At 44.7% G+C, this 144,179-nt stretch overlaps 1 protein-coding gene across 1 annotated transcript; it reads right to left on the reverse strand.

The window, feature by feature from the left end:
* Positions 1-6,177: 6,177 nt before the first annotated feature.
* On the reverse strand, positions 6,178-79,912 carry LOC143998049 (glucosylceramide transporter ABCA12-like). The gene is made up of 7 exons (XM_077493824.1): positions 79,614-79,912; positions 79,504-79,510; positions 61,792-62,004; positions 47,944-48,037; positions 7,310-7,577; positions 6,701-6,784; positions 6,178-6,190 (listed from the first exon to the last, which is right to left on the reverse strand). Exons 1-7 carry the CDS (start codon positions 79,910-79,912, stop codon positions 6,178-6,180), a joined length of 978 nt encoding a protein of 325 aa, XP_077349950.1.
* Between the last annotated feature and the right edge of the window lie 64,267 nt (positions 79,913-144,179).

Consider the following 144,179-nt stretch of genomic DNA (forward strand, 5'->3'; position numbering starts at 1 on the left):
AATCAGTGGATGTTGCTTGTGCTGTATCGATATATGGCGTGGATTTATCCAGGGCAGTGATCGAAGATTTTGTGTAGAGACAAAGTGTTCTAGTGGTACCCAATCTTTTACATTTTGGTGAACATTCCAGTCCACAATCCTGGCTAGATGTGTGGCCCAATAGTATCGACGTAGGTCAGGAAGAGCAATTCCACCTTTGGTTTTTGGAAGGGTAAGGCGTGTAAAACTTATTCTTGGCCTTTTATTTTGCCATATAAAAGCGGAACATACTTGACGGAAAGAATGGAAAAAGGACGAGGGAATATTGATCGGAATCGTTTGTAATAAGTAAAGGAAGCGTGGAAGAATAGTCATTTTAAGGAGTGCGGCTCTACCGAACCAGGACACTTGTAGAGCTCTCCAATTCTTAAGGTCTGATTTGGTGTTTTGCAAAGTTGGGAGAAAGTTTTCCTTAAAGAGGTTGGAGAGGGACGTCGGTATTTTAATTCCCAAATAAGTGATTGAGTGTTCAGCCCAATTAAAGGGGAAATTTGCTTTACATTGCGTTACCATCTCTGCGGGGAGAGTTACATTCAGGGCAATGGATTTGGAGTAATTTATTTTAAGATTGGAGATGGATTGGAACATCTCCAAGTCGGAAAGAAGATTGGGGATGGAGATATGCGGGTTGGTTAAGAAAAGAAGAATGTCATCCGCAAAAGCTGCTAATTTATAAATGCGGGTATTGATGGAAACGCCATTAATATCTGGATTCAATTTTAGTTTATTGAGAAGGGGTTCGAGAGTGAGGACAAAAAGTAAAGGTGAGAGGGGACAACCCTGTCTCGTACCATTGTGAAGCCGGAAGGCGTTTGACAGGTGGCCATTGACCCGCACTCTGGCGGTCGGTTGGGAGTACAGAGCCCGAATATATGAGATAAATAAGCCCGGCAGTCCTATTGCTTTGAGGACCGAGTCCATGTAATCCCAGGCCACCCTGTCAAACGCCTTCTCGGCGTCCAGGGAAAGGAAGAATCCTTGTTTTTTGGTTGAAGTCAGCCAATGGTGGATGTTAAGCGCTTTAATAGTGTTATCTCTACCTTCCCGTCCTGGGATAAATCCTACTTGATCTAAAGAGATCAAAGACGGGAGAAGCGGCAACAAGCGATTCGCTAGAATTTTAGCATAAATCTTGACATCCACATTAATGAGTGAAATGGGGCGGTAATTCGTGACCAGGGAAGGATCTTTGTCCTCTTTCGGTATTACTGTGATGTGTGCTTCAAGCATATGAGGGGGGGCATGGGAAGTGGAGGCGAAGGATTTATATGCTAGGAGAAAGCGGGGTCTAAGTATGTCTGTAAATGTTTTGTAATATGTCAAAGGAAGACCGTCTGGGCCAGGTGCCTTCCCTACTTTCATCTCTTTGATTGCTTTATCGAATTCTTCTTCGGATAAGGGAGTATTCAGCTTTTGGGCATTTTCCTGAGAAATACGCTTAGGGCCAAATTTGGAGAGAAATTCGTTAATCTTATGCTGTCTCACCTCCAAACTACTGGGCTTAGTGGGCCTAGAGGGAATGTTATAAAGCGTTTGGTAATATTCTTCGAATTTTTGGGCTATATCTTCATTTGAGTTGTAAGCTTTACCCTGGTTATCAGTAATATGATGTACAGTTGAGTTGAGTTTCTTACTTTGCACTGCTCTAGCCAGAAGAGAGCCAACTTTATTACCCTTTCATAAAAGAGTTTATTTCTTAAGACATATTGTCTCCTGATCTTCAGGTTAAGTTCTTCTAATAATTGTTTCCTGATTTGTGTCAGGGATTGATAGGTCTGTATTGCAAGTGTTTGTTTGTGCGTGGCTTCCAACACGCGAATTTGGGACATAAGTGTTGCTATTTTGGCCTGGCGTTCTCTTTTAAGAAGAGAGGATAATTTGATAAATTCCCCTCGGATTACAGCTTTATGGGCTTCCCATTGGAATAGTGTGGAGGTGTCAGGGATTTCATTAAGTCTGAAATAGTCTGTAAGACGAGTTTTTATGCTTGCCACGTTGATTGGGTCTTTGAGCAAGGCAGAATTAAGTCTCCACGTTTTAGATTTGGTTACGGTTTCGGGAAATTCCAGAAGAATGGATATTGGATGATGGTCAGAAAATGTCATAGGTTCTATTGTGGCCTTAGTCAAGAGGGGTAGGTCAGGTTGTGAGATAAAAAAATAGTCAATTCGGGAGTATTTTTGATGAGTAGGGGAGAAATATGTATAATCTTTTCCCTGTGGATTCAGCGTTCTCCAGGAATCATGTAGCAGGATGTTTTGGAGTTGCAATTTTATTTGTTTCAAAGCTTTGTATGGCAAGGCTGAGGAACCAGAGGAGGAATCTAAGATAGGGTTCAGGGGGACGTTGAAATCCCCCCCGAGAATGAGGATGCCCGATGAGAAGGAAGACAAAAGATCACAGATAGAACGAAAAAAAGTAACTTGTTTTGTGTTGGGAGAATATATATTAGCAATTGTGATTGGTTTGGAGTGAATGGTCCCTTTAAGAAATAAGTATCTCCCTTCAGTGTCGCTTAGTGAATCTATTAGTTGAAAGGGTGTGCTTTTAGAGATAAGGGTCGACACACCTTTTGTTTTGGAGTGGCTATTCGTCGAATGAAAGACCGTGGGAAAATTTTTATCCGACAGCTTAGGAATTTTGTCTGTCAGAAAATGTGTTTCCTGTGCAAATATTATATTCGCTTTCAATTTATGGCATTCTCGCAGGAACTGGGATCTCTTTTCCGGTAAGTTAAGACCTTTGACATTAATGGAGACCAGTCTCAGCGAGAGCGCCCTGGAATGTGTCTTGTATGAAGGGGAGTCCATTCTATCTTCAGATGTGCGAGAGACGCGATAGAACACCCTAGAAATATAATGACAGGGGTCGACGAAAAGACTAGCCAAAGGAGTTTATACTACGTTGTGAAAGAAAAACACTAGGAGAAAAAGGGGACAAAGGAATCCGGGGGGTAAAAGGGTCAAAAGAAGGGGGGGGAGTACTAGTCTCGAAAGATCTTACAGCCGTAGATTATATAGAAGTGCAGTCGAGACTAGTGAAGTAATCGATTTCTCGGAGGTTTGTAGCGAGAACCAGCTCACTGTGTCCGATGCAGCAAATATAATGCAAAGGACTAAACCTAGACAGGTGTGAGATATTCCAAGAAGTAATGGAAGTAAATGTGGTATGGTTGAACAGAATATCTCTGTGTGAAACGTCGTCTGGGTTATTGAGGAGAGTAAATACAAGATTAAGAAATGCTGACAGCTGAACGGAGGGAAGGGTATGAATGCTGAAAATGGAGGTGTGAAAGATGTAAGCTGCCTAACGACAGTCTAGATTCTTGTCAAAACAGTTAGAGGAAACACCCAAAAAAGAAAAAAAAAAGGAGTGTATATCGGCTAATGGATCTATTCAGTATAAAAGACACTTCGTCTGCAGGCACGAGTAGGAGAGGCAAAACAGGATTGAGGATAAAGGATGCAGACCTGAGGCCTAGTAAAGTTTATCTGGAAACTCTAATTGACGCAATCATGCATAAAACATTGTCAAGGCGAAGAGGTATTGAGAGATAGAAATAAAAACCCATGAAATGGAGCAAAACATGGAAGAAGGGTTACGCAACATCAGAACTAAACCGATAATAAACTTCAATTTCAAACTAAAGTATTTTTGTCAGACTAAACAGGTATCTTGTGGCAATAAAGCAAAACGAGCTCTTTCCCAAATTGAACTAGGATAGTCTCGAGGACGAGTCAAGGACCTACCATTAGCAATACTCCTATGGAGATTGTAATATCAGAGTTGTAGGGGAAATGATAGACCGTGCTCAAAAAAAAAAAAAAAAAAAAAAGGCGTCTGACTTGTGATTGGTGTATCAAGGTATTAATACACGGGACAAGATCCATCAGACTCAGTACGAAACTTAAATTGCATGTTTGTGACCCCCCCATTAAGAATAAGGGGAGAGCGTGAAAATGACCACATCCTAATGGGAAATAGAGGAGGTGACGTAACACAAGACTCTTAAAATGGTAGATGCTAACCATGATGTCAGTAATCTAAGATAGGACACAGATGGATTCATTTATGCTTATTAAGTCACCCCTTACCCCGGGTATCCAGTAAGCATCTGGGTGATCCTCAAAAAATTAAATAGATCTCTTTGTTTCCTGGCAGTAGAGGACCCAATGTAAAGAGGGGCTTCTGAGCACAACATAAATCATGAAAAACAGGAATCATAGTTTCCCTCAGTTTCGGTAACAGTTAAAAACTGGGGGGAGGGGTAATCCACAAGGACCACAGCGCATATTAGTGAAGGGGATAGAATGAAAACAAATGGTCCCCCACTTAATTGAGCAGCTCACTGAGTACCCAAGACAGGTCTGGGGTAACATACAAAGCCTGGTTGGTAAGTTATGTGTATTCTCTAGCTAAGGAAAATGCCCATGAGACGTTGCATTGGGTCCATGTGAATTACACCTATGAAAGGAATAGCATACTTTAAGAAAGAAAAATTTTCATCCCAACATAAAGGTTTGTAATGAGTACGTTGATAAAAATCCCAGATTAGGCTACAGAATAACAATCTCTGAGCAGCTTGAGATTTACAAAAAAAAAAAAAAAAAAAAGGGGGAGCAAGTTTGCTAGTAATAAGTCCCCGAGACCTAATGTGGCCCAAAAAAAAAACCCCCGAGCCAATAAAAAGAAAAAAGAAATACGATGGGAAAGAGGTGTCAGTATATCAACAGAAGAATCCCATTTAGCAACTCCAAGAAAGGGTTAATACCACTGCATTTCTGATCAACGATCCCGACGAGCTCTTCTCGTGGTCGGCGCTTTCATCGGACTGGAGTTGTGGGTAGGATCGTTACGGAAGCCGTGAGGTTGATCAGGTGAAGGCGAACGTTGTCTGCGGTTGCGATGTTCTTGAACTTCCATCGGTTCGTATTCTTGCTGGTGACGTCTCCCGGATTGTGGACGAAATTCCGCGTACCAATCCGGTACATCCGTGAAGGGAATCTCTAGGGTGGCACAGAAGCGTCGTAGGTCCTCCGGGACTCTCAACAAAGCCAAACGGCCTTGCGCAGAAGCAGATAATGCGAACGGATACTTCCATCTGTACTGTATGCCCTTGGCGCGCAAAACCTCCAGAAGTGGGCGGAGTTCCTTGCGACGTTGAAGCGTTATGGAGGATAGGTCTTGAAACAAACGAACTTCTGTATCGTTGTACGTCAGCGGGTGTTTCACCCGCGCTTGTCTGAGAATATCTTCCTTAAGCTGATAGTCTATCACACAACAGACCACATCCCTGGGGGGGTCCGTCTCCTTGCCTCTTGGGCGTAGGGCGCGATGAATGCGCTCCAATCCTATAGGGGTGAGCGGATCCCGATCCAGGATAGCGTTGAACAGGCCCGTTACCTCAGGTCTCAAACGATCGGCTTCGACCGATTCAGGGAGTCCGCGGAGACGAAGGTTATGTCGTCTACCGCGGTTATCAAGGTCCTCCATGTGGCGATTCAGATCTCTAAGTTGCAGGGTATGAGTATCTATAACCTGGCAGGACCGACGAAGTACCGTGGAATGTTGTGCCGTTCTGTGTTCAACATCTTGTACTCTGTTCGCTATCGTTTGAATGTCTATGCGGAGCTCCGAAATAGCCGCCGTTAATGTTTGCTTAATATCATCCGCAACCGATCTAAGATCGGTAAGACTGGGGTGGTGTTGCGGTTCGAGTACAATCTCACCAGTAGCTGAGGGAGACCGTGAGGATTGTGAGGTGATTTGAGGTGATGGCGGGCCTCGTGTGGACGCCATATTGCTGGCCTGAGAGCGGAGCATCTCAGGGACGTTTTGACTCGTTCCGTGTGACAAATCTCGAGGAGACCTGGATCGGGACGAAGAGGATCTACGGGAGGATGTTCCCATGTCGGTTTGTAAACCGTGGGTTCGAGTTTACCTCCGGTATCTGCTGTTTTCCCTCCGTTGCAGCAGGAGCTCACAAGTTAGGCTGCCATTCTCCTCAGCGTCCAGGCCACGCCCCTGTTTTCTATTCTGTATATACTATATTTTGTTGTAACTGTTACAAATGGCATCCTGAAGAGGATAGTGACTATAAAGTTGTAGATTAATTAGCAGCCATGAAGAGGTCTGAGGTCATTTGACGCATCTATTGATAAAGAAAATGCATGTTCAGCATGTTACAGGATGAAGCTGAGCAGCAAATAGTGGACTGCCCATCAGGAATCGGGATTAAAGATGAGTGTGAGGAATACATGGGACTCCTGACGGAAATCCCTAGAGAGTAATGCAAGATGCATGGCTGCGTGAAGAGAAGCTATGTGTTAATATTAAATAAATACTGGGATTTAATCCTGTGTAACAATGTGTTTCAGGTAACTGAGAATATATGTGCTATTTGCTATCATTACAACACTGTATTAGACTTTTGGACAGATGCATCATAGTTTGCAGTAATTATAGTGATGCAATCTTGTATATATTTATTTTAAATAAAGTTTGCTGACTTTAATGCACTACAGTTTTCTGTTTGGAGCCTCTAGTATATACTGTATTTAGGATTAAATACAAATTATAGTTAGCCACTTACCAATAAATTTTAGTTTCATGTGGTCATTTTTGCTATACATTTTTGCTATACGCAATTTTGATCACCTACCTAGTATAAGTGCATGTACTGTTTTGGCTTCCAAAATGTCTTGCTATTACTTCAGGAAAGCTGTTTGAATGACTAGAGTCAGTGCTGTTGAAAAAAAATAACATGCTAAATTACATTCCTTAATTTTGCTGTATATTTTCAGTGATCAAAACAAATTATAGAACACAATGTTTTGGAAACAGTAATATGTAAATAGTACATTGGTTAAAATAAATGAAATAGGTACAGCCAATATAAGATAAGGTTTTTTATGTATACTCTATGTAAATCCATTTTAAATGTATTCAATATTTTTGGGCGGTTTCCAGGAGGAACTGCATGCTTGTTAAAAGCTAGCTTCATGTTTAACAAAAAGGCTTTATTTTGCCTCCTTCTGTCACCCCCATTAAACAAAGTCAGCATTGCTTTAAAAAAGGTTTCACAATATGGTAAGGAGAGCAGAACCAACTTTTATGTTTCCCCGATGATTTAATTTCTTGTGGCAATGTTGATTGCCATAAAGCAAGCATTTGCTTAGTGATGGAAATTAGAAAGGAGCAACGATCTGGTAAGAGCATTTACATAATTAAAACTAAACTGACACTAAACTGACACTAATTATAAGCTTACCTGAAAAATAAAGCTTGTTCATTAGAATATAGGTCAGAAGACAGTTTAAGTGGTGGATGATCAAAAGAAAATGGCTTCAAATTAAACATCCCCATTGCCATTGTAACAAAGAGAATAGGTAACACCAAGTTAGCCAAAGATCCTTTCCAGTCTCGTCTTGTGTGGTGAAAATTATAAATTAAAGAGGCGCTTATTTGTAATAAGTAAAGTTGGATTTTTTGCATAGTTTTCTTACTCTTCACAGTGTAATTGCAATGATTATTTTCATCTAATGGGAAAAGAAAGATACATTTTAAAAATTTTCAACCATAATTCATAACTACATACTTTAACTAGGTTTAAAAAAATATGTCCATAAAATTCAGGCTCCATTTTTAAACTCCAGCGGTTTTGGTGCCCAAAAGACAAAACCAACTAGCCATAGATACTATGGACATTTTTTTTCCCAAGACCACAAAAACTGTTTGTTTAAAACTTTGAAAACATTTTATACCCTCCTTTATAGGCATAACCATGCATGCCATTGACTATAAAAAGTGTTTTTTTTTTCTATTATTGGTTTGGTACTATGGTCTCAGGAAAACATTCCACAACCTAAACATAATAAGTATAGACATTCCTTTTTACCTACATGTCTGTATAAAAAAAGCATATTCTTACATTCTTATCTCTATGTACAGCCCTTAAAATACAATTTTCAGTTACTAATCTTTATATTGTCCTTTGTTATGTATATTTTAATATTAACATTAAGCTTGAGTCAAGTTTTACAAGCAAGCATAATTCGTTTAATGTTAAATTTACATGAAATGTCAAAATCTCTTTCAATCTAGTTACTTGACTTGATTCTTATGATCTGTTTAAAGTAGAACTTAATGTTAATAAATAAAAATGAGGGAACAGGCAGGATTTTTAATGCAGAAGAGACATGCTTTGTCTTTTCTGCATTAAAGCTATTTACCTGCCTTTCTGCCCCTGTATAGTGAGCTGTGCACACGCAGCTTATTTAAAAAAATTTAGCAATGCCAAAGCTGACTGCATTACTGTACATGCGATCAAGACTCTGGATGCCGCATCGCTGGAGCCAAGGTGGGTACAGTATTTCTTTAAAGAGGGGTGCTTAAAGCTACAAGCAAAATTAAGGGTTGGATGTTACAATTTATATATGAATACAGTTGCAAGACTATGCAGTCATCATGTTTATGTATTTATTTATACTATATATCCTACATTTTTGTTTGCTTAAAGAGGAAGTAAACCCTGATGGGTTTACTTCCTCTTTTTTTCCCTGCAAAGGTAAAGCATAATGGACTACTATGCATCGCATAGTAGCTCATTATGTGTCACTTACCTGACACAGGAGCCAGCGAAGTCGCCGCTGATCCCTGTAGTCCGCCGCGTCCATCTTGCTGGTGGCGTCTCGCAGCTCCGACCAATGACAGCGGCGAAGCCGCGATGACGTCACTCCCGCGCATGCGCACGGGAGTCGCGCCTCGCAGCTCCGCCGCTGTCATACGGCGAGGCCGCGATGACGTCACTCCCGCGCATGCGCACGGGAGTCGACAAATTTGGCAAATCCATTCTTGGACTTGCCGCATTTAGTGCGCATGCGCGCCGCTGTCTACGGCGCATGCGCCGTAGACAGCGGTGCCCATTTTCGGGCAAATATCTCCTAAACCATATAGGTTTAGGAGATATTTCTTGGACCTACAGGTAAGCCTTAATCTAGGCTTACCTATAGGTCCAAGTTGTTTGGAAGGGTTTACTTCCCTTTTAAGCAGCTGCTGACTATCATTGGATGTTTCTTCAACATATATGGTTATTTAGTATTCCAAAGTCTTTCTACAACTCCAGTGCTCCTGCAGAAGCCAAATATAACACATTAATATACTGTAATGCCCCGTACACACGACTGGAATTTCCGTCAGATAAATCTTGGACGGAATTCTGTTCAAGCTTGGCTTACATACACACAGTCACACAAAAGTTCTCTGAACTTTTGACCACCAAGAACGTGGTGAATAGGGATGAGCTTCAAGTTCGAGTCAAACACATGTTCAACTTGAACATTGCCTGTAATATATTAAATATTCCTTTAAATTTTGTACCTGGGGGTGTGTATAGTATGCCTGTAAAGGGGCGCATGTTTCCCGTACTTAGAACTGTCTCTGCACAAAGTGTAATTTCTGCAGGAAAAAAAGTCATTTAAAAACACTCGCAGGTATAATGAATTGTCGGCTCCTCGTAATACAGAGAACAATCGTTGAAAGACATTGATAAAAAAAAAAAGCGTGGGGTTCCCCCAAATTCAATTACCAGACCCTTCAAGGTCTGGTATGGATATTAAGGGGAACCCTGCGTCAAATTAAAAAAAAAATGACATGGGGTCCCCCCAAATATCCATACCAGACCCTTCAGGTCCCAAAAATCCATACCAGACCCTTTATCTGAGCACGCAACCTGGCAGGCCGCAGGAAAAGAGGGGGGAAGAGAGAGCGCCCCCCGAACCGTACCAGGCCACATGCCCTTAACATTGGGAGGATGCTTTGGGGTCCCCCAAAGCACCTTGAGGATGCTTTGGGGTCCCCACAACCCTGGCCGGTGGTTGTGGGGGTCTGCAGGCGGGGGGCTTGTCAGAATCTGGAAGCCCCCTTTAACAAGGGGACTTCCAGGTCCCAGCCCCCCCTGTTTGAAATGGTAACGGGGTACAAAATGTTAAAAACACACACACACACACACACCGTTGGGAAAAGTCCTTTATTAAAAATATATATATTTTTTTAAGTGGCATGGAGTTCCCCCCAAAAACACATACCAGACCCTTTATCCGAGCAAGCAACCTGGCAGGCCACAGGAAAAGAAGGGGGAGGAGAGAGCGCCCCCCTCCTGAACCGTACCAGGCCACATGCCCTCAACATTGGGAGGATGCTTTGGGGTCCCCCAAAGCACCTTGTCCCCATGTTGATGAGGACAAGGGCCTAATCCCCACAACCCTGGCCAGTGGTTGTGGGTGTCTGCAGGCGGGGGGCTTATCAGAATCTGGAAGCCCCCTTTAACAAGGGGACTCCCAGATCCCAGCCCCCCTGTTTGAATTGGTAACGGGGTAAAAAATTTTAAAAACACACACACACACACACACACACACACCGTTGGGAAAAGTCCTTTCGAAGAAAAGGGGAACAAGGGGAAACAAGGGGGACATTGGGACTTTACATGAAGTACGTGATAGCAAGAGAGCAGAAGGTGAAAAATCCTTTATTAAAAATAAAAAAAATGTAAAATATTCCAGCAGTGGTAATCCACTCTTGCTATCCAGTGATGGATAATCATCTCTCCAGGGTCCAGCGATGGGTGATCTGATCCAGCGATGGGTGATCTCTCCCTCCAGTGCAGCCCATCTATCCTCTGTCTCTACTGGAGACACGGCGGGAATCCCGGCAGCCTGACACTTCTTAGCTGAGGAGGTAGCAGAGGATGGATGCGCTGTGCTGGAGAGAGAGAGATCACCCATCACTGGACCCCAGAGAGATGATCATCCATCGCTGGATAGCAAGAGTGGATTACCAATGCTGGAATCTTTTTTTTTTTTTTTTTTTTTTTTTTTTTAATAAAGGAAATTTACATGTTTGCAACAAAAGTAGAAAAAAAAATCTGAAATATGCCTTTTTTAAGCCCATCTAGTGGCGGTGGTGAGGGTAATGTAGGAAGGCCTAGATAGTTGGGTATTCTTTAATTGGGAGGACTGAGAGAAGAATTTGTCACCAGAATCACCTCAATCAAGTTGCGTGTGCTGTCTCACTGACAAATTAATGGGGGAAGGGGGGGCTATTCATGATCCTATTGTCTTGATTACTGTTGGGTCCAGGGACAAAATACATGATGGAGGATACTTAAGAATGCATTTAAAGAGCTAGGCTGCAGGTTAAAGAGAATACCCTCCAAAGTTATATTCTTTGCAAGGTGGATATGGAATGGAGGGTGAAATAAAATGAAGATGCGGGTCAGGATATGGCAGGCAATAAGGAGATTCCCATGTTACAAACAACCCTTGGCAATTACAGTACTATTTGTACTACAAAGAATAGGGATGAGCTTCGTGTTCGAGTCGAACGTACGTTCGACTCGAACATTGGCTGTTCGTGCGTTCGGCGAATTCCGAACGTTTTGGCCGTTCGCGTCAAAATTCGAGTGACGCGCGCGCGGACCATAATGCACTGCGTTGGCGCAGTGCATTGCTGCCCGATGATTGGCCAAGCATGCACTGTGACCCCGCATGCTTGGCCAATCGCAGCGCCGGCAGCGAGGAGAGCCATGATTGGCCACAGGCATCCTGCCTGTGGCCAATCATAGCTCAGGCTGTGTAGTGCACACCCCACACTATATAAGGCCGCCTTTGAGGCGGCCTCGTGTAGTGTGTTACTTAGCATCTGAAGCAGTGGGTGTTCTGTGTACCTTCAACACAGTACACACCAATCGTTTTTGGCTGATTTCCTATCTTGCTGCTGTGTAGTGGTTGTTGTCTGTGCCCTGACTGCAGTATACACCACTATATTCACCTCACCTATATAGCTAGTGATCTAGCTTTAACCACTTAACAACTGCCCATTGCCGATTAACGGCTTCAGGGGGGTTGTTTAACTCTGAGAGGCCGTTAATTAACGGCCTCCCAGAATTCTGCTCTCGCGTGCCCCGAGGTGTGCGCACTCGAGAGCATCCGTGACCGCCGGATCGCATCACGGATCACGGTAAACGGCCGCTCATAGCGGCCGTTTACCACGTGATTGCTCCGTTAAATGACGGAGTGATCACTTGGAAACAAACCGGCGTCATGTTATGACGCCTGTTCCTCCCTCCCCTCTCTGTACCGATCGGTACAGCGGAGGGGAAAGAGATCGGTGTCAGCAGCGATGTGGGCTGCATCTGCAGTGCCCACATCGCTGCTCACCGAATTTAACCCCTCAATTCCCTGCCAATACTCTGCAATACCAGTGCATACTCTGCAGTACCCTGCCATTACTCTGCAGTACCCCCCATTACTCTGCAGTAACCCCCATTACTCTGCAGTACCCCCCAATACTCTGCAGTACCCGCCATTACTCTGCAGTACCCGCCATTACTCTGCAGTACCCCCAATACTCTGCAGTACCCTGCCATTACTCTGCAGTGCAGTACCCTGCCATTACTCTGCAGTACCCCCCATTACTCTGCAGTAACCCCCATTACTCTGCAGTACCCCCAATACTCTGCAGTACCCTGCCATTACTCTGCAGTGCAGTACCCTGCCATTACTCTGCAGTACCCCCCATTACTCTGCAGTACCCCCAATACTCTGCAGTACCCTGCCATTACTCTGTAGTACCCCCCAATACTCTGCAGTACCCTGCTATTACTCTGTAGTACCCCGCCAATACTCTGTAATACCCTGCCATAAATTGCCATACCCAGCCATACTCAGAGATACCCAGCCATACTCGGTGATACCCTGAAATACCCAGCCATAGACGCCCCCCCACCCCTCACGGCCCTCCGGTGCTTCTACCAACTCGCCAGTACGATCAAAGCCAGAATCTTTTTTTTATTTTTTATTTCAGGCTTCCCAGCCTAGAGGTGAGATGTGGGGTCATATTGACCCCCCAGATTTCACTGTAAAGAGGACCTGTCACCCCATATTCCTATTACAAGGGATGTTTACATTTCTTGTAATAGGAATAAAAGTGATCAAAAATATATTTTTGGGGGAAAAAATGTCAAACTAAAATAAATAAAGTAAAATGAACAATAAAAAAATAAAATAAAAATTAAAGCGCCTATGCCCCCATGTGCTCGCATGTGCCACACATGTGAGGTATCGCCGAGAATGTTAGAGCGAGAGCAATAATTCTAGTCCTAGACCTCCTCTGCAACTCAAAACATGTAACCAGTAAAAAAAAAAAAATTAAAGTGTCGCCTATGGGGATTTTTTAAGTAGCGACGTTTGGCGCCATTCCACGGGCATGTGCAATTTTGAAGAGTGACATGTTTGATATCTATTTACTCAGCATAACTTCATCTTTCACTTTATGCAAACATTGGGCTAACAAGTGGTTAATAATAGAGCTTGCAGTCAGTAGTGTTAGGAGATAGTGCGTGCTGTCTGCGTGCTCTGTACCCAGTACATACCGCTATAATATAGGGCAGGCCCCTACTTTCAAACATCCAACTTACAAACATCTCCTACTTGCAAACGCAAGGAGACAGCAGCAAGTGAGATGAAAAAAGATGGACGACAAAACAAATTATACAGGGGTGATAACCCTTCCCTATGTTTTCCAAAAAGCTTAAAGATAGTTTTTTTTACTGGAGCTACACTTTAAAAATGTACCGGTTGAAAATGACAAACAGATTCAACTTAACACAACAAACCTACACAGTCCCTGTCTTGTTTGCACCGCCTGTATACTGCTGTTCTGAGTATATAGGGCCTGGGGGCCACACGCATTTCCTTTTTTTAATATGGGTACGGGGTTCCCCTTAATATGCGTACAAGACCCAAATAGGCTGGTAATGGGCAGGGAGGGCTACCCATGCCATGTTTCTCAATGATTTTCAACCATATTGCAGGAACCAGATATAACATTAAAACCGCAAGCAGTTTTAAATGGTGTTATTTCCGTTTAATGTCATTTTGTGCAGGGACTGTTCTAAACACGGGAAACACGTGGCACTTCACAGGCATACTACAGACACCCCCCAGGCACCATATTTAAAGGAATATTTCACTTTTTTTTTCACTTTAATCGTCATTAAAATCAGTGCTCCCGCCAAAACGGACGTTTTTAAAACTTTTTTTTGCAGTGACCCATGTCCCCTGAGACAGGAGGCAGGTCCCCAAACCCTTTTTAGGACACTATCTTGCATATTAGCCGTTAAAATTAGCACTTTCCAATTCGAACGTTCGAGTCCCATAGACTTCAATGGGGTTCTAACGTTCGTACCGAACGTGGGGGTCGTTCGCAAGTTCTGGTGCGAACCGAACCGGGGGGTGTTCGGCTCATCCCTAACAAAGAATATAGAAAATACAAATGCAAAATACAATTGATTATAGTGTTCACCAATTGCAAAGGTCATCTAAGCATGATGAGAACTATGACTCAATTACTATTCTTCAATAAGGGTTAAAAGCGCTCCGCTAGTGGTCTAATAGCTCCACTAAAACAGCAGTAAAGTGCAGTTAAAACTAGCTGTGCTTTACTGATAACTCTGCCCGCAGCTCAGTGTGAAAGAGCTCTAATAGTAAAAAGATCAGGTCTGAGCATGTTGGTTCTTTACATGATATCTCAGTGTAGGTGTCTGTGGACAAATCAAATACATTAGATATCTACTTCAGCTCTGTATATATAGATGAAATGGGGATAGTATTGACTTGGACCCAAAGGAACCACAAAGTACAAAATTGATATATTCCAGAAACGTTTAGACAAAATTATGGAGACTAAAGCTTCTGGACATGATGGCATCAGGGTTACCAACCATCAGTACATTTATTGACAGTTTGTAAAAATCTGTGATTTTTACAGCTGTCAGTAAATGTCCGTTAGAATAAAAATTAGAGTAAAAATCTGTGATTTTTCCAGGTAGGTTAGTGTTGGGTCACCAAGTGTAAGAAAGAACCCCTTGAAAGCTTGATTCAGCACCAATAGCCACTTATCCAGGTAGAGTTTGGAGCCAATTGGGAACATTTTTAAATAGAAGCAGGCTGGAGCTGGCAGTGGAAGGAGCAGGGTGGCCGCATTAGCTAAACCTGCTTCTCTAGCTCTAGCTGCAGAGTAATCTCAACTGTACTCCTCCTGCCACCTCTTTGTATTAGGACCCAATGCTTACCTGGCAGCAACAGCTCCTGAAGCCTATGCTCATAACCCCATGTTCCCTGCAACTACATTAACTCTCCTCCTGAGTAACCTGTCTTGCTATTTTGCAGCTACAGTTCTCTATCAGGTACTGTCAAGGAGGGGGATTTGGCACAGGGATAGAGTACTGTACTGGGAGAGGGCAATTTGGGAGGAAAAGAGGGCCCCCTGTACTATGCACTCTGTATTCAGTGCACCCATATATTGTGTAAGCAGTGCACCCCTGAATCTTACGTAGCGTACCCCTGAACCCTGCACTCTGGACGTGACAGCTTTTTTGGCATCTTCAACCTGCTTCTGATGGTGGAATGCTCTCTGGGAAATGGCATTTATGAAGTCTGCTAATAGCATCAGAGAGAAGGTTTCCTGGGGGGGGGGGGGGGGGTAGATTTGGTGTAGGGGACATAAGCATTATAAATGGCCAAATTAATAAGATAGATGGCAATATACCAGACATGGGACCTCCTTGTTGCCAAATAGGTTAAAGCATTTGATTGTTGAAATCCACTTCCCCATCTAAAGATTATAATCTTGGACACATGCAGGCTTTTGAATGGGACCGTGTCTTTCAGAAATCTTCACTGAGGTGTCATAATGAATGGTGGACAGGACGTACACGTACCTCTTATCCTTCCACTTCACAGCCAACACTTTGTTGTTTCTCAAGCTTGCCGATTCCCCACTCTGTAGCCTTGTGTTAACTAAAGATTGTGGGCAGCCCTTCCTGTTTTTTCTGTACTGCAAGCCAAGGTTTTTGCATGGTGTAGGTGGCGGAAAAGGGGCAGGCTGGTGTAAATGTTATCCAGGTAGATGTGATAACCTTTTTGGAGAAGTGGGTATCCCAGGTCCCATACAATTGTTTCCACTTGTGCCAATGTAGGTTGGGCACTTAGGGGGCTGGAGCTCGGAATTTCTTCCTTCATATATGCAGAACATGTACAGATATCCCGTGGCTCTTTCACAAAGCTTGTAGAATTTTACTCTATATCTGGCCCCTTTGTTTGAAATGTATTGTTTGATTCCTAGCTGGCCAGTGAAGTGTACAAGGCACTCATTCTCACATATATTTTGATCAGGCACATAAAGTTCGGCAAATCTTTGGGAAAAAAAATTAATAAGTGGGCGACTTTTGTATAATTTGTAAAAGTTGGTATGATCTTGGGGAGAGTAATGGGTATTGTCGCTTAAGTGAAGGAAGCGCATGATCATCTCATAGCGAGACCTGTGCATTACAGAAGAATAAATGGGCATGTTGTGGATGGAGTGGGTGAACCAGTAGGCATGTCCTTCATTTTTTTTGTAAACACCATGTTAAGGGTGAGTCTCATAAACAATATGAAATCCTCCAATGTCAGATGTTTCCACTCATATGGACGGGCATAGGAAGTATTGAGGTTGCTATCAATATATTGTTGGGAAAATAGATTTGTCTGGTCCACAATAAATTGGAGTAAAGGCAAAAATAAATGTAAAAAATTAATTTCAGAACATTTTTCAGCATTAGCCTGCACACCTGGCTGTGCGCTGAAAGGGGGGGGGGGGGATTCTTGCTGATCCTGAGTTGGAAGGCAGCCATATTGGATTGGCTAGAACAGCTGGGAGGTATGTATGGGCCCTGATTCTTGGGAGATGTGACACTCCAGTGCTGGTACTGGGCCTTTCATCCTGGGGTCTATTGCCATTGGCATTTGCTGATTGGCCATTTGGGTGTGTGACGCTGCTGGTGGCTGCCCGATTTTCAGTGCGCCGTATCCTTTTAGGAGGAACCCTTTCTCCCTCTGATTTGGTTGTCGATCCACTTCTTTTGATGGATTCATATACCAAATCGGAATCTCACTGTGAACTCCCCGCTGCTCTCATCAGTAATGCAAATGATCTCCATACTGATGTAAACTTTTTTGGACATGGCTTGGACTGGTAGACGGCTGATGGTGGCTGTGTGACAAGTTCTCTGCTGATGGTGGCTGTGTGATGGGTACTCTGGTGAAGGGCAGCTGTAGGAAGGGTACTCTGGTGATGGGCAGTTGTGTGATGGGTATTCTGGTGATGGGTGGCGGTATTGATTGCCGATGTGCGACAGGTGCATTGCTGATGGTCATGGGCAACAGGTACACTGCTGAAGAGTGACAGATGCACTTTATGGGCACTGATGAGGACAGGTGCACTTTATGGGCACTTATAGGCGACAGGTACACTGGGGGGCGGGTGACGACAGTAACACTGCTGACGGGCACTGATGGTCTTTGTGTGGTGCTTGAGGCAGTACGCTGACAAGACACAGATCGATAACTCAGGCTGTTTCCTGGCTCTCCTGTGTGTGAGGAGAGGAGAGCCGGTAACAGCCAGTAGGGATGAGCTTCGTGTTCGAGTCGAACGTACGTTCGACTCGAACATTGGCTGTTCGTCCATTCGGCGAAATCCGAACTCTTGGTCCGTTCGCGTCAAAATTCGTGTGGCGCGCACGGCCCACAATGCACTGCGATGGCGCAGTGCATTGCTGGCTCATGATTGGCCAAGCATGCACTGTGACCCCGCATGCTTGGCCAATCGCAGCGCCAGCAGCGAGGAGAGCCATGATTGGCCACAGGCAGGATGCCTGTGGCCAATCATAGCTCAGGCTGTGTAGTGCACGCCCCACACTATATAAGGCCGCCTTTGAGGCGGCCTCGTGTAGTGTGTTGGCATCTGAAGCAGTGGGTGTTCTGTGTACCTTCAACACAGTTACACACCGATCGTTTTTGGCTGATTTCCTATCTTGCTCTTGTGTAGTGGTTATTGTCTGTGCCCTGACCGCAGTATACACCACTATATTCACCTCACCTATATAGCTAGTGATCTATCTTTAATAATAGAGCTTGCAGTCAGTAGTGTTAGGAGATAGTGCGTGCTGTCTGCGTGCTCTGTACCCAGTACATACCGCTATAATCCACCTACATAGCTGTTCTCTATTTGAGCCCAATTGCCATCTGCAGGAGTTATTGGAAGTTGTGTGTGCCTCCAGCACAGCACAGTATACATCTGTATATACCCCTTTATCTCTGCTGTTTTCTGGTTATTGTCTGCGTGCCCTGACCGCAGTATACACCGCGATATTCACCTCAGCCTAAGGCCCAATTTTTCTGCCCCTGTTTAACAGGGGCGTTTAAGTACAATTTTTGATGCAATGCTTTGCAGCAGGGCTAATTCCAGCAAAAAAACTAGAGTATATGGAAGAGGTTGCAGTGTGGTGGCACCAGCAGCAGTGCCTAAGGCCAAATTTTTCTGCCCCTGTTTAACAGGGACATGTAATTACAATTCTTGATATAATATTTCACAGGAGGGCCCCTTCCTGTGCCCACCCAGAGTAACGGTAAGGACTTATAGTGTTGTGGCACCAGTACCACAACCACCAAAGGTCAATTTTTCTACCACTGTTCAACAATGGCATGTAATTACAATTCTTGATATAATCGTTCACAGCAGGGCGCTCCAGCGGCCACCAAGAGTCACTTTGAGGGCTTACAATGTTGTGGCAAAACCAACACCTTGTTCCGCCATTTCTGCAGAGCATATAGGGCAGGCCCCTACTTTCAAACATCCAACTTACAAACATCAGACAGCAGCAAGTGAGATGAAAAAAGATGGACGGCAAAACAAATTATACAGGGGTGATAACCCTTCCCTATGTTTTCCAAAAAGCTTAAAAATAGTTTTTTTGACTGGAGCTACACTTTAAAAATGTACCAGTTGAAAATTACAAACAGATTCAACTTAACACAACAAACCTACACAGTCCCTGTCTTGTTTGCACCGCCTGTATACTGCTGTTCTGAGTATATAGGGCCTGGGGGCCACACGCATTTCCTTTTTTTAATATGGGTACAGGGTTCCCCTTAATATGCGTACAAGACCCAAATAGGCTGGTAATGGGCAGGGAGGGCTACCCATGCCATTTTTCTCAATGATTTTCAACCATATTGCAGGAACCAGATATAACATTAAAACCGCAAGCAGTTTTAAATGGTGTTATTTCCGTTTAATGTCATTTTGTGCAGGGACTGTTCTAAACACGGGAAACACGTGGCACTTCACAGGCATACTACAGACACCCCCCAGGCACTATATTTAAAGGAATATTTCACTTTTTTTTTTCACTTTAATCGTCATTAAAATCAGTGCTCCCGCCAAAACGGCCGTTTTTAAAACTTTTTTTTGCATTGACCCATGTCCCCTGAGGCAGGAGGCAGGTCCCCAAACCCTTTTTAGGACAGTATCTTGCATATTAGCCGTTAAAATTAGCACTTTCCATTTCGAACGTTCGAGTCCCATAGACTTCAATGGGGTTCTAACGTTCGTAACGAACGTGGGGTCCGTTCGAAAGTTCTGGTGCGAACCGAACCGGGGGGTGTTCGGCTCATCCCTAACAGCCAGTTACTGCTCTATATTATTATATGTTATTAGTGGTGAATTGCAAGGTTCACTGTGGCGGTCCCTTACTTTTTAACCTATTTATGAAGTATATAGCTTTTGGAATTAAAAGTATAAGCTCTGTGTTTGCAGATAACACAAAGCTGTGTAGTGGAATGACATCCTTATAAGGTGTCTCCATCTTATAAGCAGACATAGAAACATGCAAATGTCCTGGATCATGTACAACTGCCCAAGTGGATGAGAACTACCAGAGCTTAGACCACTGCTATCCCAAACTCATAAACCAATGAGACATAAAGTGAACCAAAAGTGGGATAGTGCCATAGAAAATTAATACAAATCCAGCCTTGGGTAAATAAAAGCAAAAGCATTTATTACATGGGAGATACAAATTGAAAGTTAAGGCATACAGCAGTCATAGAGCGGGTAACCGGTGGACATTGTGGACCACAACAATGTGATGCAAGTACCTGGAAGCTGGAGCCACATGGATGACAGGGGATCTCCTGGATATGAAGGAAGCCAACTGTACTGATGGGCAGGGTGTGAAGGAATGGCCGCAATCAGGAGGTCCCAAGGAGGGACAGTATTGTAGATTAAGACGTAAGTTCCTGTATCTATGATAGAAGCAGGCTGGAGACACCAGGGCAGATAGATGACAGCCAAAACACCAGGAAGTGACAGTCGCTTGCAGGGAGAGACAGCGGTGCCCACGGCCTGAGGATGATTTCATGGACTGGCAGAACACAGCCATGGAGATCCACCAACTATGGGCAGCACCAAGCATAGGGGCCGGTCCAAGGATTCTGAAGCCAGAAGTACATGGAAAAAAGCTGACAGCAGTGACTGCATGTTTTGGGGCATAACCCCTTCTTCAGGTCATAAGAAGAAGCTAATGGGTAAAAACTACATAATGAATTTATAAGGAAGAAAAGGGGGGGGGGGGAGGAGGGGCTGGAAGCCTGTGTCTTAATGCTCCATCCTCAAAATTTTAACAATTTGTGATCCTATAAGTCCCCGTGCATGATGAGGTGGTGATATCACAAGGGGTGGAGTATCTGGGTGATGTCACTGGATGGCCACACCCCATAGCTATATAAGAACTGGCATAAAACTCAGCTGACACAATGGGAGCCAACGTTGAAGGAGGACCACATCAGCAGCGGCAGAAGACATCACTAGAGGGAGAAGACCAGAGGAAGAAGACCGGAGGGTGAAGACATCAGAGGAGGAAGAAGGCATCACCGGAGGGAGGCTATCAAAGGAAGAAGACATCAGTGGAGGGAGAAGACAGTAGAAGGATAAGACTGGAGGAAGAAAACATATTGGAACTACGACAGGGGACATTCTTCAATCAATAAAGGACTTGTCCAAAACCACCTCTTTGTTTTTTGTAACACTACACTTCTTTTTTTGGGTGAATGGGTAGGGGTACAATGTACCCTATACTCATTCACATAGGGGGGCCTGGATCTGGGGGTCCCCTTGGTAAAGGGGGCTTCCATATTCCGATAAGCCCTCTTGCCCACAGACCCCCAAAACCACCACCCAAGGTTGTCGGGAAGAGGCCCTTGTCCCCATCAACATGAGGCACAGAGGCCCCCATCCCAAAACACCCACCCCCCCATGTTGAGTTTATTTGGCCCGGTATAGTCCCCCCTTCCTGACTTGCCAGGCTGCATGCTCAGATAAGGGTCTGGTATGCATTTTGGGGGGCAAACCACTTTTTTTCATTATTTTGGCGTGGGGTTCCCTTTCAAGATCATTAGAGCACAAGTCGCACCAGTTAAGATGATGATCTGACTTCGATGCAACTTACATTCAAATTATTTGTCTGAAATCTTGCCCAAGTCAGACTAAAGTAGTGCAGGAACCTTTTTTAAAGTCAGACCGACACAAGTCAGACCAGTTAAGACGCCTCTCATAGGGAACCTTTGATTTTGATATGACATGCAATTTGTGCTCCCAAAGTCGGAGCGTATGTCAGAGCAGTGTGAACCGGCCCTTAATTGGAAAAGCTGAAGCTACAGTAGAAGCTGATAGCCTACAATGCACAGCTGCACCAGAGTTTGCACTCTCCGTATTTAGTAAATCAACCCCTGTGATTGCTTATTAGAGTAATTATCACTCTAAGCCCTTGTACACACGGTCGGAAATTCAGATGGAAAATGTCCGATCGGACTGTGTTGTAGGATAATCCGACCATCTGACTTTTTCCGTTGGAATATCCGACCAACAAAGTTTGAGAGCTCGATATAAAATTTTCCGACAACATGATCCGATGCGCATCAATTCCGATCGTGTGTAGCCTAGTCCAGACAAAGTGCCACGCATGCTCAGAATAAATTCTGAGATGGAAGCGCTCGGTCAGGTAAAACTACCGTTCATAATTGATATAGCACATTTTGTCACGCATTTGTCACGCTGCACTGTTAAAAATTGTTTAATGTGTTTAATGCTGTGCATTCTCTTTTTCTTTATAATGCTACAAGAATGAAGTTGTTTTGCTGCTCATATTCACACACACTTCTCCAAAACGTATTTCTTTATTCTTTTTCCTGATTTCATGAATACAAAATTTTAATTCGTCAGATCTCCCCAATCATTTTTTTTTTGTAAATTTTGTGGTTGGTTTTTTAATCGAGATCTCCTTTTATGACATTTTGCTCATCTTCATAATTTTTTTGGTTTGTTTTGTGTGTCAACTTAACACAATTATTATATTTTTATTTTATTTTATTTTTTATTTTATTGTTTTCTTTTTTAATCTCTAGGAGGTTGTTTGGTGTTGGTGCCCCTTGTTTTAATTTAACTTTGTATTTTTGAAATGTACCTGCCTACTCACAAATAAACTGTCCCTTTTTAAGTAAAACACATAGGCAAGTATTTCTTGAACCAAAAAAAAAACCCTTTATTTAGGTCTCATAAACAAATAAAGAGGGAGGCAGTGCTGGAGAAACTGGGGAAATTAGCAAAGCCTTTGGCCCCCAGGGCACACATCAACTATTTAAATACAAAAATTGGTGGTCTGAGGAGTACATATCTGAGGGAGAACAGTCTGGTCCAGAAGTCCAAGAAGCCCACAACAGCAGCAGATCACATCTATGTCCCCAGGCTGTGGTCATAAAAGAGCCTGCATCTTCTGTCAGAATAGACTGAACCCAGGTCATCACTGAACCCAGGTCTTCCTTCCACGCTTCCTTCCAGGCTGTGGCTGTGGTGCTGGAGGTGTGGCAGGAGGAGGAGCATGGTCAAAAGTCACACAAGTGTGTTGTTTGTGTGATTTGGCCCTTCAACCCCTTAGTCAGAGCTTGTATAATTAGCTCCTCACACATGAGGTGTTGACCCTCCTCCATTTGCTGCAGTTTGCACGGAGCCAAGACAGCAAAGGCCTCTTGATATGTGGGGGTGGCTTTGAGGGCCACAGAAGCCTCCCCAATTAGATTGAGCGCCGACTCCTCCACATTCCCCCCCTTTCTGGCCCTTTTGGGTGGAAGGCGGAGGGGAGGGACTTGTGATTGAGTCAGGCTCCTAGGCCTGCCCACCTCTTGGCTGCCACTTACCCCTGCCTCCTCCTGGCTGCCACATTCCACAGCCACCTCCTGGCTGCCACATTCCACACCCTCCTCCTGGCCGAGGTCTTCCTGTGTATGAAAAAGGGATATAGTTTAGGTTTTTGGTTCATCAAACACACACAATTTTCAGCTCTTGATTGTTGCAAATTGTGAACAAATAGAAAAGACTATCATTCTGAGCCCAGCATTTTTCATTCTTGGCCCAAGTATTTTGGCCACTACTGTGTATTGATATGTGAAACACTTTCTAAAATCAGCAATTATTGAGCAAAAATCAAGTTAAACTCATTAATTTTTACTCCAAAAATATATGTAGAACAATACTATACCTGGCTTAAGCTAGGCTCCTCCACACCTTCCTGACTGGAAGGCCCAGGTTGGGCGTTGGAAGCCTCAGCAGGGGTGAAATCAAGCATAGAAGGAAGTGTGGAAGGAAGAGTAGGGAGGGATTCCCTGACCTCAGCCTGGTCTGACAGAAAATGCATCCTCTCATAGCACCACAGCCTGGGGACATAAACTTCATCTGTTGCTGCTCCAGTTTTCATGGACTCCAGCACCTTCGTGTGCTCCCTCAGATATGTACTCTTCAGGCCACCAATGTTCATTTTTAAATAGTTGATGTCTGCCCTGGAGACCACCAGCTTCACAAACTCCAGCAGTTTCTCCATCGCTGCCTGCCTCTTTAATTTGTTGCTGTAGTGGGGATGTTTAGCTTGCCAAAGACAGGGCAGCTCCCTGTACTTGTCAATGAACAGGGGGAGAAAGCTGTGGTTGTTAAACCCATCCATATTATTATCTGCAAGACACAACACAAGACAAACACCAATGTCAGGCTAAACTTTCCTAATCTTGTCCCAATATACGCCTCAATCTAGAAGCAGTATAGGCTAGTGATGTACCAAGTTAAAATTGTACCTTTGTTTGAACGATCGGCGTGTCAGCTCCTCCCTCTGCTCACATATCATACGTACGACACACGCGTGTTGCGTTTTATATACAGTGCGCATGCATGAAACTCTGCCCGCCCCTGACGCTCTTTCTAGTCTATTCCCCGCCCCTTCTCTTTTGGCAGAGTGGGGAGAGCACATGGCGGAGACACAGCAGGGGCATGCTAATTCCACTAATGAGGCGGAGGACGAGGAAAGCCCGGAGCCTGAAACGCCCTGATCCTGGAGGAGAAGATTTAAGGCCTCAAATATGTCTTTTTTTGAGATGTTGGAGACGGTGGAAATAACGACTAAGGAAGTATGGACCTTACCCAAACCCAAATGACATAAAGGCCAAGATCATGACTAAAGTTGTGAAGAGTCTTCAGAAGAATTTTGGGGTACGAAGATCCAAGGATCAACTGAGGAAGCGCTGGTCAGACCTGAAACTGAGGGAGCACGATCAGAACAGAAGGATCAAGCAAGTTCTTCAAAAAAAGTAAGTAGTTGCCATGTGTTCATATTATTATTATTATTGCTTGCATACTGCTCCATGTGCTTTGATTTAATATTGTACAGTTTAAAATGGCCACTTTCATGTTCATGGGTTCAATCGTTCGTAATAAACATCGTTCGTTATCCCACTCCAAAGACTATGTTTTGGCAAGTTGCACTTGACTACATTTGTTCATACAACAGGTAAGTATTCCAGCCTTAGAAAGTGTCAAAATAATGTTTTCACCTTTGAATCCTGCCAAAAAACACAATTGTATGACACTTCCAAGCAATGTTTCATATTCCTATTTCTGCCCTCAAATATCTGTGTGCCAAGTATTACTTTTTTACATTCTCATAGGGGAGAGAAAACTCGGGACGTCTGAGGACACCAGGGACCCCACACCTCCCAAAGAAGGGGAAATACCAACATCAGAAGCAGAAGAGGAGGAGGAAGGAGAGGTTGTAGAGATTGGTGAAATTGACACCACAACAGGTGAGTGTCTGAGACCACAGCTTCAGGTAAGCTAATCAATGTATGCATGCATATTTATAATACACTGTTTTTTTGGTTTATTTTTAGGTGATGTGGATGTTGTGGAAGAAGAATCACATTTTACCAGTGAAAGTGCCCAGATCCTCATTGGGGAGATAATGGGGTGCAATCGCAATTAAGATAATATCAAGAAAAACATCAATGATGTTCAGCAAAAAATTAAGAACATCTCCCATCATGGGGGTCACTGTACGCGCTTTGTGGTTGCAACCCCTTCCTTGCTACTAAAGTGGCTGAGATGAAGGGGTTACACCCCCAAAACACGTGCATTGATACCCCATGATGGGGCACATGTTGACATTAGGCATGGGATCAGGAGGAAAATGGCCACTTTTTGATTCACAATTTGTGTGCATGCTCCAAATTTGGCTTTTACAGGGGTGACACCCCATGTGATGAAGGCAATATCAACACAGTTTGTACATACGCATGTCTGATATTGTCTTCATTTTTCAAAGTTGAACTTTGTAAGTTTCTGTATTCTGTATGTTATGCTTTGATACATGCCTGTTTACACAAAAACGGCCCGTTAGATAAATGTTACCAAAAATAATGTTTACTTTCAAAAGATTTTATTTTTTACGATAAAGGCACTTACATACATATACCAGAATATAAACAATCTGCAGCAGGGAGGGCCCGCTGACACAATGTAAGTAATGAAAACAGGAGACATTAGTGAAAGACAGACAATATCAAAAGGGTACAGTCGGCATGCCCCTCCTCAGCGAGGGGTTAAACAAAAGAGAGGTAAACAAAGGGTGACCCCCCGGGGAGAGCCCACCCAATAGAACCGTTAGGGGTAGCACCCAGGAGCCCCCATCCCGACACCCCTAATAGGGAACTTGCTGTGCCAGGATGGGGGAGTATCCTCCCAGGCCCCCCCCTCTCAGAGGGATAAAGAAGTTGATGGACCGTCCGCAGTGGGCCCCGTAACATTGACTTGGACTGTACGGTGAACCTGTCAATTGCAGCTCTGTTGAGCAAACCAAAAACTTAGAACGTCTAGAAGGACAGAGGAAAGAAGAGAGGAGGAGAAGAGGGGGACAGAGGGGTAAGGGGATGTAAGCTATGTCCTAAAAGGGTGGAAGGTTATAGCGGGAGAATGTTTAGCATTCAATGTAAGAGGGGGCGCTTTAGGGGTGAGGTCTGGTCACTAGAGGAGAGCCTGGGGGCACCCCAGGCAGCAGAGAGATTCCCATGTAACGGGCCCAAGGGTCCCACACCTTTCGGAATTTAGGTGTGGTATCTGACAGAATACCTGACAGTTTTTCTTGGGACATTATCCACGATATCTTCCTCTTAACTGCGAGGAAGGAGGGTCTGGGTTGCTTCCATGCGGAGGCAATCGCAATTTTGGCTCCTAATAGGATAAAATAAGTTAGTTTCTGAGTGATACCAGACAGCAAAGGAACAGGGGCATTGAGTAACGCAACCTCTGGAGTTCTCGGAACCCGGCAGCCTGTGACTAAATAAATCAAGTTAAAGATTTTAGTCCAGAACGATCGAAGCCTAGGGCATTCCCACCAGATGTGGATCATGGAGCCACGAAGTTGGCACCCCCTAAAACATAAGGGGTTAGCCGTGGGGTATATTTTGGCTAGCCTGACTGGAGTGAGGTACCACCTGGTTATCAATTTAATGCTAGCCTCCATTAGAGAGGTGTTTTGGATCCCACGAAAGGATCTGGCTAGGGCCAGCTGCCAGGTTTCGAGACTGCCAGAGGTCTGGAGATCAGATTCCCATGCCGTCATATAGGGGGATTTGCCCGTTGGGGAAGTGAGAGCCGCATAGATCACTGAAATACCACCCCTCTGCTCCCCGATCCTACCACACCAGGCTTCATATTCAGTAAAGGGAGAAGGAAGGGGTTTGTTTTTCCAAAGTGAGTTCAAGAAGTGAGATATTTGTTGGAAGTGGAACCTCTCTGAGTCTGGTAGCTCTAAGTGTTCAATACAATAAGCCAGGGAAATCGGACCCCTTGAATTGAAAAAGTGACCTATCCGGTATAGTCCCTTGTCCAACCACCATCTGAAGGCCTCAATGTCCAGACCAGGGGGGAAGTCGTGATTACGGAACATGTGAGCAAGGGGTCTTAAAGTGGAGACTAGGGAAGGCTCTTTGCGAAGACCGTCCCATAGGGCGCAGGAGTGAGATAGGGATGGGGACATGATGGGCGGCCTGGCTTTGGGCGGGCACCACAATAGAAAATCTAGTGTAAAAGAGGGTACGGAACAGCGTTCTATGGACTGCCAATCCGGTTTCTCGTATTTGGAGTAGATCGAGGAGAGTTGGGCTAGGCGAGCTGCAAGGTAGTATTTGTGAAGGTTAGGTAAGCCCAGCCCCCCCCTGCGTCTGTGCAGGAAGAGCGTGTTTTGCGGTAGACGGTACCCCTTATTACCCCAAATATATTTCAGTATTTTGCTTTGCAGAGAGCAAAGGTGGTCCTTCCGAACTGGTATTGGAAGGGCTCGAAAATAGTAGAGGATTTTGGGGAGAAGGGTCATTTTTATGGAGTTAATCCGGCCAAGCCAGGATAGTTCATGTTTAGACCATGAGGAGAGATCAGTTTCCAGCTGTCTGTATAATTTGGGGTAATTGTGGGCATACAACATCTCTATTTTAGGTGTAAGGGAGATACCCAAGTATTGGATGGCAGTGTCACTCCATTGGAACGGAAAGGATTGTTTGAGTGAGAGGACTTGGTGGGTGGGGAGAGAAACATTCAAAGCCACAGACTTGGAGTAATTAACCCGCAAGCCTGAGACCTTGGCAAAGTCGTCTAGTACCCGGGATAAGTTGGGCAGGGTTGTGAGGGGGGAAGTGAGGAATAACAGTATGTCGTCCGCGAAGAGTCCGCATTTGTGCGTTTGACTACCGCACTGGACACCTCCAATGTCTATGTTGTGGCGGATTGCGATCGCCAGTGTTTCAATGGCTATTGCAAATATGAGGGGGGATAGGGGGCACCCCTGTCTGGTCCCCCTGGTGATGGGAATTGGAGCGGAGAGGTATCCCTGCATTTGAATTTGGGCCCTCGGCTGGGAGTATAAGGCCCGTAATAAGCCCAGGAAACGAGACCCAAATCCCCACCTGTCAAAGAGCTGGAAGATGTACTGCCATGAGACCGAGTCGAAAGCCTTCTGAATATCTAAGGAAAGGAGGAAGCCAGATTGTTTGGGTCCCCCTTCCCAATTAGACTGTAAGATGGAGATAATATCGATCGCCCTCCGAATTTGATCAGGTCCCTGTCTGCCGGGGATAAAACCAACTTGGTCCTTGTGGACGTAGCGTCCGATGAAGGAGGCTAGCCTATTGGCCATAACTTTCGTGAGAATTTTGAGATCATTATTAATAAGGGAAATCGGTCTGTAGTTGCTGACATCTTCCAAGTTCTTGCCAGGTTTGGGGATGACCGTGATATATGCCGTGTTAAGGTGGGGATCCAGGGGGCCTCCATTAGCTTTATGATTACCGAGATTGGCCAGGTGAGGGGCTAGCGTGTTGGCAAAGGCTTTATAGTAAGGGATCGAAAGACCGTCGGGTCCAGGGGCGGAGCTTTTTTTAAGATCCTTTATGACTCCCAGTATCTCCTCTACCTGGAAGGGGGCTTCCATGACTTGTTTGTGCACGTCCGATAAGGCAGGGATGGGGAGTCCCTCCAAAAACTTTGGAAGGAGGTTATCTTTGGGAGATGGGGGGCTACTGTAGAGAGAGGTGTAAAAGTTCTGAAAGGCATTCAGAACTGTGACCGGATTAGACGTGGGCGGGTGTCCTGCGCTTCTGATCCGAGGGAGGGTGCTTAGCTTGGTTCTAGGGGAGAGTCTATTAGCCAGGAGTGTGCCTATTTTGTCCGCCTGTGAGTAAAACTTGTGGCCAGACCACCTAACCGATTTTTCTGCTTTCGTGGTGAGGGCAAGATTGAGTTCTAAGCGAGTCTTGTCTAGTATGGAGGTGGGGGTGCGGAGGGGGTCCTTTTTGTGAAGAGCTCTGAGTTTAGAGTATTCCTCTTCTAGCTTCAGGATGGTTGATTGCCTTTCCCGTTTTATTTGAGAACCTAATTGCATGAGTTTTCCCCTAATAAACGCTTTGTGCGCCGCCCACAGGGTTTCGGGGGAGACATCAGAAGTCGCATTAATAGAGAAATATTCCTGCAGTGCTTTGTCGAGATCCATAACTCGTGATGGCTCCGAAAGGAGAAATTCATTTAACCTCCAATGCCTGGGGTGTCTCCCACTCGAACCCCCCAGGGCCGTCACAATTACCAGCGAGTGATCCGAGATCACTGTGTCAGTGATGGAGGCTTTGAGCATCCTGGGAAGGAGCGAGGAGGGGACAAGTATGTGGTCTATCCGTGCATATGATTGGTGTGGCGCTGAGAAGTGAGTGTAGTCTCTCTTTGTGGGGTTTAATTCCCGCCAGACATCGGATAACCCATGAGCGTGAAGCAATTTGGCGATCCGTAGGCTTGCCTTCGTGGGCCTGGTTAAGCGGGAATGTGAGGGGGAGGATTTATCAAGTCCTTGATCAAAGGCGACGTTAGAGTCCCCTCCAACAATAACCGTTCCCTCTAAAAGAGGTGCTAAGGTGCGCAGCAGGGATTCGAAGAATTTGGCCTGACCCGTGTTCGGGGCGTAGTAGGAGACCAAGGAGTAAAGTTGGTCCCCCACAGTGCCCTTTACAAGTAAATACCTGCCCTCCGGATCCGCTTTTTCAAAACTTTTATTGAATTTGCATGTTTTGGCAATCAAAATGGCCACCCCCCTGGTCTTGGATTCCGCGTTGGCTAAGTAGAACTGAGGGAAGTGGGCATGTAGGAACTTGGGACTATACCGGATAGGAAGGTGCGTTTCCTGAAGTAGAATTATATCTAGTTTCAGGGATTTGTAGTAATCAAGGGCTTTTCTCCGTTTGATGGGGGAATTAAGACCCTGAATGTTATGGGTGGCTATCTTAAGCCTAACAGTCTGTGGATCAGCCATGGAGCAGAGGGGGAGCCCAGCTTCTGAAAGCGACCTCACTTACCCAATCCATAGCGGGGTTCTCGGTAAGAGCATTGGGATCGGTGGCCCGTGGTTGTCTCCCAGGATACCATGCCGACTGGGTTAGCTCAGCCCGACCTGAGGAGAAAAGAAGTAGTGTCATGTAAACATTCAACGGGGGTAGCTTACCATCAAGGGGGGAGAGAGGAGGAGAAAGGGCAAGGAAGGAAAGCGTTCCTGAGAAGAGAAAGAGGAGATCAGGGCAGGAGACACCCCCCGAAATCCCAAGAAAGAACAATGTAGACAACCGACCCATAAGGTCAGAAGTCCCGACCCTCAGACGCCTGGGAAAGGCCGAGGGAGGGAGAGTTACACATGTGGTCCCTCGCGGAACTGGGGACCCCTAGTCGGGTAACTACCCGAACTGTGAAATCAACATTAAATAACAATAGAAGATAAGCAGCATTAAGAAAAAAAAACTTTAAGGCACGGCTAAACATAATGATTAGAAGACACTGGGGCTAAACAATGAATGCTGTTCTTTAGGCAAAAGGTAGGATGGTATATCCAGGGAGGGTGCTGGGGAATGCAGCCCCCTGAAGAGTCCTCAAAGCAGCCTTAGGGCCCATTTCGAGGGGACGCAAAAAATATGAGGGGTTACGGGCAGTCCAGTAGATGGACGAAGTACTGCATAGCGTCCCGGGATATTGAAGGCAATGGGGAAAAGGGTAGCACAAGTCCTAGGCAAGGGGAGGGCAAAAAGGGTGGAGGGCCAAACTTTCAATGTTTGGGGAGCAGTCCTCCGGCCCTCTCCAGGACCTCGGATGGTCAGTCACAGAATGGAGAGTCTGAAAAGGGGTCTGAATGTTGCTCAGGTGGGTGCATTATCCTTGACCTTCTTGGCTCTTCCGGAGGTCCACAACGGGGATTGCGGGCTGTTAGGAGTGGGCCGTTTGTTGGAGCCTTGGCTAGGGTTAGAAGTGTCCATATCAGCTTCTTGAGAAATGATTTTCAGCCTGGTGAGGAGCTTTTCCCCCTCTGGGAAAGTGGAGAAAGCAAAAGACTTCCCTTTGTCCGTGAACCTGACCGCAAATGGGAATGCCCATTTGTATTTTATGTCTTTTTGCGACATTGCAAGCAAGAGGGGTTTCAGAGCTCTCCGTCTCTGTATAGTGGAGGGGGAGAGGTCCGCAAAGATCTGAACCTGGTGGCCCTGGTATGTGACGTGTTGCAGGGATCTGGCTCTCTTCATAACTTCTTCTTTCACCGAAAAGTGATGTGGCTTGGCCAGAACATCGCGCGGGGTGCCATCCTTCCTAGGGGGGCCGAGGGTTCTATGGACCCGGTCAAGTTCAAGCTTAGTAGCTGGGATGTCAGGGATTAGCTGTTGAATGAGGTCTTGCACCGCCCTGGACACATCAGTTATTGATTCTGGAAGCCCGCGAATTCTGATGTTATATCTGCGTGACCTATTTTCAAGGTCATCGATATGGGCCATGGCTATGTCTAATTGCTCCTGTACTGAATAAATGTGCCTGGAGTTTTGGATGGATCTGGCTATGGTATCCTCCATTTTATGTTCGATCGTTTCGATCCGGGAGCCTAGGTTAATAAAGTCAGCTTTCAATTCCCCCGTGATTTGCAAGGCAGTTTGGGAGAGGCCCCTTTCTAATAGTTCAGAGAATTTGCCAAACAGGGCATCCATGTGGGAGACTGGGTCTGCATGAGCAGCCTCATGGGGGGCCATGGCGGCCTGGGTAACCCTGTAAGTCCCCGCTGGGGAGGGGGAGAACTCCTGGATGGTGCGTTCCAGCAGAGAGACCGTGGAGGCCGGGGACGGTGTGGCTTCCTTGGGGAGACCCCTGGGGTTGCCTGGGGTGGCGTGGAGAGGAGGAAAGTCTGTATCTGACCTGAAATCCACTGTGCCTGCGGATCTGTGATCCTGAGATAGGAGCTGTGCTGCGGTGGCCATCTTGGATTTCTCCCTCACGTCCAATGAAGCGAACAGCGGGCCCAGATTGCGTTTAGCCAGTCCACCGGTCATTCGGTAATGTGCCCCAACACTTCGGGAGTCCGTCCCTATAGCTCGGGAAGCGGAAGGGTAGCCGTGTCGTGCGGTAGGGGTTCCGTTGTTCCGCGAGGCAGCGGAGCTTTAGATGATTGCGGCCATCTTGGAAGCCTCGCGCATGCGCACTCCAAAATAATGTTTTATACACACCAAATATGTTGGTTTGTTGTAAAACCCTTTTCTAAACGCACATGTGAATGTGCTTTGAGTAAAAAGTTAAATTATCAACAATGCATGGCTTTCTTTTTCAATGAGCAAAAGCAGTATTTGTAGTAAAGTTGTTGTTTTCTATGACAATGGGTGTTATTTACTAAAGGCAACTCCACTTTGCACTCCAAGTGCAGTTTCAGGTGCCCTTGTAGTGCATAGTGGATTTGCCTTTAGTAAATAACATCCACAATTCTTTTTAAATTTCCCCAATCATGCCATTTTCATGACCCCCCATATTTCTGCCATGGTGCTGAAAATGAGCAATATTTTTGTCAGTAATGCACTACATACATTAACAACAAAAACAAGGTGTGTGTGTAGCAGACCCACAACATAATAAGATTTTCTGAAGAAGAGACTGTCACCTCATCTCGCACAGAAATTGGGTTTGCACTGTTGTAGAAAAATGCCCAAAAAAAACACAAAAAAAACCTAGGAGACACCTAAAACAAAGCCAAGCAGTAAATGAAAACAAAGATTATTGGAGTTTGAAAGAAAAATGTATTTAAAAAATGACTCTCAGACATTGTTTGGCATATCAATGGCCCCCCTACCCACAAAGTACTCCACTTCTCTTGTTCTGACCTTGCGGGCGCTTTGGGGGGGGGCAAGCCAGGATGGCCAGCTTCAAGGCCTGTCAGGTTGGCATTTTCAGGTAAGTCTGCATCAGGCCCAACTGAGGCCACATAGTTTGCTGAGTGTTTCTTAAAAAATTGTGCAGAATGCAGCACGAAAGCACAATATGATTGAGTTTATATTCCGCCATGTGGATTGGACCAAAAAGGTGGAACCGGCTGGCCATTATCCCAAAAGTGTTCTCCACTACTCTTCTGGCTCTGGTCAGCTGGAAATTAAAGATCCTCTGGTCCATGGTGAGGGTCCTCATTGGGAAAGGCCGCATCAGATGGTTTGCCAGAGCAAACACCTCATCTGCGACGAAAACAAAGGGGAGTCTTTCCACATTCTCCTCTGGAGGTGGCAAGCCCAGACTGCCACTCTGGAGATGCCAGTAGAACTCCATCTGCGCGAACACTCCAACATCCGACATCCGGGCATTTTTCCCCACGTCCACATACAGGAAGTCATATGTCGCTGACACCACCGCCAACATCACAATACTATTATACCCCTTGTAATTATAATAGTAGGACCCCGGGTTGGGGGGTGGGACACTGCAGACTTGCTTCTCATCAATTGCACCTCCACAATTGGCAAAGTCCCAACGGGTGGCAAAGTGGGAGGCCACAGTCTGCCATTCCTGTGGTGTTGAAGGAAACTGTGGCGTCAAACAAGAAAAAAAAATGTAATTTTGCACATCAACATTGCAAGCAGATTAGACACAAACATTTTTGGCCAAGATCAGTATAACATTTTTGGAAATGAGTATTTAAAGCCAAAAGTATAAGGTCCCCTTATCTGATTCCTCACCCCCCCCCCCCCATTCGATGGCCCATTGCAAAAAATTAGGGGGGGGTGTTTTGGACAGGTGACCTTCTCCATTTCATTGAGAGATAAATGTATAAATAATGTGTGATACTTTGGCCAGCCTCTCCTTACTTACACTATTGGCAGCCCACTGGACAGGTAAGAAGTGTCATAATACAAAAAAAAAATGAACAAATGGAAGCACATTTTTACATTCTGCTATTACCTATTAAGATAATAATAGGAGAAAAGAAACTTTAAACAGTAGCATTTGAAAGTATTGAGGCAGGCCCTTGCACTACATGTTTTGGTGAATTCATCCATAAATCTGACCACAAAAGAGGTAGGTATAGTGTGTATTGGGTTTGGCAAAGTCAGCAGATAGAGAATTGCTATCAGCTGACCTAGCAGTTGGGGGAGGGGGGTTCCTAATGAGTTTGGACCAAAAAAAAAAATCTCTGGCACTCTGCATGAATTTAAGCACAAACATTATATTTGTACACATTTTAGGGGGTGTTTAGGTGAAAACATTACTATGGAGCTGACAAAATACATTGCTAAGTGACTAGGCCAGTGATGGCGAACCTTGGCACTCCAGATGTTCTATAACTACATTTCCCATGATGCTCATGCACTCTGCAGTGTAATCGAGCATCATGGGAAATGTAGTTCCAAAACATCTGGGGTGCCAAGGTTCGCCATCACTGGACTAGGCTATAGGTCTGTGGGCCCAGAAGAGCATGCTGGGGAAGTTAGTGAAGGCAAATATGCATGAAGGACATAAAAGGAACTTTAAAAGCTTCCAGCATGCATAAGGACAAAGGGGCACAGCATATCAATTACAGCATATTGCAATCATGGTAATTAGGGAATGAGTAAAGAAATATAATACATTAGCAAACATTAAATACATAGAATGTGATGTTAAAGGAGAAAACTTACCTTAATATAGTCCTTCTGCAGGACCTGTATGATGGCAGAACAGGTCTCTGGAATAATGATTCCCAGAACCTGGAGGGAGATGCCTGTCGAGAACTTCAGGTCCTGCAGACTTTTCCCTGTCGCCAAGTACCGCAACTTGGCGATGAGCCTCTTCAATTTGGCCTCAACTGCATCCCTAGGCTCTTCCAACAATATGCAAAATATGGATAAAATAATGGAAAAAGTGGACAAAGACATTTCCAAGGAGATGGAAGTCTCACTCAAAGAACCCAATGAAACAAAACAGGACATAATACTTTACCCATACAATAGAGTTTTAAGGCAGGTAAGTGAGGAGTGTTTTCTCATTAAAGTCAAATAAAAAGTGTGTATCCAGTATTGAACTATATATGTACTGTACAAGCAACCCTTTGGATCACAATTTCAAAGGATTTAGAAGTCTCATTCAAGGAACCCAAACAATAGAAAATGGGAAATATTAAGTAACATATACACACAGTTTTAAAGATCAATAAAGAAAGTTTTCTTATTGAAGCCATTAACCACCTCAATACAGTGCACTTCCTGTCCAGACTAATTTTCAGCTTTCAGCGCTCTCACAAATTGAATGACAATTACTCAGTCATGCAACACTGTACCCATATGAAACTTGCGTCCTTTTTTTCACACAAATACAGATTTATTTTAGTGGTATTTAATCACTATTTTTTTTTTTTTTATGCGATAAATAAAAAAAATTAAAAAATGTGAAAAAAATGCCTTTTTCTTTGCTACTGTCATAAAATTTTGCTAATTAGTAATTTTTCTTCATAAATTTTGGCCAAAATTTATACTGCTACATATCTTTGGTAAAAATAACCCAAATTAATGTATATTATTTGGTCTTTCTGAAAGTTATAGAGTCTACAAACTATGGTGCCTGTGACGGATCCGATCCCACACTCCGATTGAGTGCTTCCGTCAGTATATCCCGCTTCCTCCAATCTGACTATGAGAGAGATATATTCTAATACCTGCAATGAATGCAAGTCTAGCCGAAAATAGCTTGTAGAATCTTGAATTCTTTATTGGACAGAATACAGACTTTTATACACATTTTACACAAGGGGGTAGATAAAGAGGTAGGGCTGCTCATGGATATTCCCCCCTCCCCTATAGCAACAACTTACAATACAATTACACAATTAACATGTTAATAACCCAGCACTTAAGGCAGCATAAGTGGCCAGACAGTCCGTCTCTGGAGGTCAATGTAATCAGCTCTTTCAAGGATTGTATATTCAGAATTAACAACCTAAGAATAGTCTTAGCATATATTTTCTCACTCACCCTGTACCAGGATGGCACAGGGTGACTTAGACATAAGAGTTGTATGGGGAGCTGAAACATGGGTTTCCCAAACTTTCCAAGCGATTCTGGGTTCCATGTTCCCTCTCGTCACAGTGCCAATCACTGAAAATTGATCACATCTGATCAGGCCTTCAGTACATGAGGTGTCTCATTTCTTGAGACACTAATAAGCCAGGAAAGTACAAATACCCCCCAAATGACCCATTTTTAGAAAGTAGACATTCCAAGGTATTAAGTAAGTAGCATGGGGAGTTTTCATTTTTTACCACGATTCTTTGCAATATTAAGATTTTTTTCTTTTTTTTTCCACACAGCCTGGCCACATGCAGAGGACCAAAATTGAAGTAGCACCTTCAGGCGTTCTACGAGCAAAAATTACATCTAATTTCACAACCACCTATTACAATTTTGAAGGCCCTGGAGCACCAGGACAATGGAATTGCCCACACAATTACCTCATTGACTGTGACAGGTACTCGGGTACTCTGATTGACTGTGACAGGTAGTCAGGTACTCTGATGGACTGTGACAGGTACTCTGATGGACTGTGATAGGTACTTTGATGGACTGTGACAGGCACTTTGATGGACTGGGACAGGTACTTTGATGGACTGTGAGTGACAGGTACAGTACTATGATGGGTGGTGACATGTCCTCTTTATTGGGGGGGGGGGGGGGGGGGCAATCAGTGTGATTGGTGTGTACTGTAAGCGGTAACGAGATGTTATTGCAATCTCCTCCTCACATACGATCGGTGTGTGAGGAGGAGAACCTGGTAACATCTCGTTACAGCGGTTTGTTTACATTTAGTGATCAGCTGGGAAAGGATCACAGCCGATCACGTGGGTAAACAGCCAGCCAATGGCTGTTTACCAGTGTTAGTGACGAGCAGCATTCCCGGGAACACGCTGCCACCGACGTGCACACGCAGCGCAATCACACGTATGCGCCGTGCACAGTGGGGGTGGAACCATCTGTGATCGGCTGTGAATTCATCGCGGCTGATCACGTGGTAAACAGCCATACCCAATGGCCGTTCACCTCCCTCGGTGGCGCACATTCCCTGTTTAAATGGGAGGACATCATATGATGCCCTCCCGCCACAAGAGCCACGCCCCCTGGCCGTCCGGTTGGCAACCAGTTAAATTAAAAGTGTGTATCCAGTATTGTGCTAAAAATATTATAGAGAAAAAGCCAGAGATCTTGTACAGTTAATGCACAGTATGTAATCAGCTTTATTAGGCCTCAGTTTCAGAGGGAGAGTCAAATATTTCACAGAAAAGCCAGAAATATTGTAATAACCCCATGCACAGTGTCTAAGCACATTGTGTAGGCTGCTAAATAACAGAACCCACTATGCTACATGCAGATATATTGAGTTGAGACTAGGAAACATGGAATTCCCCAGGGCATGGAGTTTAAGTGCCAGTCAATATTCACCATGGCTACCTGATGTCAAAAAAAAATTTGGTTGCATGACCCCCTAGGTTTATCCTGCTCATGGCCAAGGATTCAGAGAAGGCAGAAGCAACCAGTAGGACTGTAGCAGGAAGGTACACTGCAAATAGAGACTCAGACAGCCAGAAATAAAAGAAAGGGTCATATAGAAGGTAGAAGACTCAGATAGAAAGGCACGCTGCCAAGGGTCAGGGCAAGTAGCAGACTCAGATGGCTAGAAAACAAACCTAGAGGTCAGTACATAGGAAACAATGGAGGGGAGCAAGAAGGCTCACAAACAGGTATAGGGCTTAACAGCTAGCTTGCAAAAGCATTGCTTTGGAAGTGAGCCGAGAGCTTTACTGAGTTTACATAGACAAGGTAGGGGGCGTCTTGCTGATTGGTTTCAACCCAACAGTGATGGAAGGGTGCCATTCTGATTGGCTGCAGCATGACTGAGAGACAGAAAGCCAGGCTTGTCAGGACAAGCCATGTAACTGGTTACATTAATCAGCAGATGAGGCCAGCCAACAAATATTGCACTCATTCCGGTGCAGCAACAATGTAAGAATAGCGCACAGGTTTCTGGAACCACAGTTGTGGGGAGGTAAAGACAAACCATGAGATGTAGAACAGCTGGTACCAGTGGAACCACAAGTGACAGATCAGCTCTGCTGCTGATCTGTGACAGATTCAAGTTAGATTTATAATGAAGGATATTCTATTATTGGTCTGTTTAATGTGCATAAATTTATTGCACATGTGAGTGTGTTACCTTTTTATTAGAAGCGTTTTTTGGGAAGTTTTCATCTACTATACTATGGTGGCTTATTTATTTACATTTTTATGCGGTATTATCTCATATGTTCTGGTTGGTACGATCTGTGAAGGAATGGTGATTACCAGAGGTGGAAAATATAGCGATTCCATTTAAAAGGCATGGTTTACTATATATGATCATATTCATTATGATGCTATTGTTGGATCCTTGAGGATATTCTGGTTCATGTCTGGGATGCGGGACATGACAATTTCTACATTAAACATCTAAAAGGCATTTTCAGACCACTCTATATTTTGAGGGTCAATGCCATCTGGTAAGCAGTTTGGATGTATCACTGTGGTGTCGTGTGCAACCTTTCACATTGAAGCTGGTGTCTGGGATCCTCTTTTGCAGAGCTATTATTATTAAAGGACTTATAATGCTGCTATTCTTGCTATATAGCTGGTGGCGATTGTATTTCTGAGTGCTGCAATTTTTTTATATACTGTATATTTAATTTGTGATCAAAAATTTTTGCTAGCTGCTTAGTCCAATGTAGTATCTGAGCTCAGATAACACACCTATTTATTCTAGATTTATAGTCCTAAATTTCAAAATTAGAGTGTACTTTAAAAAAAAGAAAAAACTATTATACTGACTCCATGCAGTTCACGTAAACCATTTTACAAGAAGACTATATTTTCACAGTGAAAGTCCAGCCGGGGTAATAATAAAGAAATCAAAATGAAAGTCTATTATTTCATAGATAAAGGCATAAATACAGTACTTACTGCACACAATGCAAGCCTCTTTAACTAGGGCACAGTTTCAAAGGATGACTAAGTCTGGTTGGAGTACAACTCCTGAAGCGAGAATATGGGAGCCTGGGGTATTGAGCCTAAGGAGTCCTGGCAAGATACATGGCTGTGTGCTGTAGCACACACTTAGGGGGTGTACTCACTTTTGTTGCCAGCAGTTTAGACATTAATGGCTGTGTGTTTAATTATTTTGAGGGGACAGCAAATTTACACTGTTATACAAGCTGTACACTCACTACTTTACATTATATCTATATAAGGGTACCGGCGCAAAATATTAGGAAAAAAGTTCAATTTAAAATTAAACCAACCAAACAGATGTGTGTGCATATATATACCCACATATATGCCTGGTGCCAAATTGAATGCTGTCTGCTGCAGTCAAAACAAGTCTGCTCTGCTAGTGATACTAGCACAGCAGAGCAGAGCTTCTTTACATTGTACCAAAGTGTCATCAAAGTGTTGTCACAGAAAAAGATATAATATAAAATGCTTCCGCACCGTTCTCTACACCTACCTCGTGCCAGTAAATCTGAATCAATTGCAGGAGACTGTGGTGTTTCAAAAGCAGTCAGAGATGGTGACAGGGGCTATAGGCTTGGTTTGATTTATTCATTCAGAGAGGTCAGCATAGGAACCTGTTTACATAGAATGATCCCATAGCTACAATGGGAGTACAAACAGTTAAGTCCAGAGTGGACATGGAGGTCAATGTTAACATGGGAGAGCTGAGGAAGACGCCAATGAAGGCAATGAAGGCAACTCTATAACAATGTGGGCCCCAAGTTCCAGGTGTCAGGTTCTTCAATGGATACAGGGTAAACACCCCTGGAACCAATAAGGGAGTATGTGCTGAAGTCACTTACAGCCGCATGAACTGTCCTCCCTGTGCCTTGGCAAAGACATGTTGATTCTGCATATTCTGCAAGTGTAGCAATAAAACATTTTAATATTAGAAACGTTAGAGTAACACTCACGAGAGAGCGATTAAAACCAGCATGTGTGTAGTGGGATCATCCGGTCTATCCCTGGTGGGGTGCTTGATGTCTCTGGATGTATCAGATCCGGCCTCGCTGGTGGCTCCCAGTGCTTCCAGAAGACTCGGCACTGCTGGCCACCAGCTAGGAGCCACCAGCAAGGTGTCCCTTCTAGCCCCTTCTAGCTCTTTTTCAAACCGGCAGCCACTAAAGGATAGCTTTATGTTTCTCCCCACCTGGACTCACTATTTCATTGGACTAAATAAGGCTTATTGTGTGACAAAGTTACAATCATTTTTTACCATCTTTACAAGCCCCATCTGGCATGCTCCATGTAATTCTGTTTGTTTTTTGATTCTGTATAGTGCATGCTGGTCTAAAGAGCGTCACAATGAAAAACGTACTGCCTGAAGTTCATATTTAAGAATATTCCTGCACATCTATTTCAGGGGGATCTGAGTATGGCCTTCAAAGCTAGGCTGAGAAAATGCCAATCTGGGTAGCTGCTATATAGAGACCAGCTCAAGTACCAGTGTCAGCAACAAATCTTGCAGTGGCGAAATTACCAGGGTCGCAACAGTCGCAGTTACAACGGGGCCCTGGCATTCTGTTGCTGTGGGGGAAGGGGGGCCCAGTGGGATTGCTATTCACAGGGCCCTGAGTGGAGAGTGTGTCTCTCATTTAACAGCAGCACAGAGACACCAGGCATTGACAGTTTTATTTCCCCCTCGTCCATCCTCTCTCGCACGGGATGACACAGGACACACAGCTGATCTGCTCCTCCTTCAGCCCCCTGCCCTCTCCTCTGTGCTCTGCAAGAAATGTGAGCTCATTAGCTTCACACACAGCTCACATTTCCCGCAGAGCACAGAGGAGAGGGGAGGGGGCCAAAGGGGGAGCAGATTAGCTGTGTCCTGTGTCATCCCGAGGACACTGATAGAAGGCACTGATAGGGGGCACTGATAGGGGGCACTGATAGGGGACACTGATAGGAGACACTGATAGGGGATGCTGATAGGGGACACTGATAGAAGGCACTGATAGGGGACACTGATAGAAGGCACTGATAGAGGATGCTAATAGGGGACACGGATAGGGGGCATTGATAGGGGGCGCTGATAGGGGACACTTATAGGGGGTACTGATAGGAGGCACCGATGGAAGGCACCAATAGGATTTACTGATGAACACTGATGGGAGGCACTGGTGGGCACTGATAGGAGGCACTGATAGGATTTATTGATGAGCACTGATAGGGGCACTGATAGGAGGCATTGATGGGCACATATAGGTGGTACTGATAAGCATTGATGAGCACTGATAGGCAGAACTCATAGGCTGCACTGATGGGCACTGAGGAACACTGATAGGCAGAACTCAGGCAGTATTGATGGGCACTGATGGGCAGAATTGAAGAGTACTGATAGGTGGCACGGATGGATGCTGTTAGGCTGCGTTAATGAGCTCTGATAGGTGGTGCTGATAGGAAGATTTGATGGGTGCTAATAGGCGGCATTAATGAGCACTGATAGGTAGCACTTGTAGATGGCATTGATGAGCACTGATAGGTAACACTTGTTGGCGGCATTGATGGGCACTGATAGGTAACACTTGTAGGCGGCATTGATGGGCACTGATAGGTGGCATTGTTGAGCGCTGATAGGCAGCATTGATGGGCACTGATAGATGGTACTGATGATTGGGGCACTGATTATCAGTGTAAACAATTTACTGATATTCTTGACAGTTAATGGCAGTTCTTTCCTAACACAGACACATCGTGGGAGGAAAGGGCTGTGGATAACCAGCAAGTCTGTTTACATGCGATCAGCTGACATCACATGGTAAAGGGCCACTGTAATTTCGCTGGATGCACATCCCAGGGGGCATGCGGGAAGCATGGTTTTGGGAGGATGCCCATGGACACCCTCCCAAAATTGGAAGCTCGGGGCTCAGATGGAAGGGGGCCCGTTATGGTTTCTTGCACCGGGGCCATGAAGGTTCTAGTTATGCCTCCGGAATATCGATCAAAGTCACTGAAGGAGAACTTCCACAAAACAAAAGTTATTGAAGAAAGGAGTCCAACCTCCTAGAACACTAACAAAAACATGATACTTGCTGGATAGATTGTTTATACTGGGCTAGCTTATAATTTTTCTGTTTGTCAGTACCCTAAACTCCATATAAACCGCAGTATATGAATTTCCATGTCCATCAATAAATGAAAGTAAGCATGATTTTTCTCCCACATTGGAGTGCATTGACACCTGCCTGAACTGATTTTCATGCCCCTGATCTCAAAACACTCCATAGCAGTAAAAAAGTATGTTTTTTGGCAGCATTTTATCACTTTGATTTACATGACATTACTTTACATTTTCAAGCCTAAGTACAGAATCACTTACACCTATTTATTTCAGATTTTTGACAAAAGTATGATTTTGAATCCTTATTTAAGAAAATGTACAGAAGGAAAGTGATGTACCGAAGGATAATGTACAAAAGTAAATATGTTGGAAACAAATGTCTTAAATATTTTCCCTAGCTTAAAAAAATCATGATCTAAAGCTGAAGCTAAAATAGAGTTGAATTTACAACACATGTATATATGGTAGCTAGTATAAAATGCAGTGATATTCATTAGTGGTTCTGTAATGTAATATCATACTAATATTATATTAGGTTTGATTTAAATCTGTTTTTCCATTTACTGATTGGAATCATTTTAATGCAAAATGAAATACTGCAAGAAAAAGAACAGAAGGGTAAGAAATAGTGTTATGTCCTACAACTAGAAACAGAGATCATATATTTTTCAAACACAACCTGTTCAAAAGTTGTTTTTTTACACTCAACAGTGACATCTTATGGTCATAACAGCCACAAAATATTTTTTTTCATAATGGCTCCAAAGGTGACAGAAATGTCCACACAGGTATTAGTGGTTGGGAGGTTAGTATGAAGCATCCATCATTGCACATCTTAAAAATATGGACCAATAAAGGTTTACAGCACTACCGGTAACTAGATGGTAAATACATTGAAAGAGCTCGTTTGTTAAAGAATAACTAGACACTTGCAAAAGGAAAAAATTTGTTTAGTTTCATTTCGTTTTAATTCGTTAATTCATTAATTTCGTTTAGTTATATTCGTTAACTTCCTTAAATTCGTTTTCGGATTTCGTTTAGTTTTCTACCGAATTCGAAAAATCGGCCACATTCGAAAATATTTCAACGAAATTCGAAAATATTTCTACCGGATTCGAAATGATTTCAACATGATTCAACATTATTTCAACCACATTCGAAAATGTTTTGTGACCCAACTTTAGGGCCATGTATCTCGGGGTCACTTGGTGAAATTTGGATATGTTGTAGTGCTAGTACCATTGTGTTTGCATACCAAATTTGGGGTTTCTAGCTATAAGTGACCCCGAGATATGTGGCCCCAAAATCGGGTCGCAAAATGTTATTAGTTAATAGAGCAGAGAATGACATTTTGCGACCCAATTTTGGGGCCACTTATCTCGGGGTCACTTATAGCTAGAAACCCCAAATTTGGTATGCAAACACAATAATACTAGCTTTACAACATATCCAAATTTTAAGTGTCTAGCACCAAGTGACCCCGAGATACATGGCCCTAAAGTCGGGTCACAAAATATTTTCGAATGCGGTTGAAAGAATGTCGAATCATGTTGAAATAATTTCGAATGCAGTTGAAATAATGTCGAATCATGTTGAAATAATTTCGAATGCGGTTGAAATAATTTCGAATCATGTCGAATTCATTCGTTATATTTCTTTCGTATTCGTTGTAATTTGTTATTTTTTTATTCGGATGCATCCGAATGTCCGAAAGATGCAAAATTCGGCCGAATTTCGATTCGTTACGAAACGAATTGCACAAGCCTAAGAATAACAGAATATTAGCAATAGACAGCATAGATATTGTCAAATATTTCTATATCTTATATCCAGCATCCATTTACTAATTTGATCATCCCTTACACAAACATAAAACTGTTGCCCAGGGGTGCCAAATGTAGTAGTGGGGGTCACACAATTTATCTCAATGATGCACCTTTATAGGAATTAATAAAGAGATTTGTTATTGTGAGAAATTCCCCTATCAATAAATGGCATGTGTCCTGAGGAAAGTTTAGCTAAATTATTAAAAAATGTTTGTAAATTAAGTATTGATTTAGAGGCCTCTTTATAAAAATTGGTAAAATAATTGCATAACAATTGCAAAATAATTGCAAAATAATCTTATCAATGCAGTTCAACCTATTAATTCACAGAACTGTTCATCAGATAAAGCCATACTGTAAGTTGCAGTATTCCCCTGACTATTCTATGTCCAAAATAATTAAGACTGTTTATACGCTTGACAATAGGTATATTTTTGTAAACATTGTAAAACACTATTCTGTGGGTTTCAGTATTCTCACCAAGTGTTTTCTACTTGTAAGCAGCAAATGTATGTGCTAGTGCACATTGTTATTTTAAACACACGCACTGATACTACCACGGAGTTCCAACTAAAAATCTGTATTGTAACTGATATAGCGCACTATGCTATAATTAGGCCTTAGATGTTACTGCTTTCTTCTTTGAGAAATAATCTAAATTTGATTACGTTTTTTACTAATGCACTAAGATGAAACTAAAATAAAATTCAAAGTTGAAAATGCAGAATATTTTAATGGTATTTTCTTGCAGTTCCTGAAGTTTATTTCTGTAAAATACTTATTATTTTGGAAGAGCAGTGTTCTTGTGGAAAAAGTCCATATACTATAGTTTATAAAGAGAAAACATTTTATTTTTATTTTTTTACGGTTGTTTCTCCTATTAGAAACTCTAGATTTATAGCTCTTGTGTTGAACGACATTGGGCATCATTCAAACTGGAAGACAAGTCTGTGCTGGAATGGTGAGTAGGAGGGTCTGTGCCATACAGCAACAGAGATAGGGATATGGAATTCAATGCTGCTGAGGAGTGATCGAGGTTCTTTTTTTTTTGGGGGGGGGGGGGTTGTTTTTACCCAAGCTAAACTTTGGCTTTAAAACTTAAAAAAAATTCTAATGTCAATAGTAAGTTTAATTTATTGTTGTAATGTTAACATTAAGGATACAACTTTCACAGATATACTGTAGATGTTAGCTGTATTTTCATTACTGTATTAATAATACGAATTTATAGATTCTTTCTTTAGTGACTATTTAAATAGTTACATAGTTACTAAGGTTGAATAAAGACCCCAGTCCATCCAGTTCAACCTGAGTGAGTGTCTACAATTGTCCCTATCCCTGTACATTGCACTCTCACATCAGTCCCTACCCAAAATGTTGCCACAATCACTGCATATTAGACAACTGCTTAGATGCAATGTCAAGTACTTAGAGAACACATGCCTTTCTGACAGACAGGGCTGTCTAAAAGACTTCCTTTGAGAAGGGATAAGAAAAACAAAAAAAAAATGTTTAGGACCACCAAAAAGGAAGCAGATCCTGTTGATGTAATGAAGTGGTCCAGGAAGAATTACAAAGCAAATGCTTAAACACATTGATACCACAACGTATAACCACAAGTTTGAAAATGCATCCAAGCCTAAACGTAAAGCACCGGGTGTTTCTTCTACGCTGGTGTCTAAGGACAATGGAGATGTGGTGGTGATGTCGGACTAATACATTGACAGTCACAAGTTCACAACATCAACATGATATGTTTGTACTGTAATAGCATTTGAAATACTTGTAAATACAATTACATACACACACATACAATTACAGTTTGAGTTATGAAAATAGCCACTCTAGGCCTAAGTGTTTTCTATGTATCTTTTGCAGCAGTTCTCAGTTGAACAGTTGGTGAGGGAAAACTTTCACATGGGGACACCTGTTCCACTGAACACTGCTGCAAGGTCCAATTGTTATTTTAACAATGCATTACTGTCTCTTTGGCAGCTAGTTACTGCAAGGTCACTTATTTTTTGATGTCTCTGTGCTCCAGCTGGGGAGATTCACCCTCTTTCTTTGGCCTGTTTACCATTATCAGCAAAAGTGTGATCCAATCCCTAACAGAAAAAGAGGAAACCTCTATTCTATTGATCCTGGTGGCTACCTGGAACTGAAATTGAATGGAAATTTCTCCAGTTGGATGCAGGTGACAAAACTGCTAGGTTATATTAATACTGACTTTCATGTAAATGGAGAAATATGTATTTTCCTTTGGTTATACATTAAGCACTCTGTTAAAAACACTAGCTGCATGTTTGTAGCTTAAATATTGGTATTTTCATTGTTTTGCACTAAAGGAGGTCATTTTTATACACATTTTCTTAACCACTTGCAGACCACCCACCATCATACGATTGCGTCTGTTCCCCTGGTGGCCTGGATGCCGAGTGAGGGGAAGATGGCCCCCACTCGGCATCATAGCATTGACTGGCAGAAGCAATTTCAAACGTCACTTCCACCCAATGCTCTTAAAGGAAAAAATGTTATTTCTTTTTTAAAATTACATTTTTTTTTTCTATTGCATTTTAGTGTAAATATGAGATCTGGGGTTTTTTTGATCCCATATCTCATATTTAAGAGGTCTTGTCATGATTTTTTTTCTATTACAAGGGATGTTTACATTCCTTGTAATAGGAATAAAAGTGACTCAAACAGTTTTTTTAAAAGGACAATGTTAAAAAAAAAAGTAAAAAAAAAAGAAAAAATAAATAAAATTAAATTTAAAGCGATCCATCCTGCCGAGCTCACGCGTAGAAGCAAACGCATGCACGAGTAGCACCCATATATGAAAACTGTGTTCAAGCCACACATGTGAGGTCTCACTGCAATAGTTAGAGTCAGAACAATAATTCTAACCCTAGACCTCCTCTGTAACTTAAAATTGGTAACCTGTAGATATTTTTAAACGTCGCCTATGTAGATTTTTAAGAGTAGAAGTTTGTCGCCATTCCACAAGTGGGTGTAATTTTGAAGCATGACATGTTGGGTATCAATTTACACAGCGTAACATTATCTTTCACAATATAAAAAACTATTCAGATAACTTTACTGTTGCCTTATTGTTTAATTCAAAAAAGTGTATTTTTTCCCAAAAAAGTGTGCTTGTAAGACCGCTGCACAAATACGGTGTGACAGAAAGTATTGCAATGACCGTCATTTTATTCTCTAGGGTGTTAAAATATATATATATATAATTCTTGGGGGTTCTAGTAAAAAAAAAAAATGATTTTAACTTGTAAACACAGAGTCTGACAAATGGGCCTGGTCCTTAAGTGGTTAAAGTGTCATGAAAAAAATAGGCATGGTCAGGTAAAATATTGGTGCTGCTAGTACATTTTTGGTGTTCTGTGGGTAAAAATTTCACTTTGGGAGGTTGGCAACACTGACAGTGATTCCTGTATTGACTCTTCCTTCTGAAACTGCTTTTTTTCAGCAACTCTGTAGTTCAGAATACAGATTCTGAATTCAGTGACACAGCAGCCTCTACTCACAAGGCATGATGAATATTGTATGTGTCACAGCATTCAAGGAAATACATGTGTGAGGATCTTCACTAAGTAAGTTGCCATGCCAAACCTGGAGATCCCTGTCCCAGAACAGTATCTCCATTGCCTGTAAATGCATGTTATTAAAAGAAATAAATGTGAATAAGGTTTGCGCTATCATCAAATTAGGACTTTGCAGCTGTATTTCCTTTTTCCAGAAAAGGGATTTATGTGTACAGTAAATAATTATCATAATAATTGCCCTAATACCATTTTCAATATAAATAAAAAAGGAAATCAAAACCTACTTGAATTGTTACTTTTGTAGTCTGCCATGTCCACATCCAAAACAGTATGCTGAGTTAAAGTGCGCTCACCATCTTGCAACAATTGTAAGAATACCTTTTAGGGGATAAAAACAAATATTTGGTTAATTCACTTATTTTTTAAGTCCAATGTCACAAAATGTGAAGATAGATGTAGTTATATCTTGCACGCCTTGATACTGTTGCTTTATTTGACTGCCATTTTGAAGACATTATCAGTGTTTAAAAACTATGGTCTGATATAAGGTCAGATTTGTTAAAACAGGTAACACAATCAACCTGTGTCCCAGGGTTTGCATGAAATAAAAACCTAGGCATTTACTGGTATTTTCCCTGGTATGCCAAAATTGCACTAAAAATGGTTTTAACCAGTTTCTCCATCTTGTATAATGGTAGAATTACCGTCTCTGGAATGAATCCCCTTTTTAATCACTTACAGACCGGAAGATTTGGCTGTTTAATGACCAGGCCATTTTTTGAGATATGGAGCTGCCGTTTAACTGACAATTGCGGGGCCGTGTGATGCTGTACTCAAACTAAATTGACATCCTCAATTTTCCCCACAAATAGAGCTTTCTTTTGATGGTATTTGATCACCTCTGCGGTTTTACATTTTTGCTCTATAAACAAAAAAAGAGCGTACATTTTGAAAAAAAATATATATTTTTTACTTTTTGCTATAATAAATATCCCCAAAATGTTTTTAAAAAACAAATTTCTTGCTCCGTTTAAGCCAATATATATTCTTCTACATACTTTTTGTAAAAAAAATCACAATACGCGTATATTGATTGGTTTTCGCAAAAGTTATAATGTCTACAAACTATGAGAAAGATTTCTGCCATTTTTATGGAATTTTTATTTACTAGTAATGGCAGTGATCTGCGATTTTTAAAAAGAGCGGACACTTTTGACACATTTTTCGGACCATTGACATTTATACAGTGATAAATGTGTTCTGTAGTTAGTGTTTCTAACTTTATGGGGATAGGACTGACTGGGAGAGGAGACACATCATAGTCCCTACTTAATAGGAGAAATGATATGTCTCCTTTCCCCTGACAGAACAGAGATATGTGTGTTTACACACACAAATCCCTGTTCCAGCTCTAGGCCATACGCATCTGGTACCCTGCCATGCAGTGCGCGTGCCTGCTATTATTAATTTTTAAAAGGTACACACACCAAAACCACTTTGCCGATGTATATCAGATGAGCCAGTCGGCAGGTGGTTAATGCATGCCAATATTCTGTTGGTTTTGCTTGCAGCAGCTTGGCATTTCATTCCATTGCTGAGTCTGTCATCTACTAGGACTCCTAGGTCCTTTTCAGTCCTAGATTCCCCCAGAGGCTCTCCCTATAGCAAGTAGATTGCATTCATATTATTGGCACCCAAATGCATTATTTTAAAATTTTCAATATTAAACCTAATTTGCCATGTAGTTGCCAACCCCCATTAATTTGTTTAGATCTTCTTGCAAGGTTTCCACATCCTACGTAGCAGTTATTGCCCTGCTTAGCTTACTATCATCCACAAACACTGAGATTGAGCTGTTTATCCCATCCTCCAGATTGTTTATGAATAAATTAAATAGGATTGGTCCCAGGACAGAACTGCTTACCACACCACCAGACCTTTCCGAGTACTCCCCATTTATCACCACCCTCTGGACTCACCCCCATAGCCAGTTTTCAATCCATGTACTCACTTTATGTCCATGCCGACAGACCTTAATTTTTACAGTAAACATTTATGGGGAACTCTATTGATTGGTTGACTGATTCTTGGAAATGAAACATTGTATTCCACTTAAGAAGTTGCCCACTTCTAAGGAACAGGCTTCCATTTTTGCTCGGGAGATCTCTAGCTTACATGGGCTACCCAAGGTGATCGTCTCGGATGGGGATAGTCAATTTGTGTCCCGGTTCTGGCGAGCCTTTTGTGTACAGTTGGGAATTCAGCTTTCTTTCAGAACCATGAGCAGTATGAACTACAATCCATCATCATCGCATACACTACCTGGTTCAATGGAAAGGGTACGGTCAGAGGGGCGCTCTTGGATTCTTATCTTCAGATGTACATGCCCCTGTCCTCCTCTGTGCTTTCCATAGACATTTTCTTAATATACCTGGTCGCCCTCCGAGGGAGAGGGGTCATTGAGGAGGGGGTACTGTCAGGGGTGGGCTCAGCCTTCCCTTCTCAGAGCTCAGTACTCATCATTCCACGGTGACTCACCTGGTGATCATATCCTGCTGGTTAACAACCCCTGCCTGGATTAGATCTCCTGTGCCTTCACCTTGGTCAACATATCTAGAGACTGCCTGCTGTGTTCGTGTTGAAGGCTTGCCTGGCTGATGTCCCTTCTGGTTCCTGATCCTGTCTGCTGCTCTGCCTATGCTGATCTCTTGTTCCCTGATTTCCTGGCTTGTTCTGACTACCCTATTTGGTTACTGAACACTGTCTATGTTTTGCTAACATTTACTATTTGTACCATTTTTACCACTATATTAAATGGTGTGATTTTTACTGCATTTTCTGTCTCCGTCTGATTCATGGTTGCTGACATATATGCATTTTTACGTTGGAGTTAAGCCACCCAGGACTTTTGTTCTTTAGCTTTTTTAAATGTATTTCCCATTGGGATGCGCTGGCCAATACCTTTATTAAATATGCTCCAAAAGCATACACATTTTTCCTTTTTGTTCATTTTCCCCAGGATTTTATCCCATTTAATATCTTCTAGCAAGGAGCATAGTTTAGGTAGTTGGCTCTTTTGAAATTCAGTGTCTTTTTATTGCCCTTTTGTTTCCTATTTTTGTGATTTATGCTGAAACTAATTGACCTGTGGTCGCTGTTTCCTAAATTTCTCCGTATTTCTACATCCGTGATCAGGTCTGTATTGTTAGTAATCAGTAGGTCTAGTAATGCATTGTTTCTTGTTGGTGCATTTACCATCTGACCCATTTATTGTCCTGAAAGACATTTGGGAAATATCGAGCCTTTAAATGCACGGTTCCTTCCGCCCAGTCTATGTATAGATAATTAAAATCCCCCATTATAATGACACTTCCATTCCTTGCCTCCATTCCAAACTGTAATAGGAGATCTGCCTCCCCATCCTCCCTCTAGTTAGAGGGCCTATAGCATACTCCCAGTATTAATTTCCTCTTGGTTTCCTCCCTTTGAAGCTCTACCCATAAGGATTCCACCTCCTCCCTTGCTCCATTAGTGATGACGTCCCTCACATTCACTTGTTGTCAGGAACCATGAAACAGACAGAGACAGAAGTACAATCTAATCACACTTGTTTATTAATAAAAATAAAAGATAAATAGGAAAAAGCGAGCCAGAGTCCAGTAGCCAGATCGGGTTGTCAGCCAGTACAGACGTCAGGGATCCACGGAGAGCAACTGCAAGCAGAATGGAAGCCAGGAGGGATGTTAGCAAGCCAGTCTTGAAACAACAGCAGGAGATGGTTCCTAGTGATGTGACCAAACGTGAAGGCAAAGGAGAAATGAGCTGGAAGACTTTATATAGGCAGGCCAGACGAGCATCATCGGAAACAGCTGGTAACTGAAGAGAGAGAAGAGAGCTGGCAATTAGCCGACAGCTGACCGGCCAGCACAGAGAAGGAAGGGCTAAGCCAGCCCTGACAGTTGTACATCATTCTTGATATACAGGCATACCCCTCCCCTTTTTTACTCTCCTTATCTCTGTGATATAGGGAATATCCTTGAATGGTTGCCAGCTAATCATGAGAGCTGTTGAACCAAGTCTCAGAAATTCCCACAAAATCTTGTCAGCCAGACTCCTGGCATTAGTGAGCAAGCCATATAGTTTTGCCCGGTCAGATACTATCTCCTTTTTTGGTTGTTCTGAGGTTGCAATTTGGACTTGTTAATTTACTTACATCGAGTTTAAGTGCTTTAGTCAACTTACCATGAAAACTACCCTCTGATATTTGTTCCACGCTGATTATCTCTACATCTGGACTCTCCCCCCATTGCCTAGTTTAAAAGCCCCTCTAATTTTTTAGCCATCTTCTCTCCCAGCCGAGCTGTACCCTCCCCATTTAGGTGCAGGCCTTCCCTGCTAAAGAGCCGGTAACTGACTGTGAAGTCGGCCCAGTTCTCCAGTAACCCCAACCTCTCCTTTCTATGCCAGCTCTTCAGTGTCAGGAACCATGAAACAGACAGAGACAGAAGTACAATCAAATCACACTTGTTTGTTAATAAAAATAAAAAGGTAAATAGAAAAAAGCATAGTCAAGCATAGCCAAAGTCCAGTAGCCAGATCGGGTAGTCAGCCAGTCCAAAGTTCATAAACCAAATCGGGTAATCAGCCAGTCCAGATGTTAGGGATCCAAGGAGAGCAACTGCAAGCAGGATAGAAGCCAGGAGGGATGTCAGCAAGCCAGTCTTGAAACAGCAGGAGAAGGTTCCTAGTGATGTGACCAACGCAAAGGCAAATGAAAGAGTGAGCTGGAAGGCTTTAAATAGGCAGGTCAGACGAGCATCATCGGGAACAGCTGGTAACTGTGGAAAGAGAAGAGAGCCGGCAATTAGCCGACAGCTGAGCGGCCAGCCCAGAGGAGGAAGGGCTAAGCCAGCCCTGACACTCAGCCACTTGTTTACTTCCCTAATCTCCTACTGCCTTTCTGGTGTGGCTTGAGGTATTGGTAGTATTTCTGAGAATACTACCTTGGAGGTCCTAGTCCTCAATTTAGCTCCTAGGTTTTTCTAGGACACTCCATCTTCCTCTGATTTTGTCATTGGTGCCAATGTACACCATGATAGCTGGATCTTCCCCAGCCCCTCCCAGTAATCTATCCACCAGATCCGTCATGTGCCAAACCTGAACACTTGACAAACAACATACAGTTTGGCACTTCTGGTCTTTGTGACAGAGTGTCCTCTCTGTCCTTATGTCCCCTAGCACCAGAATCTGTCTTTCCTTTCCCTTGGCTTTACCCCCGCCCTTACTGGAGGAGTTTTTCCCCTGGCAGCTAGGGGCATGACTCTGCACATGAATATGCTTTGTTCTTAAACATTCCATTGTAGCTCTGGCTGTATGTTTAGGTTTGTTTTCCTACTGGAAGATAAACCTCAGCCCTAGTCTCAAGTCTTTTGTAGACTCTTAAAAGGTTTTCTTCTAAGATTGTCCTGTATTTGGCTCCATCCATGTTCCCATCAACTCTGACCAGCTTTCCTGTCACTGCTGAACAAAAGAATCCCCACAACATGATGCTGCCACCACCATGTTTCACAGTGGGGATGGTGTGTTCAGGTTGATGTGCAGTGTTAGTTTACTCCCACACATAGCATTTAGCTTTTAGGCCAAAAAGTTCCATCTTGGTCTCATGTGACCAGAGCACCTTCTTCCACGTGTTTGCTGTGTCCCCACATGTCTTATCGCAAACTGCAAACAGGACTTCTTATGGCTTTCTTTCAGCCACTCTTCCACAAAGGACAGTTTTGTGGAGTGCACAACTAATAATTGTCATGTGGACAGATTGTTCCACCTGTGCTGTGGATCTCTGCAGCTCATACAGAGTTACCATGGGCCTCTTGTCTGCTTCTCCGATTAATGCTCTCCTTGCCCAGCCTGTCAGTTTAGAGGGATGGCCATGTCTTGGAAGGTTTGCAGCTGTGCCATACTCTTTCCATTCTGGATGATGGATTGAACAGTGCTTCGTGAAGTGTTCAAAGCTTGGGATATTTTTTACAACCTAACCCTGCTTTAGACTTCTCTATCCCTGATCTGTCTGTTTTTTTCCTTGGCCATCATGATGCTATCTGTTCACCAAGGTTCTCTAAATTCTGAGGGCTTCACAAAACAGCTATATTTATACTGAGATTAAATTACACACAGGCGGACTGTATTTACTAATTAGGTCACTTTTGAAGGCAATTGGTTCCACTAGATTTAGGGGTGTCAGAGTAAAGTGGGCTGAATACAAATCCATGCCACACCTATATATATGTATATATATTCACATACATACATATATACCCACACAAACTGCTCAAAAAAATTAAGAGAGTACTTTTTAATCAGAGTATAGCATCAAGTCAATTAAATTCCTGGGATACTGATTTGGTCAGTTAAGTAGCAGAGGGGGTTACTAATAAGTTTCAGCTGTTCTGAGGTTAATGAAATTAACAGCAGGTAAATTAAATGGGCAACAGTGAGACAACACCCAAAACAGGAATGGTTTTACAGGTGTTTTTCTTTCCACTACTCATCTTTTCTGACTGTTTTTCATTAGTTTTGCATTTGTCTAGGGTCAGTATCACTACGGGTAGCATGAGGCAATACCTTGACCCTATAGAGGTTGCACAGGCAGTCCAACTCCTCCAGGATGGCACATCAATATGTGCCATTGCCTGGTTTCCTGAGTCTCCCAGCACAGTCTCAAGAGCATGGAGGAAATTCCAGGAGACAGGTAGTTACTCTAGGAGATCAAGCCATAGTCCTTAACCCATCAGCAGGACCGGTATCTGCTACTTTGTGCAAGGAGGAACAGGACGACCACTGCCAGAGCCCTACAAAATGACCTCAAGCAGGCCACTGGTGTGAATGTTTCAGACCAAAGAATCATTAACAGACTTAAAGTGGGTGGCCGAGGGCCCAACCTCCTCTAGTGGGGCCTATGTTCCCTGCAGAGCACTGTGGAGCTCAATGGACATTCGCCATTGAACTTTAGAATTGGCAGGTCTGCACTGGCACCCCATGTTTTTCACAGATTGGAGCAAGTTCACTCTGAGCACATGTGACAGACGTGAAAGGATCTGGAGAAGCCATAGAGAATGTTATGCTGCCTGTAACATCATTCAGCATGACCAGTTTGGTGGGGGGTCAATGATGGTCTGGGGAGGCATATCAATGGAAGGACGCACAGACCTCTACGGGCTGGACAATGGCACCCTGACTGCTATCAGCTATAGATATGAAATCCTTGGACCCATTTTCAGACCTTATGCTGGTGCAGTGGATCCTGGGTTCCTCCTGGTGCACCACAATGTCTGGCCTCATTGTATGCAGCCAGTTCCTGGAGGATGAAGGAATTGATAGAACATCTACAAATAGGTCCACCTGAAGCCATCAGGTTGCACCTTAATCTATTCAGGAGTTCAGTGATTCCCTGGTCCAGATCTGGGAGGAAATATCCTAGGACACCATCCGTTTTCTCATTAGTAGTATGCCCTGACATTGTCAGGCATGCATACAAGCATGCGGGGGGCATACAAAGTACCATTTTTAGTTGCTGCAATGAAATTTCAGCAAAATGGACTAGTTTTCTGCATAATTTTTTCACTTAGATTTTTTGGGGTGTCTTTAAATTCAGCCCTCTGTAGGTTGATAATTTTAATTTCCATCAAACAATGTGGCATCCCTTTGTTCCTAACACATTACCCAGTCCATTTCAGTATAAATATCCAGCATAGTATTTATTAATTTATTATTTATTTAAATAATGTGGGCACCTTTAGGGTAGGGACCGATGTGAGTGTGCAATGTACAGGGACAATTGTAGGAACTCACTCAGCTTGAACTGGATGGACTGGTGTCTTTATTCAACCTTACTAACCATGAAACTATGAAATAATTTTTGTAAAGCATACAAAGTAATACAAAGAATACAAACTCTGTGGATAGTAAAGATACACGCTGTCATTTATAACAAATAAGAAAAAGAAACCCTAATGCCGCATACACACGATCGGACTTTCCGGCAGACCTGAATCCATCGGACCATTCGATCGTGGGCTCCAGCAGACTTTTCTTCTCCAAAAGTCCAACGGACCTAGAAATAAAACATGTTTCAAATCTATCCGACGAACTCAAGTGCGATGGACTAAAAATCGGGAAAACAGTTTGTCTGTGTGTAGTTCGATGGACCAAAGTCAGCAGCTACAGTATGTGTAGCTGCTGACTTTTCTTTTTTTGCTGGGGGGGGGGGGGTGAAACTGTGAGGTAACAGATGCAGATTATAATGCTTTTTTTTTTTTTTTTAATGCTCTTTGTATGTTAGTATTTAGCTGTTATTCAAATCTACCGATATGCTACATATCTGTGACTTATTTGATTTGATTTGATATATGACTGTTTATTTAAAATTTGGGATTTTGTGTGCTGCAGTGCTGCTATTCTGCACATCTGTTGGAAGCCCCTCATTCCAGCCAAAAGCTTCTACCTCCCCCAACCCTGACTCTTTGAAAGTGATTGGGAAGGGGGCTGAGCAGCAATAGGTTAGAACACAAGGCCATCAACTCTCCAGGAAATATACAGAATTGCACTGCTGTTTTTAGAGCACCAGCAGTCCAAAATAATAAAATAAAATAGAGGCATGGCTATTCCGTTGTAAGTAGTTTTACATGATAGCTTAGTATTAACTTGCATGGGTGGTAATAGCAAAGAGAAAGCAGAATGGAGATAGAAGAGATGACAGTGGGACAGAAAGCTTCATTTGGTTTTTGTTATGTTATGCTGCCAACATTTCAATTCAGAAGCTCAGGGGTGCCAGAGGTCTATTACAACTGTAGCAATGCTCCCTGCTCTGATCTGTATTTTTTCACAGTGACTGCTGAACCAAAATGTGCATGAAGAGATAGCTTTGCAAAGTTTATGAAGCATAAATTAAGCTTGTAAAAAAATATATCCCTTCAAAATATTTTAGTTCAATGAACGGGTCAGTTTTTACTTTTCTTTTTAAAAAATGATTGAATAATACACCTAGCTTTTGATACTGGGAGACAAGCTCTTGAAACTGAGCTCTTGAGAGATTTGTGATAAAACATTGACTAGGAGTGTAGAATGAGCAGGGAAAATCAAAGAGAAAGAATTTTTCATGGCTTTTGATGAAAGTCAATTTTCCTTATTATTTTTTCAATTCAGTAAAAATATCTTCTCATGTATAAATGAGGAGTGGGTAATTACAATATGATTCTATTTCTATTCATACCATTCAGGACTCAGAATATGTTAATTTAAAATTTTCAGTGTATAGAGATCTTTTATACTGTCTGTAGTGGACATTATTTACAAACGCAATGACTACTCAGATATGTTATATGTAATACTGATATATAAGAAAATTATATTTTTCAAAGTATGTTTAATAAGTCTTAATGAGCTTGCAATGTAAAAATTTGCTAAGTATTGCTTACAGTGTCCTATGAAGCGATTAAGGGTATCTATCAAAGTATTCACCTAGTCCAAACATAGGATCTAACATACTTTGTACTTGGGCAAAGTGCCTTAAACTGTGAGCAAATTTTTAAAATAATTTTAGTATTGGCAGCCTGAAGCACTTTATAATTCTGCTTTATTTGAACGTAATGCATTGGATACCCATTTTCTAATCCCATTGTCTGCTTGCACTAAGGGTCATTATCTTTGCAGAGATAATGTGTGCCAGAAAGCTCTTCGATCAGCAGTTAGATTATGGGTATTGACTGGTGAGGAATGGAGGAGCTGAGTTCTCTGGCTTCATGCATGCTCAGTTGTCTAGCAACCAACTTAGACAACTCCAATATAAATAAATACAATATATTTTTTTCTTAAAGTGTTATTAAACCCCAAATATAACGCTGTGGCTAATTATGTACAATAATGTCTTCTGAAAGTTTGTAGAACCTTTCCTTAGTTTCCACATCTAGTAGTGTTTCTGCAATATCAGCTGATCCTCTGGCTGCTGCATTTAAGTGGTTGTAAAGGCTAAAGGCTTCTTTTACCTTTATGCATTATATGCATGAAAGTAAAAAACCTTCTTTGTGCTGCTCCACCCACAGCCCCCCCCCCAATACTCACCTGAGCATCCTCTCAATCCAGCGATGTGCAAGGGAGTCTCGGCTGTCTCCTCACTGGCTGACACAGCAGCAGGCTTCCACTCCTGTCAATCACAGTCAGTAAGCCAATGAGGAGCGAGTGGGGGGCTTATCTTATGGATACCAGCGGCCCGCTATTGGGGGCACTGGTCAAGGGGCAGGATCCAGGAGCACTGGCAGGGACTCAAGAAGAAGAGGATTGGGGAGCTCTGTGAAAAACCATTCCACAGAGCAGTTAAGTATGAGATGCGTGTTAATTGAAAAAGCAAAAAAGCAAAGAAAACCCATTTAATATCACTTTAACACTTGCAATGTGCATGCTCCGCCATAAGCCCTTTTTTTTCCTTTTAAGCCCTTGACTTCCTCATTCTTCCTTTTGTATCCACCTCACTTGACTTTTACTATCTACTTGAGGGGCAGCTACAATTGTTTAACTGACACATGTACACCCTGCCTGGAAAGCCTGCCCACATGTTACCACGTTCTTGCAGGGCAGAACCACATGACCGCAGCAGCGACAATGCATGTCTGGTGGCCAAGGGGAAACACAAAAAACTTCCAGCTGTTATGTGTGGAGAATGACCCAGAGGCTTACTGACTACTCCACCCACTGATTGCATGTGTGGGTGCAGAGTAAGGGAATAAATGTCACATGATCAGCACATATAAAGACTCAAATATTGTATTTGGAAGTAGTTTATTACTATATTCAGCATACAGTAGCTTTTGTTCATATAATAACTAAGATTTAATGTCACTTTAAAGCGGAGTTCCACCCAAAAGTGGAACTTCCGCTAGTTGTACTCCTCCCCGCTCCGGTACCACATTTGGCACCTTTCGGTGGGGAGGGGGGGACAGGATGCCTGTCTGTCACAGATATCTTGTTCCCACTTCCCGGAACCTCTGCTGTGGGTATTGACGTAACCGACAGGCTCCTCCTCCTCCTTCCCCAGCCACCGGGCCAGGAGGAGAGAGGAGCATAGCCTCGCGCATGTGTGGTAGTGTTCCTAAAGTGAAGCTGTATGGCTTCACTGCCGGTTTCCCTTACTCGCGATGGAGGCGATATGCACCCGACAGCTGATGGAAACAGATCACTGATCTCAAGGGCGGGTAAGTGTCCAATTATTAAAAGTCAGCAGCTGCAGTATGTGCAGCTGTTGGCTTTTAATTTTTGCAGTGGTGGGCGGACCTCCGCTTTTTTTTATTTATTTTTTTCATTTGGTACAAATTGGTGGTACAGGTATATACAGTACATCAAGAAAAATGAATTGGAAAAGGGTGAAAAAGGTACAAGATTGAATTATTGAATAAAATAATTGCTGAGCAGGTTAGTAGACACTTCATCGTAAAAAAATACAAAGATATTATGGTTTAAGTGAAAAAAATAAAAAATATTACAACAACTTCATCTTCATATGCTTTTTGGGGAGCTGGTGTGTCTTACCTATCAGGTACCTTCCTCCTTACACTTTCCCACAGTTCCCAAACTCAAAAGTCTCATCCCACAATTATGGGGTGCATTAGGTCCTTTAGAAGACCAACCTCATATCTCACAGTTTTACATAGGGTACTACTCAGCAATGACACCAGAGAGTTCTTGTCCCCAACTATGTTGTTCTATTACCATACTTCTTAAATCTTATCTGTGAGCAGTTCCCCTGCTGATTGGAGTTGAGCTCCTCTGTCCGCTCTATGGGCACCGGGTGTAAATGGACTCTGCTGTCCGTTTACTACAGGTTACCTCTAATCTGTTCTGCAAAAACAGGAAAGGATGCAGTCTTTCTCCGTTTTTTTTTTTCTGAACCTTAACAGACCCGGAGTAGGTGGGTGTAAGCAGACACGAGATTTCATCTTCAAATACGGTAAGGTTTCTTCACAGTAAGAGCTGTGAAAATGTGGAATAGACTCCCGCCAGAGGTGGTTCTGGCCAGCTCAGTAGATTGCTTTAAGAAAGGCCTGGATACTTTCCTGAATATACATAATATAACTGGGTACTAACATTTATAGGTAAAGTTGATCCAGGGAAAATCGGATTGCCTTTTGGGGGATCAGGAAGGAATTTTTTCCTCCTGCTGTAGCGAATTGAAGCATGCTCTGCTGGTTTTTTTTTTTGTTTTCCTCTGGATCAATTGTGGGCATAAAATTGGGTATATTGGATTGTACAATTATTTTTTATTTTATTTATTTGTTTTTAAAGGTTGAACTGGATGGACTTGTGTCTTTTTTCAACCTGGCTAACTATGTAACTATGTGTAACTATGTAACGAGTCTGTTTACATCTACCTCTCCATAGGGCTACATAGAACTTTTAGTAAGGTCCACCTGAAAAGCTGATAGGCGGACCTTATCTTAATGCCCTTGTGAGAGAGTTCTATAAGACAGGTCTTTTCAAAATATTGATAAAGAATTGTGTAAAACTGCCAAAGCAATAAATATTGATTTGATTTTAATTGCATATAGATTTATTATTGAATTCCAATGAACAAATGTACCCAGCAGGACAAAATTATATGTTTGATATTTTTTAGTAAACAGTCACATTATTTGTTGGGTCATCGATTTAGTAAACAATTAAACATTACAAGTGTGCCATAAACTCTGCAAAGACTCCTGGAATAGAGTCAGAAAGTCCTATGAGTTTATATAGAGATGCCAAATTCATAAACTTTTGTATCTATTCAATTTGCAATCTATCTCAGGAATTCAAAATGAAAATTAACCTTTTTCTAAATGTTATTTTTAATAAATTGTGAGGGGGAGGGGTCACTTAAGTATGATAGCAAAAAGGGTTTTCTGGTTCTAGAGATTTAATCTTTACAGATTTCTTTACAGTGGAGCTGTGAAAATGTGGAATGGACATCCTCAAGAGTTAGTCCTGTCCAGCTAAGTACAGGTACAGTTTTTGCCTTCATCTGGATCAACTGTGGGTATAGGATTGTGTATATATAGGATTGTGAAGGGTTTTTTTTTCCTTTTATTGGTTGAACTGGACTTTTTTCAACCTATCTATTCAACTATATTACTTCAGGGGCAAGGTGGCTTGTTCCCGCAAATCGCCATAGCTGTATGTCGGTGCGGGAACTCGCTTTTGTGGGCGTGCACGCTTCCATTGGCCTGCTGGGGAGTCAATCAGCGGGCCCGGCAGACTCTATGTCAGCCAGCCTCCTACGATCATTGCCCGCAGTGACAGAATGGGGATCTGCCTGTGTAAACAAGGCAGATCTCCATTCTGACAGGGGAGATCCCACAGATCCTGTCTTTCTGCTATGCAGGAAGATGGATCTGTGTGTTTCCCCAGTGACACATCCCCCCATACAGTTAGAACACACAGTGAACACATTTAACCCCTTGATCGCCCCTGATGTCAATCCCTTCCCTGTCAGTTATTAGTACAATAACAGTGCATATTTTTAGCACTGATTACTGAAATAATGTCACTGGTTCCCAAAAAGTGTCAAAAATGACAGTTAGGTGTCCGATCTGTCCACCACAATGTCGCAGTCCTGCTAAAAAATCACTGATCGCTGCCATTATGAGTAAAAATAAAAAAATTATAAAAATGCCACAAATCTATCCCCTTTTTTCTAAATGCGATAACTTTTGCATATTTTTTTTTTTTTTTACCAAAAATATGTAGCAGAGTACATTTTGGCCTAAACTGATAAATACGTTCGTTTTTTCTTACTTTTTTTGTGGAAATGTTTTATAGCAGAAAGTAAAACATTTATTTTTTTTGGTTTATAGCACAAAAAATAGAAAAACACAGAGGTCATCAAATACCACCAAAAGAAGGCTCTATTTGTGGGAAAAAAGGAAACCAATTTTGTTTGGGTACAGCATCGCATGACCGTACAATTGTGTATAGCAAAAAATGGCCTGGTCCGGAAGTGAATAAATTCTTCCAGGACTGAAGGGGTTAATCTATGTACAATACAGGACTAATATAGAAACTTAATATAAAGAATATAGCACATTTGTATTAATAAAGTTATATTTTACCTGCTCCATGGTTGTGTTAGTGATTCCATACCCAGAAATGTGTAGGGCATGTAGATTCTTGTCTAATTTGAGAAAAAGATTTTGGTACATCATTGCATCCACTTTTCCAGGAATTTCATATACCAGTCCAGTGTTACTATTTTCTCTAAGAAAAACTGTTGGAATGCAGTCCTGCACTAGTGATGTAACTTGAGTTGTATTAGTAAAATTTGTCTGTTAAAACATGAAAAAGCAAAGAGAATAACATGTAGCTTTAGAATGACAAAAAACATCACATCATTTTTTTTTTTTTAAATCTCCTATGTAGCACGTGATGGACTAAATAAAATCATAAAGCTGTTATGGAGCTGACGGATTCGAGAACATGGATCATTCCATCAACCTTTTTTGCTTGATGTATTCTTTATTATGCTGGTAAGCAAGGGACAGTCAAAACTATAATACTGAACACTTACCTGGACAAGCATAAAATTGGGGGGTGGGGGGGTGCATGCACAGAGGCTAACATGGCAAACACTTGGGAGCCCTCGGCTCAGCTGCTACTTGCCACGATGAGGCTGGAGGAACCTGGACTAAACTCAACAGTCACCCTGCCATCCTCATGGGAAAAATCAGCAGGCGATAGCCTGCCACATTGCCATCACAATAAAAGCAGAATGTGACTATAGTGTGCTTTCTCCTGGGGCCATCATCTCCTCCTTCCCTCACACAGAAACCTGCGGCAGATCCCCCAAAGCCAACATCTGATATACAGTAGGTGAGGATGCTAACATATTATCGCCTTCTGATTTGAAGCTGCCAGCACCTTATCTCACTACCTCTATACTAAATGACAGACTTACATTCTGATGCAGAATACCACGTGTACCATTTCCATAGAGCCAAGGGGGGAGATTGCTCTCATAGGAAAACATACTGACCATCTTAAAACAAAGTTTGATGACTTAGTCCAATAAGTACATGTTCTTCATGAATCCATGCTGATTACTGCTAATACTAATCTAATCTAATCTAAGCTAATACTGTTCTCATTACTAAAATCTTGTATATAGTCCCTTATCATCCCCTCCAAGAGTTTACATACTATTGATGTTAGGCTAACTTGTCTATAATTCCCAGGGATGTATTTTTGGCCCTGTTTAAATATTGGTGCTACATTGACTTTTCTCCAATTGGCTGGTACCATTCCAGTCAGTAGACTGTCAGTAAAAATTAGGAACAATGGTCTGGCAATTACTTGACCGAGTTCCCCAAATACCCTCGGGTGCAAGCCATCTGGTCCCGGTGATTTATTAATGTTAAGTTTCCCAAGTCTAATTTTAATTCTGTCCTCTGTTAACCATGGAGGTGCTTCCTGTTATGTGTCATGAGGATAAACACTGCAGTTTTGGTTACTGAAGCCCCCCGATTCTCTCGTGAGGACTGAAGAGAAGAATAAATTCAATACCTTCGCCATCTCCCCATCATTTGTAACCAGATGTCCTTCCTCATTCTTTATGGGGCCAATATGGTCTGTCTTCCCTTGTTTACTGTTTACATACTATTTTTTTTTGTTCTCCTCTGCTATGTTTCTTCCTCACTCTTGTATTTTTTGAAGGCCTTCTCCTTTGCTTTTATATGCATTTTTACATTGGAGTTTAGCTATCCAGGACTTTTGTTCGCTGTTTTAAATTTATTACCCAATAGGATGCATTGGCTAATGCCCTTATTTAATATGCTCTTAAAGCAAACCCATCTCTCCTCCACATTCTTTGTTCCTAAGATTTTATCCCAATTTATGCCTTCTAGTAAGGTTCGTAGTTGGCTCTTTTGAAATTCAGTGTCTTCGCATTCCCCTTAAGTTTCCTATTTGTGTGATTTATACGGAAGCCAATTGACCTTTGGTCGCTGTTCCCTAAATTGCCCTGTATTTCCACATTCATGATCAGGTATGTATTGTTGGTAATCAGTAGATCCAGTAACGCTTTATTTCTAGTTGGTGCATCTACCATCTGACCCATAAAATTGTCCTACAAGACATTTAGGAACTGGCGAGCCTTTGTGTGGTTCCGTCTGTCCAATCTATGTCTGGATAACTAAAATCCCCCATTATGATAACACTTCCCATCCTTGCTGCTAATCCAAATTGTGATAAAAGGTTGTTCTCCCCTTCCTCCCTTAGGTTAAGGGGTTAAGGGGTCTATAGCATACTCCCAGTATTATTTTCCCCTTAGCTTCATTCTTTTGGGCTCTACCCATAAGATTCCACCTCCTCCCTTGCTCCCTTAGTGATGCCATCTCTCACATTCACTTGTACATTATTCTTGATATATGGGCATACCTCCCCCCCCCCCTTTTTACCCTCTCTATCTTTGCGATAAAGGGTATATCCTTGAATGTTTGCCAGACAATTATGAGAGCTGTTGAACCAGGTCTCTGAAATTCCCACAAAATACAAATCCTCCTCGTACAATAGTATCTCTAGTTCACCCATCTTGTCTGCCAGGCTCCTGGCATTGGTGAACATGCCATGTAGTTTAGACCGGTCACATATTATCCTCTTATTGGGTATTCCGAGATTGCAACTAGGACTTGCTACTATATTTACCTTGGGTTTATATGCTTTGGTCAACCTACCACTAATGCCCCCAATACTAACCTCTGGAATATGTTCCATGCTGACTATCTCTATCTCTGTACCCTCCCTCCGTCGCCTAGTTTAAAAACCTAACATTTTGGCCATCTTCATTCCCATCTGATCTGCATCCTCTTCATTTAGGTGCAGTCCGTCCCTTCTATAGTACCGGTTATTGACGAAGAAGTCATCCCAGTCCTCTAGGAACCTAAACCCCTCCTTACTACATCAGCTCTTCAGCCACTTGTTTACTTCCCTAATCTCCCTCTGTCTTTCTGTTGTGGCTCAATGTAATGGTAGTATACCTGAGAATACTACCTTGGAGGTCCTTTTCCTCAATTTAGCTCCCAAGTCCTTAAAATCGTTCTTTAGGACACTCCATCTGCCTCTGACTATGTCCTTGATGCCAACGTGCACCATGACAGCTGGGTCTTTCCCAGCCCCTCCCAGTAATCTGTCCACCAGATCTGTGATGTGCCAAACACGAGTGCCCGGTAGACAAAATACTGTTCGGCACTTCAGGTCTTTGTTACAGATTGGCCTCTCTGTCCTTCTAAGAATTGAGTCCCCTACCACCACCTGCTTTCCTTTCCCTTCGCTTGCCCCCACTCTCACTGGAGGAGTTCTTCCCACGGCAGCTAGGAGAATCACTCAACTCCAGCAGTGTTGGTCCCTGACTGGTTTCACCAATGTCACTCAATGGAGCGTACTTATTGGGATGCTCCAGCCCTGGATAGGCCTCCCTGGTACTTCCCCCTCTACCCTTCCTGACTGTCACCCATCTACTCTTTGCTAGTGCCTGCACCTCTTTATCTTCACCCGCCCCTGTGCTGGCCCCTTCTGGCACCTGCCGGCACCTGCCGTGTATGTTTCTGGCTCTCCTTTAGTGTCGAGGGTCCTCTCAATGCTGACAGTTGCTTCTCCAGATTCAGAACCTGGGCTTCCAGGGAAACAATGCACTTACATTTTGCACAGCAGTATTCACCCTTGATCGGATGGTCAAGGAACGCATACATGCCGCAAGATGTACAACAAGTCTAAAGGCAGCTTAGGATTACCTAACATTTGGCAGTACATTTTAGCGGCCATATTCTCACAGCTTGCTCAGTGGTCCGCACAAATTGATGCTATAACATGGTTATCCTTTGAATACTCTTCGATTTTCCCATTTTTTCTCCCCGGCCTCCTCTGGGCTGACATAAATTCACACTGTAAACTAATTAAGCGTAATGTTATAGTTGCACACTCCCTTCAACTTTGGTTTAAACAAAGATACTTTCAAATTAGCCTCAGAAACCCCACTGCTGGCCTCATTCTTAGGCGACTCCAAACTCTCACAGGCTTACAATGTTTACAACTGTTATCTATGGTGGATTAATAACAACTTAACTTCCCTTAGATCCCTCACCAAAAATTTGAAATTTCTTTCGTTCAATTACTTTCAAAATCAATATGGACTCCCACCTTTCCGAACTCTCTAGATACAATCAAATTAGAAGTTTATTTGAAGATCATTATTCCCTCTCACTACAATCCCCATACACTGTTTTTGAACAAATCTGTATTAACTCCCCATGTAATAAAGGTGTAATCTCTTTGTTGTATGGTCATATAAACTGTGCCTCCATCCCAGAGAAATCAGGACCTATGCTTCAATGGGAATCCGACCTTGACTGCACCTTCACAACCCAATGTTTGGACATCATGTCAGATAACCTCCGCAAGAGTAACCACGCTGTCAATTAGAGAAACTACTATAAAACTTTTGACCAGGTGGTATCTCATCCCCAAAAAAATAAATAATTTCTAACCTACAGCCTCCCCCAATTGTTTTAGAGGCTGTTCCGAACCTGGAACTTTGTTACACATTTTTTGGCACTGCAAATTCATTAAACCAGTTTGGCAAGCTGCTAATAACATTATTAATGAAATTTCAGGCAAAGCAATCGACATTACACCTACAATATGTCTAATCTTTACATCCATTCCAAATACACCAAAACCTTGTATTAGATTAATACACTCTTTATTCAGTGCCAGACACTGGATGATTGCATTAAATTGGAAATCAAAAGACCTCATTTGGTCTTAGGTTATTTCCAGAATGGAAACCATCAAACTCACTGAAAGAATCTATCACCTGCTCCATGATAACATGCACATCTTCAACAAAAAATCGTCATATTGGAACCCTACCTAACTTCTCCTGTCCCTCCTATTTTGTTCTCCTTACCTTACTTTTGATTAAGATTGTAACTTTGAGTGCAACCTTTTGACTTCGCTATTTATAATCTGTAATGCTATGTGCAAGTTCATTCCATTATACCTTTTGTAAACAAAAAGATGTACAACAAGTCACCTCTCCACATCCATCGGACATTGTACCTATTAGATTTAATGAGGATTGGAGATTATACCCTGTCCAAATTACCCAACAACTAGCTTCCTGACACTAATACTCAAGACAATACACAGGTACTCAACAAGACAATATACAGGTACTCGCAGACCTACGTGCACTCGCAGACCTACGTGCATTCGCAGACCTACGTGCATTCGCAGACCTACTTGCATTCGCAGACCAACTTGCATTCGCAGACCATTCGCAGACCTACGTGCACTGGCAAACCACTCGCAGACCTACATGCACTCACAGACCACTTGCAGACCTACATGCACTCGCAGATCTACGTGCACTTGCAGACCTAAGTGCACTCGCAGACCACTCGCAGACCTACATGCACTCGCAGACCTATGTGCACTCACAGACCACTCTCAGACCTACGTGCATTCGCAGACCACTCAAAGACCTACATGCTTTCGCAGACCTACGTGCACTCGCAGACCACTGTGTCAGGCTAAATGAGTCACTACTAAAACATTAAGAAATCTTTGATAGGCTTTTTAACTCTTTCGTGGAATTCTTTCAATTAAATTAAGGGTCAGTGTTTAAGGCTTCCACTTTGTGGGAAGCAAATAAAGCCTTCGTTAGAGGCCAGTATTGCAGCCGGCACTCACCTCGCGCTGAGACCAACAATGTCTCAGTTACCATACACTATTCATAGTCCACAAAGATTACACTTTCTTTCTTCAATTATGCCCAAAGGAATTTAGCCATGTGGCTTTTCCTTGAAATAGACCATACAACATATAGGCCTTTGTAATGTAGAGCCCTCATCTAGTTAGGCCGCTAGGCTAAATTTAGTTTTTGCCATTACTTTACTTAGTGGAGCAGTAATTGATTGTTTTTGTCTGGTCAGGGTTTTCTAGCTGGGTTTTTTTTATTTTTCTGCTTCTGGATGAAGTTTCCAGACCATAGAGCAGGGAGACTGATGGTTTAAAATGATCAAAGCACAGATATGTTAACTTGGTACCATCATCTCTTTGAAAAAGAGCAGGGAAAAAAGCCATATTGGGAGTATAGAACTTTGTGGATGCTTGTTACAATAAAATTAATATATCACAGCGAAGTATAAACAAAATACATGATCTTATTACAAAAACATGAAAAACAGACAGACAATAATCACATAGAAAAAGCACTCTGTTCCCCCTAGCTAGTACAGAAGCCGCCATGCACAGTCTCATACACACCATCAATATTGGTTCTGTTTAGGTGATGTCTTTTTACTATTTATTGCTGAAGAAATAGAACAGGAGAGGGGTTTAGGGTCACAGGATACTCCAAAACAATAATAGAAATCAATGGGAGGATAAGCTTTGTAGTAGAAAATCCTTACAGGAGCAGGCACGCGCTACAGTCCCAAATCAGGTCTTACTCCTGATGTCCCAGGAACTGCCTGCCACCCAGCATCCACGGTTAGATTTTCAGTAAGGGAGGTAAAAGATCCTTCTCCAAACCAGAACTTCAGGGCAGTGCCCTCCAAGCTCCTCCGGGCCCTCAGCCCAGTTCCCAACTGAGGTCCAGACTGTAACTTATTGTCTCAGTAATTATCTTCCAGTAGCAGAAAACCCAGGAGAACTGGAACCCTCTTTGGAGAGAAAAGAACACTCTGGAAAGGTCTCCCAAACACTTATCACCTCCGCACCAACCATTTAGGTTGCCTTCTTCCAGGGATTGGCTCGAGCATGATAAATATTCATACTGGTAATTTGACTCTCTCTGCCCATAGAGCAGGGAAAAAAACATATTGGGAGTATGGGACTTTGTGGGTGCTGGTTACAATACAGTTAATATATCACAATGAAGTATGAGAAAAATACATGATTTTATTACAAAAATATGTAAAACAGACAAAGACAATAATCACATAGAAAAAAACAGGGGTCGTTTTCTCTATGTATATTCAATTTTCCACACATGAATTCCACATGTTTCACCTAAAAGGCTTCTTCAGGAACTTGCATGGACATTTTTTCTCTAATAAGTAGATTTTATATACCGTATATATATATATATATATATATATATATATATATATATATATATATATATATGTATATTAAGTATACAAATCTCAGACTTGAAGAAATACATAAAATACATTGAACCAAGTACATATATACATACATGGGTGCATCCAAGAGGGGTGGCAGAAAATTCTCAACCAGTAGGCTCTGGCTCCAATGCTTAGGAGATTCAGAAACCAGTCTGTGATAAATAATATCAGAGCAAATAATTGGGAACCAGGGCCCTCACAAAAAGAGACTGAAGCTGAATCACCCACAGAGAGGAGTACCATTGATTGGTTTAGGGGCTGTAGTGAAATCTATTGTTACCTATAAACGATTCAAACATATTAATATGAAATGTCAATGGCAATGCATATCATTCGAAAAACTTAATTAGATCAAATTATTTGGACATCTCATAAATAGATAAAAAGTAAAAAGTATGCTTATATAGAGAGTTTCTATTAAATGAGTGACTGGGGGCCTAAAGTGTCCAACACAATGCAGCTCAAATGTATGGCTATATTCAAAGCTGAAGTTCCAAGCCTACAGTCCTGCAGGGGTATAGAATATAATCCAAATATAACTTCCAAAAAAGGGAGACCAATTTAAACTGTCCTACCATAAACGTTATAGGAAAAAATGCTTGCCTGTATACACTGTTGGATCCATATAATAAAGACTCCTGAGCAGTGGCAGCTGTGCAAACAAACTGAAAAATACTGAAACCCCCCCATCAATTGCAGCCTCACTGTGCCCATCAAATGCAGCCACTGTGCCCATCAAACACAGCCACTGAGCCCATCATATGCAGCCATTGTGCCCATCATATGCAGCCACGTGTGCCCATCATATGCAGCCACTGCACCCATCACATGCAGCCACTTGTGCCCATCATATGCAGCCACGTGTGAGCAAATTCAGCCATTTGGGCCCATTGTATGCAGCCACTTGTGCCCATAAAATGCAGCCACTTGTACCCATCAAATGCAGCCACTTGTGCCCATCAAATGCAGCCACTTGTGCCCATCATATGCAGCCACTTGTGCCCATCATATGTAGCCATTTGTAACCATCATATGCAGCCACCCGTGCCCATTAGATGCAGCCACTGTGCCCACCGACCCCCCACTCTTGGCTCTGGCAGCACCCAACCCCCGCATGTCTCTGGCGGCAGCACTCCTCCGCGCAGCTATAGCAGCCCCTCCCACACAAGCATGGCTCTGGCAGCACCGAACCCACCTCCACACACACGGCTCTGGCAGCACACCCCCTGCACACTCATCTGCATGAACCCACTCCCCTTAATGCAGCAGCTCCTCCAGTGTGTCTTCTCCGCTCCTCTTCCTAAGTGCCAGGCATTCAATAGGGTGGCCTGGAACTTTGGCCAATCAGGAAACGGGTCTGCCACCTGATTGGTGGGGAGGAAGGTTAGTGTGAAAATAGTGAAAATGTATTTGATATCATCACACAATTGGGTGGGATCAGGGCCCATTCTCTGCGACCCAAGCCCACCCTATTTCAGGGGTGGATCCAGAGCCTAGTCTCGGGTGGGGCACTGCCAGAAAATTTTGCAGCGATTTGTTGGGGCAATAGCTGGTGTTAGCGCTTCAATCATCACAGCACCATGATTAATATAGTGTCAGGATGATTGAAGCGCATTATTTCTATTATTACATTGTAATATAAAATTAAATAGTTCAGCTCACCATAATGTAGAATCAGTGGGAGCCCTGAGCATGTCACTTTTCACGTCGCCTGCCACCAGATGCAGCGTGTCACTTGCTACGTTGCCTGCCACCAAAAGCAGCGTGTCACTTGCCACGTCGCCTGGCACCAGATGCAGCTTGTTACTTGCCACGTCGCCTGCCACCAGATGCAGCGTGTTACTTGCTACGTTGCCTGCCACCAGATGCAGCATGCCACTTGCTACGTTGCCTGCCACCAGATGCAGCGTGTCACTTGCTACGCTGCCTGCCACCAGATGCAGTGTGTCACTTGCTACGTTGCTTGCCACCAGATGCAGCATGTCACTTGCCATGTCTCCTGCCACCAGATGAAGTGTGTCACTTTCTACCATCGCCTGCCACTAGATGCAGCATGTCACTTGCCATCATTGGCTGCCACCAAATGCAGATTGTCACTTGCCATGTCACTTGCCACATCCCCTGCCATCAGATGTGAATTGTCACTTGCTAACGTCACCTGCCACAATATGCAGATTGTCACAAAGTGATGTTGCATTGAAGCCATCTTGGTACACCCCCACTTGTCTGCAGTAAGCCTAGAGTTAGAAGTCAGCAAGCGGACATCTTTATACACCCACAGGAGTCTTGCTTTTCACAGTTATTTTTAACAGTAAACTCAGTTTATTTAGTGAAATATAAGTTGAATTTACTTTTAAAAATACCTGGGAAAAGCAATACTCTGGTGGGTGTATAAAGATGTCCGTTTTCCGACTTATAACACTAGGCTTACTGTCGACGAGTGCGGGAGTACCAAGATGGCCGTGACGCAACGTCCCTTCAGTCACATATATTCAGATGAGCAGCAGCTTCCTGACAACACCTGCCTGCCCGCCGGCATGATTGCCCATACGCTCGCTCACCCACTGGCCTGTTCAGTCACCCGACGGCCGCGCCGGCTCACCCGCTCATTATTTTCTTGGGGGGTGCAATTGCCCCGCTGCCCCCCTGGATCTGCCCCTGCCCTATTTTGAAGCCTATTAGAGGTTCTTGCTCCCCCGTCCCATTGCAAGCCCACACTGTGCACAGGATACCAGGGAGGCAGAAACCCTGCTCATGATCCACCCACATGGGTGTGTCGAGTGCTGTGACACCGCCATACCTGACACCAAGGCGCCCATGCAAAGCACGTGGCAAGACAGGGAGGGGCATACCCCCAAGACAGCTCCACCGAATGCCTGGACCCACAGAGAATGCCCCTGTCTCCACGAGAGCTCAACATGGCCCCCATTGAGGGATGGGGACCATGCTGCTGTGAGCCCCTGGGCATCCGTGTGGAGATATATAGGCAGAAAGATGGATGAAAGTCCCGGTTGTCCAAATGAGTGCTCTGTGGACGAATAATGGTATTAAAATAAATAGAAAATAATGAAGTATATTTACTGTGTGATCATGAATTGCTTATCATTCTCATAGAATGATGCAAGAATCCTGCCCTCCAAATGGATGCACCCTTATACAATATAATGAGGTAAACATTGCAATTACAGTACAATATATACATATATTATTTATTGTGACCAAATTAAATTTTTTAGTTAGTGACACATATTTCTCAATCCTGAGAAAAGATTCCAAGAAAAGGTGTTCATTAGAGAAAGAGAGCCCCAATAGTGGCTAAAGATTGGCCCCGACACAACAGCACAGCATCAAGGAAATAAGTGGTGTGGCGGCAGGGGCATTAGGAACAGAATCCAAACCCACAGCACTGGGGTCTGGATAAGTGGAGTCCCCGTGAATGGACCAAATGGGACTATATAAAAAGGTTTGTAACTGACGCCCTCATTCAGGCCTGGCATTCTGGTTGCCTGTACAAGATACATCCATTTCACTTCAAGCTCTAATAGTTGCTTATCAATTTCCCCACCCCTGTCAGGTGAGGGGATATGTTCCAAAACAAAAAAAAACAATCATTGTTAAGCTGTGATTATGATATAGTCCCATGTGTCTACTAATGGGAGTTTCAACACCCCAAAGCATGTTGATGAGGACTAGGGCCTCTTCCCGACAACCCTGGCCGTTGGTTGTCAGGGTCTGCGGGCAGGGGGCTTATCGGAATCCGGGAGCCCCCTTTAATAAGGGGGCCCCAGATACCGGCCCCCCACCCTATGTGAATGAGTATGGGGTACAATGTACCCATACCCATTCACCTGGGGAAAAAAATGTAAATAAAACACAGCACAAGGTTTTAAAATAATTTATTGCACAGCTCCGGGGTCTTCTTCTGTCTTGGGAGGTCTTCTTGCCAGACTCCTCTGCTATCTTCTGCTAGTTCTTTTACTACCAGAGGAGCCTGGCATTCTTCTTCGTCACCGCCCGGGGGTCTTCTTACGACTTCAGGGGTCTTGTCCCCCTCTTCGGTTCTTTTTGCCGGGGCTCCGCTTTCTTCTACCAGCTCTTTTACTAGCGGTGGCCTGGTCTTCTGGTGCCGCCGCCTCTTCTTCCGACTTCGGGGGTCTTGTCCCCCTCTTCGGTTCTTCTTGCCGGGCCTATGCTTCCTTCTTCCAGCTCTTTTACTAGCGGTGGCCCGGTCTTCTGTCATCACCGCTGCCGCCTTCTCTTCTTCTCGACGCAGGGCCCCCCTTCCCCAAAGCACCCCCCCATGTTGAGGGCACGCGGCCTGGTACGGCTCAGGAGGGGGAGCGCTCGCTCATCCCCTCCCCCTTTCCTGACTAGCCGGGCTGCGTGCTCGGATAAGGGTCTGATATGGACCTTGGGGGGGACCCCCACGCTGTTTTTTCCACGTAGGGCTTCCCCTTTAAATCCATACCAGGTGACGGGGCTGGCGAGGTGTCAATCTCGCCGATGAAGGCGGCGAGATTGACCTCCTTCGCTTGTCCCATCTACCTGGAGCCGCATTCAAAATGAACAGACTTTCCTCAGTGTGTGGGCAAGTCCGTTCATTTCAAAGTCCGCCCATAGTCCGGCGGTTTGTCCGCCACACCTAGTCTGCCAAAAAAGTCTGGTCGTTTGTGGGCAGGTCCGCTCATTTTGAAGTCTGGCGGACCTCCACTTCAAAGTCCGGAGGTTTGTCTGCCGGACTAAGTCCACTGGATAGTCCAATCGTGTGTATGCGGCATAAGAGTACCTGAACTTCCTTTCCAACCCTCTGATCCTATTTTAAGAGACTGTTTGTTGTCTATGTTCTACAAATAAAATCCATTCAAGTGGATCTGTTGTCAGTCTTTCGAGTTACTGGGCCATCTACCATGGGACACCCCTAGACGTGAAACGAGGAAAACAGAAGGTAACGGTAAGCCCAAATCTAACCAGCAGCTTTTTCAAGGATAGTGCTACAAGAAGATACCAGAATTTCCTGTAGATCTTCCGGACCTTGTCATGCTGTTTATTGTATCTAGTCACTATCCTAGTTGACGCTGCTTTTGTTTCTTTCTTAGTTTGTAAATCAGTGCATTTTTGTCTTGCAATTTTACTTTCTTATAGGCTTTCTTTAGGCATGTCTTACTTTAGCCTCTCGTAATTAAGCGTTCAAATAGCAGATCCGCCTCTCTTTTAAAATATACCTCTAGAGTACAATTACGTTTCAATCTGAGGTATTGGCTATATGGAATACTCCTGATTAACTTCCTCAGATGTGAACTAGTAGCATGTAAAAATGTATTGCCAATGTTGGCTTTCTATATCGAGTCGAGCATAGGTTTCTTTCCTCATTAGTGAAGATTTCTGTGTCCAGGAAGGGGATATTTTCCTGGCTGTAATGTGAGGGATAGAATTATATAGTGCCTCAATGTCAATGGCAACAAGCCAGGCTCCTTCCGGTACCTGTACTCCGATAATTATTTTAAGCAATTCAATTGTATCTTTAACATGCAAAGACAAACTCCTAACATGTGGATACAAATACTTGTCTATAATTCTGCTGGTGTTCTCAGTCAGAGAATCACAGCTAGAAATTATTGGATGTCCCGGTGGGGCCAAAACTCCTTTATGCACCTTGGGTAGTGTGTAAAATGTTGGAGTGTGGGGATTAGTGACATCTAGAAATTTCAATGTGTTTGTGTCAATGCTGCCTACATTATGAACTTGATTAAGGATGTTTTTATAATGTTTAATACTCTGTGTCACGAATGATGTTGGTACAGTACCATTCTCTATTGCAGTTGATATCATAACACATTTTCTTATAGCCTTCTATGTTCATAATGACAATATTCTCTCCCTTGTCTGAGGGTTTCACAACAACCTTGTCATTGTTTCTTAGGGAATTGGGTGCCCGTTTTGAGTTTGGTGGAAGATTTGGCTGAGGACCTGATTTCCAGTTTGTAGACTATTTATTTTGCTACTTGTAAAACTAATGCCCAGCTATTGGGATTTCCCAGTAATACAGGGAATGATCGTGATTTGGGTTCGGAAATTTTGGGTGGAGCAAAAATGGGTATAAAAGATTTAGGGTGGATGGACACAACAGGGATGGGCCCTGATGCTTTAAAAGTCCATCCCTCCTCTTCAGGGTTACCTTTGTCCCACAATTCCATTAGGTCCTGAAGGGCTCTAAGTTCTTCAAAGTTTTCATCTTTTAATACTGAATTGTCATAAGTGGGAGTTTCACTGTCCTTCTGTTCTTTATTATAAAGGATTTTGAACATTAGACATCTGGCGAAAAGGTGCAAATGTTTGACTAGTTTGAATCCATCCACCTCCTGATCGGGACAGAAGGTCAGGCCCCGCCGCAGCACTGTGAACTCATCCCCTGATAGCAAGCAGGATAGATTCAGTATGTCATACTTTTCCTGACCCCCGTGGGCATGAGGGTTGGGACCTTCTACTTTGGCAACTGATTGAGAGATTCCAGTGTTGAACATAGGTGCCGTACGGATATCAGATTTAATACCTTGTCCTTGGATACCAAGGTCAGCTGTCTGTTGTGTCAATGGGCCAGCTGGCATCAATATAGAACTAACACTGTCTGTGGGTGAAGAAAGTGACATTATAGTATTATTCAATACATTACCCGTATTGGGTGTGACCATTGTGCGATTCTGTGATCGTTGCGATTGTTTTTTGCGGGAAGTGTGTTTTCGATTGTTCCTGTATGCTACTATCACCCTAATTTTTTCTCTTCTTTGAAGTATCTCCTACTCCACCTGAATGCGGGCCTAGGGGGGCATATGATGCTGAGGAGAAGGAGGAAGAGTCAGATTCAACTCTAACAGGGTTATGAAAGCCTCTCCTATGTTGTGTCCCTTTGTGTGACCATTTGTATGCTTGATCATTATCATACACTCTTTTATCCCTAAAAAAATAGCTTTCTTTGGTTTTAATCAGGTCCATGGCATATTTAGTAGATGTTCTTTTAATTTTTTGTCACTGTCTTGACATCCTTCAAAAGAGGTCACATTACAGTTATTTTCTTGCCAAGCTTGTGTCTCTTTGTATATTTCGTCAATATCTGATTCATATTGACTGCATAGAATTAGCATCAGCTTGATGAAACAGATCTAGATTAGACTCCCATGCTTCCTTCACACACAGTTCTACCTTTCTAATATTGGGGAATATTTGTATCCGAAGCCCCCATGGCATTACTTTGTCATTAATGTATTTCCCAAAATATTACTTAGGACTTTTTTTTTTCAACTAGTGTCTGAAGTCCAAGAAAAAACTTGCTGGCATCTTCCTCTGAAGCCCCATCTTGGGATCTTGCTTGCTGTACCGCTGCTACAAATCCCTCCCACTCCTTACCACAATAGTTGAACATTGCACCCCAGAGAAACTTATTAGAGAAAAATGTCCACACAAGGAGGCCGCGAGGCGAAACATGTAGAATACATGCTTGGAAAATTTAACATATATGTGGATATATTGCATAGAGAAAACGACCCCTGTTTTTTTATATGTGATTATTGTCTTTGTTAGTTTTTCATGTTTTTGTAATAAAATCATTTTTTTTTCTTATACTTTGTTGTGATATATTAATTTTATTGTAACAAGCACCCACAAAGTCCCATACTCTCAATATGTTTTTTTCCCTCCCCATAGGACAGGCAGAATCAAATTACCAGTATGAAAATGTATTATGCCCCAGCCAATCCCTGAAAGAAGGCAACCTAAAAGGTTGGTGGGGAAGTTATAAGTGTTTGGGAGGCCTTTCCAGAGTGTTCTTTCCTCTCCAGAGAGGGTTCCATTTTCTCCTGGGTTTTCTGCTACTGGAAGAAAATTACTGAGACAAGAAGTTGCAGTCTGGGCCTCTGCTGGAGCTGGGCTGATGAATTATTGCTGGAGGGCACTGCCCTGAAGTTCTGGTTTGGAGAAGGAACTTTTACCTCCCTTACTGAAAATCTAACTGTGGATGCTGGGTGGCAGACAGCTCCTGGGACATCATGAGTAAGACCTGATTTGGGACTGTAGCGTGTGCCTGCTCCTGTAAGGATTTTCTACTATGAAGCTTGTCTTCCCATTGATTGCTATTATTGTTTTGGAGTATCCTGTGATCCTAAACCTCTCTACTGTTCAATTTCTTCAGCAATAAATAGTAAAAAGACATCACCTAAACAGAGCCAATATTGATGGTGTGCATGGGACTGTGCATGTGCATGGCAGCTTCTGTACTAGCTAAAGGAAACAGAGTGCTACAGTAGTAACATATGTTTTACCACCCTACAGGTATAGTTGAGACTACTGAGTGCATAGCAGATTCTCTTCCTCAGGTAATGGAACCCATCCAGGTTGTCCATTGACCCTTTCTTCACCTAAGCCCTTTCTCTGAAACATTTGAGTGAATCAAAACATTAGACCTCTCCATGAATTCATGCTACAGATCTACTAATTTCATAACATAACCAGAAACAACGCTTCCTGAAAAACTGTCTGAACATGGGAAAAACTGTATATTTATTTTTTCAACTTAAAAAATAGGATTTTTTAATACAGCTTACTTGTAAAATCCTTTTCTTGGGAAATACATCACGGGACACAGAGACTTCTTTACTTAGTGGTTTAGATAGTAACCTGTGGTGATTGGACACTGGTTGATCCTAATTAAGGAGAGTTCCTCCTCTGTATAACCCCTCCCTTATGGGGAGCACCTCAGTTTTGTAGCAAAGCAATAAGTCTCCGCATAAAACCCGTAGAGGGGTGGAAGCTCTGTGTCCCATGATACATTTTCCAAGAAAATAATTTTACAGGTAAGTTGTATTAAAAAATCCTATTTTCTTGTTCATACATCATGGGACACAGAGCCTTCATTACTTAGTGGGATGTCCCAAAGCAATGCCCAAATGAGAGGAGGGAGACACTGATGAATGAATGAATGAATGAAATACTTATATAGCGCACAATGCGAACTGAATCGCCTCTAGGCGCTGTGGCGAGCTTTGATCATCTGCTAAAAGAGGAAGGTCTTGAGTTTTTTCCTAAAAGCCAGGTGATTTTCTTCCAGGCGGATGTTGATTGGTAGAGCATTCCATAGCCGAGGCCCTTGGACAGCGAATCTCCGATCACCCTTGATTTATACCGGGCTTTGGGCACGAGGAGGAGGTTTTTGTTGGCTGATCGAAGACTGCGGTTTGGTGTGTAATGATTTATTTTCTCCATTAGGTATTGCGGAGCTTCTCTATGCACGCATTTGTGGGTGAGGCAAAGGGTCTTGAACGTGATCCGATTTTTTACGGTTAGCCAATGTAAGCTCCTCAGTGAAGGAGAAATGGATTCCCAGGGTTTTTTTCCTGTTATCAGCCTTGCCGCCATGTTTTGGATCAGTTGTAATCGCGCAAGTTGATATTGTGGTAATCCTATGTAAAGCGAGTTTGCGTAGTCTAGTCGTGAATTAATGATTGTTCCAACTACCACTGCTTTGTCATTCTTTGGGATAAAAGGGATGAGTCTGCGAAGCATGCGTAGCAGATGGTGAGATCGACTGACTACAGATCCTATTTGCGCATCCATTGAAATTTATGCATCTAAAATAACCCCGAGACTCTTCGCTTTGGTCTTTGGGGAGATAGTCTGCCCAAAGACGGTTGGTGGAGACCAGGAGGTTTTGGTTGCGGGATTATGATTTGGGTGTAAGATAAGAAGCTCTGTCTTTGATTGGTTCAGCTGGAGGGAGTTGGTGGTCATCCAGTCCTCTATTGATTTGAGGCAGTTTTCAAGTTGTTGTTGGTGATCTTTTTTTCCATTGATCCGGAAATAAAGTTGCGTGTCGTCAGCGTAAGAGTGGAAGCAGAGATCTGAGCATCTGATGATTTGAAGGAGTGGGCGAATGTAAATGTTGAAGAGAATCGGTGACAACGGAGAGCCTTGAGGGACTCCGCAGGTGACTGCCCGAGTTTCGGAGAGGAATTTTCCTAGTTTCACTGTCTGTGACCGATTTCCTAGGAAGGACACGAACCATTGGAGATCTATGTCTTGGACTCCGGCTACTTCTGTGAGGCGGACGAGTAGAGTATTGTGATCTACTGTATCAAACGCTGCACTTAGGTCTAGCAGTACGAGGAGACACGGCTCTCCGTCATCTGCTGCTTCGAGGGCGTCATCCCAAATCTGATCAAAACATAGACCGCAGATGGACTAGAGGAACTAAACTGCAGCCTGCAGTACACTGCGCCCGAAACTGGCATCCTCTTGCCCTCTTACATCCACCTGATAAAATCTAGTGAATGTGTAGGCGGAAGACCTTGGCATTGCAGATCTGGGCCAAGGAGGCCTGGTGATGCACCACCCAAGAGGCTCTAACAGCCCTAGTAGAGTGTGTTTTAAGTTGAAAAGGAGGGGTCGGTCTTCCCCTTTAAACCATAAACCTGAAAAATTACTTGTCGAATCCATCTAGAAATAGTGGACTTTGACGCTGCCTAGCCCTTCTTGTGGCCTTCCGGCAGAATAAATAAACAATCAGTTTTTCGTATCTGAGCGGTCGTCTGCAGATAGATACTGACTGCTTTTACAACATCCAGAGTGTGTAATGATTCTTTTTCTGCTGACTGTGGATCTGTTAAAAAGGATGTAGAATTGTAAAACACAGAAACTTAGGCAAGTCTCCGTAATTATCCCCTTCCTCACTGGAAAGGAGGCTAAGCATCTGCTTAACTTACTCCTTGAGGAACTGGCACATGCCAACTGCTGCGACTGTAGGGTGGACGACAGCGCCAGTCATTGAAAAGGTAGATTTCAGTAAAATCTCCAGCTTCTTATTAGTTGGATCTTTGAGTCCCTGAGCATTGTCCAGAGGGCAGTTCAGGCACTTATTCACACAAGAAATGGCCGCATCAATGGCTGGAACCCCCCATTTCTTAGTGAACCCTTCTTCCAGGGGATAAAGCAGAGATAACCTTTTAGGAAGGGAGATAAGTTTATCGGGATGCCCCCAGTCCTCATGCAACAATTCATCCATCAAAGGATGAATTGGAAAGGTATATGCAGCCTGAGGGGATTTTCAGGCCCCTAGGGAGGAAACAGAGGTTGAGGCAGCCTCAGCAGAGAGCAATCTGAACGTGGCATGCACCAATTCAGTATAGTACTGAACCTTCTTCCTGAGAGCCTGAGAGGTAGAAGGGGACTTCTCCTCTTCCTTTGCTTCATTCGAATGCTCTTGGTCCCTATACCCAGATAGGGATCTTTCCTCATTATCAGAAGAATCATCTGAGAGAGAAGCTAGCACAGAAGGAGGTCTACCCCTTTTACTGGTATCTTTTAAGGAAGCTGTGACAAGGCTAGTTATTCTCCCTTCCAAACCCTTCAAAGCAATCTTTAATGAGTCTTCTGTGAAATATACAGGGACTGCTATATTAGGAGAGGCTGCAAAACCTGACAGGGGCACTGACTCATCCTGTGAGTCTGGCTCCAGTATTGCAGGGGGGGGTGGTAACCTACAGGCATTTTTAGAACCCCTAGACATAAGCGGTGATGCCTTGGTGCCTTTATTAACCCCCTTTGAAGTTCTCTTACGAGGAGACATAGTCCTAAGCTGAAATCAGAGATACTAGTACATATGCAATCACTGTTGTGCTATAGTCTCACAATAAAAATATATGCTAATACCACACAACCTGATGCCGAGTAGGCATCTTATGTTTGCCTGGATTCAATCACTTTAGATGCTTACAACCCACAGCTCTGTGTCCTCTGCTTACAGGGGCTCTGACGCTCTGGGCTTTTCAAACTTGCTGCCTGACACCTGTGCATGGCACCACAACTACGCCCCCCTTCCTTACCACGAGCTAGCCACAAAGCGCACCCCCTGCTGTACGTGTGCATGCAGGACTTTCATGGCAGCGGCCGGGAATCAGGGAGGGAGAAGAGGACCCCTCACAGGCGCTGTCTGGCTTTTCTGGGACCGTGTAACTACGTGGGACCCCTTTAGTATGCAGATGTGGTAGAGCCTGCAGTGGAGGAGGTGAGCAGCTTGATAAACCAACTTCACTAAGAGTGTATCCTATACACCAGATTTGCCTCTTACTCCCTCTAGTGGTGGAAACCAGGTAAGACATGCAACTACTCTTAGAAGAAATCCATAATATGTAATATATATAGAATTATCTTCACTTACCTGTCCTCGCTGCAGGAACTGCTGAAAACAGACAGATTCCAGCCCTCACTCATCATGGCGGGCAGTGTTGTGCAAACCTTCAGAGATTATGGGTTCCTCTTACAGGATCCTCTTACCTGGACCTGTAAAAGACTCTGCCAGAAACTTTCGTGCCACTGTTGTATAGTACAAAAAAGTCTGGTTCTCCCAGTCCTCCAAAGAGAGACATTACAGGCAAAACCTAATTTCTTCTGACCACGAGGCCCGGGTACCATACCTTCTTGGGTGTCAAATATCTGCCCAAGATATGGATCAGTTTTGTATAGCTCCTAGACCCCTGCAGGGATCATCAAGCAGAGCTCTCTTCTTTGCACATGTTTTACGTGACCAACCACCTTAGACACTGTCAAAAAAACTGAGGTAACCCCCATAAGGGAGGGGTTATATAGAGGAGGAACTCTCCTTAATTAGGGTCAACCAGTGTCCAATCACCACAGGTGACTAGCTAACCCACTAAGTAATGAAGGCTCCGTGTCCCGTGATGTATGAACAAGAAATACATTTACACAGATTTGAAACCCATAATAATTCAACAGGTATAGTTAAAAAAAGAAGGAACAAGCACACAGAAATTTGTAAACGGTGTCCTTGGGGGATATTAGGATAGTTGGAGTCTGTAGCAATACTATGCAGGATTGAAGAATTTCACAGGGAGAAATTACACTTGAACCAATCACATGGAAGTTTGAAAAAGAGGAACTTCCTCAAAATGCATTTCTGTCATGGATCCCCACCCTAATACAGCCTGCACCCTTTCTCCTCAGAGTTACAGCCAAGTGACTTGGCTGCCACCCTCATGGAGTTCTTTGGACAGGGTCCTTAGGGTCTATAAAAATAACCAGGCACAGATGGTACTTGATTAGCTTCTCCCTCAAACACAGTGGTCAGAGAATTACAACTTTCAAACCAGACATGACTAATACTTGTCACTCCATTCACTAAAGGGATATAATGCTCTACCTGTTGACACCCAACTTGAGCATGCAGAGGGGCAGCAGAGCATGGGATACATGGTGAGGGGAAGTGCATTCCGTTGTGTATGGAAGTCATCAGATGGTTTTATAGCTGCTCAAATCACTTACAGCAGAATTCTAACAGGTGGCTGAAGAAGAGTAAACAGTGAATAAAGAGAATCACTGTTGACTTCCATCATTCAGTCATGTGAAAACAAATTTTATTTTTTATTTTCACCACATTCACTGAGGTTTGGGCAAAAGTCCCTTAGGCTGGATTCACACCTATGCATTTTTAGTGCTTTTTGCATTTTGAAGATTTGCACTACAGAACGTGTTCCATAGGAAACTATATTACATGGACTGTAGTGCAAATCTTCCAAATGCAAAAAGCACTAAAACTGCATAGGTGTGAATCCAGCCTTACAGGGTGTAACTGTGTATTTTCCTTTAGTAATTTAACCCCACTGACTTTCTGACAAGACCCTCCTTTTAGAGAGCTGGAAAGAAATGGAAAAAACACTTCAAAAGTGACTGGAGATAGGAAGTCTAACAATTTAGCTAAAACATACTCCTGGGGGAGAGTTAGTGAGCTGATATTACATGCTGTCAGATAGGATTTACTGACAGCATTCACCGTGAGCTTAAAGCAGCGTTCCACCCACATCTTTAACTTTTTTTTTTTAATAACTAGTACTCTTGCATAATGCATATCAATCAAATCGAATTCTTGTCATTAGCGCTGCCTTTAGAAGATAATTATCATAAAAAATACCTTCGATTTTTCATTCTTGGGGATTCCCATCTTACTTGTGGGCAGCATGTTCTTTCGGGATAGGGAGCTTCAGTATTCCCAGCATTCACCGCCGGGTTCTCGCACATGCGCAGTAATAGCACATAGCGGCGCTGGAAACTATACAGGTTGCCATCACAACATGAGGTGTCAGCAAAAGTGCCTGCACCATTGTGATGGCAACAAAGCCCTTGGCACTGCCCACTGACTCCTGGTAAATGATGACACACATCTCTCAGGAGCAGTAGCGAGCAGAGGAGCTGAGGGAAGTGATGTCAGGAGCCGCAGTGAGGAAGGGGACGATTTGCAGGGACCACATAGCAACAGGGATTAAAAGGTAAGTAAAAAGAAAAAAAATTCTCCAAATGTCATTTGGTATGTTATTTGATGCACAGTTATGTAAAATTATTTTTATGGTTGGAACTTCTCTTTAAGCTGCCTTGATTTTAATTCATTGCTGCATGATTTTAAATAAATTGTACCAACTATATTAAACCATTGGAGCTCTCTTATTTGTTGCTTGAATAGGAGAATATCTACAACACTTGCTGACTGGAAGCGGTGGAAGGAGCACAGGTGCCCTTACATATCTTTTATATGGATACACACATATTTTGACCTCTGTATGCAGTGAGGTCCTTTTAGCTGATGAGTTTTCACTCTGAGTTTTTGCTGTTGATTAATGTTCTTTCTACACCAGTTCTTTGTAATCCAGGAAACTGTTTATAAAATCCAATCAACAGTTCTTTACATAAGCTAAATCCTCATGCCTCCATGACCCACTCGTGATGAAATCAATCAGAAGGCACAATTATATGCATTTTCTGGAATATTCCTGTTTTTCATAACTTTTTACCAGGCAAGAGAGCGAGGTAAGGAGGTTAAGCTAGTTGAACATGTCTACTACTAAACAATACAGCTAAAAAAAAAAAATTCTCTTGGCTTTACTAGAGCTTTCAAAATTGAGAAGACTATCTGCAATGTATTTTTGTAGAGAAGTTCTTAATATTAAATGTAAATTAAATTAAATTAAATCTTAATATTAAATAAATCTTAATATTAAATGTATTAAATATAGCAAGCAACATAGGCATTTTTTAACACTGCACCCACAGCATGATAGCAAACATAATTAACTCTTCAATAGCAGGGCAGACAGGAAAGGTGAGTCATATTATAAAGAATTATATCATCTTATAAAGAATTAGCCTGTAAGCCTATAAGCCAGTAGCTGTGGGTAGCTAGCTTGCATCATATTACCAGTTAAGTTTGTTCTACAGTGGGTTCTATGTGCAGTCCTTGTGCCCCCCCCCCCCCCCCCATGATATATTATAAATACAGAGATGCTGTCTTTATGGTTTGTGTTAGTGTTATTGTTGTTTTATTAAACTGCCGTTGCTTTTTGTCTTTGTATGGCTTTTCTGACATTTTAGTAACAACTCTTCTCTTGGGACTCCATTTCTCCGATTAAAACATTAAAGAACCTCTGGAACTTGGGAGTTCTCCTCAATAATTTGAATCTCTTATTTTCAAGAAGTGGTTGCTGCACAAGCAAATAGCCATTACCCAATGTTAACTTGCATAACTATGTAACTATGATGCCTTGTCTGTATCCTGGCTTGTTAGAAAATTAATATGCACTTTTCAAATTTGGGCCTCAACAGCAAATCAAATTTAAAAAAGTAAATGAAGCCCAGAAGTACAAAAATGAAAACTCATAGTTGCTGCTATAAACATCATTGTTGCTGTGTTTTGTTGTTTTTTTTTTTTTGTATTTGCTTGAGCTTGGTGTGGCATAGAATAATTCTTACAGACATGCTGACTGTAGTTATCAGATTGCAAATATCCGTTGGCAACAGCATTGTTTGTCTATTGTTATCATTTATTATCAGTGAGTCAATATCAAACTGATAGTTTGCATGTCTTTTGAGGATGTATGATGACTGTTTACCAGAGGATATTACAGACAGATGATTACCTAAAATGAAAACACATAATCACTTACCTGTTTTGTAAGAATCAGCTCATAACCTTGTGTATACTTTTCTTTAATAGATGATGGAGAACCGTAACATTTTAACCTGCCTTTTTGAATGATGACAATTCTGTCACTTAGATAATCTGCCTCGTCCATATCGTGAGTTGTAAAAATTATGGTGCTGTCTGTAATTTGTTCAAAAGAAAGGATCATTAATATAATATAAAATAAAGAAAACACTTGTGGGTCTTAAGTCAGTATAAATTACTTTTCTAAAGGAATGTTTTTAAAAATTGCCTTTTTAATTCAATCTGAAACTACTGTTGTTTTCTAAAAATGTAAAAATAACTAAATGGTTGCTGCCCTGCAATGTGTCAAATTTGAGGTGTTTTCTACATTGTATGTTTTAAGAATTCCCAGCAGAAATATGCTTTTCTTCTTCTTTAATTGTCTCGCTGATTTTCTCAGAAGTATGAAACTAGCTGTAAGTCATATTACAGGCACTCCTTTAACAGGGATTTCATTTTGGTAAGCTACTCTAAGGGCCTATTTACACCTTTATGTTGTGTTGTGTTGTGTTGCATTATGTAGCGCTTTAATTTATGCTACTTCCCAAGAGCTGTTATTGCCCTAGAAAGCACAAAAAATGGCCAAGCATCATTACCATGCATTGCCCTGCAGCACATATATGTTTTATGCATGTGTTGGGGTGCCATTCAAAATCAGTGGCACCTCATTGCACTAATACATGTAATGTGCATGCCGATGTAAGTGTTACAACAACACAACAGTGTAAATGGGCCTTGAAGCTTCTCTTCATCCAAAGGGGTGCAGACACATTTGTTTTTCTAATAACAGAACTGAAACTGATAAGCAATAAAGGCAAAATTTCCTTTCAGAAATCAGTTGTGCAAAGATAATGGTAATTCGAGTTTTAATTTTTTCCAGAACATGCAAAATAAGGAACCTGCAAAAATGAATATCTTTGTTATACTGGAGGGGATTTTCTTCTCAACAAAATTGTAGTGGCAGTCGTTTTTATTGTGGGTTTTTTGTGCATTCGTAGATATGTACAAACTAACTAATGAGCACAGAAAATGCATTAAAAATCAGACTTGAATAAACTTCAGAAGAAAATTTGCTTAGCTAACCTTTTGCTCTTTCTGTTTTTTAAGTGTGCATCTGAGCCCTTCATCCACTTATAGCCCTAGTTTTTCATGAATGTATTATACTTACATGAATTAAGTTAATAACTCAAAAACCTTGACAATGTATATCTCTCTGTGTGAAACAGCTAAAGCTTTACAAGGATACAGCAGACTGTATGCATTTTCATTTGCTGGGTTATGAAAAGAGGTAACCATATATTTCTTGTATTAGTTGAATATGAGTCACACATACTATTCTAGTGCCAAAGAGAATTGCTACATCTTTAAAAGACTTGGCCATTAGTAAGAAGTCTCATGAGAAGGATATAAAGAAGAGGCTTTTATTGAACATTAATGTACCATAAACTCAAAGAATGTTCTTGCAAAATACATCACGCAGAAATAATGAAGCATAATGAGACTCAAACACAGGTATAAATACTAATGTTTTTGACCCATAACCCCATGGATTGTTGGAACATATTTGCAACATATTGCAAAGGATGTGTCTTATGTTAAGTTTATTACAAATGGAAAAACAATGATTTCAGTTGTTAACTCATATACATACATAGTAATTGTTAAAACTATGCTGTACAAGAATGTCTCTCCTACTGTCTGTCTAAAGCCCCATACACACTATCAGTTTTTCTGCTGAGTTTTTCCTTCAGATTTACCAAAACCATATAATATGAGGTCAAACCTTAGGAGTTTCAATTTGTATGCAATCAGGCAGGCCCCTTGCACTACACGGTTTTGGTAAACATTCTTGTACAGCATAGTTTTAACAATTACTATGTATGTATATGAGTTAACAACTGAAATCATTGTTTGTCTATTTGTAATAAACTCATATACACACATAGTAATTGTTAAAACTATGCTGTACAAGAATGTCTCTCCTACTGTCTGTCTAAAGCCCCATACACACTATCAGTTTTTCTGCTGAGTTTTTCATTCAGGTTTACCAAAACCGTGTAGTGCATGGGTCTGCCTGATTGCATACAAATTGAAACTCCTAAGGTTTGACCTCATATTATATGGTTTTGGTAAATCTGAAGGAAAAACTCAGCAGAAAAACTGATAGTGTGTATGGTGCTTGAGTCCCATAATATTCAAGGCAGACAGACACAATAGAACATTGGAATACAGCCACACCCCAAACGATCACAGCAAAGAGTCCACAACAAAATAAGACAATATACAATATATACATATATACAAGATTGAGTCCGATTAGTACAGATCAGACTGTATTTCTCATTCACCTCATAAAGAGTATTGTTCCCTTAAAATCCAGGGCCCATAATCAGAAATGTAAGAGGCCAGCATGCAATCCTCTCCAAAAGCCTCTCTCCTGGCTAGGTCTGTCACAAAGGCCTTCTCCTTTGCTTTTATATGCATTTTTACATTGGAGTTAAGCCATCTGGGACTTTTGCTCGCTCTTTTAAATGTATTTCCCAATGGGATGATTTGGCTAATGCCCTTATTTAATATGCTCTTAAAGCAAACCCTTCTCTCCTCCGTGTTCTTTGTTTCTAAGATTTTATCCAAATTTATATCTTCTAGCAAGGTTCATAGTTTAGGGAAGTTTGCTCTTTTGAAATTCAATGTCTTTGTATTCCCCTCATGTTTTCTATTTGTGTGATTGATACTGAAGCTAATTGACCTGTGATCGCTGTTTCCTAAATTGCTCATTATTTTCACATCCTTTGGGATTAAACAGTTTTTTTTTTTTTTTATAAATCCTATAGAGCATCTAAAAATAGGGAAGAACAATTGTTATAGACAAGTACCTACAGTATATAGACACATTATATTCAATTTGATTATTATATTAACCATATTTTTTTAGCATTCTTTTTTAATATATTTTGCAATTAATTATACTGATCACTAAACTAAAGAAAATGACTGTTTGTGCAGCTGTTACTAAAATTAAAAAAGACTAATTGACATATAATATAAAAAGGTGCTGCAGGAAACCCTCAAATCAGTCCACTTTCTTTTTAACAACAACACTGGTCTTATAGAAAAACACGTCTTACAAAGAAACAAATATTACTTTAGGGCCAACATGGGAGAAAACTGATAAAAGAGAACGTATTTAATTAAAACGAAGAGTAAGTAAACATAAGTAAACACGATAGTGATTTCACTAAAGCAGACTTGAAACTAGACACGGAATGATCATTGCACACAGACTGCAGGCAAAATGTTTCATTTAGTATCCTCACTTTTACCATTGTGTCCCACTGATCTCTCATCAGTAAAATCAGTCTTGCTAAAAAATAGTCCCTAAGTATAACCCTGTTATGCCTCTGTGTCACACAAATAATACTCGGAGTCACAAGACTAGGGATGAGCTTCGTGTTCGAGTCGAACGTACGTTCGACTCGAACATTGGCTGTTCGTCCGTTCGGCGAAATCCGAACACTTGGTCCGTTCGCGTCAAAATTCGCATGGCGCTCACGGCCCACAATGCACTGCGATGGCGCAGTGCATTGCTGGCTCATGATTGGCCAAGCATGCACTGTGACCCCGCATGCTTAGCCAATCACAGCGCCAGCAGCGAGGAGAGCCATGATTGGCCACAGGCAGTATGCCTGTGGCCAATCATAGCTCAGGCTGTGTAGTGCACGCCCCACACTATATAAGGCCGCCATTGAGGCGGCCTCGTGTAGTATGTTAGCATCTGAAGCAGTGGGTGTTCTGTGTACCTTTAACACAGTACACACCGATCGTTTTTGGCTGATTTCCTATCTTGCTGTTGTGTAGTGGTTATTGTCTGTGCCCTGACCGCAGTATACACCACTATATTCACCTCACCTATATAGCTAGTGATCTATCTTTAATAATAGAGCTTGCAGTCAGTAGTGTTAGGAGATAGTGCTTGCTGTCTGCGTGCTCTGTACCCAGTACATACCGCTATAATCCACCTGCATAGCTGTTCTCTATTTGAGCCCAATTGCCATCTGCAGGAGTTATTGGAAGTTGTGTGTGCCTCCAGCACAGCACAGTATACATCTGTATATACCCCTTTATCTCTGCTGTTTTCTGGTTATTGTCTGCGTGCCCTGACCGCAGTATACACCGCGATATTCACCTCACCTATATAGCTAGTGATCTATCGTTAATAATAGAGCTTGCAGTCAGTAGTGTTAGGAGATAGTGCATGCTGTCTGCGTGCTCTGTACCCAGTACATACTGCTATAATCCACCTACATAGCTGTTCTCTATTTGAGCCCAATTGCCATCTGCAGGAGTTATTGGAAGTTGTGTGTGCCTCCAGCACAGCACAATATACATCTGTATATACCCCTTTATCTCTGGTGTTCTATAAAAAAGGCATCTGCAGGAGTTAGTGGGTGTTGTGTGCCTCCAGCACAATATAAACTACCCAACTGCTGTTTTACCCAACTCCCTTCAGGCCATTACCATGTCTGGAAGGCCAGCAAGGAGCGGCAGACAGGCGCGAGCCGATAAAAGAGGGCAAGCAGGCTGTGTCTAGAGACAACAGTGCTGGTCGTGGACGCGGTGCATTGTCATCAGCACGTGGCCATGGGACATGCTTGTCCTTCTTTTCGGCAGCTGGACATGTTGAACCGCAACATGCCAACGACTTGGTAGAGTGGATGACGAAGCCCTCTTCATCCTCCTCATCCTCTCTCACCAGTCTCAGGGTAGTAGCAAAGCAGCTGCCAATGCATCGTCTTCCCTCCTCTCAATGTCATCATCAGTGACTCCTTCCCTAGACCCACCACGTCCTCCTGAGGAGTCTCCTGAACTCTTTGAGCACAGTGTTGGGTACATGCTCCAGGAGGATGCCCAGTGTTTGGTGGGCTCTGATGATGACACTCAGCTAGAGGAAGGCAGTAGCGTGAGCGCAGAGAGAGGGGATGCTCAAGAAGGACAGCAATCTGGCAGTCATGTTCCACAAGCTGCAGCATATTGCCAGGTTTGCTCCAGCGATGAAGAGGGAGGGGATGATGAGGGCACTGACTCCACGTGGGTGCCTGGAAGGAGGGAGGAGGAGGAGGAGGAGGAGGAGGAGGAGGCACATGTCCAACGAGGCAGGATGCCCTCCGGGGGCCAGCTTAGGGGCAGCACACCGACTGAATCACACCGCAGAGCTCCGCCTGTGCAGAGCGCTGCCTCTGCGCGTTATTCTAAAAGTTCTTTGGTGTGGGCCTTTTTTGAGACGAGTGCATCAGATCGCACCGCTGCTATTTGCAACATATGTCTCAAGCGTATCTCACGTGGCCAAAACATCAGCCGCTTGGGCACCACATGCTTGACCAGACATATGTTGACCTGCCATGCAGCTCGTTGGCAAGCGTACCTCAAAGACCCACACCAAAGAACAAAGCAGACCTCTCCTTGCTCCTCATCAGCTGGCATCTCCAACCCCACTAGACCTTCAGTCCTCTCTGAAACCTGCTCTGAGAGGAATGAAGGTGTAGAATTAGGTGTGTCACAGTCAAGTGCTTCCGGGAACTCTGCTAGCGGTACACCCACATCCGATTATAGCAGGCAAATGTCCCTGCCCCAGCTGCTGGACCGGCGGAAGAAGTTCACTCCCAGCCATCCACATGCCCAGCGGTTGAATGCTAGCTTGGCTAAATTGCTAGCACTTCAACTGCTGCCTTTTCAGTTGGTAGACTCGGCCCCCTTCCGTGAGTTTGTAGAATGTGCGGTTCCTCAGTGGCAGGTCCCCAAACGCCACTTTTTCTCACGGAAGGCGATTCCGGCTCTCTACCGGCATGTGGAAGGCAATGTCCTTGCCTCGCTGGACAGGGCGGTCAGCGGTAAGGTGCATATTACCGCTGACTCATGGTCCAGCAGGCATGGACAGGGACGTTACCTGTCTTTCACGGCCCATTGGGTCACTCTTCTGGCAGCTGGGAAGGATGCAGGACAAGGTGCAGTAGTGTTGGAGGTTGTTCCGCCACCACGCCTCCAAAATGCTACTATTGGTTGTGACACACCTCTCTCCTCCACCCCCTCCTCTTCTTCTTCCTCCATGGCCTCTTCCAGTGCTCTTTCCTCAGAACCAGCTGTGCTCCGTAGGCGTTCCAGGGGCTACGCAAGTACGCAGGCAAAACGATGCCATGCCGTGCTTGCGCTGGTTTGTTTGGGGGACAGGAGCCACACTGGGGCGGATGTTTTGTCAGCTCTGCAGGGGCAGGCCGAGAGGTGGTTGACGCCACGCCAGCTTAAGCCAGGAATGGTGGTTTGCGACAATGGCACCAACCTACTCTCCGCCCTCCGACAGGGACAACTGACCCATGTGCCCTGTGTAGCTCACGTCCTTAACCTGGTGGTGCAGCGGTTCTTGGGCAGGTACCCCGGCTTACAGGATGTCCTGAAGCAGGCCAGGAAAGTCTGTGTGCATTTCCCCCGATCATTTAATGCCTGTGCTCGGCTGGCTGAGCTCCTAAAGGAGGTGAACCTGCCCAGGAACCGCCTTATATGTGACATACCCACCAGATGGAACTCAACATTGGCCATGCTGCAGCGGCTGCACACGCAGCAGAGGGCCATCAATGAGTACCTGTGCGACTACGGCACCAGGACAGGGTCAGGGGAGCTTGGTTTTTTCTCACCACGCCAGTGGGGCATGATCAGGGATGCATGCACTGTCCTGTCACCATTTGAGGAGGCCACAAGGATGGTGAGCAGTGACAGTGCATGCATCAGTGACACTGTACCTCTTGTCCACCTCTTGGAGCATATGCTGCATGGAATAATGGACAGGGCACTTGAGGCAGAACAGAGGCAGGAAGAGGAGGACTTCCTTGCCTCTCAAGGCCCCCTTTATCCAGACAGTGTTCCTGCTGTGCCACCCATCACACAGGAAGAGGATGAGGAGGAGGAAGAGGAGGAGGAGGATGATTGTGTCAGCATGGAGGTGGAGGCTGGCACTCAGCATCAGCATCAGCATCAGCAGCAGCAGTCTTATAGGGATGATTTACAGTCCCAAGAAACCCGTGGACTTGTACGTGGCTGGGAGGAGGTAGCTGCGGATCATGTTGTCCTTAGTGACCCAGAGGACTCCGGACCGAATGCTTCAGCTAACCTACGCTGCATGGCCTCCCTGATCCTGCAAAGCCTGCGGAAGGATCCTCGTATTCTTCGGATCAAGGAGAGGGACCATTACTGGCTGGCCACTCTCCTTGATCCACGGTACAAGGGTAAGGTTGCCGACCTTATCTTGCCATCGCAGAGGGAGCAGAGGATGAGACATCTCCGGGAGGCCTTGCAGAAAGGTCTGTGCAACGCGTTCCCAGAGACTGGGAGGTTACAAACTCCTGGTCCTGGACAACGTGTTGCTGAGGCATCGGTTAGAAGGAGCGGTGGAGAAGGTGGCCGTCTGACTGATGCTTTCAGACAATTTTTTAGTCCGCAGCCCCAAGGTATGATTGGTTCCAGCACCCATCGCCAGCGTCTGATTTACATGGTGCAGGAATACCTAGGGGCAAGGTCAGACTTGGACACCTTTCCCACCGAAAATCCTCTGGCTTACTGGGTCTTGAGGATGGATCACTTGCCAGAGCTTGCACAGTATGCAATTGAGCTACTGGCCTGTCCTGCATCCAGCGTTCTTTCGGAACGCACCTTCAGTGCTGCTGGTGGCTTTGTTACCGATCACAGGGTGCGCCTGTCCACCGAATCAGTTGATCGACTGACCTTCATCAAGATGAATCAGTCTTGGATCACCCACAGCTACCAAGCACCTGAAGCTGATGTAACCGAATAATTTTTTTTGAAATACCACATCCCTTCAAGACTGCCTATGCTGATGCTGAGTGACTGTCCTGTTATGTTGATTGTCTATCCTCTTCCTCCTCCGCTGATATGTTGGAAGAACATTTTTGGTTCTGGGTGATGCCAGCAGCTCAATTTTTCTGCCCCTGTTTAACAGGGGCGTTTAATTACAATTTTTGATGCAATGCTTTGCAGCAGGGCTAATTCCTGCAATAAAACTAGAGTATATGGCAGAGGTTGCAGTGTGGTGGCACCAGCACCAGTGCCTAAGGCCCAATTTTTCTGCCCCTGTTTAACAGGGGCGTTTAAGTACAATTTTTGATGCAATGCTTTGCAGCAGGGCTCATTCCAGCAAAAAAACTAGAGTATATGGAAGAGGTTGCAGTGTGGTGGCACCAGCAGCAGTGCCTAAGGCCAAATTTTTCTGCCCCTGTTTAACAGGGACATGTAATTACAATTCTTGATATAATATTTCACAGGAGGGCCCCTTCCTGTGCCCACCCGGAGTAACGGTGAGGACTTATAGTGTTGTGGCACCAGCACCACAACCACCAAAGGTCAATTTTTCTACCACTGTTCAACAATGGCATGTAATTACAATTCTTGATATAATCGTTCACAGCAGGGTGCTCCAGCGCCCACCAAGAGTCACTTTGAGGGCTTACAATGTTGTGGCAAAACCAACACCTTGTTCCGCCATTTCTGCAGAGCATATAGGGCAGGCCCCTACTTTCAAACATCCAACTTACAAACATCTCCTACTTGCAAACGCAAGGAGACAGCAGCAAGTGAGATGAAAAAAGATGGACGAGAAAACAAATTATACAGGGGTGATAACCCTTCCCTATGTTTTCCAAAAAGCTTAAAAATTGTTTTTTTGACTGGAGCTACACTTTAAAAATGTACCAGTTGAAAATTACAAACAGATTCAACTTAACACAACAAACCTACACAGTCCCTGTCTTGTTTGCACCGCCTGTATACTGCTGTTCTGAGTATATAGGGCCTGGGGGCCACACGCATTTCCTTTTTTTAATATGGGTACAGGGTTCCCCTTAATATGCGTACAAGACCCAAATAGGCTGGTAATGGGCAGGGAGGGCTACCCATGCCATTTTTCTGAATGATTTTCAACCATATTGCAGGAACCAGATATAACATTAAAACCGCAAGCAGTTTTAAATGGTGTTATTTCCGTTAAATGTCATTTTGTGCAGGGACTGTTCTAAACACAGGAAACACGTGGCACTTCACAGGCATACTACAGACACCCCCCAGGCACCATATTTACAGGAATATTTCACTTTTTTTTTTCACTTTAATCGTCAGTAAAATCAGTGCTCCCGCCAAAACGGCTATTTTTTAAAACATTTTAGGCATTGACCCATGTCCCCTGGAGCAGGAGCCAGGTCCCCAAACCCTTTTTAGGACAGTATCTTGCATATTAGCCGTTAAAATTAACACTTTTCATTTCGAACGTTCGAGTCCCATAGACTTCAATGGGGTTCTAACGTTCGTAACGAACGTGGGGTCCGTTCGAAAGTTCTGGTACGAACCGAACCGGGGGGTGTTCGGCTCATCTCTACACAAGACACTCAGTTAGAAGAGGTGATAATAGTTAAAGCTAAACCTGAAAATTGAGTAGGGGTAATAAAACACAGTAGCACTGTTGAGGTGTTGGTATCAGAGGACTATGATAATAAAAAGAAAGCCTTGTTATTGGTACTTTAGGCTCAGTACGTAACTCCTGAAATTAATTAATTAAGCTGGTCATAAATGGATTAAAATTTGGCTGGTTAGGCAGGGCACAGCCAAATTTGTGATACCTCAATGAGCATGCTGGTTGTACAGAAGTCAGTCTCTCAATCTACTTCTAAATAACCAGCCTGTCAGTTTGTTTTTTGTTCACTTAATCAGTGCCTTGTTTTCTAATGGCAGGGAAGGCTCTCCACTGTGAGAACACAATAGCACAGCAGAGGAAAATTAGGATTTTTTTCCTTTTCAACCTACAGGTTTAACAAAAAAAAAAAAAAAAGAATAATATATGGAATGCCTAAGGGCCGGTTCACACTGCGAGCCGCGGCGAGGCGTCTCCGACTTCCTCGCCGCGACTTGCAGGGGGGGTCAGCGGCGACTTGCAGAGGACTTCTGCATAGAAGTCAATGCAAGTCGCCCCCGAAGTCGCCCCGAAGTAGTACAGGAACCTTTTTTCTGAGTCGGAGCGACTCGAGTCGCTCCTCTCAGAACGGTTCCATTGTACTCAATGGGGACAACTTGCGGGAGCGAGGCGAGGCGAGCCGTGTCGCCTCGCCTCGCGCCGCAGTGTGAACCGGCCCTTAGTATTCCGATGATAAAAACAAACAAACAAAAAAAGTTAAAGCTGAATTTTAGGTATAGCAGTTCTTCAGTTTCTCCAGTTTTGATCAATGTAAGTATGTACTGTTTGTGCCATATCTGTGGGTTAGCTGCGGATGCTGGAAATCACTTTATTAGGCACTGCTACTATAGTAATTCAGGGTGCCGTGCCTAGAAGCTGCTCTGCAACATACGTTTAGTAAGCGAACACTTTGCATTAATTGAGGAATGCAAATTAGACATGTGCAGAGTAAAATATTTCGTTTCGGAATTTCGTTTTCGTCCGAAAAATTTATTTATTTAGTTACTCCCGAAATTCGTTTTTATTTATTTAGTTTTTCGTTCAAAAATTGCATTCGTCCGAAAATCCACATGAATTACGGTTGAATCTGTCTTTGAAGGCTTATGGTGTCTGTCGAATGTATAAAGAAGATTCGACAGAGCTAGTATATAGCATACTTCATGTGAACTTTAGAACCCTATTAAAGTCTATGGGACTCCAACGTTCAAAATCTAAATTTTAAAGGCTAATTTGCAAGTTACTGTCCTAAAAAGTGTTTGGGGACCCGGGTCCTGCCCCAGGGGACATGTATCAATGCAAAAAAAAGTTTTAAAAACGGCCGTTTTTTCGGGAGCAGTGATTTTAATAATGAATAAAGTGAAACAATAAAAGTGACCTCCTCACCTGACCCCGCCCCCCTCTGACGCAAGGGGAAACCCGGGCTTCCCTGTGACGTATGGGTGACCCCGCACCCCTCTGATGTAACACAGGCAGGTTTCCGTTACATCAGAGGGGTTGCGGGGTCATCCATATGTCACGGGGAAGCCCGGGTTTCCCCTTGCGTCAACGGGGGGGGGGCAGGGTCAGGTGACGGGTGGCCCCGCCCTCCGTATATAAGAAACGTCAGGCTGCCGAAATCCCTGCAGTGTCTCCTCAGTGGAGACAGAAGGTGGATGGATTCGCTGCGCTGGATGAGATCAGCGTCGCTGGAACCCGGAGAGATGATCGTCCATCGCTGGATAGCAAGAGTGGATTACCACCGCGGGAATCTTTTTTTAAATTTTTTTTATTTTTAATAAAGGAATTTTTCAAAAGTGTGTTTGTCTTATTTAACTGTTTTTTACACTTTCTTTGTGAAATGGTAGGGGTACTTTTGTACCCCCTTACCATTTCAAACAGGGGGGGCCGGGATCTGGGGGTCCCCTTGTTAAAGGGGGCGTCCAGATTCTGATAAGCCCCCCGCCCGCAGACCCTCACAACCACCGGCCAGGGTTGTGGGGATGAGGCCCTTGTCCTCATCAACATGGGGACAAGGTGCTTTGAGGGGTCACAGACCCCCAAAGCATCCTCCCAATGTTGAGGGCATGTGGCCTGGTACGGTTCAGGAGGGAGGGGGGCCGCTCTCTCGTCCCCCCCTCTTTTCCTGCGGCCTGCCAGGTTGCGCGCTCGGATAAAGGGTCTGGTATGGATTTTTAGGGGGACCCCCATGTCTATTTTTTTAAAAAAGTTGACGCAGGGTTCCCCTTAATATCCATACCAGACCTGAAGGGCCTGGTAATTGAATTTGGGGGACCCCCACGCTTTTTTTTAAAATTAATTAATTTTTTTTTTTTATCAATGACTTTCAATGAGTGTTCTCTGTATTACGGAGCCGACAATTCATAATAGCTGCGAGTGATTTTAAAGGACTTTTTTTCCTACATAAATGACACTTTGTGCAAGGACAGTTCTAAGCACGGGAAACATGCACCCCTTCACAGGCATACTATAGACACCCCCCCTACGAAAATTTAAAGGAATATTACACTTTTATTGTTTCACTTTAATCATTATTAAAATCACTGCTCCCGAAAAAACGACCGTTTTTAAAACTTTTTTTTGCATTGATACATGTCCCCTGGGGCAGGAATCGGGTCCCCAAACACTTTTTAGGACAGTAATTTGCAGAATCTTTTCTCTCTGTCAAATCTTTTTTCTCTGTCGAATATTTTCTCTATATAGTCTTGGACTAACAGAGGTAAGGTGATTTTAAAGGACTTTTTTTCCTACATAAATGACACTTTGTGCAGGGACAGTTCTAAGCACGGGAAACACGCACCCCTTCACAGGCATACTATAGACACCCCCCCCCCCCCCCTACGAAATTTAAAGGAATATTACACTTTTATTGTTTCACTTTAATCATTATTAAAATCACTGCTCCCGAAAAAACAACCGTTTTTAAAACTTTTTTTTGCATTGATACATGTCCCCTGGGGCAGGACCCGGGTCCCCAAACACTTTTTAGGACAGTAACTTGCAGAATCTTTTCTCTCTGTCAAATCTTTTTTCTCTGTCGAATATTTTCTCTATATAATCTTGGTGTCACGTACCTGGTGGAAGGAGCCCGGAGTGCAGGGAGCGGCCTCTCGTAAGCCTCTGGCTCGAGATTCCCTGGAAGTGGGGACAGGGATTCTAGAGTTCAGAGGGCACGAGTGCCAAGCAGGTGAAGAGTAGGACTGGCCCTGGAGCTGGCGGCAGACAACGGCAGACTCTGGTAGGTGGTTCTGGAAAAACTGGTAAGCAGTCAGCGGCTGGCAGCGGGTACAGATGATCACACTGGAACAGCTGATAGGTAGGCAGCAGACAGCAGCGGGCACGGATGGCAGACTGGAACAGCTGGCAGGCAGGCAGCAGACAGCAGCAGCACGGGTGGCAGACTGGAACAGCTGGCAGGCAGGCAGCAGACAGCAGTAGCACGGATGGCAGACTGGAACAGCTGGCAGATCAAGCGGGGTCAAACACAAGCCGGGTCGTCAACAGGCGGGCAGCAGCGGTACACAGGAGAAGGCAGAAGCGAGGTCAAACAGTCCGAGGGTCAAAGGCTGGCAGCAGGCAGGGATAGTCAGGAGCAGGCCGGGTAGAACAGAACAGGAACAATCAGGTAAGCAGGAGGCAAAGTAACCGGAACGCTGTAGACTGGACAGCACCAAGGCACTGGAACGGATTCCTTAAGAAGCCCTCTGGGCGCCAAGAACGGTCGCACGGCGTGCCTGCGCGCACCCACGTGAAACCGTGCAGCCGTTCGTGACCCCGCGCACCCGCGTGCGCTCGTTCGCAACATCGCGCACCCGCGTGCGCCCGTTCGCACCCACTCGCACCCGCGTGCGTCCGTTGGAACCTATTAACGTTCAACGAGGGGATTCCGTGGATGGGACTTCCATGAGCCACTGGATTCCGGGGACGACCATGACATTACCCCCCCCCAAGGGGCAGCCTCCGGATGCCCAACTGTGCCATCTTACCCGGATGGGCCCTCTCAAAGGCAAGTATCAGTCTTCTGGCGTGAATGTTGGATTCAGGTTCCCAAGAATTTTCTTCAGGCCCGTACCCCTTCCATTTCACCAAAAATTGGACTTGATTGCGTCTACGCCTACAGTCCAGGATAGATTCCACCTCATACTCGACTTCACCGTCGATGATCACAGGTTCAGGTGGAGCAACCTTCCGGCTGTCAAAGGGGTCTGGAACGGCTGGCTTGAGCAAAGCTACATGGAAGACAGGGTGAATCCGGAACGATTCTGGCAATTTCAGCTCGTACGCCACGTCATTCACCTTTTTCACGACTGGGAAAGGACCCACGAATCTTGGACCCAACTTTTTAGTTGGACAAGCCATCTTCAGGTTCAACGTGGAGAGCCAAACTTGATCCCCGACTTTGAGTTTAAGCTCTCCCCTTCTCTTCTTGTCAAACACCTCTTTATTATACCTCTGGGTTCTTGTCATGGTCTCCTGCAGAAGTCTGTTGTTGGAGCTGAAGAAGTCAATACTTTCCTGAACCGCTGGTACCGGGCTTTCTGGAAGGTCGTTGGACAGAAATGAGGGATGGAAGCCGTAGTTAGCGAAGAACGGGGACTGTTTTGTGGCAGAATGGATGGAGTTATTGTATGCAAATTCCGCTAGTGGAAGCAAAGGAGCCCAGTCATCCTGAGAAAATGACGAGAAACAGCGCAGGTACTGTTCCAACGTCTGGTTCGTCCGTTCAGTTTGCCCATTGGTCTGAGGGTGATAGGCAGAAGAGAAGCAGAGATTGATTTTCAGGGCCCCACAAAGTGCCCTCCAGAATTTGGACGTGAATTGTACTCCCCGATCCGATGTAATATTCGCAGGAATGCCATGTAGTCTCACTATTTCGCGGCGGAGGGGGTACCCTTCATTAGTAAAAAGTGGGCCATCTTAGATAGCCTGTCCACTACCACAAAGATCGTGGAGCAGCCTTCTGAAGGTGGTAGCTCGACAATGAAGTCCATTGAGATCATCCGCCAGGGCCTCTCTGGGACAGGTAGTGGTTTCAACAGACCCCAGGCCCTGGACTTGTTACCTTTGTTCCGGATGCAGGTGACACATGCCTCCACATACCTTTTACAGTCAGACTTTAATTGCGGCCACCAGAAGGTTCGCTGAACCAGTTCGGAAGTCTTAAGGGCTCCAAAATGACCAGCCAGCAGATGATCATGACACGAACTGAGGACTGGAACTCGAATTTCCTGAGGAACAAAAATTTTGTTTTTATACCAGAGGAGTTCGTCCTTGGCCAGAAGAGTGACGTCAGGTGGGGGAGCAGCACTAGCGGAAGCCTGCTTGATCTGAGACAGCAGATCTTCTTGGAGAAGGAGGAAATTCCCTGAGGTCAGAATGGTATCTGGATGAGGGGAGGTTTTGGGTTCGTTAAACATTCGGGACAGAGCGCCCGGCTTGATATTCTTTGACCCAGGGCGATAAGTTATGTGGAATGAGAATCGGGAGAAGAAAAGAGCCCACCTGGCCTGACGTGGTCTCAGTCTCTTGGCGGACTTCAAGTATTCCAGATTTTTATGGTCCGTGTAAATGAGGATTGGATGCGCAGCTCCTTCCAGTAAATAGCGCCATTCTTCGAGAGCCACTTTGATGGCTAATAGCTCCCGGTCTCCGACGTCATAATTGGCCTCTGCCTCGGATAGCTTGCGGGAGAAGAACGCGACTGGATGCAGAAGAGATCTAGGTCCGTGTCTTTGTGATAGAACCGCCCCTACCGCTATCTCGGAGGCATCGACCTCCAGAATATAAGGCCGAGTCGGGTCAGGGTGCTTAAGAATAGAGGCCGACACAAACAAATCCTTCAGAATGGTGAAGGCCTCTGGAGCCTCTGGGGACCATTGGAACTTCAGGCCCTGCTTAGTTAATCTCGTGATGGGAGCAATAATGGTAGAAAATCCTCTAATAAACTTTCTATAAAAATTTGCGAATCCGATGAACCGCTGGACCCCTTTTCTGTCCATGGGAGCGGGCCAATCACGAATGGCAGAGATCTTCTGAGGGTCCATCTCGATGCCATCTACGGAAATTATCAGCCCCAGAAACTGAATACTTCGTTGTTCGAAGGTACATTTTTCCGGTTTGGCGTATAGCCCGTGAAGTCGGAGTCGGGATAACATGTTCCTGACGTGTTCCCGATGTTCAGCCAGGGAGGAGGAGAAGATCAGGATGTCGTCCAGATAGGTGATGACGAACAGATCTAGATAGTCTCTGAAAATGTCGTTGATGAAGTGCTGAAATGTGGCAGGGGCATTACATAAACCAAAGGGCATAACCAGGTACTCAAAATGCCCAAAGCGAGTACGGAAGGCAGTCCTCCATTCGTCACCATTTCGGATGCGAACAAGATTATAGGCACCCCGAAGATCCAGTTTCGAAAACACTGCTGCGGACCCCAGTCTTTGGAAAAGTTCCGGCACAAGTGGCAAAGGATAACGGTTCTTAATAGTTATTTTGTTGAGTGCCCGATAGTCAACGCAGGGGCGCAAGGTTTGGTCCTTCTTCTCCACGAAGAAGATTCCCGCGCCCACCGGTGAAGTGGAGGGACGTATGAATCCCTTTCTTAAGTTGTCATCCAGGTAAGTTTTCAAGGCCACCAACTCCATTTCTGATAGTGGGAAGATTCTCCCAAAGGGAATTTCTGCACCTGGAAGCAGTTCTATAGGGCAATCGTATGGCCTGTGAGGGGGTAAGATCTCTGCACCCTTCTTGCTAAAAACATCCAGGAAATCGTGGTAGACAGGAGGTACAGCCTGACGGGTTTCTGCGTCAACTTCCAGGCAGAGCAAGGAGGAGGAGGCCTGGTCGGTTCCCGACAAGCAGTGCTGGAGACAGTAAGGTGAAAGGAATTTCAATTCTCCAGTGGACCAGTCAATCTGGGGATTGTGTGCCCTCAGCCAGGGCATGCCGAGTAGGGAAAAGAGGGGATGTGATGACATCCAAACACAGCAACTCTTGGTGGATCCCGGCAATGGAAGTCAGTAAGGGCTGGGTCTCCTGGATTACAGGACCGGACTTGAGAGTGGAGCCATCGGCCAGATGTATAGAAAGTCCCTTTGCCCTGGGCCGAAGGGGAACGTTATGTCTTGAAGCGAAGGATAAGTCTATAAAGCCACTGCAAGCTCCCGAATCAATAATGGCGTTGGTCCGGACGTTCCCTCCTGGTAGCTGCAAGGAAATGGATACAGTCAGATGGGAAGTATTACTTGGTAAGTCAGAAGTAAGGGCAGGAGACACGGAGAGGCACTTACGGAGCTTGGCAGGGCAAGTGCGCACGAAATGTCCTGGTTCTCCACAGTATAAACAGAGGTTTCCCACCCGACGGCGCTGGCGTTCTTCAGGCGTCAAGGAAGGTCTAAGTAGGCCCAGCTGCATGGGTTCGGGAGGATCCTGATTCACCGTAGTGGCAGCAGAAGGGGTTGGATGAGGGGAGTTAGAAACCCGGGGAAGCATCCACACTGGACGAGGGGTTGTCGTGGACCGCTCCAAACGACGTTCTCTTAGGCGTCTGTCTATTTGGATAGCGAGATCCACTAAAGCTTCTAAAGTCTCTGGAATGCCCACTCGGGCTAACTCGTCTTTCAAGGGTTCCGAAAGACCCATACGGAACTGGTAACGTAGTGCCGCATTGTTCCAATCTGTGTCAGAACTCCAGCGTCGGAACTCCGACACATAGTCTTCTACGGGTCGATGGCCTTGCTGTAGTGAGTGCAGGGCCGCTTCAGCGGTGGCGGTTAATTGTGGATCTTCATATAACCGTGACATGGCCTGAAAGAAGATGTCCAGGGTTTCAAGAGAAGGATCCTTCTTTTCTAGTAAGCAGTGAGCCCAGGACTGAGGTTCGCCAGTCAATAGAGAGATGACATATCCCACTTTGGTGGCTTCAAGGGAGAAGGTCCTAGGTGAGCAAAGCAAAGAAAAGCTCACAGGAGTTGCGAAAAGTCCATAATTTTCCACGGTCTCCAGAGAATCTCTCGGGTGTGGGTACCCTAGGTTCAGGGGGCAACATCACCACGGAAGGTGTAACAGAAGTCCCGGAAACAGCTGGAGTGGAAGTAGACAGGGCCAGGACCCGTTCCTCCAGCTGGCTATAGCCCTCCTGTAGATTCTTCACCGCCTGAGTGAGTCCTGCAAGGTGGCGGCAGAGCTCGTCCATAGGAGAGGCTCCCTGCGTGGGCTCGGACATGGCTGTCCAGTACTGTCACGTACCTGGTGGAAGGAGCCCGGAGTGCAGGGAGCGGCCTCTTGTAAGCCTCTGGCTCGAGATTCCCTGGAAGTGGGGACAGGGTTTCTAGAGTTCAGAGGGCACAAGTGCCAAGCAGGTGAAGAGTAGGACTGGCCCTGGAGCTGGCGGCAGACAACGGCAGACTCTGGTAGGTGGTTCTGGAACAACTGGTAAGCAGTCAGCGGCTGGCAGCGGGTACAGATGATCACACTGGAACAGCTGATAGGTAGGCAGCAGACAGCAGCGGGCACGGATGGCAGACTGGAACAGCTGGCAGGCAGGCAGCAGACAGCAGCAGCACGGGTGGCAGACTGGAACAGCTGGCAGGCAGGCAGCAGACAGCAGTAGCACGGATGGCAGACTGGAACAGCTGGCAGAACAAGCGGGGTCAAACACAAGCCGGGTCGTCAACAGGCGGGCAGCAGCGGTACACAGGAGAAGGCAGAAGCGAGGTCAAACAGTCCGAGGGTCAAAGGCTGGCAGCAGGCAGGGATAGTCAGGAGCAGGCCGGGTAGAACAGAACAGGAACAATCAGGTAAGCAGGAGGCAAAGTAACCGGAACGCTGTAGACTGGACAGCACCGAGGCACTGGAACGGATTCCTTAAGAAGCCCTCTGGGCACCAAGAACGGTCGCACGGCGTGCCTGCACGCGCCCACGTGAAACCGCGCAGCCGTCCGTGACCCTGTGAACCCGCGTGCGCTCGTTAGCAACATCGCGCACCCGCGTGCGCTCGTTCGCAACATCGCGCACCCGCGTGCGCCCGTTCGTACCCACTCGCACCCGCGTGCGTCCGTTCGCGCCAACGCGCGCCCATGGAAACCTATTAACGCTCAACGAGGGGATTCTGTGGATGGGTCTTCCATGAGCCACTGGATTCCGGGAACGACCATGACACTTGGACTAATAGAGGTAAGGTTAGGCACATTCGACCACAGGTTCTATAGACACAGATTATTGTCAGAGTCACGTCGAATCTCCTATTCTATATCGAACTGTTGTAACAATGAAAACGAAAATAAAGCATTTATTTATGTCGGATCTTTTGTTTTTTTCGGATTCTGTGCTTTCGTTATCGTTTGTCAAAACGAAAATGAAAATAGCTGAAATTCGGACGAAAATGCATTCGGACGAAAACAAATGCACATGTCTAATGCAAATTGTTCTCTGAATGGTACTCATGATTATTGAGCAACTTCCTGTGTTCAACAGGAGGTCGCTCAATAATCATGAGTACCATTCAGAAATCTTTTGCATTCCTCAATAAATGCAAAGTGTTCGCTGGTTGGATGAGATGGACATTGTGACAGGGAAATTGTGACATTGCCTCCCAAGGTTTCCAACTTGCCCTATCAGAAAATGCTTTGCATTCATTGAGGAAATGTAAAGTGTTCCCTAAAAGACACCAGAATGAGGGACACTTTCCAGAATGTTAATAGAAGAGATTTACTAAAACTGGAGCACAGGGAATCTGGTGAAGCGGTGCATAAAAGCCAATTAGCTACTAAGTGTTAATGACAAAGCTTCATTGATCAAGCTGAATTTAACAGCTGAATGGTTTTAGTAAATCTCCTCCAATGACCATTCTCTAGCAAGTCAAAACAGACATGCCCCAAAATATAGCAATGAGTTTGCAAAATATCACAGCAAAAATTACTTTAAACTGTAACTAACCAACTTTTTCCCCTTTTGACTAGAGTAAGGGAGGGTTAGAACCCCATCTGTTTTTTTTATTTACCATCTGTCCAATTGGGGAGATTTCTCTTCTGCTAGAGTACCCAAAATGTGGGATTTCCTTTCCCTTTTTCAATGATAAGAAGAAACAGTAGATTTAGAGAGTGAATCCCTCTAAAAAGGTAAATAGACAGTAATAAAAACTGACAGTTGTTCTAAACCCTCTCCGCTATATCCATCCCAGTGGATATGATGTCATACGATAAAATACCGACTGAATATTTCCCTGATGAAGTCATGTGAACTGGTGCCGAAACACATAGGGGCGGTGCTACTCTGGATCAGGTCATTGCTCTCAGAAAAGCCAATATAGTGATATTTTCATATAGTTTAATGCTGTGAGCTTTTGGAGCAAATATACTGATGCATGTGAAGACTATTTGTTGTACCTTCTATCTGTAGATGTAGTGTAAGTGGCATTTTAAAGTGGTGGGGGAGACATGGGCGTCCGCAGCAGGGGGCAAGGGGGGTCAAATGCTCCCCCCCTGGAATCCCCAAGGTGTCTGCCGTAGCCGATGCCATGCTGCATTTTTTTAACTTGTTTTTTTCATTTTTTTGTCTGCTGGCCGCCTTCTCCGACTCCTATGGATCAGAGCGCTGGATGGCTCTGTAACACAGTCCCACCCCCTCAGACCAGCTCGTGTGATAGTAAAGAGAATCAACGTTCCCCCTATCGCATGAGCTGGTCTGGGGGGGGGGGGGCCATGTTACAGAGTGGCCACAGTACACAGAGCCATCCAGCACTATGATCAAGAGAAGGAGATGCTGCAGGTACAGCCCGCCCTATGTGCCACAGTGCCTGGATAGGAGGATGGTGGGGTGCTGCCAATTCTCGTATCCAACTTATTTTACTGTCCCCAGTTCACCTTGTGCTCCCTGCCCCCCCAGTGCTCTCCTCCACCACACTCTCCTGCCCCCCCCAGTGCTCTCCTCCACCACCACACTCTCCTGCCCCCCCCCAGTGCTCTCCTACACCACGACACTCTCCTGCCCCCCCGTGCTCTCCTCCACCACCACACTCTCCTGCCCCCCCAGTGCTCTCCTCCACCACCACACTCTCCTGTCCCCCCAGTGCTCTCCTCCACCACCACACTCTCCTGCCCCCCCCGTGCTCTCCTCCACCACGACACTCTCCTGCCCCCCCGTACTCTCCTCCTCCACCACACTCTCCTGCCCCCCCAGTGCTCTCCTCCACCACCACACTCTCCTGCCCCCCCCCCAGTGCTCTCCTCCACCACCACACTCTCCTGCCCCCCCCCAGTGCTCTCCTCCACCACCACACTCTCCTGCCCCCCCAGTGCTCTCCTCCACCAGCACACTCTCCTGCCCCCCAGTGCTCTCCTCCACCACCACACTCTCCTGCCCCCCCCCCAGTGCTCTCATCCACCACGACACTCTCCTGCCCCCCCCCCAGTGCTCTCCTCCATCACCACACTCTCCTGCCCCCCCAGTGCTCTCCTCCACCACCACACTCTCCTGCCCCCCCAGTGCTCTCCTCCACCACCACACTCTCCTGCCCCCCCCCAGTGCTCTCCTCCACCACCACACTCGTCTGCCCCCCCAGTGCTCTCCTCCACCACCACACTCTCCTGCCCCCATCCAGTGCTCTTATCCACCACGACACTCTCCTGCCTCCCCCAGTGCTCTCCTCCACCACCACACTCTCATGCCCCCCCAGTGCTCTCCTCCACCACCACACTCTCCTGCCCCCCCAGTGCTCTCCTCCACCACCACACTCTCCTGCCCCCCCAGTGCTCTCCTCCACCACCACACTCTCCTGCCCCCCCAGTGCTCTCCTCCACCACCACACTCTCCTGCCCCCCAGTGCTCTCCTCCACCACCACACTCTCCTGCCCCCTCACAGTTTTCTCCTCCCCTGTTCTTGCTGCCCCCCCAACTCTCCAGCTCTCCCCATCCTTCTCTAGCCACCATCCCAGTGCTCCCCCCTGTCCCCCCAGTGCTCTCCCACCCTGTTCCCCCCACCCAGTGCTCAGTGCTCCCCCCGTTCTCCCCCCCCCCACAGAGCTCTCCGCTCTCCCCAGTGCTCTCCCCCCTGTTCCCCCCCCCCTCTTCTTTCCACTCCCCCAGTGCTTCCCCCCAGTGCTCTTCAGCTCTCCCCATCACTCTCCAGCCCCCACCCCAGTGCTCTCTAGCCCCCCATTCTCCCCACCCCTGTTCTTTCTGCCCCCTGGTGCTCTCCAGCCCCCCCCCAGTGCTCTCCACCCCTGTTCTTTTTGGCTCCCCCCAGCACTCTCCACTTCCCACCCCTGTATCTCCACTCCCCCTGCATTCTGCCCCCACCCATGTGCTCTCCAACCCTACCAGTGCTCTCCACCCCCATAGTGCTCTCCAGTCCCCAGTGCTTTCCACCCCTGTTCTTTTTGGCCCCCACTGGTGCTCTCCACTCCCCCCTGCTCTTTGTACCCCCCCCCAGTACTCTCCAGCCCCATGCTCGCCACCCCTGTTTTTCTGCTCCTCCAGTGCACTTCACCGCACTACACTCTCCTGCCCGACCCCGTGCTCTCCTCCACCACCACACTCTCCTGCCCCCCTGCTCTCCAGCTCTCCCCATCCTTCTCTAGCCACCATCCCAGTGCTCTCCCCCGTTCCCCCCAGTGCTCTCCCCCCTGTCCCCCCCAGTGCTCTCCCCCCTGTTCCCCCCACAGTGCTCTCCACTCCCCCCAGTCCTCTCCCCTCCGTGCTCTCCCACCGTTCTCCTCCCCAGTGCTCTCCCCCCAGTGCTCTCCCCCCTGTTAACCCTCCAGTGCTCTCTCCCCTGTTCTTTCCCCCCAGTGCTCTCCACTCCCTCCAGTTCTCTCCCCCCCCAGTGCTCTCCCCCCTGCCCCCCCCCAGTGCTCTCCCCCGTTCTTCTCCCCCCTGTTCTTTCTTCCCCCCCCTGTGCTCTCCACTCCCCCCAGTGCTCTCCCCCCCTGTTCTCCCCCCAGTGCCCTCCACTCCCCTCAGTGCTCCCCCCGTGCTCTCCCCCCTGTTCTTTCCCCCCCAGTGCTCTTCAGCTCTCCCCATCACTCTCCAGCCCCCACCCCAGTGCTCTCCAGCCCCCCATTCTCCCCACCCCTGTCATTTCTGCCCCCTAGTGCTCTCCAGCCCCCCCCAGCGCTCTCTACCCTCCGTGCTCTCCACCCCTGCATTTTGCCCCCACCCATTTGCTCTCCAACCCTACCAGTGCTCTCCACCCCCCATAGTGTTCTCCAGTCCCCCGTGCTTCCCACCCCTGTTCCTTCTGGCCCCCACTGGTGCTCTCCACTCCTTCCTGCTCTTTGTACCCCCCCAGTACTCTCCAGCCCCTGTGCTCTCCACCCCTGTTTTTCTTCGCCCCCCCAGTGCTCTTCACCGCCCCACACTCTTAGCCCCCCCAGTGCTCTCAGCCTACCGTGATCTCTACCCCTGTTCTTATTGCCCCCCCCCCAGTGCTCTCAAGGACCCCCCAGCGCTCTCTGCTCCCCACCCCTGTGGTCTCCACTCCCCCTCGCTCTTTGCCCCCACCCATGTGTTCTCCAACCCCGCCAGTACTCTCTACTCTCTAGTACGCACCCCCTTCTCTCCAACTGCTACCCAGTGCTCTCCACTTCCCCAGGACAAGAGGACAGGCTGACTGGGGCCGTAAAATGAGGATGGCTGAAGGTGCAGGTGGCCAGGGACCACTCCATCTCACAGCAGACAGATCCTCTGGAAGGAGCACCGTCCCCATCCAAAACGAGAACCGACCCTGCCTGCTGCTGCCCATCATGGATATCCTGCTGGCATGCAAGGTACCGTACCAAGCATCAACAACACACCTTCCCACAGGCAGGGACTGCAGACTGGGACACGGGGCACAGGAGGAGCTGCAATGATGGGCACAGTAAAGCTGCATTTGGTGGGCACAGTGAGGCTGCATTGGTGGGCACAGTGAGGCTGCATTTGATGGGCACTGGTGAGGCTGCATTGAGCTCTTGCATCAAGTCTGCAGTCTCTTTCCATCTCCTGTAGCATGTCTGCAGTCTCTGAGGGAGTCTGGAAAGGAGTCAAGAGTGGGAGCACCGCTGGGATGGGGGTCATGGGAAAAGTCAGACTTGTGTGGACTGTGGACAGGAGACTATAGGATAAAACCAGAGCCACCAAGCTGGAGCCGACTGACTGAGCCCTGCACATTGCACCTGAGAGGAGGTCAGTGAAAGCACCGCCTTATATTAGTAACCCACCCCCCTTACCTTCGAGTATTCTTTCTGTAGAAGGTGCCCCCCCCCCCACATTCTGAGTTCCTGGGGTCCCCCTTGATTGATTACTTACCACTATTAACTGGTAAAATGTATGGTTTTCCCTTTCATGAACAAGAAAATAATGACGTTATGCTATTGGGCTGGTATAATAATGCTGTGAGGCTGGTATGAAATTTTTTCCAGGGCTGGTTTTTGAAAGCATGGGCGTCCGCAAGGTTACTCAGGTGGCTGCGTACCATGCCCATTTAGCCTAGAGAATGTACTTCTTTTTACATTGCAATACATCTGTTTTTGCCATATTTTTATCTTGATGAAAACAGCCTATACAGTGACAGTATGAGATCAAAATATGGCCACAACAGATGTATTGCAATGTAAAAAGATGTACATTCTCTAGGCTATATGGGCATGGAACACAGCCGCCATAGTAACTTCCAATACAAAGTGAAGATTAATTATCTGTTATATAACACATATGTATTACCAGTGGAAAGATTTTCATGAGGTTGTCGAAAAGGGATGGAGCATGAGTGGCCTTAAAATGGTGCCCCCCCTTGGAAAAAGTTCTGCGGACACCCATGGGAGGAGAGACTGGAGATTGTAGCCAAGGGCAAGAACCCTGGGTTTTTAGCAAACAGAGTGCATCAATATACAGATTGGAATTAGAAGATGGAGGAATCCAGGAGAAGGCAGTTGGTTTGCAAATGCAGGGTCACTTAAAGGAGACATACATTTATTATGATCCTACAATGAGAACTTGATCATTTGATCTAGGTGAGAGCACATCTAAAAAAGGGCGCAGCAACACTGATGGTGGATAATTCATGGTGGTGAAAAGCACAGAGGGAATTATATTCTATGCTTAGCTTTACTTGAAATGCTTTTCCTATATCCATAATAAATGTGAGTAGTAGTATGTTGATTGTCTGTGAAGAATCATCTGTTTAAAATGGTAAAACACAATTTTATATTTCTTTCCTATATGATCAAGTGGAGGAGGGGAGTTGAAGGTTGCATTAAGGGGAAGTACCATAAACTATTCCACTGGAGATCTGAATTGCCATAGGTGTTTGGATATCTAGTATCTGTCCTGTTTGGGACACAAGCATTTGTGTCTATACATAGCACGTACAGTCCTACACTTCAGGTGGGGACACATTTGATGGTGGTGGTTATACTTACAAAAAGATTCCTACTATAAGTACAACTAGAAGTGGTGAATTTATTTTGCAAAAAAAAACACACACTGTACATATACGGTAGCTTCTTGGAAATAAAGACACGTATTTAAATTCACACAAAGTTTGATTTCCAGAGACTTTATTGCTTGAGCATTTTGGGTATGCATAGTTACATGCGTTTAAATCATAATAAAGTTTAAGCGCTTGATTTAAAAATTCCGTATATAAAAATGCAATGTTAATCTGGTTCTTTTCACATTCTCTTTGCCATTGTTGTCCATCCTTTGTCAACAACAATTTTAAAATGTAAAATATTCAGCTTTTTTTAATGTACTTTTTTATGTACTATATACACATATTATATATGTGTGTGTGTGTGTGCGTGTGTGTGTGTGTGTGTGTGTGTGTGTGTGTGTGAAAATACATCTGAACTATGTAAATGAATAATACTAATACCAGAAAAAGTGAGATATTCAACGTTCAGCTTATATACTGTACATGTAATGTAATTAGAAATATTGAAGGTAAAACAGAATCTTAAGTAGTTACAGAAAGGTTAATATTAGCAACATCTGCATTCTGAGTGCACTGTAAGTGTGCTTCTCATGTCCTGAGGGGTAATAGTCTTAGCATCAGTGCATATGTAATTAATTAATTTGTATGCCACTGGTTTAATCTTTAGCAGGAGCTGAGCAAATTTACATAACTAACAGGGACTATGTAAACAAGACATGTTCAATCCTTGAAGTGGAACATGTATTTTTTTAATCTTATAATTTGAACAGTTCCTAATAGTTTTATTTTATACTTCGGCACAGTCATTTCATCTGACTTCTCATTAAAGAAAACCAGTGATCAGTTGTAAATGAATGCAAAAGGTCTCAAATGTGCCTTGTAAATCAAGTTTGACTGCTAGCTTCGCCAAATATAAATGTAAATAGGTAAGTGCGCAAGAATGTGTTAAAATGAAATTGATGAAATATGACATTTTCCTCTTTTTTACCTTAATTATATTAGGATGCACAAATAAATAATTCCCGATTAAGTATTTACTCTAAATATATGTCCAATCACTTTTTTAATCTTCTAAGCTGTTTTCTCCAGAGAGTGTTGCTTTCCTGAACTTTTGGTTGGGCATTTCACATTAAGCACTTGACGCAAAGGCCTCATGAAAAGACAGCACAGTCTTGTGATCCGCTGTTAACCTATTCCCTTAGAGTAGCCTTTCTCTACTGGGGTGCTGTCTAAGGATGTCAGGGGTTCCGCAGCATCCTGGTAGAGAAAGGCATTGAGACCAAGATCCTGCTCCTCAGCCAAACTGTGCATTGGCACTACTGAAGCTCAGTCAGACTGTGAATGCACTTAGGAAAGTGAAAGCAAACTAAGGTGTCTTTCCGAGTGTGTGCTTGTGCTCTCTGCATGTCCCTGCTTTCTATATATGTGTGTGTGTGTATGTATTTATAGAAGTATGTGTGTATAAATGATACTTTTAATCCATTCCCCAAGTCCTGTATGATCAGAACTGCATTTTTAGGACTGTTCCTGAAGAGGGGATATGTTGCCTCCTAATCACCTGTTTTAACCCTCTAAATGCAGCATCACCACGCCACATTCGGACACAATGTACGCAGCTGCAGACAGTTGCAGCACAGCCTGATTCACCTGGTGGTATATTCCATCCGTGGCCACAGCATATGTACACCCATGGATGGTGTCTCTGCAGCAAAAGGGGGAGCAGCTAAGGAATAGTAAAAATGGACCAACTGTGTGGTTTTACCTGCCCCAAGCATCATGTGAATGAGCCCTTGGTTTACATTTTTGTGGCTTTGTGCTGCATGTAGGGTAGCCCATTCCTTTCCATTAGTTTCCCTACCCACAGAAACATAGGTAAAGGAGTCCACCACCCTTCTGTTAAAACTGCTCCACACTAAAAATGTGTGCGGGGTAACATTAAAAAATAATGGCACCACTGTGTATCTGCTAAAGAGCAGCGCATTCGTCTGCACATAGGGAAAATGTGTGATTTTGGGAGCATTCCATGACAGGTAGTAAAGTAAACCAATCTTTAGACTGGGGTGCCTAAAGAATAAAAATACTTTTCAAGGGCGCCTTGACTGGGAAAAGATTGAGAAACACTACCTTAAAGGAGAGGGTACCTGAAAAGCTCTGTTGGAGTATGTAGAGTAGAGATGTTTGGCAGTAGTCCCAGCATGCTGTATGAAAGTGTACAAGTTTCATGCAAGTTGCATGAAAGTGTGGCTACAGTGGAGCTCTTTGAGATGCTGCAAGGCAGTGTAGCCAGCTAAAAACTGAGAGATAATTTTGAAATGCAAAGTAATGGCAGGCTTGGAGGGAAAAGGGCAAAGCAAACATGGTACCATATATACTTGAGTATAAGCTGAGTTTTTCAGACCATTTTTTAAGCTGAAACCCCTCCCCTCAGCTTATACTCGAGTGAGCCATATAGCAGCTGTACCTTTGATTACTAAAACCTCCTCCTCGTCCGTGATAGAGGAACACTGATATAATGCTGGGAAACTGTATCAGTGTTCCCTCTATCACGGATGAGGAGAAGGAAGGGCTTTATTACAATGGACGGCCGTAAATGGGCACAATGAGGCTGAAAATTGGCACAGTGAGCCTGCAAATGGGCAGAGTGAGGCTGAAAATGGGCACAGTGATGCTGCAGATGGGCACAGCGAGGCTGCAGATGGGCATTGTTTACCCAGTAGCTGATGCATTTTCCCACCCTAGGCTTATACTCGAGTTTATACGTTTTCCCAGTTTTTTGTGGTAAAATTAGGTGCCTCGGCTTATATTAAGGTCAGCCTATACTCAAGTATATACGGTAAGTATTGCAGCACTATATGTTTTTTACACAAAAGGTTTGGTCTCATTCACCCGAGCACTGGCACATGTAAGGGCAGCCTATGGAAGTGAATGCAGACACAGCAGTTACATAAATACAGTCACGTTTCAAAGTCTGACAGGTATGCAGAAGAAGGTGCACAGCACCTATATATATTGAGTATATGTGCACAATTCTATCAGGACTCTTCTTGGTTTCTTTGCTAATAATACCTATTTGTACATTGAATGTATGTACTATTGTTAATATTTTCTTCTATATAACTCATATTTTTTCCATACTGGTCGGCATCTACAGTATATACCTGGTTAATGTTATATGCTGATTGCAGTAGTTCCTATGCTCCCAATGACTTGATTCATTTACCAGGAAAGGAACCCTGTCCTGGATGGGGGCGATACCAACTTTATTATCAAACCTACTTTTCTGGTTCTGATTATCTTTTTTTACCTTCAGGTATAGTGCAATATTCTGTTTGAGGAGGGCCATTTGTCATGATCCCCAAAAAGTGTACACATGGCTTATCACAGTTAGAGTTGAATAATCCTCAGAACAAATTCCTAATGCCCTGTACACACCACTGGACTTTCCAGCAGACTAGGTCCGCCGGTCTTCCCGATGGAGTTCCGGCAGACTTCTAAATGAATGGACTGGCCCACGCACGGACTAAAGTCCATTCATTTTGAACGTGATGAGTTACGACGGGACTAGAAAAGGAAGTCAATCTTGACGCTAATCGGCGATATTGATACCCTGCGAGCCCCATCGCCTGGTATGGATTTTAAAGGGAACCTCCTATGCTGAAAAAATGGCATGGGGGTCCCCCCAAGGTCCATACCAGACCCCCTTATCCAAGCACGCAGCCCGGCCGGTCAGGAAAGGGGGTGGGGATGAGTGAGCGCCCCCCCCCCCCTGAGCCGTACCAAGCCGCATGCCCTCAACATGGGGGATGGAGGCTTTGAGGAAGGGGGGTGCCCTGCAGGCCCTCCAACCCAAAGCACCTTGTCCCCATGTTGATGAGGACAAGGGCCTCTTCCCAACAACCCTGGCCATTGGTTGTCGGGGTCTGCGGGTGGGGGGCTTATCGTAATCTGGGAGCCCCCTTTAATAAGAGGGCCTCCAGATCCCAGCCTCCCATCCTATGTGGATAAGTATGGGGTACATAGTACCCCTACCCATTCACCTGGGGGAAAGAAAGTCAATAAAAAAAACACACTACACAGGTTTTTCACTTTTTTAATCCATGTCCTTAGTCTGCTTGTCTTCATAAAACTGTTTTGGCTTTCTTGTGCATCATCTTTAGCAGAGGCTTCCATCTGAGATGACAGGCATGCAGACCAATTTAATGCAGTGTGCGGCATATGGTCTGGGCACTGACAGACTGACCCATTACAAAAATGTGAGGGGTGTACGCACTTATGTGAGATACTGTATATATATATATATATATATATATATATATATAGATATATGTCTATAGATATATATCTATGGATATAGATATATCTATAGATTTATATATATATATATATATATATATATATATATATATATATATATATATATATATATATATATATGTATATGTATTGCTCCTGTTCAGTGCATCCTTATCTGCCGTGTGAGTCGGTGGATGATGTCACCAGGCCCAGTTCACCAACTGTGCATGCATAGAGTACCCTGCACATGCACAGTTCCACAGCACAAGGCCGCAAGCAAGAAGGTCAGAATCTGAATTCGCCTGACCATACTAGCACCAGAGTGGAGGAGCAGGAAAGTCAAGAACCACACATCCACCCCCCAACACAGTACTGCTGGGATATAAAAGGGAACCCTAAATACCTTCTGCATATCTAGCCACAATGAAAGCCCACAGCCCTGCCCTATGTCAAGCCAACACATTGTTCTGAAAGAAATATAACAACAAATAATAACAAACATATTGCATAGAAAATAAAACTGGCTGAGAGGCTAATCAAACATAAGCAGAAACCTAAAGTAGCTGGTACATTACACATCTCATGGATAGATTTACATTAGGCAGGCTAATTGGACATGTCGAGAAAGCTATTTCTTAACAAAAATCGGTTCTTTGCAAAAAGCAGATGATGAGAACATTTCCCCTCACCTGTTTAAAGTCCCAAAAATGTAGGGGTAAATATTAGATGACATAGGGGCAAGAATCACAGGAATGGTTTATAGAAAAACAGTTTTCTAAGGCCTGATGGACTGGTTACACTTAAAATTTCAATCTACAAGTCTTGCATTGTAGAATCCTTAGTTATTACTTCCAGTACAAAAAAATGGGATTTTTATATACAGCTTACCTGTAAAATCCTTTTCTTGAGAGTACATCACGGGACACAGGAGCTTCATTACATAATGGGTTATATAGGCACCTCTGGTGATTGGACACTGGTTAACCCCAATTAAGGAGAATTCCTCCCCTATATAACCCCTCCCATATGGGAGGCACCTCAGTTTTGTAGCAAAGCAATAAGAAACCACGTAAAACCCAAGAGGGGCGGGAGCCCTGTGTCCCGTGAGGTACTCTCAAGAAAAGGATTTTACAGGTAAGCTGTATATAAAAATCCCATTTTCTTGATCATACATCACGGGGCACAGGAGCTTCATTACATAGTAGGATGTCCCAAAGCAATTCTCAGATTGAGGGGAGGGAGACACAGATCATAATTATAGACCGCCAGGGACCGGAGGACCTAAACTGCAGCCTGCAGTACACTGCGCCCGAAGGCGATATCCTCTTGCCCTCTGACATCCACCTGATAGAATCTTGTGAATGTGTGGACTGATGACCAAGTTGCAGCCTTACAGATCTGAGCCAGGGAGGCCTGGTGATGCACTGCCCAAGAAGCACTTACAGCCCTCATTGAGTGTGCTTTCACTTGAAAAGGAGGAATCTTCCCCTTTACACTATAGGCCTGAGAAATAACCTGTCTAATCCACCTTGAGAGAGTGGATTTTGACGCCGCCTGGCCCTTCCGGCAAAATAAACAAGCAATCAGTTTTCCTTATCTGAGCAGTTGCTTGAAGATATACACTGATTGCTCTAACCACATCCAAAGTGTGCAAAGATTCTTCTTCTGCGGACTGTGGATCCGGAAAAAAGGATGGTAGGATTACGTCTTGATCCAAATGGAATCCCGAAACCACCTTAGGTAAAAAGGACCTGTTGGGACGCATGACCACCCGGTCCTTATGAATAATTAGATACGGCTCCTTGCTGGAGAGAGCTGCTAGTTCTGATACTCTTCTAGCCGTAGATAGGGCTACCAAGAAGACCAATATTTTACTCAGGAGAACTAATTAAGCCAGATGCAAAGGTTCAAATGGTTGCCCCTGCAAAGCCGAAAGAACCAAATTCAGATCCCATGGGCATACCGGAGGTTTGACAGGCGGTCTTATCCGCATGGCCCCCTGGATGAAAGCCCGCACCAGGGAATGCGATGCAAGTGGCTTCTGAAAAAACACTGACAGGGCCGAAATCTGCATCTTGATAGTGCTTACGGCCAAATTCATTTCTAGGCCTGACTGGAGAAAGGTCAAGATCCTGCTAATGACATACTTTCTAGGATGCCATTTCCTGAGTTCAGACCTTGAAACATATGCCCTCCAGATTTTGTAATAAATAAGCCTGGAGGCCGGCTTTCTGACATTGACCAGGGTAGAAAGGACTGGCCCCGAAAGGCCACGGTCTCTCAGAATGTGGGTCTCAGCAGCCAAACCGTCAAATTCAGACTGTGTAAAGCAGGATGGTAAATTGGACCCTGTGAGAGCAGATCTGGCCGGAGAGGGAGGATCCATGGCCTGCCTACTGCCAATTTCATTATCTCTGCTTACCACGGTCGCCTGGGCCAAGCCGGGGCCACCAAAAGGACCGATTTTGTCTCCCTCTTGACTCTTCCCAGGAACCGCGACAGAAGCGGGCTCGGGCATAGATCAGATTGTACTGATCCCAGGGAACTGTCAGAGCACATCTGACCCCTGAGCAAGTGTATCTCTTGTCTTGACACAAAATTGTCCAGTTTCCTGTTGAACCTGGATGCAAACAGATCTACGTCTGGAGTACCCCACCTGTGACATATGTTCCAAAAGACGGCGGGGTGCAGAGCCCATTCTCCTGGGCACAACTGCTGGCGGCTCAGAAAATCCGCCTGCCAATTTTCCACTCCTGGAATGAAGACTGCAGAATGACACGGAACATGCTTTTCTGCCCAAACAAGTATGCGATTCACCTCTTTTTGGGCCACCAGACTCCTGGTACCGCCCTGGTGATTGATATAAGCCACTGCTGTGGCATTGTCGGACTGAACCCGAACAGGGAGACCTCGTAGTCTGTAAGACCACTTTATGAGAGCCATATAAACTGCCCGGATCTCCAAGACATTTATGGGCAATAGCTTCTCGATCGCAAACCATTTCCCCTGCGAGCACGTCTCCTCCAACACTGCTCCCCAGCCTGTCAGGCTGGCATCTGTCATGATAATCTTCCATGGAAGAGGAAGAAAAGTTTTGCCCTTCAGCAAATTCTTGGTTTGTAACCACCAGATGAGACTCCTGCGTGTCCCTGGGGATAGACGCATAGGAAGATCCAAGGATTGGGGCTTCCTGTTCCAAGCCGCAAGGATGCATCTTTGTAGAGGCCTTGAGTGGAACTGGGCGAATGGGACAGCCTCGAAGGAGGTGACCATTTTCCCTAACAGTCTCATGCACAATCGAATGGGGGAAGATCTCCTGCCCAGAATTAGGCACACCAGATCCCCAATGGCCAAGGCCTTTGGCCTTGGAAGAAACACCTTGCCCTGAGCGGTGTCGATGATCATACCCAGGTATTCCAACCTGGTGGCAGGCTGTAGGGACGACTTTTCTAGGTTTATAATCCAACCTAGGCGTTCCAGGTGTTCTAGCGTTCTGGTGACGCTGTGGTTCAGGAACGCTACTGTTTTCTCCATGAGAAGCAAATCGTCTAGATAAGCCATGACGGCTATACCCTGAGCTCTTAGGTTTGCCAAGAGAGGGTCCAGAATCTTTGTGAAGACTCGAGGGGCTGTAGCAAGCCCGGACGGCAAGGCCACAAATTGAAAATGGCGCCACTCTACCGCGAACCTTAGAAATTTTTGGTGTGCGGGAAAAATTGGCACATGGAGATATGCATCCTTGATGTCTATTGATGCCATAAACTCTCCCCTTTGCAGGGAGGAGAGCACAGTGCGGATTGACTGCATTTGGAAGGACCGGATACGTAAAAAACGGTTAAGATCCTTCAGATCTAGGATAGGTCTGACACTTCCATTTGGCTTCGGAACGGTGAAGAGATTTGAGTAAAACCCTGAACCCTGTTGGGTCCACTTCTACTATCAGTCCCTGGGATAGTAAGTGATCTAAGGCCAGAAATAGCGGTTCTTGCTTTACTGGATCCCTGGGGATCCTTGACCTTAGAAAGCGAGAAGGTGGAATCTCCTGAAACTCTAGCCTGTAGCCCAGAGATACCGAAGAGATCACCCATTTGTCCTGGATCTCTTCCCGCCAGGCTCCTGCAAACTGCAGGAGCCTTCCCCCCACTCGGCCGAGCGGGGGCGCCCCTTCACAAGGAAGTTTTTGGGCTCTGCTTGGCAGGATTTCGCCCCCAAGTCTTTTTCTGCCCCTGGGCTCGGCCCTGAGCCTTTCCTGTAGAGGAGGGTTGAGAAGGCCTTCGCCACTGCTTAGAGCTTTATGCTCCGGGAGAGAGAGCACGCCTGAATGAAGGACACTTGCTCCTTTTGACTGGAAGGAGAGTAGATTTACCCCCTGAAATTTTTTGGACGAATTTGTCTAATTCTTCTCCAAAGAAACATTCCCCTTTAAACGGGAACCCAATCAAATGCTTCTTGCATGACAGCTCAGCTGCCCAATTCTTTAGCCATAGGGCCCTTCGCATGTGTACCAACATGAGGGACAAACGTGATGCTTGTTGGACAGAATCCAAAATCACATCAATCATGAAACACAGAATATGAGGCATCTCTGCATACTTCTCTACTTCCTCGCTGGGAAGGAGCCCAAGCACCTACTTAACCTGTTCCTTGAGGAACTGGCACAACCCCACGGCTGCGACTGTAGGTTGCACTACAGTGCTAGTCATGGAAAAGGAGGCTTTCAATAAGGTTTCCAGCTTCTTATCAGTTGGATCCTTAAATACCTGCGCATTATCCAAGGGACGAGTCAGGTTTTTATTCACGCAAGAAACAGCCGCATCAACAGATGGGACCCCCCACTTCTCGGTGAACTTTCCTCCAGAGGATAATGCATAGAAAACCTTTTAGGAGGAGCAAACAGTTTATCGGGATGTCCCCAATCATCATACAACAATTCATCCATTAAGGGATGAATTGGAAAGGAATAGGCAGTCTGTGGGGCTTTCCTGACTCCCAGGGAGGAAACAGAGGACGTAGCGACTTCAGCAGCAGGCATTCTGAATGTGGTACGCACCAATTCAGTATAATGCTGCACCTGTTTTCTGAGCGCCTGGGAGGAGGGGACTCTCTCCTCTTCCTCTGATTCATCCGACTGCTCATGATCCCTGTCCCAAGACAGGGATCTCTCCTCATTTTCAGAAGAATCATCTGTGAGAGGAATTTCAGCAGAGGGAGGGGATCTACCCCTTTCCCTGCTATCTTTCAGGGAAGCAGAAATAAAATTCATTATTCTCCCTTCAAAACCCTCCAATGTAGCCCTAAGGGAGTCCTCAGTGAAATAAACCGGGGCTGGGACATTAGGAGAGGCTGCAAAACCTGACAGGGGCACTGACTCGTCTTGAGAGGCTGGCTCCAGTCTTGCAGGGGGGGATGGTAACTTGCAGGCACTTTTAGAACCCCTGGACCTAGGCAGTGATTTACCAGTGCCTTTGCTACCTCCCCCTGAGACCCTCTTACGAGGAGACATAGTCCTAAGCTACAAAGCAGAGGTACTAGTACAAAGTGCAATCACTGTTGTGCTTAAAGTCTCACAATAAATATATATGCTTAAACTGCACAACCTGATGCTGAGTAGGTGTCTAGGTTTGCCTGGATCCAATCCCCACGGATGCTCACTTACAGCCCCCTGACGCTCTGGGCTTTTAAAATCTGCCGCCTGGCGCCTGCGCAGTACAGCGCCGTGCACAACCACACTCCCCCCTCCTCCATTAGGCCGGGAACGTGCGCGCACGTGTGCACGAGGACCGCGGGATCCAGGGGGGAAAGGAGAACTCCGCCGGAGCTGCGTGGGACCCCCAGACTACGTGGGACCCCTGTTTTACCTTGTTGTGGTAGGGACTGCAGTAGAGACGTGAGACAGCTGGAAAACCAGGCTTCACTGAGCGTGTGTACTGAAAGGCATGTAAGTATGCATCAGGCTGCTCTTACTCCCTCTAGTGGTTGAAACCAGGTAAGACATACAACTACTCAAAATGAAGAAATCCATCATATAATTATATATATAGGATTAACTTCCCTTACCTGTCCTTGCCGCAGGAATTGCTGAAACAGACAAATTCCAGCCTTCACCCATCACGGCAGGCAGTGTTAGCCAACCTTCAGGTTTATCTGGGGCTCTTTCTCGGAAGAGCCTCCTACCTGGACCATGTAAAAGACTGCCAGAAACTTTTGTGCGCTCTGTATAAACAGTACACCAAGTCTGGTTTTCCCAGAGCCCAGTCTTCCAATAGGAGAGGACTTACAGGCCAAACCTCATTTCTTCGGCTGACGAGGCCCGGGTACCATACCATCTTGGGAGTCAAATATCGGCCCGAGGAATGGATCCGGTTTGTTGTAGCCCTTAGGCCCCCGCAGGGACCTGCACAGAGCTAAAGTTTTACCTGACCAACCACCATAGACACTGGCAAAAAAACTGAGGTGCCTCCCATATGGGAGGGGTTATATAGGGGAGGAATTCTCCTTAATTGGGGTTAACCAGTGTCCAATCACCAGAGGTGCCTATATAACCCACTATGTAATGAAGCTCCTGTGTCCCGTGATGTATGATCAAGAAAAGATAGAGGTATAAAAATGATGACAAAAAACAATGTTATGTAAAAGTCAACATTTTGCCATTACTGGAGTAGTATAAATGGTCTTAAATGCATTGTTGCAACTCACAGATAATTTTGCCCAATTAAAAGGCGTTACACTTACAATTAATCAAGTACAGTATCTCGCAGAATTGAGTACACCCCTCAAATTTTTGTAAATATTTTATTATATCTTTTCATGTGACAACATTGAAGAAATTACACTTTGCTACAATGTAAAGTAGTGACTGTACAGCTTTTATAACAGTGTAAATTTGCTGCCCTTCAAAATAACTCAACGCACAGCCATTAATGTCTAAATCACTGGCAACAAAAGTGAGTACACCCCTAAGTGAAAATGTCCAAATTGGGCCAAAAATGTCAATATTTTGTGTAGCCACTATTATTTTCCAGCACTGCCTAAACCCTCTTGGGCAGGGAGTTCACCAAAGCCCTAGATGAAGGCACCCGGCCGTAATGCTGTTTTTATATTGCTACATTGTAAGAGACCATCTTTCGTTTATTTAATAAATATATCCCTTTGGTCTAAATATACTGCACTAGTGGAGGCTTTCTTTCTCGTTTCCTTTTTGACACATTGTGGAGAGACGGAGATCTTTTGTGTGGAGGAACAGAGAATGAAGTGCTATTTAGAAATTGACTTTATCCCAGAGCCACTATGCAGCAGTATATGGAAGTGTCCACTCAATAGATGACTATATGCACATATTATAAATAAAGAAGGTGAGAGTCCAGACAGACTACATGATTGGAAGAATGTTTGTCAACACTTTATGAATTCTAACCCCTTAGGCCGCGTACACACGCGGGGACTGTTCGCTCAACTTTGTCCGCTGAACAGTGTTTCGGCGGACAGTCCGCTCGTGTGTGGGCTTTCAGCGGACAGTTTCAGCGGACAGTCTGCTGAACAAAGTTTTTCGGAAATTCCGAAAAACTGTCCGCTGAAACTCTGTTTCAGCGAACAGTCCCCTCGTGTGTAGGCTTGTTCGTCAAACTAAGTTCCGCGCATGCTCAGAAAGGATTTACACGCCGAAGTTTGCATTGCAGTGTATAGGACGTCGTATTTTTCGTCCCGTCGTACGTGCCGTTCACGTCATCGCGCACGGTTTCAGCGGACTGTTCGTTCGTCGTGTGTGGGCAAGTCCGTCCATGCTAATTTTGAGCGGACTGTCCGCTGAAACTGTTTGGCGGACAAAGTTGGGCGAACAGTCCCCGCGTGTGTACGCGGCCTTATGAACTTCACTTATGAACTTTAATTTTTATGAATTCTCTATGAACTTTACCACCGATTGATTGAATCATACACATTATTAACTTATTTTTCCACATTTCACTATGATTAATTCTATTACCGTATTTATTTATACGAATTATCCTACTATTGCATTTATTTATGCTGGTTATTTATTAGCTCACTGAGCACTTCTTTGATACACATATTAATCTAAGAGGAATTTATGAATTAATTATTGTATACCTATATACACTCTCCACTTGAGTAAACCTTTATTTTTCACTCGCATATATTTATTTTTTATTCTTTATTTTTATTTTTATCCTTTTTTATTTTTATTTGTATTTTTTTATTTATTTTTTTCCCTGCACCTACCCTCCTTATATTTTTTGGAATTACCCTCCTAACGGTCACTACTTCCTTAGGCACTTCCTTTTTGAGTTATTTCACTTTCATGGAGTTCACCAGAGCTTCACAGGTTGCCACTGGAGTCCTCTTCCACTCTTCCATGACAAAATCACAGAGCTGGTGTATGTTAGAGACCTTGAGCTCCCCACCTTCCGTTTGAGGATGCCCCACTGATGCTCAATAGAGTTTAGGTCTGGAGGCAGGGCAGTGGTCCTCTTGGAGGTGTGTTTGGGGTCGTTATGTTGGATTACTGCCCTGTGACCCAGTCTCCGAAGGGAGGGGATCATGCTCGGCTTCAGTATGTCACAATACATGTTGACATTCATGGTTCCCTCAATAAACTGTAGCTCCCCAGTGCCGGCAGCACTCATGCAGCCCCAGACCATGACACTCCCACCACCATGCTTAACTATAGGCAAGACTCGCTTGTCTTTGTACTCCTCACCTGGTTGCCGCCACATACGCCTGACACATCTGAAACAAATAAGTTCATCTTGTCCTGTTAAACCTCTGTATGGTCTTGGCCACCATGCTGCAGATCAGTTTTAGGGTCTTGGCAATCTTCTTATAATCCAGGCCATCTTTATGTAGGACAATATTTATTTTATTTTATTTCAGATCCTCAGAGAGTTCTTTGCCATGAGGTGCCACGTTGAACTTCCAGTGACCAGTATGAGAGAGTGAGAGTGATAAAACCAAATTTAATATGCCTGCTCCACATTTACACTGGAGACCTTGTAACACAAATGAGTCACATGACACCGGGGAGGAAAAATGACTAATTGGGCCCAATTTGGACATTTTCACTTAGGGGGTGTACTCACTTTTGTTGCCATTGGTTTAGACATTAATGGCTGTGTGTTGAGTTATTTTGAGGGGACAGAAAATTTACACTGTTATACAAGCTGTACACTCACTACTTTACATCGTAGCAAAGTGTCATTTCTTCAGTGTTGTCACATCAAAAGATATAATAAAATATTTACAAAAAATTTGAGGGGTGTACTCACTTTTGTGAGATACTGTATATGACAGACACGTCACATAGCAAAATCTGCCTGACTCTGGGGGCAAGAAGAGGTGGGATCCCTCCTGGACCCAGGGGCACTGCAGACATACACTGCAACTATAGGTGCCCTTTGGTCCTGAAGGGTCCCCCCTGCTCGGGTATATAGTGAATATATGTGACACAATCTTCACAAGATTTCACACGTTAAAAAAAAAAACGGAGTTAGACTTACCGGTAACTCCTTTTCTAGGAGTCTTCCAGGACAGCCTCTGAGATATAGGGCTCCTCCCTCCAGGACAGGAAACACGTCAACCCAATCAAATAAAAGGTGTGGTCCTCCAGGCCCTCCTCAGTTTTACTCCAAGAACCGCCGGAAGGCTCTGAAAGACATAACACACTAACAATCACGTTAGTACACATCCTCACCACTTAGTCCAACTTAAACAACTTTGGGTGGGAAACCAGGCTGTCCTGGAAGACTCCTAGAAAAAGAGTTACCGGTAACTCTAACTCCGGTTTTCTCGTATCGTCTTCCAGGACAGCCTCTGAGATGATAAGCAAGGAACTCACCTTGTCAGGGCGGGACCACTGCCTGGAGGACCTTTTGTCCAAAAGTCTGCTCTTTATCAGACCATAAATCCAGACGGTAAAGTCTTGCAAACGTAGAGTAGCTGGACCACGTTGCTGCCCTGCAGATCTCCTCCGGAGAGGCTCCAGCCCTCTCTGCCCATGATGCGGAAACCGCCCTAGTAGAGTGTGCCTTAACTAAGGGAACCTGCTTCCACTCTAATTCATAGGCTTTAACTATCGCCATTCGTATACACCTGGCGATAGGTGATTTGGACGCCTTGTAGCCCCTGCGGGTGCCCAAAAAATTAACAAAAAGTGAGTCTGACTTCCTGAAGACCCTAGTGGCCTCTAAAAAAATTAATAGACTTCTCCTGACGTCTAACAAACTTAAAGATCTCGCCCCATCCCCGCCTGAGGCTGAGAAAAATGTTTGTAAAATAATATCCTGTGTCCTATGAAAAGTGGACACAACGTTAGGGAGAAAACTAGGGTCAGTCTTAAGCGCTACCCTGTCCTCTAAAATGAACAAAAAGGGCTCTCTGACCGAGAGCGCCTGCAGATCACTGACCCTTCTAGCTGACGTGATCGCTATCAAAAAAACAGTTTTTAGTACCATCCACTTAAGTGATGCTTTCTCTAAGGGTTCAAATGGATTTCGGGTCAAAGCCCTAAGAACCAAGGACAAATCCCAAGTAGTACAGGTCTTCATCCTCACAGGCCTGCATCTAACCAAAGCCTTGAAGAAGTTCCTGACAAAAGGATTCTGCTGGAGAGAGGACTGAAGGAAAACACTTAACGCCGCCACCTGTACCTTTAGGGTGCTGATAGAGAGGCCCAGCTTTACCCCTGCTTGCAGAAAATCTAGGACTGCCGGGACCCCGGGACTTGCAATCCCCTGTTCTCGTAACCAGGAATTAAACCTTTTCCCTATCTTGGCGTAAATCGCTCTAGTTACTGGTTTACGCCATTCTAACAAGGTCTTAACCACTCTGAAAAACCCTGTGATCTTAAGAGCTGTTCCTCAGATACCAGGCTGCAAGCTTGAGTCTCTCTATCTGAGGATGCAGGATCGGCCCCTGGGAAAGCAAATCCTCCCTGACTGTCAGTAATATCGGAGGAAGAATAGCCAAACTCTTTATGCTGGCAAACCAGGGTCTCCTTGGCCAAAAAGGAGCCACTAAAATGAGGTCCGTAGCTTCAGATCGGAACTTCTGCAGAACCTCCGCCACCATCCTTACAGGAGGGAAGGCATGACACAGGCCGAACAGCCATGGATTGGCAAGGGCATCTATCCCCCTGGCCCGATCCTGTGGGTGAACCGCAAAAAATTGTGTCACCTTCCTGCTGATTTCTGTTGCAAATAGGTCTATTTCTGGCCTTCCCCAGCATGACACAATCTCCTCGAACACTTCCTTGTTGAGGGACCACTCGTCCTGACCTATCTTCTGCTGACTGAGAAAGTCGGCCAGCAAATTCTGAGTTCCCTTCAGATGAATGGCTGATATTGATGACAAGTTCTTCTTGGCCCAGCAGAAGATTCTGTCCACAATAGCCTGCAGCACGGGGCTTCTGGTTCCCCCTTGCTTGTTCAGGTAGGCTACTGCTGCCACATTGTCTGACCGAACCTGCAGATCCCTGCCCTGTAACTGGGACTGGAAGGTTTCTATAGCCTTCCAAACTGCCAGAAGCTCCTTCTGGTTTGAGGAACGACCTGCCTCTAGATTTGACCAGGTTCCTTGGGCTAAGATTCCCTCTAGGTGGGCACCCCAACCCAGTGCACTGGCATTGGTCGTGACCACCACCGTAGCTTGTGGAGACCAGGGAAGACCCTTGTCCAGGTTGACCTGGGCCCGCCACCACCCCAGAGACCTCCTGACGGCAGAGGACGGGGGCATAACCTGATCCAAGCTCTGCTCCCTGCCATCCCAATAACGGAGCATAAGTCTCTGCAAAGGGCGCTGATGATGCCTTGCCCAGGCCACCGCTGGAAAGCATGATGTCATCAACCCCAGGACTCTCATAACCTCCCTGATCTGGGCTTCCTGACCTGATTGAAGCTGGGCTACCGCCTGTTTTAGCTTGTTGATCTTCTCCGCAGGAAGAAACACCCTCATCTCCACCGAAGAAATCCTGTATCCTAAATACAGGACTTCCTGTGAGGGGGTCAACTGGGATTTTTCCTGGTTTATCAGCCATCCCAGTGAGCGCAGGAAACCCAAGGCCTCCTGCACATCCTTCTGCAGCTGTTGGGCCGACTGGGCTATGAACAGTAGATCGTCCAGATATGGAATCACTGTTATAGCCTTGAGCCTTAACGGGGCCAGTGCCTCTGCCAGAACCTTTGTAAAGATCCTTGGCGAGGCTGAAAGCCCGAAAGGGAGAGCTCAAAACTGGAGGTGTAACACTCCCGTGTTCATCCTCACCGCCAACCTGAGAAACCTTTGGGACTCCAGATGAATCGGGATATGCAAATATGCATCCCTGAGATCCACGGTGGCCATGTGACAACCCTGAAACAGAAACTTGGTTACCGAGAAGATTGACTCCATACGGAACCGCTTGTATTTTATGAACCTGTTCAGGGGGCGGAGATTCAGTATCAGCCTGAATTTTCCCGAAGGTTTCTTTACCACGAATACATGGGAGTAAACCCCTAAGCCTCGCTCCTCCGGAGGCACCTGCACCAGTACTTCTTGGTCCACCAGATCCCCCAGGAGAAGACCCAGAGCCTTTGCCTTCTCTTGGTCCCTTGGTAACCTGGTTACCTGAAAATTCGGGAGGGGAACTGAACAAAACTCCAACCTGTAGCCGTTCCTTATTACATCTCGTATGAACGGGCTTTCGGTTGAAGTATCCCATTGTGGAAGGAACTTCCCCAGTATTCCTCCCACCGGGACGCATGAGTCACTGGGTTTTAGTGGAGGGTTGAGGAGGATTGAATAAGATTCCTCCTCTGCCCCTTCCCTTGTGACCCACCCAATGTTTTTTGGGGCGAACCTCCCTTTCCTGCAGGTTCTGCTGCCTAGAGCCTCGAAAAAGGCGTTTTCCTTCAGGTTTCTTTTTCTTTTCTGGGAAAGCTTTCTTCCTATCCTGCGTGCGCTCTAACGCCTCTTGCAGGCCGGGCCCGAACAAATGGTCCCCTGAAAACGGTAATCCACATAGCTTCACTTTCGAAGCTGCGTCGCCTGACCAGGTTTTAAGCCAAACGGCCCTTCTGGCAGCGTTCACTAGTGCTGCAGATCTAGCAGCCAATTTGACTGATTCTGTAGAGGCATCGGCCAAAAACCCCACTGCCTTGAACAGTAGCGGAAAGGACTTCAACAGCTGTTGCCTGGAAGTACCCGCTGAAATATGCGATTGTAACTGTGTAAGCCAACACTCTAAGTTTCTGGCCACATAGGTAGCTGCTAAGGCTGGTTTAAGCCCAATGAAAGAGGCATCCCAGGCCCTCTTAAGCAGCATGTCTCCCCTCTTATCCATGGGATCCCTGAGTGAACCCATATCATCAAAGGCCAAATCCGTCTTTTTAGAGACTTTAGCCAAGGGAGCATCAAGTTTGGGAACCTTGTTCCAGGGATGCACCGCACCTGTCTCAAAAGGGAACCTCCTTTTAAGGCTACCTGAAAAAAATGGCCTTTTTTCCGGTTGTTCCCACTCCAGCAGAATCGCCTCATTCAGCGATATATGGATGGGGAATACCCTGTTTTTCAGCACACTCGACCCCTGATACATCATGTCGTGTTTTGAAAGCTGGACCTGTTCTTCCCTGATCTCCAAAGTGTCATATATTGCCTTGAGGAGGTCACCCACATCGTCCAAAGACAGCTTGTATCTGGCTGATCTAATGGATTCTTCCTCCCCCTCTGACTCAGAAGTAGATTCTGTCCTAGAGGAGGCTAATGACCTGGGTAACCTCTCCTTATCCACCTCCTCTTCCTGACTTGGTTCAGACAAGGAGGGCATACTCACGGCCCTGGGTAAAGAGACAGAAGGACCCTGCTTCCTATCCATCATGCTCTTGAATGACTGGAAGGTGGATGCTATTTCATCCTTTACGGACGTCAAAACCTTGTGGCAAGCTGCCACTGAGTCCTCTTTTACCAGGCTACTGACACACTCATGGCAAAGCGGCTTCTCCCAACCGGTGCCTAACTTAGCCCCACACACGGCACATTTCCTTCTGGTCAAAGGTATCTGGGTTCTGTCCTGTTTGACCTTCAAACAAAACAAAACAGGGTCCCATTAAAATACCACCCCTGACCACACCACTGTGCTTCTAGGGTCTGCCTAGGAAGTGCCCCCCTCACCAGCAGGTTCCCCACCCCGGGAGGGTACTAAGGTCAGAGTGACCCCTCCACCCCCCAGTGTAAGTCCTGGTCTGCCCTCACCAAGCTTACCTGAGAGGTGCTGGAGCCTGTCGAGCCGGAGTCCACCTGCACAACTGCGCCCTCCATGGTTCCAGTGTCTTACTCAGTCTCTCTGAGCCTTCACACCGCTCTAGGCAACCCTGTAGCCACACCGCCGTGCCCAAAGGACTGGAACAGGTCCTGCGGCGCCCCCAGATGACGCGAATCCGGCGGAAGTGCGTCTCTCCCACTTCCGGATGCCGTAACGCAAAAACTCTGCCCCTCACGCCGTGCGTTCCTTACAAACGCACCGCTTACAGTACCCGAACGCCAGCCAGTGGAACTGAACGTCTCTCGCCCGCCATCCGACCGACCAGGTACGAGCGGTTAGCGCTTTAGAGGGGGAGATTGACGCCCATCGGGGTCCCGTTCTCTCCGAACGTTAAATGGCAGCGGGGACTGATAGCTACCCTCTCCTCCCTCCGAACGGACCGAGGGGTGCTAAGGGTCAGGTCCACCAGGTGCTCCCCCCAGGACAAACCCCTGAGAAGAAGGAGCTCCCCTTACTAGTTCCGACGTGCTCCTTCCCGTCTGGCAGGAAACACAAAAACTGAGGAGGGCCTGGAGGACCACACCTTTTATTTGATTGGGTTGACGTGTTTCCTGTCCCGGAGGGAGGAGCCCTATATCTCAGAGGCTGTCCTGGAAGACGATACGAGAAAAAAACAATTCAGATGTTTCTCTAACATATTTCGCTATTGCATAGTCGTCTGTTAGAAAATACCAATGTCTGGCTACAATAGAATGCAAAATAGTATGTTGTGCTGAAAATTTATTAATAAGGAATTAACTGTATCCTTTGGTTTAGTCTCATAAATTAATGATGCTTGTATATTTTCTTTGTGTAACCAAGTGCCAGGAGCCATTGACCAAGCAATGCTGTCTGGATTATAAAATCTTCCTCCCTTGTACAATTCCTACAGAGATGTATATATTGTGCAAAAGGTATGCTTTTAATGAGTGGTGCTGGAAGTGAACTCGAGACAAAAAGCAGGGTATTCATAGACGATGGTTTACGATACAGATTTGTCATCTTGGACATAGAAAAGTATGCCTTTGTGGTCATGATTGATAGTAAACCTAAAAATAAACTTATTTTTTTATCTTATTCATCAACAAAAGCTTGTAACTCTGTCACTGTACCTGTCCAGATGACCATTAGGTCACCAATATAGTGATGCCAGCAAAGTATATGGATTAACAAAGGGGCCATACACTTATTAGAGAAGACCTCCCTTTCCCAACCCCCAGGTACAGGTTAGCATAGGACAGTGGGCAGCACATTTCCATGGCCACAAGCTGCACCTGGAAGTAAAAGGTATCCATGAAGTATGAAAGTATTTTCTCAGGAGAAAAAGCAAAAATCGTTTTAGTACAAACTTGTTAAGAGGCTACGCAGTCTGATCCTGCTCCATTAAAGCAGAACTCAGGGCAAAAACTTTTTTCCATGTTCTCATTGCTGATCTCCTACCTTCACCAACTATTTCATCCGTGTTCTTCTGAGCTCTGTAGTTCCTCTGCAATAGCCTGCTGAAGTTGCTGAAAAAACGTTATTGCCTGGCAATTACCTATTTGAAAGACTTCTGACTGCTATTTCTCCAATAACCTCAGCCAGTGGTCTGACACTCCTCCTTGTAGTTCTCTGAGGGCGAGCAGGAAGTTATACTTCTGCCTGGCTCGTTGTAGTGGGCGGAAAGGGTCTCACAGCCCCCGGTCTGTGCAGCCCATAGAGGTGGTGTCCTCCTCCTGGTTCCCACCTCTTTCCTGCCAGCACTGCCCCCAACCCCCACTGCCACCACCAGATAATCTGGAGACAGAGAGGATCTTAGGCTGACTGGCCTGTATGTGAAAACACAGCTTGTCATACAGCTCCGCCTCCCTGTACATCGGAACAGTGTCTATTATAAATTCTGGTACAGGGAGGCGGGGCTGTACAATGAGCGGCGCTTTCACATACAGACGTGTCAGCCCAAGATCCGCTGTGTCTCCAGATGATCTGTAACTCTCCCTGCTCTGCACTGATAGCACTGCTAAGTTGCACTAGTGACACCGCACTAATGAGCACTGCTACGCTGCACTGGTGACATCTCACTGATGGGCACTGCTAAGCTGCACTGGTGGCATTGCACTGATGATCGCTGCTAAGGTGACACCATACTGATGAGCACTGCTAAGCTGCACTGGTGAGACCGCACTGATATGCACTGCTAAACTACACTAGCAACACCACACTGATGATCACTGCTAAGCTGCACTGGTGGCACAGCACTGATGAGCACTGATAAGCTGCACTGGTGACACCACACTGATAATCACTGCTAAGCTGCACTGGTGACACGGATGGGCACTTCTAAGCTGCACTGGTGACACCGCACTGATGATCACTGCTAAGCTGTACTGGTGATACCGCACTGATGATCACCGATAAGCTGCACTGGCGACACCACACTGATGAGCACTGATAAGCTGCACTGGTGAGGCAGTACTGATGGGCACTAAAAAGCTGCACTGACGCTTCACTGATATGCTACACTTGTGGGCACTGATAGGCATTGATAAGCTGCACTAATGGGCACTAAGGCTGCACTTATCCATTGACACCATCCATTGCTTTACTGACACCGTCAACAGCCACATATCTGCAGGAGATCCCTGCAAAGTTTGCAGTCATTTTTTAATTTTTAATTTTTTTATTTTTAGTGTGATGTGTATTATATATGACATTACATATCACAGAGACCGGCATTGTTGTGATATTGAAGCTTACTGGGATTGCCATACATTAGAGGGCTTCACCATTTTTGTGGTATTGATTAGTAAGTTAGCGCTGCACTTTTCTGTTTTTTTCTCATGCCGACATTTCCTTGTGTCACATGCTGATGTAAAGCGGCATGGCCTGTCTATTTCTGTGGTGTGGCTAGGGATGTTCTCATATACACCATACAAGCACAGATTACTATTAGAAAGATCTCAAAGCTGCATGAGGAGGAGGAATATTTCTAATGCTAAATTACAGCCAAGTACAATGTGTATACTATATCATTATGGGATGTGTATAAAGTTAAGTAATGATTACATAAAGCATGTAAGTGAAATATGTTTATCTGCTGTTGTGGCCGGAGGGAGAGCACAGACATGCTTCACAGTTATAAGAATTTCGCCTCACTGTCTGTGTTGTGGTTAGCAGTGTGGCTGCAGAATGAGGAGTGTGATTTATGTTGAAGTGGGCTTGTTCATATTTAGTGTACACAGGCCTAGTGTACCTCTCACATTCAGTTCAATATCCAAAGCATGAAGGGATATGTAGTTTAATAAAAGTACAGAGGGGACAGGATATGATGCAATCATTGTTGTAACAGCTCCTCCTTACCAGAAAACAGGCTGATTTTTTTGAACTACAGAGCTGACTTCCTGAAAATGTAATTAGACATTTCTCTTGATTGGTAAGGAATTTCACAAATGTAATAACTAATATATAATTTTTGACCAACTAAGGGTAGACACCTGAAAGTACGCACCTCATCCCAAGACATAAATTATTCAAAAAAGAGGGAAGGGTTTTGGGAAGGGACTATAGTAGTGCTTATACAGATAATAATGAGAACCAATCAAATATATAAAAATATACAAAATATGTTTTATTATGGACAAAGATTAAACCAGATAACAGAGTCCAATAGGTCGTTGAATTTAACAGGATATCTCCAATTATGATGGTTTAACGACATGCTGACCGGGCCATAGCTGAAAGACGGCTACAGTGCGGTCGGCTTATTCTGGGAGGGCATCCATGGAGGGCCTCACAGAATCTGTGCACGCACCCAAGAACATCCCTGACTCACGGATCATCACGTGCATCACGGATCAGCTGATGGCGGCTGTTTACCATGTGATTGTTCCGTCAAATGATCGGTACAGTGAGAAGGGAGAGGCGGAGAAGGGGAGAGGTGACAGCAGTGCTGTGGACATGATGTGTAGTGCCCACAGCGCTGCCCAATGACAATACTCTGCCCATACTCTGCAACACTGTGCAATACTCTGCCAATACTCTGCCAATAATCTGCAATACTCTGCCAATACTTGCCAATACTCTGCAATAAATTTTAAAAGAAACAAAGATTTTTTTTATGTTTTACAGAATTGTTAGTCTTTTTTGATTAATAGCACAAAAAATAAAAACCCAGCGGTGATTAAATACCACCAAAAGAAAGCTTGATTTGTGTGAAAAAAGGACAAAAATTTAATTTGGGTATAGTGTCGCATGACTGAGTAATTAGCAAAGTGTGAGAGCATCAAAAGCTGAAAATTGGTCTGGTTAGGAAGGGGGTTTAAGTGCCCAGTGGTCAAGTGGTTAAACAAAGAAGCTTTAAAGAGATTGCATGATAGTATATTTTACTGACATGTTTCGCATCACGGCCTCATCAGGGGATATATACGCATCAACCATAGACTAGCAGAGAAGCTATACAAAGACAAATAAAAAAAATATATATACGTATGCCACAATTCATCAAGAGACAGAGAAGGTCTCACCACCTTAGGGCCCACCCCCCCCCCCCCCCCAACAACAGGGGGAGAAAAGGGGTCAACCACAATACGGAGAACACCAAGAGTGGAGAGCACTATGCAACCACAGTGAGCACATTTAACAACCAAGCTTACAAGAGAAGAGTAGGAAAAAACCTACAATAAATCTACTCATTTAATATTGTCCAAAAAAATGATATTGAAAAAATAATGAATAACAGAAAAATGCAGCCCATAGAAAGGGGTTGCCTAAGGGATAAACGTGTGTATGCAATTCCGACGTGCAAAAACTCATGCATGCTCAGATTCAACTACGAGACGCAAGCTATTGGCTACTGGCTATTGAACTTCCTTTTTCGAGTCCCATCAACATGTAGTACGGCACCGTGTTCTTGACGATCGGAATTTGGTGTGACCATGTGTATGCAAGACAGCTTGAGCGAAATCCTGTCGGAATTCCGTCGGGAAAACCATCAGAGCTTTTTCTGACCAAAATTCCAATTGTGTGTACGTGGCATTAGGCATTCCAGTAGCCAGAGAATGGGGGTGACCTTTTAGCCTTTTCTTCCGGTTTTTGAAGTAAGAAATCATGTCATTGGTTTGCATTTCTATCCCTGGATGTACGCATCAGTGTGTTTTTCTAGGTTTTTAAAAACGCACCTCCTTTTTTACTTTTTTTGTTTCCTTTTTTATATCTGTCCTGCACTTTTTGCTCATTGGATAGGTCAGGGATATATATCCCAGAACTTCATTACCTATCTGAACCTCAGTCTTGTTTCTGTTTTCCTTTACACCTGTTTTTTGCTTTGTTTTATTTCTTATTTTTCTTTTGGCTTCATTATCTTTTTATGGCGTAAAGAGACCTTGATCCGATGTGCCCTACAGGCACAGAGCTATTATCTATCCTTTCCTTCTTTTTTTCTCCAGCTATAGTCCTTAATACTGTGTACCCTATTGGACCTTTGGATTTTCATATACAGGTGCCCCCCTGTGCTCATCTTTAAGTACTGACTGAGTCTATTTGTTTTTAGTAAGTATTCTATTTAGGAATTTTGTGATTGTATTATTGAGGTTTATCCCATTTTCTGTTATTAGTTATTTTTTCTTTGTCTATAATAAAACATATTTTGTATATTTGATTGGTTTCTCATTATTATCTGTATAAGCACCGCTATAGTCCCTTCCCAAAACCCTTCCCTCTGTTTTGAAAAATGTAATAACTGTTTAGTGTTTTGTGTGGGGGGTGTACTAATGGGGTTTTTTTTGCCGATCCCAGAGTTCTGCCTTAAGACGGATCTCAACATCCTGATGCCCTGCTCATAGAGAATACTTGAGTATGGGGCCTCAATATCAATAGCCAAAGCAGGGCACCAGGTGTGATCTAAAGCCCCTCAATGTGCTTAAGTCAGATGTGTCTGTGTCCCAGATGTATGATGGTTAATATAAGACATGTGGCAGTAAGAAGGAATTGATATATCTGTTCACATTTTTAGCAAGTGACCCAATTCCTGAGATGATTGATCTATCCAGTATTTATGGTCTCCATGCCATCTGTGACCCTGTTAGGGGGATTTTGTCATTTCCTGTCAGGACAGGAACCAATGGAAAATATCTTTAAAGGGAACACAGACAAAGACTAAAAAGTCTCTTTAGTGAGAAATTGTTTGAACTTGCATTTATTTTTTCTATGTTTTCCTATCCTTCACCTCACTTTTATGGGCATCACAGGCATAGGAAGTGTTGAAAAATCTCCTCAATGCAGACACATACATGCATGCGAAATATGTTTGCACATCTAACAGAAATGCAAGGGTTCAGTGTTATCTTTATTGTAAATACATTGTTACTATACTGGTATTAATGATAATTAGAATTTTTCTCTGAGAATTTGTAGAACACCCACTCCCTTACTGTTAGTACTTATTTTCAATAGGTATATAAGTATGGATCATCTCAATGTTTAAAAAATTAAAGTGGTTCCAAATATGCAATGACATCTGTGAAAAATCTTTGAAATGTACAGTATGTGTATTTTATTCTGGCAAATAGGGATGAGCTTCGTGTTCGAGTCGAACGTACGTTCGACTCGAACATTGGCTGTTCGGGCGTTCGGCGAAATCCGAACTCTTGGTCCGTTCGCATCAAAATTTGTGTGGCGCGCGCGGACCACAATGCACTGCGGTGGCGCAGTGCATTGCTGGCTCGTGATTGGCCAAGCATGCACTGTGACCCCGCATGCTTGGCCAATCGCAGCGCCAGCAACGAGGAGAGCCATGATTGGCCACAGGCATCCTGCCTGTGGCCAATCATAGCTCAGGCTATGTAGTGCACGCCCCACACTATATAAGGCCGCCTTTGAGGCGGCCTCATGTAGTGTGTTGGCATCTGAAGCAGTGGGTGTTCTGTGTACCTTCAACACAGTTACACACCAATCGTTTTTGGCTGATTTCCTATCTTGCTCTTGTGTAGTGGTTATTGTCTGTGCCCTGACCGCAGTATACACCACTATATTAACCTCACCTATATAGCTAGTGATCTAGCTTTAATAATAGAGCTTGCAGTCAGTAGTGTTAGGAGATAGTGCGTGCTGTCTGCGTGCTCTGTACCCAGTACGTACCGCTATAATCCACCTACATAGCTGTTCTCTATTTGAGCCCAATTGCCATCTGCAGGAGTTATTGGAAGTTGTGTGTGCTTCCAGCACAGCACAGTATACATCTGTATATACCCCTTTAACTCTGCTGTTTTCTGGTTATTGTCTGCGTGCCCTGACCGCAGTATACACCGTGATATTCACCTCACCTATATAGCTAGTGGTCCATCTTTAATAATAGAGCTTGCAGTCAGTAGTGTCAGGAGATAGTGCGTGCTGTCTGCGTGCTCTGTACCCAGTACATACCGCTATAATCCACCTACATAGCTGTTCTCTATTTGGGCCCAATTGTCATCTGCAGGAGTTATTGGAAGTTGTGTGTGCTTCTAGCACAGCACAGTATACATCTGTATATACCCCTTTAACTCTGCTGTTTTCTGGTTATTGTCTGCGTGCCCTGACCGCAGTATACATCGCGATATTCACCTCACCTATATAGCTAGTGGTCCATCTTTAATAATAGAGCTTGCAGTCAGTAGTGTCAGGAGATAGTGCGTGCTGTCTGCGTGCTCTGTACCCAGTACATACCGCTATAATCCACCTACATAGCTGTTCTCTATTTGGGCCCAATTGTCATCTGCAGGAGTTATTGGAAGTTGTGTGTGCTTCTAGCACAGCACAGTATACATCTGTATATACCCCTTTAACTCTGCTGTTTTCTGGTTATTGTCTGCGTGCCCTGACCGCAGTATACATCGCGATATTCACCTCACCTATATAGCTAGTGGTCCATCTTTAATAATAGAGCTTGCAGTCAGTAGTGTCAGGAGATAGTGCGTGCTGTCTGCGTGCTCTGTACCCAGTACATACCGCTATAATCCACCTACATAGCTGTTCTCTATTTGGGCCCAATTGTCATCTGCAGGAGTTATTGGAAGTTGTGTGTGCTTCCAGCACAGCACAGTATACATCTGTATATACCCCTTTAACTCTGCTGTTCTATAAAAAAGGCATCTGCAGGAGTTAGTGGGTGTTGTGTGCCTCCAGCACAATATAAACTACCCAACTACTGTTTTACCCAACTCCCTTCAGGCCATTACCATGTCTGGAAGGCCAGCAAGGAGAGGCAGACAGGCGCGAGCCGATAAAAGAGGGCAAGCAGGCTCTGTGTCTAGAGACAACAGTGCTGGTCGTGGACGCGGTGCATTGTCATCAGCACGTGGCCATGGGACATGCTTGTCCTTCTTTTCTGCAGCTGGACATGTTGAACCGCAACATGCCAACGACTTGGTAGAGTGGATGACCAAGCCCTCTTCATCCTCCTCATCCTCTCTCACCCAGGCTCAGGGTAGTAGCAAAGCAGCTGCCAACACATCGTCTTCCCTCCTCTCAATGTCATCATCAGTGACTCCTTCCCTAGACCCACCACGTCCTCCTGAGGAGTCTCCTGAACTCTTTGAGCACAGTGTTGGGTACATGCTCCAGGAGGATGCCCAGTGTTTGGTGGGCTCTGATGATGACACTCAGCTAGAGGAAGGCAGTAGCGTGAGCGCAGAGAGAGGGGATGCTCAAGAAGGACAGCAATCTGGCAGTCATGTTCCACAAGCTGCAGCATACTGCCAGGTTTGCTACAGCGATGAAGAGGGAGGGGATGATGAGGGCACTGACTCCACGTGGGTGCCTGGAAGGAGGAAGGAGGAGGAGGAGGAGGAGGAGGTACATGTCCAACGAGGCAGGATGCCCTCCGGGGGCCAGCTTAGGGGCAGCACACCGACTGAATCACACCGCAGAGCTTCGCCTGCGCAGAGCGCTTCCTCTGCGCGTTATTCTAAAAGTTCTTTGGTGTGGGCCTTTTTTGAGACGAGTGCATCAGATCGCACCGCTGCTATTTGCAACATATGTCTCAAGCGTATCTCACGTGGCCAAAACATCAGCCGCTTGGGCACCACATGCTTGACCAGACATATGTTGACCTGCCATGCAGCTCGTTGGCAAGTGTACCTCAAAGACCCACACCAAAGAACAAAGCAGACCTCTCCTTGCTCCTCATCAGCTGGCATCTCCAACCCCACTAGACCTTCAGTCCTCTCTGAAACCTGCTCTGAGAGGAATGAAGGTGTAGAATTAGGTGTGTCACAGCCAAGTGCTTCCGGGAACTTTGCTAGTGGTACATCCACATCCGATTATAGCAGGCAAATGTCCCTGCCCCAGCTGCTGGACCGGCGGAAGAAGTTTACTCCCAGCCATCCACATGCCCAGCGGTTGAATGCTAGCTTGGCTAAATTGCTAGCACTTCAAATGCTGCCTTTTCAGTTGGTAGACTCGGCCCCCTTCCGTGAGTTTGTACAATGTGCGGTTCCTCAGTGGCAGGTCCCCAAACGCCACTTTTTCTCACGGAAGGCGAGTCCGGCTCTCTACCGGCATGTGGAAGGCAATGTCCTTGCCTTGCTGGACAGGGCGGTCAGTGGTAAGGTGCATATTACCGCTGACTCATGGTCCAGCAGGCATGGACAGGGACGTTACCTGTCTTTCACGGCCCATTGGGTCACTCTTCTGGCTGCTGGGAAGGATGCAGGACAAGGTGCAGTAGTGTTGGAGGTTGTTCCGCCACCACGCCTCCAAAATGCTACTATTGGTTGTGACACACCTCTCTCCTCCACCCCCTCCTCTTCTTCTTCCTCCATGGCCTCTTCCAGTGCTCTGTGCTCAGAACCAGCGGTGCTCCGTAGGCGTTCCAGGGGCTACGCAAGTACGCAGGCAAAACGATGCCATGCCGTGCTTGCGCTGGTTTGTTTGGGGGACAGGAGCCACACTGGGGCGGATGTTTTGTCAGCTCTGCAGGGGCAGGCCGAGAGGTGGTTGACGCCACACCAGCTTAAGCCAGGAATGGTGGTTTGCGACAATGGCACCAACCTCCTCTCCGCCCTCCGACAGGGACAACTGACCCATGTGCCCTGTGTAGCTCACGTCCTAAACCTGGTGGTGCAGCGGTTCTTGGGCAGGTACCCCGGCTTACATGATGTCCTGAAGCAGGCCAGGAAAGTCTGTGTGCATTTCCGCCGATCATTTAATGCCTGTGCTCGGCTGGCTGAGCTCCAAAAGGAGTTGAACCTGCCCAAGAACCGCCTTATATGTGACATGCCCACCAGATGGAACTCAACATTGGCCATGCTGCAGCGGCTGCACACGCAGCAGAGGGCCATCAATGAGTACCTGTGCGACTACGGCACCAGGACAGGGTCAGGGGAGCTCGGTTTTTTCTCACCACGCCAGTGGGGCATGATCAGGGATGCATGCACTGTCCTGTCACCGTTTGAGGAGGCCACAAGGATGGTGAGCAGTGACAGTGCATGCATCAGTGACACTGTACCTCTTGTCCACCTCTTGGAGCATACGCTGCGTGGAATAATGGACAGGGCACTTGAGGCAGAACAGAGGCAGGAAGAGGAGGACTTCCTTGCCTCTCAAGGCCCCCTTTATCCAGACAGTGTTCCTGCTGTGCCACCCATCACACAGGAAGAGGGTGAGGAGGAGGAAGAGGAGGAGGAGGATGATTGTGTCAGCATGGAGGTGGAGGCTGGCACTCAGCATCAGCAGCAGCAGCAGCAGTCTTATAGGGATGATTTACAGTCCCAAGAAACACGTGGACTTGTACGTGGCTGGGAGGAGGTAGCTGCGGATCATGTTGTCCTTAGTGACCCAGAGGACTCCGGACCGAATGCCTCAGCTAACCTACGCTGCATGGCCTCCCTGATCCTGCAAAGCCTGCGGAAGGATCCTCGTATTCTTCGGATCAAGGAGAGGGACCATTACTGGCTGGCCACTCTCCTTGATCCACGGTACAAGGGTAAGGTTGCCGACCTTATCTTGCCATCGCAGAGGGAGCAGAGGATGAGACATCTCCGGGAGGCCTTGCAGAAAGCTCTGTGCAACGCGTTCCCAGAGACTGGAAGGTCACAAACTCCTGGTCCTGGACAACGTGTTGCTGAGGCATCAGTCAGAAGGAGCGGTGGAGAAGGTGGCCGTCTGACTGATGCTTTCAGACAATTTTTTAGTCCGCAGCCCCAAGGTATGATTGGTTCCAGCACCCATCGCCAGCATCTAATTTACATGGTGCAGGAATACCTAGGGGCAAGGTCAGACTTGGACACCTTTCCCACCGAAAATCCTCTGGCTTACTGGGTCTTGAGGATGGATCACTGGCCAGAGCTTGCACAGTATGCAATTGAGCTACTGGCCTGTCCTGCATCCAGCGTTCTTTCGGAATGCACCTTCAGTGCTGCTGGTGGCTTTGTTACCGATCACAGGATGCGCCTGTCCACCGAATCAGTTGATCGACTGACCTTTATCAAGATGAATCAGTCTTGGATCACCCACAGCTACCAAGCACCTGAAGCTGATGTAACCGACTAATTTTTTTTGAAATACCACATCCCTTCAAGACTGCCTATGCTGATGCTGAGTGACTGTCCTGTTATGTTGATTGTCTATCCTCTTCCTCCTCCGCTGATATGTTGGAAGAACATTTTTGGTTCTGGGTGATGCCAGCAGCCCAATTTTTCTGCCCCCGTTTAACAGGGACATGTAATTACAATTCTTGATATAATATTTCACAGGAAGGCCCGCTCCTGTGCCCACCCAGAGTAATTGTGAGGACTTATAGTGTTGTGGCACCAGCACCACAACCACCAAAGGTCAATTTTTCTACCACTGTTCAACAATGGCATGTAATTACAATTCTTGATATAATCGTTCACAGCAGAGCGCTCCAGCGCCCACCAAGAGTAACTTTGAGGGTTTACAATGTTGTGGCAAAACCAACACCTTGTTCCGCCATTTCTGCAGAGCATATAGGGCAGGCCCCTACTTTCAAACATCCAATTTACAAACATCTCCTACTTGCAAACGGAAGGAGACAACAGCAAGTGAGATGAAAAAAGATGGACGACAAAACAAATTATACAGGGGTGATAACCCTTCCCTATGTTTTCCAAAAAGCTTAAAAATAGTTTTTTTGACTGGAGCTACACTTTAAAAATGTACAAGTTGAAAATTAAAAACAGATTCAACTTAACACAACAAACCTACACAGTCCCTGTCTTGTTTGCACCGCCTGTATACTGCTGTTCTGAGTATATAGGGCCTGGGGGCCACACGCATTTCCTTTTTTTAATATGGGTACGGGGTTCCCCTTAATATGCGTACAAGACCCAAATAGGCTGGTAATGGGCAGGGAGGGCTACCCATGCCATTTTTCCGAATGATTTTCAACCATATTGCAGGAACCAGATATAAGATTAAAACCGCAAGTAGTTTTAAATGGTGTTATTTCCGTTTAATGTCATTTTGTGCAGGGACTGTTCTAAACACGGGAAACATGTGGCACTTCACAGGCATACTACAGACACCCCCCAGGCACCATATTTAAAGGAATATTTCACTTTAATCGTCATTAAAATCAGTGCTCCCGCAAAAACGGCTTTTTTAAAAAACATTTTAGGCATTGACCCATGTCCCCTGGGGCAGGAGCCAGGTCCCCAAACCCTTTTTAGGACAGTATCTTGCATATTAGCCGTTAAAATTAGCACTTTCCATTTCGAACGTTCGAGTCCCATAGACTTCAATGGGGTTCTAACTTTCGTAACGAACGTGGGGTCCGTTCGAAAGTTCTGGTGCGAACCGAACCGGGGGGTGTTCGGCTCATCCCTACTGGCAAACATTATGTGACACCATAACAAGGCATGTACAATATTAATGTTTGCACATTTTAGTCGGACATGGGGTTGAATCCACATTAGTTTAGTTAAAGGATGAATATAAAGTTACATATGTCTCTTATTTACATATAATATAGCAATAAACATTATATAATATAGTTAACCATTAATTCTGACCTATACTAAATAATCCCAAAACCTGTAGTATGGAATTCTAAACTTGTGCTTATAGTTTAAATGGTTTCAGTCTGTTCACTAATGTAATACTTTCCAAAATGTTTACAGAAACTTCAACAGGATAAATTCAAACCACAATTTCCAGGATAATCATTGTCTTGGTAGGCAAAATGCAAGTCTTTTTGCACCCGAAGCATGGCACATGCATCCCATTAGGCCCAAGAGTATATTTTTAAAGATAATAATTGTGTATAATAGATTAACAATAAAAAAAATATTGTATACAAGTTATTATCAGATTGACAATAATTACCTTTTTTGTGCTTTTGCAAAACATTCCAAATGCAGCGCTGTGAGCAGGGGTCCACCCCACTTGTAGGTTCATCCAGAATAACTGTTTTTGCATCAGCAATAAATGCAGTAGCTACAGAAAGCCTTCGTTTCATACCTCCAGATAATGAACACGTTAGTTTCTTCTGGTGCTCTAATAACCCAACCTCTTGCAAAGCTCTGTAGAAAAAAGAATAGAATCGTGTCATCTCATACTAAATAACCTTCATATAAACATAATTATAATCATCCATAGGGTAAGATTTAATTGTATAAGTAAATGTTTGAGCTGGGTTCTTTTAGGGGGTATTTCAATTTTAAATAGAGTGACCCATATATAGCTGCCTAATCATTTTTACAGATGACAAATGGGGGTTCCCTATTTTTAGCCTTTTTTCTCCTCAAGAAAATCATTTGTAATTCTGTCTGTTTGCTGTTGCAAAGTTCACCTCATTTTCTGTTTGTTAAAGGTCCATCCAATAATGTGTTAGCACCAACCAATCAACATGAATGAGTATTATATTCAAAATGTATTTTGATTTGTGAAGGAGATTATTTACAGCAAAACAGAGGGTAATATGTATGGTAAAATAAAAAAAATAAAAAAATCTGTGGGGTCCAGCATCACCATTGCGGAGCAACGGGACACCCTTGGATGCACCAGATAGATCCCTAGTTAAAGGAATGCTCAGTCACATAATCTATTAAGGTGGTTGTAAATCCTTACATACACTCTAAAGTAATTGGCATCAGTCAGGTAATGCACAAGAAAGATGAAAGAAATCCTCCTACACCAGTTATACCTGTTTATCTGCGTATTCTCTCCTCTAAATCCTTTTAAAGTCCAGAATTTATAAAGCTTCTCTGATCTGTCACACAAAATGGGTGGAGAGCTGAATTTACACTCTGCAGAGCTCAGTGAAGAAAGCTCTGAGAGCTGATTGGAGGGAAGGGACACAGCTCTCTTCACACAGCACACAGGAACAGAGCTGAGCTACCTCCCTTGTTGCATTTTTTCTGTTGGTGTCAGGAAAACATGTCAGAAGTGATTCATGCTAATATAAAAAAAAAAAAAAGGAGAAGACAGAGATGGCTCTTGGCGCTTTTAATTGAGATAATAAATCATACCATGGTAAGAAATTTACAATGGCGGTGTGTTCTATTGCCATACATGTTAAAATATTTAGGCTTCCACGGTCATCTCACTAGCAGTGAACTGAGGAAACGGATGTTGTGAAACGCATCTCCTGATTGGTCAACACGTCACTTTCGGTCTACGGAGCTTGCGTTCCACACTGAGGCGCACTTCCGGTTCTGGCCTCTCGGCTCAAGGGACACTGAATACATCACATGCTACTATCATCATAGCATTCGCAAGGCGGTGAATTAAAAAACCATTCCAGAGGCTGTACTATTATACTCCTCCTCTTTGGCTTGCCAGCGGTTTACCATCTTCGCTAGTGATGGACGAACTTCCGACGGGACGTTTCCCTAACGCGAAATGCAAAAGCGGTCGAAAGTTCGCGAACCGCAAAGTTCGCGGCGGGCCCCATTGACTTCAATGGCAGGCGAACTTTGCAAACCTACAGGTCATATTTCCAGCCACAAAATAATTACTAGCTGTGCACACATAGTCCCACCACATGGCCACTGACATAACACATGTATGAAGTGAATCTGGGATCGACAACTACAAGCATTCTTTTTTTATATGTGAAATTCTGACAATTCAGGACTCAGGAGCGCATGAAGGCAATGGAGGAGAGGGAAGATCAGGGTAGGCTAAGAAGAGGGTGCAGGAGATGATCACAAGCACAGTGATATAGAGCACTGACACCAGCACTGTGATAGAGTGATCTGACACCAGCACCGTGATAGAGAGCACTGACATAAGCATCGTGATAGAGAGCACTGACATCAGCATCGTGACATAAAGCACTGACACCAGCACCGTGATATAGAGCACTGACACCTGCACTGTGATAGAGTGCACTGACACCAGCACCGTGATAGAGAGAACTGACATCAACACCGTGACAGAGTGCCCTGACACCAGCACCATGATAGAGAGCACTGACATCAGCACCGTGACATAAAGAACTGACACCAGCACCGTGATATAGAGCACTGACACCAGCACCATGATAGAGTGCACTGACAGCAGCACCGTGATAGAGAGCACTGACATCAGCACCATGACATAAAGCACTGACACCAGCACCATGATATAGAGCACTGACACCTGCACCGTGATAGAGTGCACTGACACCAGCACCGTGACATAGAGCACTGACACCAGCACCGTGATATAGAGCACTGACACCAGCACCGAGATAGAGAGCACTAACAGCAGTACTGATACCAGCAACTTGCTGCTGGGCCCCAAAAACGATGACACCGCTCAACCTCTTCAAACAGGAGGGTACGGCCATATAGCACGGTGTACTTTTTTTGTACAAGGAAGTGAGCCAAATGTA

This window comes from Lithobates pipiens, unplaced genomic scaffold (genome assembly GCF_037356315.1).
Source record: "Lithobates pipiens isolate NorthernLeopardFrog02 unplaced genomic scaffold, aLitPip1_a1.2 Scaffold_19, whole genome shotgun sequence".
NCBI lineage: Eukaryota > Metazoa > Chordata > Amphibia > Anura > Ranidae > Lithobates > Lithobates pipiens.

What these genes read in the sequence shown, in the direction of transcription:
- LOC143998049 (XM_077493824.1), bottom strand. Translation starts at nt 79,912, where the DNA reads ATGGATGAATTGTTGCATGAGGACTGGGGGCATCCCGATAAACTTATC. An exon ending in CTAACACAACCATGGAGCAG is followed by an intron (nt 48,038 to 61,791) that starts GTAAAATATAAC and finishes ATCCCCTAAAAG; the next exon opens with GTATTCTTACAATTGTTGCA. An exon ending in CTACAAAAGTAACAATTCAA is followed by an intron (nt 7,578 to 47,943) that starts GTAGGTTTTGAT and finishes TTTTCCCATTAG; the next exon opens with ATGAAAATAATCATTGCAAT.